This window comes from Ammospiza caudacuta, chromosome 5, assembly GCF_027887145.1.
Source record: "Ammospiza caudacuta isolate bAmmCau1 chromosome 5, bAmmCau1.pri, whole genome shotgun sequence".
In the NCBI taxonomy this organism is placed as follows: Eukaryota; Metazoa; Chordata; class Aves; order Passeriformes; family Passerellidae; genus Ammospiza; species Ammospiza caudacuta.
The window spans coordinates 26,648,026-26,789,445 of NC_080597.1; the positions used below are offsets into that span (position 1 = coordinate 26,648,026).

The 141,420-nt window shown below is 47.1% G+C and overlaps 4 protein-coding genes across 8 annotated transcripts; all 4 read left to right on the plus strand.

Annotated features, from left to right (window-relative positions):
* Positions 1-57,238: 57,238 nt before the first annotated feature.
* On the plus strand, positions 57,239-75,330 carry HMGXB4 (HMG-box containing 4). 3 transcript variants are annotated; one of them, XM_058804503.1, is made up of 11 exons: positions 57,239-57,448; positions 59,508-59,613; positions 60,203-60,318; positions 61,648-61,723; positions 62,651-63,813; positions 64,992-65,073; positions 65,582-65,646; positions 65,945-66,050; positions 66,648-66,817; positions 71,137-71,259; positions 73,034-75,330. In XM_058804503.1, the coding sequence occupies exons 2-11, from the start codon at positions 59,583-59,585 to the stop codon at positions 73,076-73,078; spliced, it is 1,977 nt and encodes a 658-aa protein (XP_058660486.1). In that variant the 5' UTR covers positions 57,239-57,448; positions 59,508-59,582; the 3' UTR covers positions 73,079-75,330. The 3 variants fall into 3 exon arrangements, with proteins under 3 accessions (XP_058660486.1, XP_058660487.1, XP_058660488.1); XM_058804504.1 differs by lacking the exon at positions 57,239-57,448 and adding an exon at positions 57,907-58,015; XM_058804505.1 differs by lacking the exons at positions 57,239-57,448; positions 59,508-59,613 and adding an exon at positions 57,970-58,015.
* Positions 75,331-76,348: 1,018 nt separating this feature from the next.
* On the plus strand, positions 76,349-97,049 carry TOM1 (target of myb1 membrane trafficking protein). 2 transcript variants are annotated; one of them, XM_058804506.1, is made up of 16 exons: positions 76,349-76,450; positions 83,631-83,715; positions 85,455-85,533; positions 85,684-85,833; positions 85,945-86,079; positions 86,328-86,474; positions 87,398-87,514; positions 87,970-88,103; positions 88,741-88,774; positions 89,311-89,419; positions 90,419-90,539; positions 92,882-92,957; positions 93,349-93,411; positions 95,095-95,154; positions 95,495-95,531; positions 95,636-97,049. In XM_058804506.1, the coding sequence occupies exons 1-16, from the start codon at positions 76,399-76,401 to the stop codon at positions 95,782-95,784; spliced, it is 1,548 nt and encodes a 515-aa protein (XP_058660489.1). In that variant the 5' UTR covers positions 76,349-76,398; the 3' UTR covers positions 95,785-97,049. The 2 variants fall into 2 exon arrangements, with proteins under 2 accessions (XP_058660489.1, XP_058660490.1); XM_058804507.1 differs by lacking the exon at positions 93,349-93,411.
* Positions 97,050-106,296: 9,247 nt separating this feature from the next.
* Positions 106,297-112,362, plus strand: HMOX1 (heme oxygenase 1). Its single transcript, XM_058805140.1, has 5 exons — positions 106,297-106,385; positions 106,702-106,822; positions 109,117-109,608; positions 110,210-110,321; positions 111,645-112,362. The coding sequence occupies exons 1-5, from the start codon at positions 106,354-106,356 to the stop codon at positions 111,776-111,778; spliced, it is 891 nt and encodes a 296-aa protein (XP_058661123.1). The 5' UTR covers positions 106,297-106,353; the 3' UTR covers positions 111,779-112,362.
* A 2,610-nt stretch (positions 112,363-114,972) lies between these two features.
* On the plus strand, positions 114,973-124,465 carry MCM5 (minichromosome maintenance complex component 5). 2 transcript variants are annotated; one of them, XM_058805585.1, is made up of 17 exons: positions 114,973-115,050; positions 115,272-115,454; positions 116,309-116,435; positions 116,533-116,661; positions 117,365-117,537; positions 118,768-118,923; positions 119,012-119,178; positions 119,757-119,928; positions 120,030-120,141; positions 120,875-121,018; positions 121,305-121,370; positions 121,940-122,116; positions 122,220-122,332; positions 122,542-122,670; positions 122,881-123,023; positions 123,584-123,711; positions 124,123-124,465. In XM_058805585.1, exons 2-17 carry the CDS (start codon positions 115,288-115,290, stop codon positions 124,222-124,224), a joined length of 2,205 nt encoding a protein of 734 aa, XP_058661568.1. In that variant the 5' UTR covers positions 114,973-115,050; positions 115,272-115,287; the 3' UTR covers positions 124,225-124,465. The 2 variants fall into 2 exon arrangements, with proteins under 2 accessions (XP_058661568.1, XP_058661569.1); XM_058805586.1 differs by having other exon boundaries at positions 114,992-115,038.
* The last annotated feature ends 16,955 nt before the right edge of the window (positions 124,466-141,420 follow it).

Here is a 141,420-nt window from a genome sequence, read left to right on the forward strand (position 1 = left end):
TGTCCTTTCCCAGACCAACAAGGTGGCACTATTACCTCTTGAGGGAATTAGAGAAGTCAACCAGAACAATGACTTTGGAAGGCATCCAGAAGGCCATGGAGGTAAGAGCGCATGTTTTACTGAAATTATAGCATCTATCAGCCTATGTAAAGGGCTTTAAGAAGCAAGAACACCTTCATAGGAAATACAGCATGTGTGCAGTGCAAAGCACATATGAGAAAGTTAGTTCCATACTCTGGAAAAGTATCAGTACTTATTCACTGAACAGGAGGCACAGATGAAGAGAGAAAGAATGAGCATAAAAAAGTCAGACAAGTTTTTTTTGCACATAATATATGTCCAAAATGCTGTGCATCAAAGCACTAGGCAAAGTGTCTCCCATTTGGATATCCAACCAATTCATTCCTCCAGAACATGACACAAAATCCAGAGAACGTACACCTCCGTGAAAGACAAGATCACAACTTCACAAAACCTATAGTTTCCATCCAGCTCAAGCATAGTCCAAAAGTATTAACCAAGCATGTCATTTCACATCACTTTTATGACTGGCAATGGCATAGAAGATATATGGGACAGGTCAAAATCCTTTGAACGCCCTGAGACCAAGTACTCTTGAAATGAGGTATTCTGGGAAATACTTCATTCTGTATCCATGTCATTCCTTGAGAAAATCTGATGTTTGGTCCATCTCTGGACACATTCCCTATCTTAGTGTTGATAACAGCAGGCAAAGTTACAAATTATGCTGAACTTCCTTCTCTTTCTCACACCTGTGAGAGCCCAGCATGAAAGGTCATTCTTGCACCTCCATTTGGAGGGCTGGAGGAGGCAGGCAAAGGCATCTTCTCCTCCCAGGCTGAGCTCCAGCCGGGCCCTCAGCGACGTGGCAGTGAGCATGGCTGGTAGCCTGGCCCTGCTGAGCTCAGCACAAGTAAATCCCTGTGCCAGGAGGGAGTAATGCAGCTGCTCAGAAAAGTCTGCAGACAGCAGGTTTTGCACAGCATGAGGGAAGAAGATTTTGAAATAAGATGGTGATTGCCTGCCTGTGTGCAACAGGCAATCAGTAAGCCTGAGCAGGTCTCTCTTACCCCAGGTACCTCACCTGACTCCCAATCCTAAGCAAAGATGTGCTGTGAAAACCAAGTTCCCTTAGCCCATGTACTTTTCCCTGCTGCCTCAAGTTCCTGTGTGGGCACTGAGGGGGACTGGAGCCAGATGCTGAAATACTGCCATGCTGTGAGTGTCCCTGCCACTGTTTCACCTCATCTCTCCAGGCAGTACCGGTCCAAATGGGCTTGGCATGATAGCACTGTAAAACAGCTCCCTAACCAGGTCAGCTCACAGCAGCCACCAAAACCCACCTTGCATCTACAAACCCAGCCCAAATAACACCCTATGCCCCAGCAAACACTGGTCAAACCATGTCTGCATCTCATTTGGAGCTTAGGAAGAGCACTGCAAGGAGAGGAAGCCCTCAGCCAGTGCCTCCCTGAGCAGTCTGTCTGGAGCACAGAGCAGGGAGAGAGGATGGCCTACACAACACTGTGGGCAGCAGCACCTTCCCTGTTGCCTGACAGGGATCTCACAGTGCCCAAAGCAAAGTCAGCGAGGGGACCCACAGCCCTCCCCCTGCAGTGTCTGCACCAAATTTCCGACCCCCAGGTAGGAGAAAGCTGAGCCGCATCTGAGCCCCAAGGGAACCAACAGGTGAGCAAGCTTTTGGTGAGTTCCCCTTCGTTCTCCAGGCTGGCATCTCCCCAAGGAAAAGCTGAATCACATTGCCAGAAAGCTTGTATTTCCCTTCCTGTACTGCTCCTACTCACTAGAAGCAAAAAATTGGTCAAAACAGGGAAAAAGGGATCCCACAGCACCAACCAGACAGAGGGAAAGCTGTTTCCTAAAGCCAGGCAGAAGCTCAGGAATTTGCTCTTTATTTCTAGCAGAAGAGGAGCATCTGTCTTCCCACCTGTTCCTCTTAAACATAACTCCTGGATTTCAGTTTCTGAAGCTGACAGCTTGCTATTAGTTAAAATGCATTTCCATCACAACTAAACATAATACCCAGCACTTTTAAGTCAGCACTGGTTTAAAGGAGTAATTTTAACCACATTAATTTATACCTGGAAGGAAACCAGTCTGCTTCTAAAACATACATTTCTTTGGAAGAAAGGCTTTGATAATAAGGGAAATTAAACTGAGGCAAACTCCCAGAGATTGCTGCACTGAGGGGTCAGACCAGTTTTCATCACCTGTGATTCTTTTTACATTAATTTTTCATAATTTTTATGTCTCAGTTAATGGTAAAACAGCATCATGTGTTCAAACAAACTCAGGTCTTGCCAGCCTGTCTTTGCATCTTATTAGATCCAGCAGTCATCATGCTAAATTTGTGCCTTCCTGTTTATTTCCACTGCACCAGATTGCAAGGAGCTGTTGACTGTGTGTTCTTATAAATAATGATAGTGCTTTGCATTTATATAACCTTCCATCTGTGGATCAAAGAGCTCCACAAAGCAAGGTTTGATGTTCACATTTTATTATCATCTTCACTTCTTGCACAGGGAAAAGAGGAAGCACAGAGTGAAGAGCTCCCATTCAGAAGCCAGTTTCATTGACTAGGGAACAGCTCCTTTTCAGGCCCAGTTTTATAAGCCCAGGATGGTTTTCAAGACCCTAAGGCCATACCTGAACTTGAGAAGAAAATGTAGGTACCCAAAACCCTCTTGACTCCAAGATTACCAAAAGCCCAACATGTTGATGCCTGTGTGGGTTATTCTACCTGGAGAAGACAAGGGAGAATCTAAATTCCCTATGTGGGCAGATACTGGGTCATCTCCAGCAAAGTGGGAGCAAGACAAATGTGCTAGCCAGGATTCTGGCCATAGTGGACAGGCTGTCTCTCAGAGGGGCTTGGTGAGGTGGATACCTGCTCAGTCCACTCAGGGCATGAACCCTTAGAAAAAAGAGCAAAGCAGCAAGGAAAGAGCCTCATTAAGTGGCTTTACTCCAGGAAGACTTTCAGTCAGAGTAAGCAGTGTAGGAGTCTCTAGCGAATTAGCTGCTAGAAGACAAATACCAAGAACAGAACAGACAGACACAGCAAAACCAATGCTCCTCAAGGCCAGGCCTGGTGTGGCCAGTCAGTCAAGTTCATGTAACGTGTCTGGCTGCCACCTCTGTCCCTGCATGCACAAAATAACTTCTGAGTCAGCAATCACCCCCTATTCCAACAGCGTTTCATCACTGCCTAGTTGTTTCCTCCCTCCAGTACACACAGCTTAAAGTTGCTATGTCAGGATACAGCACCTCAAGTGCCTGGAAGCTGCTCAAGGTGCTATTTTTCTGGTGACAATTTATTTTTACATGTCCTAATGCACAAGGAAGGTCCAGGCTCAGTGAAGGAGAGTGGAGACGTCCTGCAAAATATCAGGAGTGGTTTTTAAGCTTCTGAATGGAATTTCAAGGAGAAAGGAGCAAAGCAGTTGGCAGAGGCACCTGCTTTTAGTCTAAGTACTTGCTTTCATGCTGGTTTCTTTAAGTCCTCTATAAAAAAATCTTGTGATGCTCCCTCTCCTTAAGATATTTAGACATCATTTTTCCCTTTGAAAACCCACTGCACAGTGATTCTGAGCAGCTCTTCCATTATCTACTGGTTGGAGACACATGCCAAGAAAATACTCTGTATCCCCTCATGTATTCTTACCCATCAAAGGCATGGCTTTAGGCAGCATGAAAGTGATTCTGCATTTAGCATTGTGTCCTCCTTCTTGCTTTCTTACCACCTGGACCTACTGAGCAGCCCCCACTCTCATACACACGCACACTGAGGCATAGACTTTGTCTTCATGGCATGGAAGAGAAAGTCAAAAAAGTCAGTTTAAATATGGCTGAGGGAAATGCAGAAATAAGGAGCCTGCAGGCAGCTAATCTGTGCATAGAACCTCCCTGCAATATTCTTCAATAAGAAGAATGGACTTCAGGGCAATGGATGTATTAAGTCAATAATATACTTTTAACTTGTTTTCCCAAAATATGTTAAACCTCCAGATATGTTACATATGTGCCAGCACACTGATCCACATTGACTTCATATGACCCACCATCCTACACTCTGTAGGTGGAATGCCAAATCCCACATGCTTCTAAGCCAGTCAATCCTGGTTTTTAAGGGACATTCCTAGCTATTAATTTTTCAGAAAATTATGGTCCAAAATTTTGAAAGTTTTATGTATTTTCTAAAAATAATTATTCTTGCTGCTCAGTGAAAACCAGTCATTAACCCTCTTTTGCCCAACTAAGCCAAAATACATTTGTGACTGTGTTCTTGTATTCTCCACTTGATAAAAAATAAAAGTCATGGTTTCGTGATTTTTTTTATAAAGGCATTGAAATACTATTCCTCTAAAGCAGAGGAAATGTACTTTCTGTGGCTTATCTGGAAGTTGCTAGGGTGCAGCACTAGACACACATGCAGGGCCCTTCATATGTCTCTGCAGCACTGTATTGCCTTCACTTTTCTGACACCTCTCACACGAGTCATTTCCAAAAGCACACTGAAGTCCAGGAAAGGGCTAAGGACACCATGTAAGCACAGAGCAAGCTTATCCTCTCTCCTTCCCCAAAATGCTTTAATCCCACATGAGAGATGCAAAAGCAACAGTGACAGAGAACACACAGCTAGCTCATGCGTCAAACCTCAGCATTCTCTGGCATCACAAATCCTTCTTATTAACCATTTGTTATTGATTTTGTTTTTATAAATGGAAATCTTGGCTGGAGAAAAGCAGGTCTTAGGTACATAATAAACAAAAAAAACCCAAGAAGAACCCCAAAGGTGGTAGCTACACTGCTCATCCAGAGTGGTCATGGGCCTGGCCAGAAGCCACATATTCAGGGGGGCCTTATAAGTAACAGTACAGGTCTGTGGAGGCTGCCCTTCCTTCCACTTCCATGCACCACCATCAGCCCCCGTTCCTCTTTGCTTGGAAAACCCTCCTGTTCTAACTCAAGGCAGCAACCAAGAAAAGATGCAATGCTGATGGTGATGAAGGCTGGGCACCTCCACACCTCTCTCAGTCAGTAGTGTGAGGTACCAGCACCAGGCATCACACCCCCACCACAGCCCCTGATCAGCTACACCTCAGTGAAGGTGACAAAACCACCATGGAAAACAGCAGAGAAAAGGCACACACAGGGAGAGAGAGGGAGACAGGAGAGCTGGCAGGCAGCTCCCCAAGGACAGTGTGATTCTGTAAGCCTCAACAACACCAATCAAGAACCACAGATTTTAATCTTTGCTGTAATTAACTTTGTCCAAACGAGCAGCGAGCTGACTGGCTTTCTTTGGGAGTCTTCTGGCAATTTAATGTGTCTTTAAAATGACTTGGCACTCCTAGAGGAAGAGGAGAGGGAGCAGAAGATTGATGCAGTGCCAAGCATTTACTCCCACTAATGAAAAGGGATTGCCAAAGCTGTTTGATTATATATTGTACACTATTCACTAGGTGCTGCTCAGATGGGAGCACTGCTGTAACCGCGGTGTTCCTCAAAACCATCAGCAAAATAACCTACTTTGCAACACGTGTGTGGAGTGGAGTGCAAAGCGAATGGCACAGGTATTTCAAATTACATCTGCAGCATGTTAAAAGGTAATGCAGCATGAAATCAGTCTCACTCACTCTAAAGCAATGGAAATGACAGTCCCTGCAGTTCTGGGCAGGTTTTGGCTCTGAGGTTTGCCTGCTGCTCTGACCAGCCGTGCATGTTGGCACAAGGGGCTGGTGCAACAAAGGTCTCTGTTCATTCAGCTCTTTTGCTTGAGATGAGGATGTGACTTGCTGTGACTGCTGTGATGCCTTGGCCATCTCAGAGGTCATCTGAGAGCTTGGGGTGGAGCTGAGAGATCTATGACAGGGTGAGAATTGGTGGCAACACTTGGCCGAAGGCATATGAGTGAAATACTTCTTGGCAGTTGGTACTTCATGTTGACTGGTTTCACACCTTATTTAAGACCCCAAAATAATTTCTTAGAGGTCTTAACCCTTCCCTATGAGTAGCATGGGAAGTTTGATGAAATTTAGACCACCGAAATGTGATAAATTCTCTGAACTTATTTATAAAAACTGCTTTTTTTATGCACTTGTTTCTTTACTGCTCTAGCAGATTTCACGGGAAAAAAGACATGGTGAATACCTGGGGACCAGCATGTTTATTTATGCTAGGCATTATACATAGGACCAACAGGCCAGGATTAGGTTTCTACTTCTTTCAGCTTAATAGCTGCTACTAGCATGTTGTCACGAGGTTTCCCATCTCAAGAGTGACCTGAGTGGAGCTGGACTTTGGGGGGAGCAGGCATGGGGTGGCCAAGAAGAGCTAAGCACCAGTTTATTGGTGTACAATAACATCCTTTCAACACAGTTAAGATTTTTTTAACACTCTTGCAACAGCCTTAGAGCTGAAGGATCCATTTCTGTCCATTACTGTCTGGTGCATTTCTTCCCAAGAGAATTTCCTAACACCTAATCTCAACATTCCCTGGTGCAATTTGAGGCCATTTCCTCTTGTCCTGTCATTTGTCAGCTGGGAGAAAAGACTGACTGGCTACAACGTCCTTTCAGGTAATTGTAGAGAGTTACAAGATTCCCCCTTGAGCCTTTTCTCCAGGCTAAACCAACACAGCTCCCTCAGCTGTTCCTTGTAAATCTTGTGCTCAAGAATCTTCACCAGTTCTGCTGCCCTTCTTTGGTCACACTCCCTAGGCCAAGTCCACGGAGCAGCCTGGGGCTGCCCAATGCTCTGCCCAATGCCCAGAGGAAGGCAGCTGTGTGCAAACTATCACTGGGGAGGAGCCTGTGAAAGATTCAGCTCCCAAACCATGCCCAGAAATCCCATAGGCAAACATGAGCTGGCACAGGCCAGCAGTTTGCCTGAGAAGGCTCCAACAGGACAGCAAATAATAGCCAGCATCCAGGGGTGTTTCTGGGCACTGTTTGGTTCACTATTGTAAGTGTAGCTACTTACTATGTCCCATCCTGCTAAAACCATATTTCATCATAAATATCTTTAATGATTATTCCACCTTCTTCCAAAGGTTTAGCAATAAACAAGCTGATTCACCACCTGCTATGAGGACTGCTAGACCTGCAAGGATTAACATTTAGAAAATGTAGTGGAGTGTGGCTAAGATGAAATACTGCATTGATTAAAGACACAAGAAAACCCAGAAGTGAGGATGAGAGAGAAGCTACAAGGACATTAAACTTGCTGTGTACTGGGCATTACTGGCATCAATCCTGATATAGTTGGGTGTGGGGTTGGGTTCATTCCCATGTTTCAATGCAAATTGCCCAACAGCAGAAGTGACACCAAGCTCCTTCCTTGCAGCTGCGTGTAACAGGACTCTCAACACCTGCACTGGGCTGCTTCAGCTACTTGGAGAGTGTTTCTATAATGTTCAAATTGCATAAACCTGGAACAACTTTTTTGAAGCCAGTGGAATCCTTAGGGCTTCAGGTTAATTAAGGGAGTATTCCTTTGGACAGACCAACACACCACCCACTCTCTCTAAATCCACATTCCTCATTCCCTAATGCAAGTGGCCAAGGGACATGAGTGCTCATCTGCACCGTGAGCTTCATGGTGGGAAGGCAGGCCTCTTTATAGCTCAGTAACATCGTATTGAGCAGCAAGTTCTGCTGAGTTCAGGGGCTTTATCCCAGGGTAAATCCCTAATTAAAACCAACATGAATACAGGGAAAACTGGCCCCATTGCTCCACTCCATCTTACAGTTTATTAACTCAGCTTTGTTTTGTAGTCAAGTCTAAGGATTAACTCTTTTTGTTTGCTGTTGGGTGGTGTTTTATTTTTTGCTTAAAAATAGAACATTTATTGAGAAATCATTGACTGAACATAGCCTTATGTTCCTGTAAGAATCTGATAACAAGATGAATGCCTAGACTACTTTGCAATGGACAGATCAATATTACAATATGAAAGTGAGAAAATGATTTAGGATTAGAGGTGGCATGCTTGGTTCTGATCTCACACAGGATGTAAATCAGGCATTATGCCACTACAGTCAATGCCAGTGCCCTGGGGTAAATCTATTAACACAATCCTGAATCAAACCAAATAATTTTCAGGCCTGTGGAAAGTGAGGAATGATGGTTAAGTGGGACAAAACAGTAAATGGAATAATGTATGGATCAATTACACACTGTTGAAAGAAAAAGTCCAGCTTCTACTTGCTTAAAATGGAGTTGCTCTGGATTTTTGCTGCAAGAGGAGGAGAGGGTGATGAATGGCTTTGTGCATTTATTTCTCAAATGAGCTGAAGTACACCACCACCATAAATGCAAGAAAACCAAGCAAAATTCCATGGGGCAAAAAGTATAAGTTCTGTTTAAGTGGAAATCTTCCAGTGGTAGAAAGAGCAGGTAGCAAAGTCTAGCTAGTGGTGCAACCTCTCCTTGGCCTGAGGAGCTAACCCATATCTGCCAGATTGTCTTGGGCAGCAGCTTCTGTTGTTTCTAAATCTCTCTCTATAGCAGCCTTAATTGTTACTTCCAGAAGGAAAAGGTTAGTGACACCTCGGCATTACCCAAGGCCTGCAAATGTACCATCCATTGTGCCACCCAGTAACACAATCCTGATTTCCAAAGCACTAGGCCAGTCCATTCTGCTTATAGTATGAATCTCTCTGACACCAGATTAAAAATGTGGTAAAATCCAGCATCACTATCCTCCCTTGCTTATTATCTTTTTACCCTCACCATGCAAAACACACACATCAGTGCTGCTGCATCTCAAAGCCTGTCTGTAAAGGCAATCCCCTTCCTTTTGTAGACAACCAAGAGCTGTGCCAGGATTAAACTGTTCATTTAAGAGCAATCAAGTTTACATGTGTTGTGTTTTCTTTTGTTTTACTAAAGGAAACACATGAGTGAGTGATTAAAGCAGACACTTGGGTTGCTGCAATTCATTGAGATTGCTGTTGTTTGCTTTGATGAGATTCCAGTCTGCAGCAAATTTCCTCCCCATGATTAGCTTGGTGTGGAATACACAATGCTTGCTCCACTGGAATAGACCTGGGAAGAGCGAAGGCAGCATGTTTATGCACTGATGTTCTTGATTATTTATCATCTCTGTGGGATAGCACAGGTTAATAGAGCGGCTGCAGCTAATCCATGCAGGAGCTCCTACCTTTCCTTCATTAGGCATTACAGAATGATCCCTAGCAGGGAAACAATGTTGATCTTAGCCAAACTGATCCCTGCTCTGCACCCCACAAACAGCCTGTGGCAACTTTTAATGCTCTTTGATAGCCACAGACTCTCATTGGGGAAAATCTGCAAGAGATTATGTGACTGCCCACTATGCTTCTCTCCCTCAGTCAGTGGTTTTTGTCTGCTGCCACGGTTTCATAATCATGCAGAGTTTTTGCTGCAGAGGGAAGGGGGACCCAGGGAGAAAGCCCACAGCCCAGATGAGAGAGGGGACATAGCCTTCCTCTCTGTGTCCTACAGACTCAGGTGGCACCTCTTTCCCCTGCAATCACTGCTTCCCCATTATCTCAGTGCAACAACTCAAACTCACCTTCTAACAAGAGATTAGTATGAATGGTTGTGCTTGTGCTGCTGCATTAGGGATGGACTCAAATCGTCTTAAATGCTGCAAGCTCATGATTGCATGCTTTCTGCCTGTGCCACAGATTGCTTACACAGCTGGTGCTCCAGCTGTGTCCACACACATCTGGAGGACCACCTCCAGGTCGCTATTGCACGCAGATTCACTGCTCACACACAGCCTGCAAGCACAGCCCAACACACAGCTGGAGGATGCTGGAGCTCAGGCACCCTCCCGGCCATGCTGTGCAGTGGTGTTAGTGGGAAGACACACAAAGACATCAGCAGAGCTCCTGGAGACACATGTGAGGGGCTTACAGGCCATGGAAAAGGTGTTAAAAGTGCCTCTAAGCATGCCCAATGCACCCCTCCTGCAGCAAATGTCCTGCCACGGGTTTGCACTGCACCTGGGCTGTCTACAGGTCTGTGGCAAGCAGGAGCAGATATTAACAGTATTAGCAGATATTAACAGATATAACTAAGATATTTATAGTTTAAAAACAAACAAACAAACAAACCACCAGGGTTATCTGGATAACAAAAGTTTTGCCAACACTAATCCACTGCAGAACAGGCATGCCAAAAATGCCAAGAATTTAATGGACTTTGCTCTCAGATAGAGAGAGAAATCTTGATTCGGTATCTTGGATAGCACTGCAGTCACCTTCACCCCTTTTTACACCTCCTAGGAACATCGCCACTGCACCTTCATCAGCACAGCAGGAGCTCTAACCAAACCTATGGCACATGCGGATACCTGAGCCCTGAATGAGGTTTGGTCTGCTCTTAGCACCAGGGCAGCTGCACTACCGCAGGCTCCTTTTACTCCCACTCTGCTCCTCTGGAGGTTACTGCGATGCATCTGGACCTCTTCTGCTTTTAGAACAGATCCAATGGGCACTGTCTCCAGCTCCTTCACTTACCACAGCTGTCAGCACACCCTGCAGAGGAGGGCTGGGCCCCCACGAATCAGAAAGCCATCCAAAGCTTGTCTGCCTGCTTCCTCTGTTTGCTACTTGTCACCTGTTTCTCAGTGAAATCTTAGACTGGGTTTTGCATGAACAATTTTTTGGGTCATTTCCTCACCACTTTGTTGCTTTTACTCCCATTTGATCACATTCAGCATACTCTTCATCCTCCCTTCTAGAGCTTTTCCTCTTATCAACATTCCTGTCGTAGACTATGTTAGTCCTATTGCCTCCTACAAGCATGTATGTGCGTCCTTATTTCACCTCTGTGGCAAACACCGCCTGCCACATCCCTGATCTGCTGATGTATCTTTTTGCCCATCACAAAACAGCTGCCAGAACAGACTTGTGGGTCTCTAGAAGCTCTGACAGTGGAAGTCACACTGACCCTCAGCATCCCAGAAACCCCTTGCTCTCCTGGGAGCGCTGGATACTTGGAGCATGGCAGAGCAGTTTTCTGGCTATCCAGATGGTTTTATAGAGTCAGATATTCTCTTCCTTGTGTCCTGTGCTGAGCAGAGCCTGCCCCCCTGGCCTTGTGGAGCTGCTTTATTTGCAAGCAGCCCTCAGCTTTGCTGTCCTGGTGAGAAGGGCTTGTAGCCCATCTCTGTATTTCACATGCAGGGCACCTCAGAGCAAATACTCTGCCCTGGCAACAGCAATTTGCCCCGCCTGCTCTGTGCCAACATAGATTGCTTTGTGTCCTGAGGGGAGTTTCAGAAGAGCTTTATTCCTGGCAAACAAGGCAGGACAGATAAGGAAGGAAATTGTTACCTTTGGCAAGCAGTTTCATAACCCCTCATAGTCAACAGTTGTCTTTATGACAGACAGCACATAACATGGAGTAGGCTGTGAGAGGGTGATCCCACGTTACAGCCTGTCCTTCCCTCTGATGCACCATCTTCTCTATCCCTCTGCCTCCTTTCTTCCTAGCCCCAGCCTGGGGAGCAGCATGCAGGAGGGACTCTGCAAACACATGCTGCTTCGGTCACCTCACATGGATGAGCACTGCCACCAGGCCACACAGCAGCACCTCGGAGTCTGAGTGTCCTGATCCACATTTCCTTGCATGGAACCCCTGGCATCCATCCTTCCAGGGCTTCTGTGAGGCCAAGGACTGCAGGGCCAGGAGCTGCAGAGATGTGTAGCAGGTCCTGGAGGGAGGGAGGAAGGTGGGCTGTCTGACACACGGAATGTGAATGGGGAGCCAAGGATGCTGGCATGGATCTGTGCTCTCCTGAGTAAGCAAAGCCTACTCAGGAGTTAGGGTCAGGGGAAGAAGTACCCTTTGCTGTCTGCATTTAATTTTAGCTCCTTCAGAAAGAAAGCCAGGCTAGACTGGGCTCAGACTGGTGTTGATGTCTCAGAAATTTGGTAAAAGATTAGCATTGAAAAGACTTTCAAAAAAAAAAAAAAATTAACCATTACAGGGTTTGGGATCTGCTCATCTTCTGAACTGATTTGCTCACAAGTCCTGGCCTTCAGAAAACTCTGCCAGATTCTCCAATCATATTGGATATAAGGAAGGGGGGGAAAGGAACCATAATACTGTCAATCATTCTCACTCTTAGATCTATTAGGCTTTTTTCCCCCTATCTTTGTAATTACAGTATTGTATAAAGTGTAAGATAACATTCAATCACTGTAAAATAAGATTTAATTATGTCATGATGAGATTCATTAGTTAATATTTGTATAGTGCTCTGAACATAGAAAGTGGTTAGCAAGCACTAAGTATTAATCTTGCTGTTTCAGAAAACAAGGGAATTTGCTTTGAGGGAGCAGGAAAAGCACAATAAACACATGCACTTGGGGTGTATCTTCAGCTGGAATAAATCACTGGCTGGGCCACATGTACCTTTGGCAGGACTCTGCTCTTTGGACAAAGTTTCATCCACTGGGCCCTCGGTGATGAGTCTCTGATGAAGCCACTACAAGAGCACTATGGGTCCCTTTGTTCCTGGACTGTTCCCCACTTACAGCAGGGGCAGCTCTGCTGGTAGCAGCTATCCCTTTTTCAGTGACTACAGCATCATGTAAAATAATAGCAACACTAGGGAAATATTGCAGGCCACCAGCTCTGGTGCACCAGCAACTTAATTTCCTTGGGAACCCTGACACATAGAGGGTAGGAAAAACAAGGGGTACTTTGCTCTACTATTATGAGCCAGATCATGATGGCCCCAGCAGCAGCATCTTTCAACATGGCAAGTGGGAGGTCTGGCACTTCTGCACTTCAACAGATGGTCTATGGAGAAGCACAGAAGATGGTGTGGAAAGACAGGCACTTCTTTTGTGCAGCCTCCAGCACTGGCTTCTCCTCATTCCTAAGAAGGAATTAATCCACTGAAGACCGCACTATGAAAATGCAAAAAGCATGGGGAAAAATAAATTTTTTGAAAGGGGTATATTAGTATGTACTAATGAGTGTTTCCTAACATGTAAACTGAAGGGGCTAACCTAAGGTTTGCTTTGACTTACAGGAGCATGTAGAGAAAAGAAACAAGCAATAATCCAAGATACTATCCAGCAGTGTCACTATTCGATGGCTGGCCATATCCCAACCCATCACTTCTCTGTTGTATGAAATAGCACAGTATATCAGCTCTGAGAAGAAGCTGAAGCTTCCTAAAACTGGCTGCCCTGACCTCCTGGCTTAGCTTCAGCTCCTGGGCCTCTGGGACATTGCAGTGACAAGGCCAGCTCAGTCCCCCAAAAGACTCTCTTGAAAGAGCCACCCAAAAGGCAATAGCCCCATAGGCAGTAAAAGCAATGAGGTTGTCCCAGTATGCCACAGGATAACCCAATAAATTCCTGCTTGCATGAGTGCTAAGATTCATACGATTGAGACTGCATAGTTTGTCCCCTTAACTCACACTTCTTGTAAGACAAGTACTATAAGGGCATTCATTTGTTTTCATCATCCCCATCTTCTCTCAAGCATGCAATTATATGTTCTTGCCAGAAACCCGGTGTTTTGTTTAACTGTCAGCATCCAGCCCTCCACTTTAGTGGGTTGCACGGGAGGGTTTAGGGAGCTGTCACCCTGCAGGATCCATAGCTGTGTCCCCACAGGAATCCCCCCTTTCGAGATTCACTCGGGCCCCCTCAGGCCGCAGCTCGCCATGCTCAGGGCACGGGGCTATGGGGAAGCCGTGCGTGTGCTGAGGGCCGCGCTGGGCACCGAGCAGCCCTGGGAGCCCCTCTGTGCCGGGCAGCTCACAGCACACCGCACACCGGAATGTTCATTGCTGCTGGAGCTCTTCAATCAAGTGGCAACAGTCGGGTGAGTAAACACAGAGGTAAAGCACCAGCCTCCCGTGCAGGAACGCCTCCACCTACAGGTAAATCTGCCTTCTCTGCTGCAGAGAAACTCCCGCTGCCCCCCTGCTACGCACGCTCCGAGAAGCAAGAAGCCTCTATCGTTCTCAGCCATTCCGGAGGAAGAAATCTTCGTGGCACGCAGGTTTGGCAGCACTCAGAGCGTCTAAAAGGGCAGCAGCCAAGCTGCCACCCTGCCTCAAGTCCCTCCTCTGCCAGCGACATGTCACCCAGAGGAGCCGGGCAGGCCGGGCAGGCCACACGCTTAACCTCCCTGAGGAGATCCCTGTGGTGTCCCTTGTGCCACCAAAGGCAGCGCAGGGCACCCCCAGGACACCCCCAGGGCACCCCCTTCATCTCAGGACGGCTGGGGATCAGGGAGGCAGCACATCTCTGCAGCTCTTCCATCCTGTGCCGGCTCTTCTCCAGCCAAACTCCTGCTCATTGGACAAAAGCTCATTTTCCCCACAGTTCTGGACTTGCAGCAAAATAGGGCCTAAGGAGGTACCAGGAGAACATGGCGGGGCAGAAATGACGCAGGTAGTCCCTAAAATTGAGAAGCTAGAGTTGGTTGCTTTTATATTTTTAAGGCAGTTAAAGAAACACTTGTATTTTTCTCAACTACTGAGCTCAGCAGAAACTCTGCAGAACTGGATTCCTTATTACGGGTCTGCTTCAATCTGGTATTTAGCCTCAATTTAAATTGTAATTTCTCCTTTTTTTTTTTAATTCAACAGCAAGTCATAAAACAATGCATCATCAAAATGATGGTGCACCTTCTCCAATGGTTTCTTTCACCAAGTCTGAAGCTGAGCTGCTAGTGCAGGTGTTCCTAAAGAGAAAGCAAACTAGGATGCCCAGGATTTCTCCTCTTTTATTTAGCTTGTCATCTCAGCTTGCTGAGCAAACACTTCCATCTAGTGGCCTGCTGCACACATGCTGGGATGATGGATGTCCTTGGGAGTAACAGGTGATCAGAACTTTCTGTGGAGGAAAAACGACGATCTTACAGAATAATCAGATTATTTCTCACTGGCAGAAAGAGGGGCTGGATTGTGTCGAGCTGCTTAGCTTTCCCCTCTGAAGCCTAGGGCTGATTATCATGTAATGCTGTGCAGCTGCTACGAGTAGCATGCACATTATAGGAGTAATCAGTAGTAAATTACTTCTGAGACAATACTTGGTTGCATGTAAATTATTACTTTGGGTAGTCATTTGGAATAGATTAGTTTTGCAAAGTTTAAACAATCCTGGTGGGGGATTCTGCTATCCTTCTGTCCTGAGGGGACAAACTGCACTGCTGAACAGCCAGCACAGGGGAGTGCATGCACACAGGTTCATCCAAGTGCTGCTCCTGCTCTGCTGCTGGCCCTTATGCTCTCTGGGGTAGATTGTTTAAACTCTTTGCCTACTTTCTCTCCCTGAACCATGCAGACAGTCTGTGAGCTATGTACCATGTTACTGCCTGGTATAAATAATAATGTCAGCACAGAATTCCCTTTAGGATAGCCTTTGTGCTGGCTCTCTGATGCCTCACATGGATCTTGGCATTAAAGGACTAGTAGGGAATATTAAGGGAGAGGGCTGCCATCAGGTATCCTCTATCTCAAAGCATACACGAACAGATCTGAGATCACAGCTGGGAGACATTGATTTTTTTACCTTCAGAGCTTAATTTTATTTTTATGACAGCACTGGAATATTATCTTAGAGACTGATGACAGCCAACATCACCTGAAAAATGTCTAGAAACACCCACCTCCCAAATGTAGTTTCATGTGTTTCCCAGACGTCTCTTAACCCTCACCAATGTTTCTTTACATTACTATATGAATTTCAACAGCAGCTGAATTCCCCATGTGACAGCAATCCCCTGGACCACTGCCTCCTCTGCAGAGCCAAAAGCAAAAAAATGAAAGCCTCAAAAGAAAGGACACGCCAGACAAATTCATCTTGTTCTGCACCACAGGTGTGGAGAGAGGGAACAGAGGTGACAGTGGACACCCACGGCACAGTCAAGGACAGCAGTGAGGCTCCTGAAGTTTCTATCCAATGCCTTATTTGTTAGGTTATTCTTTCTCCTTCAAACATCTCACTGTGGGATAAAACCTTCAGGCAGCTGTAAGAAGAAGTTTTACTATTATTCTTTCTTTCAGGGCAGAACAGCTCTGCTTAATACATTTTTAAAGACTATATTCATCTAGGAAGACTATTAATAATTAAGAAGAAAACAATGGAATTATGGAAATTAAGGCACCTCTGGGTCTGTGAGAATATGGTATTTTCTGATGACTTACTGGCATCCATTCTAGCTCCCAGACAAACAGCATGGAGAGCAGGAAACATTTGTACCCCAGAGGGACCACTCTGCTTAGTCCAGGTCAATGCACAGGGCTGATGTTCTGTAATTAAAGACAAGCTGTCACATGATTTTTCACAATTTTTCAGTCTTTCTTTGCTGCTTGCATTAAGGCAGCAAGAGAACCTTCCTCCCTCCTTGTCCTGTCATTACAGGGTCACTAAAGAGATGCTGGCTGTGATGGACCAGCAGGAATCACAGCTGCTCTCCCATGGGGGGCTGCAGGAAATTCCAGGCCTCTGCAGATTTCATCATGCAGGACTACATTGTCAGACATGGTTGTAGAAGTGAATATCTTGCTGGACATCATGTCTTGAACACACTCTGTAAGTGCTAAATGGCCTGTTCTGGACCTAAGAAATGGAGGACTGGCCCTTGCCTGTGCATTTTACAAGAACCACTGGCACAATTAGGGTTACAGGGTCCTGCAGCCAGATAGTGCAGCATATGTGAATATTCCTCCCAACAGGGGTTCCCTGATGGGCCCTGCCCATCTGGAGATGTCTGTGCTGCAGGGATCACTGCTTGCCACACAGAATTTGGCTGGTTTGGAAACCAGTAGCTGTGTAGGTTTGGCAGCATCCAAGCCTTCCTGGAGAGTACTTTGAGCTGATTGCCCTTTCATTGAGGGCCAAAGTGGTCCCTGGACATGCTGGGAGGCGCTAGTGACAGAAGGAGGTCATTGCTGCTTTGATGCCCATAAGTGGAGGTTAAATATAAGGAATGGAGCAATGTCATAGGAAAAAATGGCTTACTTCTCTGCAATTCTTAAAATCAGATAATCTTCTTTGGACTGCTCCTCTAATCTGAGAAGGAAAAAGCCTGCTCTCTCTCCCAGTGAAGAACCACTAATGAGCCAGTACCCCACTGCCCACAGGGGTTGTGGGTACCAACAAAAACTTCTTCCCCTCTTACTTTCACATGTCCTGATTCCCTCTCCTTTAAAAGGGTGGTGGGATGAGCAGTATATCTGCAGTATGTCTGTGGCAGAGTGGGCACCAGAAATGAAATTACTACTCATCACCTGAGCTGCCATAGCAGATTGGACTCAGGTATTCATTGCTCAGTCCAGAAAGGAAATAAAATTTCTTGTCCCAGGTGACCTCCATAAAGTCACGGAGCTACACAGTGAGGTACAGACTAAGCTACAACTTACCTGCTTATGCACCCAGAGTTTGCATGGATAAACTGTTTCAGCCCTTTCAACCATCTCTGCGCCTACAGAAACTTTTCCTGGAGTCTACTCTACATGGAGAGCTACAAATAAGTTAAATAACTTTTAGATTAAACTTTACAAGTGGTTCCTTTCTAAGCAATGCAAATAAGGACAGGTGCGTCAGGTGTGCCAAGATTTAAGACTTTCCTGCCTTCCAATGTCTTCATTGAATACCGGTGCCCTCAGCTCAGACTGGGAGAAGTTACTAAGTGACCCCAGTTTCAGCTGAGGCTTGTTTTCCTGTGAGCAAGTAAGAGTTAATGCTACAATACCCCCTTCTCTGCGGGGTACTGTGTGCTAGGGGGTGCTTTATGGTCAGTGAGTGGCTTCAGCTCTACTCTCAGTGCTGCTTCATTTATTTACTATCAGAAAGAGAGAAACAAATTGTGTGTCAGTGCCTACCTATTCTTTAGGGTTCATCCTGGAGAGAGAAATCAATGACTCAATCTCTTCTTGAAGCATCTACATTAAAACATTGGGCGTGAAGTCTGACACTCTGTGTGTGTGTGTGTGTGTGTGTGTGTGTGTGTGTCCATGCATGGTTCAGCATTGCCATTCATCTTCACTCTCCAAATCAACAATTATCTGGAGTCCCCCAGGAGGGAAATGCGCTTGCAGTAATGACTAGGAAGCAGTGGTGTGTAACAGGATCCCCAGTGCTAAGCTTTCCCTGATAACCACATACACTAATAAAATAACCCTAAGTTGGTTCCAGTCCTTAATGTTTCCTTATTACTATTCCATGGGGCCTGTGCTGGGAAGAGAAACATCACTTCCCTGCAAACTAATATCCAAATGCAAGTCGTGCTTAGCATCTTACATGGGTCCTCATAAATTTGAGTGGGTTCCCTGTGTCTTCCATCTCTTTAACCTGACAGGATGATCACTCCCTGCTACCTGTGAGGAAATATTCTGCATTTATGTATTTCCTTTCTAATTTTGTGATCTATAACTTTATTTTACCCTTCCTCATTGCCTAACTCTGACCACTTTTGGAAGCAAAGACCGGTAACCCTTGAGATTTTTGCTATGCATGCCAGATCCATTTTTTGTCAGAAGACCAGAAAAAAAGTTGAAGGAGGTTAGCATAAGAAATCCATGAGAACTTTGCAATAAAAATTTCTTTACTTTGGGATGAGATGGTACAGTGCTGCAAACATACCTAAAAAAGAATCAGCTACTAAAATATGGTTTACATCCAGCCCAGCCTGACATGGACAGTCCTTTTCCATATCTCCTTGTTCTGTGTGTGTGTGCTGACTGATCTTTGTGCTCACAAAATTGGGGAGAGCAGGAGCTTGTGTATTTGCTCTATGATATTATTGATTATGAACTCTTCCCTGTACATAAATCTGCTTGCCTCCTTATAGGACTTATAGCTATTCATGCCAGTTTTTAGTTATATATTAAAATATGTCTGTCTCTCACCCAGGGGACCTTGACATTGGTTAAAATTGCAGCCTACACACACGAGAATAGCTCCAGAGCATGAAAGACACAGCACTCATCATGTGTTCCAATAGGCTGTGGATTCTTATGCCTATGTGCACATGCATTTGTTCTAGCCAGACCCTGCCTGATATCACAACAGCAGCAGAAACCCAGACAAAGACAAGGGTTAAGAAGCAGGCAGAAGTGAAGAAGAGACTGTGGTGAAGGCAGGGGTAAAGAAGAGACAGCAAAAAGAAAAAATAATTCACAGGTACACAACATCCAAAGACAAAGAATATATTCATATGTACCTGCTCTCATGTACAGACCACAAAGCTCCCTGCCAAGAAACAATCACCCCCATTTTGCCTGCCAGAAAACTCATCATGCAAGGGGGAATCTCTTGTTCAGGGTTGCTCCCCAGGCAGGAGGCAGAGCTGCCAGACACAATATCACAATATCACCTCCTGTGTCCCAGCAGCCTAGCCACAGCAATGAGGAAATCCTCAGCTTTGCCACCCACAGCTGGGATGCACTTCCCAGGAGCATGGCTCTGCCAGAGACACCAGCTCTGGTCCCAAAAGCCCACACAGAGAAGAACAGGACCATGGTATGGGGCAGAAGAAAGGCATTGTGTAGTGGAGCTGGGAGGAAAGCGGGTCCTGTGCTCAAGGAATCAGGGCAACATTCCTGGCTGTGTGTCATGACACCAGGGAGGCTGGGGGCCTTTTGAGTATGGCAGGTGGCAGGCAGTGAGAGAAGCCAGCCTTGTCCTACCCTGTGCTGCTGTGGCTACAGCTCTCTGTACCACAAAGGGTCATTTTCCATAACTCCTGAAGGCAGCAGGGAGTTTCCACAGGACTGACAGAAATCTTGTGTTGTGCTAATATTTTAAAAGGGTAAAGGAGACGACCCAGGTAATTATAGGCCTGTCAAGCTGACATCGACCCCAGGTAAAATAATGGAGCAGCTAATAGGGGAAATATAATTCATGCCCATCAGCAAGGGCTTATGGAAAACAGACTCTGTCAAATGAACTTACTATCTTTCTTTGTTGTGATTACAAGTTTACTTGATGAAGTCAGTGGTGTTGATGGCAAAAAAAAATTAGGATTTTCCAAAGCGTTCAACTTGGTGCCACACACTAGCTGGATTTAAATCCTAGAACAATACAAAGCCAACAGAATATGTGGTAAATGAATTAAAGTCACTGACTCTGAAAATATGACAGAAACCAGAAAACTGTCATCATGGCTATTGTCTAATGGATTGAGTTCCACAAGGTCAAGTGGGTTGCATGATGGTATTTTATTTTCATACCTGTGGTCTACTGAAATCTGTAACTCAATTCTGTCATACTGAGATTGAAAGACTAAAAAATTGTGAGGAGATGTCACTGATACAAAAAACTTTGTAATTTCTTGGTGATGTTGGAGGAACAAGTTTGGTAGAACTGTATGTATTTCAGTTGAGTCTAACATGAAGTAAGCATATCTAAGAACAGAAAATGTAGGTGATACCTACAGGACAGGGAACAGACAGGAATGCCTTCAAAAATGAGTTGTGAACCCCAATTAGTCATGCATAAACATCCGGTGCAATACTGTCAACAAAAGGTCTGGTAGAGCACCTGATCAGGGTCACCTCTGCAGCCAGTAAGAAGATGATTCACCTTTTATTTGAAACTTGCTACCACACCAGGGACCCAGACTGCTCAGTTCAATAAACAGTTTGATGAAATGGAGATGCTCAGAGAAGATCCAGGACAATATCCCTGGGATTTGCAAACCTGCCTTTCTAGGCATGACTCCAAGAGCCAAACTGCTCAGTTTACCAGGGTGATGGCTGTGGGGGTGATCTGACCATCATCTTTTGGCTTCCAACAGAGAGGAAAGCATCAATAGCAAAAGCACTATTGATTTTGGTGGGGTAGCTACTTGCTGAGTGATATCTGCTCTGGAGCTGGTCCTTGATGAATAACTCTACCCCCAGTATTTATCTCCTGTACCTGTAAGTAAGGACCATTACTTGTCTGCTTGTCAGGACATTGCAACAACAACTGAGATAACAGCTGAAAAGCACTGCCTCAGTGCCAGCTCACCATATAGCTCCATACATTTTATTATTGAGTCTGCTCAGCACTGAGCAGACTGCAAAGTCTCTCTTATGCCCCAAATGGCTTCCTTTGCCTCAGAGGCATCAGGAAAGGCTCAAAATAGCCAGAGAGGCTCTCACAAAACCTTCCAGCTGGGAATACCAATGTGCACCATGCACAGCCTAAGTGCACATCCTGTACTGTGGTTTAAGCCATGATACCAAGTTGAGCTAGTGCAGATGGCTGTGCACTATTAATTGATTGCTAACAGTAATAAATGGCTCCATAGTGTGGACTTGTAGTCTTATAAATAAGGTCCCTGGCATTTGTACTGACAGTAGGCAGCATGTGGAAATGTTCTGGAGAGAGGTGAGCTCCCAGCCCCTGTGGAATGCAAGCTGCCACCCTGCATCTTGGCCAAGCAACTATTTATTTTGTATTTCAATTAGAAAAAAGCTCATCAGATCCTTTGGTGGAAAAAAGGAAATTAAAAATAAGACTGATCTCTAAGCCCACTCTGGGGGCTAAATTTTCTTATTTGATTAACATTTCCCAGGTCCAGAAATAGAAAGGGTGGCTGACTAATAGGCTTAAGATCTCTGAGGTGAAATGATGCTACTGACTGAAGAATATGCATTAGCTGGCATCAGCACAGCCAGAAAAAAAAGGAGAAATCCACTTAGAGCTGCTTCTCCTGTAAGATAAGCCCCAGGTTCACAGAGTGAGATGCCTCCTCCCTGCTGCAGCAGTGAATTAAGTTTGTCATTTGTTATTGTGTCTTTCCAGCACACAAAATAGCAGCCCTGGGCTGTAATCTCCACTCATCTGAGTCTGCACAGTAATTGCTGGCAGCCATGGAAACCAAACTTCCCACAGTCATTTATAAACTTGACCCTCCTTGCTTCCTTATTGCTGCATTCAGCCAAGCCCTTGATGGGGGTAAGTGAAGAGAGAGGAAATCGTAAACTGCAAGAAAATCCAAACGTTTGGCGGCAGAGCACAGAGAGCTGGCCAAGAGCCCATCTGTGAGCGGAGCCTTTCCAATGTCACCGCTGGCTTTGCAGCAGGCTCCTGGAGGAGGAGGTGGAGCAGTGCCATCTGCTGCGATGAGCTCCCGTTAATGACTAACAGGCCTTGATCTGCACCACATGCAATGGGAGGATGTCTCCTTGCTTCCAATCCCACCACCAGCTCCCCAGGGAGCCTTGGCCATGCCACCTGACTTGCTTTCTGCCTGAGACATCCCAGCTGTAAACTGGGGATAGCCTATTTCACAGCATCACAGTGAAGGTGAAATGATGAAGGCCTCTGAGTAGATCAAAGATTGGACCATAGAATGCCAAAGAACTCATGCTTCTATTTTCCTCAAGGGTACAACAAAGATTCTAAAAATGCTTCCAGCCCAGCTGAAGATGGAGAACCTTGCCTAGGTGACATCCTGCCAGAAAACTTGATCAATCACCAAATACTCACTACATGCACAGTCTCTGGATGGCTGAAGCCAGGTGAGACTTCTGGCATCACTGTTAATTACGCAACTTTGTGGCCATCCAGAAACCTGATCATCTTATAATTTCTTTGAAATACCTATAGCAGCAACAAAAACCAAAGCAATCATTCGATAATGGCTAGATTTTATCTAGTTTAATTATTCAAGAATCCTCAGCTGTAACACTTCAGGAACAGCAATGACTGAATACTGACAGGAGTTTCAACACTACTGGAAAACACGGCATTGACCTTTGGGAGCATCAGGTTACACCACCTGACAAATGGCTACATCTCATTCCTACAATCCACTTGTAAGCGTTTCTTTTCTTTCCCCAGTACTTTTGCTATGTCAATATTATTTGATCTAAAGCCCAGTCCAAAGGATGACTTTTTCTTCTTAACATGCCACACCAGGTTATGATATCCTGTCAAACTGTGTTAAGCCAGGCTCAGTTATGTTAAAAAGTGACACATCTATAGCAGCTGCAGCATTCAAAGGTGGTCTTTTCTGGCATGGTGAATTAAGAAGTATACCACCTCATTTAATTTTTTCCTTTGAGAAGAGGGAAACTAATTAATATGCTTTGCATGGTCATCTTTTTTTTTTTTTTTCTAAAACACAGATGTCTGTAACTATTTGGACCTTATTTAGAAGGAAAAGAATATGATTTGGTGTCATTATTTACCTAAGAGCTATGTGCTAGCCATAAAATTTCGCTCTAGAGGTTAAATTATCTTGTGTTCAGATTTGTTTTGAGCCGAGGTTTTCAGATTGAAAGAGTGTTACACCTCTCAGAAGTATTTAGGCTCTTCCTTCCTCTTTAAATACTGTCTGATGCAACATGCTTCTCCTGGTCATAGGAAAGAATAGCAGCTGCATAACACTCCCTTTTCTTTTCCTAAATCCTTGTAGCCATTTCATCTATATCTTCCCACAACATCTGTATTTAAATTTCCCACTTCTCTGCATTATTAAAAAGTCTGCATGGAGCTTGTGAGAGGTTTGCACCTCTGTGCTGTACATCACAGACTAGAAGTGTTGCAGGAGAGGAGTTCAAGCAGCACAATTTGCTGTGCCCAACTGCATCTGCTCAAATTTGGCCTATTAAAACCACCAGAATATCAACTTTTACCTTTAAATCTATGCTTTCCTCTGTACCTTGCTAGCAGCTGGTCACTAAACTTAGTCATGAGAAATGGTGCACAGAGGCATCTGGAAAAAATAGGTGATCATGATAATCAATAAGTGCACCATAGCGGACTGGCATGAAAGGCTGGGCTGAAGCATGGAGAGAAATCTATTTCATGTTTTCAGCATCCACAGTATTTGCCTTAAGATGCTGAGTGTATCTTTGGCATGATTTGTTTTAAAAAGAGACAAAGATCTAATTAGGTAAGTCTGCTACCCCTTAATCTCTGGGTAGAGTCTGCATGTAAGTTCACCTGCTCTAAAGCTGCACACATGCACATCAAACACATGCACCAGAAGTGCTTTCATAGCTAGAAGCCTTTAGGGAGGCTAATGGAACAGCATGTGAGCAAGCTCATCCGGCCAAGAAACATGCTAACAGCACCTTTCTCACAGGTTCCAGACCCACCTAGACCCTCTCTGCCCAGGGTGAGGTCCTGTCTGCCCCTGGAATCAGCTCCACTTCACGTGGTCACCAGCTCCTTATCTGCAGCACTGTCCACAGCCCAGGTAGGGATCGCCACCTGGGACTTTAGGTGCAACATTGAACAAAACAGAGTAAAACTCCAGCTTTCTCAGCACCCACTTAATTCAGCTGCTGTGATTTCTGTGTATTGACTTGACCTAAATTATTTACCAAGTGATGTTTATTAGAACGAGCAGCACATACGCTTGCCCTGTTCTTATTCTTCTCCAGGCATCTGTCTATGGCAGCAGTTTGGCAGGGAAGGGGAGGAAGGAAGGGAAAGAAAGCTACTGATTTTTGTTTGGGGTTGGTTTTTTTCAGGCTGACAAATTCTGTAGTGACTACAAAAGATATTTAATGGGTGAGGTAGAAAAAGGCCCACTGAAATGTCCCATTTGCTGCAGGGTGTGGGATCTAGTCAGACAGGATTGACCCACTCCCCTTCCCAGCTAGGTCCATGAAGGTGCTGTTCTTCAGCTGGCTTTGCCAGTTCACCCCATTGTGGGGAGTTATGGCTGCACTGGTGCTCTGTGGCACAGAGGCTGGATGCAGTGGGAGGGGGATGCTTGGACAGAAAGGCAGCAATATCCTTCTCAGACAAGAGGGGAGGAGCTGGGGGTCAGCACCAGTATCAGAGCATCTCAGGTCTGATGATCTGGAAGAACACTGTCAACCTCACAGTATCAGGCACAGACCCTCACAACCACAGACAGCAAGTAAGAAATATGAAGTCCTGAAATTTGCTCCCAAAACTCTTCTGCTGATACTTCCACACATCCCAAACCACTTATCCCTTTCCCCAGAATCTAGCTATGGCAGGATCCTTGCACTCTGGGCATAGCATAGTGTTTGTTAGCTTTACTCTCCTTGGAGGATTAGATACTTTACTTCCAGTCTTTATGCTGTCAGCTGCTCTACCCAAAAGCAGTGCCTGGGATTTGACTTTTAAAAGCTGTTTCTGGGGGCATACAGCACTCTGGTTGCAATGCCTCCATGAGGTTTTACACGTGTGCTGCTTCTGAAGTCCATCTGTTCTCTTCAGAGAAGCTGGCCTCCACTGCTGTTCACCCCAAAGGATCAAGAGAAATGAAGAAAGATGCAACAACTTGTCTGGACCCATTCTTCAGCAGGAGGTAGGAAAGATGCAAGTGGGAAACTGCTAGTTCTGCTTTCTCCAAAATCTAATATGGCAAATTGGGCAGGCAGAGCATGGATTGTTACATCCTGTAGGACAAACAGGATTAACAGCCCTGGTGCTAGCCAAACATAGAATTATAAAAAACAGGGATGGAAGGGCTCAAACAACATCTTGTCCACCCCAATTCCACAAGGCACCATCTGCTGTTTGCCTAGTCAGCTCTTAAAAGCCTCCCACGATAGAGATGTCACTGCCTTTCCAGGCAACTTTCTCCACTGCTTTTTCTGCCATTGGTGTCAGGAAGCTTTGTTCTCATGCCAAACTTAAGTCTCTTTTTCTGCAATGTATAGCCATTGTTCTCACCCTCACCAAAGCAGTCAGGAAAAAAAAAAGAATTCTGTTTCCTTACTGAGGCTTTTTGTGTTTTTAGAAACCATTGTCAACTCTGTTTTCAGTCATCTCTCAGTTAAGCCTAGTTCTTTCACTCTTTCCCCCCAACATGTTTTCCACCATCTATGCTCTCTATCTGTATGCCACCTCAGAACTCTTGGAGTGTGGTGATAGCACGTCCAAAAGAGGACCCAGCAGTCTTCCAACTGGTGATGTTTGTCCTTGAACCATAAACTATTTTTCAGGGTCACTTTTTCCATTAGGCATTTCAAATCCTGCCTGCCAGACATGCACAGAGCCCTTTCCAGATGTGTGTAGAGCTCACCCTCAGCTGCAGATTTAATAATCCCCTAGCCCATCCACCAAGCTGTTTTAATGAAAGCATGGTATTATAAAGCACCCACTCAATAAATCTTTACGGTCTGACAGCAAATCATTGAAAACTTATCTCTAGATCTGTTTATCCTTTTTCCATTGGACTGTTCTCTAGTTTGTGTAGCTCCATATCTATAGCAGACTGACATCCTTGTTTAGCTCAGTTTGTATAGTGAAAGCACCAGAAGTGTAGCGCCAGCATGAGTTTCCAAGGGAGTCACACTGGGTGCAGCCTCCAAAGAGGTGGATTTTTCCTTTGCAGGAGCTCCCAGCACAGCAACATGACTGTAGACAGTTGAGCTCCACTTCTGGTAGCTGCAGTAAATGAAAGACCAGGCTCCACAGTGTGTTTAGGAAGGGAAAGCTTTCTGGAGCCATTAAGTCACTAACGTCCATGTAGTCAGACCTGAAAGAAAGGTGCTGAATTGATGGATGTACTTGTCATATTTATAGTTTGTAGCAGAGTGATGAATGTGCTTTGTGGTTTATAATGTGATGCTCATTTAACTCTCCTTTTTAAGATCTGGCTGATTTATAGAAGCCAGTGTTACTACTGCGTTTCAGTGGGGTGACAGGGATAATATTAGAGCTCAGAGGTTTGTCAATTAGTCTTGAACGACAAAGCCAGGCTCCAAATGGCTGCCTCTGACTGGGAAGATTTAACGCTGGAGAAAATGGATCCATTTTAAAGACATCTCTGGTGTAGTAGTGACCCACTGATTTATGTCCTTACCCAGCATTTTGTGGAAGTCCTAATTTATGGGGATACAGTTCCAGCTGCCTCAGTGAGTCAGTTCACAGAGGTGTGTTCCAGCACACAGCACATCTCTGGCTGTAGCAGATGTCAGGTACCACTGCCCAGCTGTAACAGAACGCCCCAGAGCCATCCCTTCCCTATTTTTCTCATGATGGCTAATGGTTTAGAGTACATTTGTTTTTATTACCCATGGAGAAGCGCTTGATTTTCGGGAGTCAGGTGTTCAGTATGCACAGAAAGGGTGGGTGCAAGGTCTCTCATCATGTGAGTCAGGGCAGGCACTGCTGAGAGCTTTGATTTATCAGACTTAACACACATCATTGTCCATGTTTTCAGCCTCTGCTCTGCCATAGACTCTCTGCTGACTTTTTTTAGCAGGTCTCTTCCTCCATCAGCGTCATCTTTCCTCCCACTTTAAAGCTAATGGAGGTACTTAGCTCACACATGTAATGAGCACTCGAGCAGCACTCTAAAACCACTAGGTACATGTGTGTAACAAGCTTTTTCAACCCAGGAAGGCAAATGCCTATGTGTAAGACAAAATCACATCATACTATTTCGGGTAGGATCTTCAATGTTCGTTTAGCTCAAAATGCTTTGCCAGGCTACTGGAAATGCTGTTAGTCATCAAGCTAAATATAGCAAAACATCTGAGGTGAAGGCAAGAAATTTAGAAAAGTGAAAATGTGTGCAGATAGAGAAGCCAAGATCACCCATTTAAATCAGTCAGCACACCTAGTTCTTTTTCATTTGCTGTCTTGGTCCCTCTGGATTTTGTTTACTCCTGCAGAATTTTATGACAGCTGCCCCTTGGGAGTGCATTGCACACCGAATTTTGTCCCTGGGACAGGGACATTTTAAGCATCCAGATGATATGAGAAACAAAAACTTGGATGCACAGGTGCCTGGTGCTGCACAGGTGCAGGGAGATCAGGAAGAGGAGTGGGACCCAGCCAGGGAGGGGAGGAGCAGACCCAGCCAGAGATGTGTCAGGGATGGGGTGGAGAGGTGCCTGCTGACAGGTTCCAGAAGCAGCACTGGTACAGGGCTGGTAACATAAAGATGTGGTTGGGTTTGGGGAGGAACCTCATCTGTTGGCTCAAACAAACCAAGCCCTCATGACCTAGGATGCTTTTGAAGGCTGCTGAGAGCACCTCAGCGCCAGCACCTCCTGAGACAGCCCTGGAAAAATGCCTCCTTCTCATGGAAAATGGGCATAGTAAGCCATATGTTAGCAGTGATGTGGCAGTCAGGCTCTGTCACCAGGAAGGCCACAGACAGCCTATAGATTGCTCTGAGGTGGGTCTCCTGCTGGTGAGTTCTTACCGCTATTTTTAGGCTGAGGCACTTTTTGCCTTCAACTTTCCCCCCTTTTTCACCATCAAATGGCCATGAACTCTCTCACAGCTGACAGAAATTTGTATCCTTCAGCAGTAATAGATCCATCATGACTAGGCTGAGGTAACTGAATGCAGAAATGCATATTTGAGATGCTGTTCATTTTAATAAATTACACTGCATGAGTGGAATAGATATTGAATTTAACATATACTGGCATGAAATAATTCTTACTAAGTGGTGTCTGGAGTCAGTTTTCAATCTAATTTCCCTTCTGTAGTTTGGTTTGTTGGTTTTTTTTTTTTGCATAAATAGATTTTATAAAGATCAGCAAATTAAGTTTTGGGCACGTAGCAGGTTTTCCTTATGATGAAGAGGACAAGTATGGTTAAGCATCCACCTGTACGCATAAAGGACTGAGATTGTTTGTTGGCCCTGATACACTGTAACTCATCTGAATTTATCTCATCAGCGAAAAAATTGAATTTTTCAGAGGTCCAGCAAACTTTTGAAAGCTAAGGCTTGTGTCAAGGTTAATTAGGACATAACTTTGGAATGGCACCAAGGTTGCTGGCCCAATATGGAAAACAGAGCCATCAGGCTGGCCCTCACCCAGCCCTGTGAGGCTCTGGGAGTGTGGATGCAGCCATGCAGCCAGAGAGGCTCCTGCCCATGCCCTGGGGTGAGCTGGTGGGAGGGATGGCTTTGCTAAGATGAAAGACAGCTCTCCACAAAGAACCCCTCGCTACACTTCTGCCTTTGTCCCCACTGCATCCTTCAAAATGGGGCTCAGGCTGGAAAGTAAGGGTTCCATACAGACATGGTTTCTTTCTCCAGATATCATCATCATCATCATCATTATTATTGCCATAAATTGTACAGGTACAAAGCCAAGAGGAATTTCATCATTACCCAGCCTGCCTGAGATGGTCAGTGGGAACAGAGGTGGCGTTCCTCCTCATCACCAGCCTTCAGAGAGGAGGCCTGTGCACAGATGGACAGGTTTGGTGGATGTTTCCTGTTAAAACAAACAGGAGGAGGACAATATAATATATCGCAATCATTAAGAAGAGAAAGAGTTGATTTCCCCAAAGACTTTACTACAGGACTTCAGCTCAAAGTAGCTGGCACCTTAGCTGGCACCTTGTGCCACGTGACCATCATCTGTCATCTGTCATTTCACCCCCTCACTGGAGCCAAGCTGTCTGAGCAAACTCATCTTTCTGGCTGCTGCTTTCCTAGTGAAGGCTGAGCCAGCCTTTTGCTCCATGACAACAGGTTGAATCCAGCCCAGCCTCCCAGCAGCCAGAGCTCTCACCATCTGATGGGTGGTTTGTCTCAGCTTGGTTCCATGCTGGGGGAAAACAAGCACATCTCACCACTGGGCTGCCTGGCTTTTGGCAGAGCAGCGCAGAGGGCACAGCATGCGAGCACCCCCCCATCCCCTGCAGATGTTCCTCTAGGTCCAGAGCACTGCAGGGATGCATCTCCCCACTCACCTCCGTGCAGGGGGCCAAGCACTCCAGCAGATACCTCAGACTGACTCTTTCCATGAAGCATATGGACACATTAGGCTTAATCCACTGATCATGGGACTTACAGCGCTCCTAACCTTTCAGTCTGACCTTGATAGGTCAGAGCAGGCTCAAGTGAAAAAGGGCTCTGCACTGCTCCACATTCCTGCAGCTCCAAGCCAATCACACAGCCATGGTGAGCAGCAGAGACCAGGCTGCAGGCATGTTAGCAAATAACTGCTGTACAGACTGTTTATTGTCCACTTGATGCCAGTCCTTGTCAGCATCAATATCCCAATTTCTCTTGCTACAAACAAAGGTTAAGTGAGTCCAATTACTCTAGTAAGGTAATATCAATAATGCTACTAATTACAGCAATCGCCTTATGGATCATTAGTTTATGATTATGACTTGTCAAGTGCTTTGGCAATTTTATGCAAGAATCACTCACAATGTGTCATGAAAAGAAATATCTTCTTGGCATTGCTAGGCTCTTCTCTGTATCAACAATCCTGAAAGTTTGTGTGAAGTCTGCCAGAAGCTTCTTAGGAAAAGAGATGTCCATCTGTAGCATTTGCAGCTCCACAACACACAGTAGGAAGAGGGTAATGGCAAGAGGGGGGTGGAGGGGTCCTACCTTATGCAAATGGAAATTTATTGAGTCTTGAAGAATTCCAGACAACAGGATCCCATGCAAATAAAATGGACCCAGGTTGTGTGAGGTACTGACATGTTTTCCTAATAAGAGGCATTATTGTCCTTACAGCCTCCCTGGAGAATCTTGGCATGTCTTATTTTATTTGAATAAATAATTAATTTAGTTTAATTAAGATCATCCAACAGTCTGGAGATAGGTTTTACTAATTCAAATGCATGGGAATGTCTAAGTATGTAGATGGTATCCACAGAAACTGATTTTTCTCTTTCTGTTGAACTGGAGGTAGAAATTGGAAAGCTCTCTCTGTCTTGTAAATTTTCCTTTGCCCACAGCTCTGCTGTCAGAGCAGTGGTGACCAGAGACAGGGTATTCCAAAGACATGCAGTAGGAACCCTTCTAGGACCCCTTCTTTGGTCACAAACAAGTGAGTTCTTAGTGCCTGCATCACACTGAGGAATTTTTGCTCATTTAACAGCTTTTCCAGGGCTTTTCCCAGGACCCTCTCCACATTACCATATTCCACATGTTAAACCCCTTGCTTAAGTGAGTACTAAAATCATTGAAACACAACTTTAATTAAAAATAAAAGGGAAATTGAATTTAAAGTCAGAGAAGAGATCATTTTAGTCCACTAATCTCACTCATGCACATGACAGATCATAAATTTCACCCTCCACTTCTTGCACCAATATACAGTAGAATTAAAATGCCTGTTCTAGAAAAGGTCCTTGTCTGGAAGATTATAAGATTCCTCGACTCATCAGCCCATTAACAAATTCAAGGACTCTTTTCAAGCATTTTGAAGGATCTTATAAAGGTCTGGAAGCCTTATGAAGCTAAAGCAAACAGCTGGAAGTGAGATTTATTCACAGACAATCCCTGAGTGCTACAATATCCCTGGAACACATAGACATCTTGTCTACACTTGCTCTTCACTGTTGTTTTGGACCTGCTGTAGGAATCAAACTGGCAGAATAATCATGATGGAAGTCCTGCTACTTACTAAATTTTCAGAAATGGAGAAATGTCTTTCTTTACAGTTCCAGCTTCAACAGTGAAACTCATGGCTAAATGTCTGCCAAGTTGCACAGCTGGACAAATGGTTCAAAAATCCAGGGAGCTCAAAGAGCATAAGAAGGTAAATCTCAGATGAACATGACTGTAGAAAAATGGCATCCAAAAAATGCAGCATTCCAGACCAATTTCTGCCACGTTCTGCCAAAACTGATTTGACAGGCACTAGCACTTTTTTGGCCATAAAGATGCAATACAAGCAATCATATATTTGGATGGCTGAGAAGACAAGGACTTGACCTCATTTCTCACTACATACCCTCTTAGACTTAGGAAGATGGCGCAGGCAAGGCTGAAAGTAATATTCAGTTCATAATCATGTGAAATATTTAACAGAGAAAGCAGATGCTTAATAAGATTTTAAATTACTCATTAGAGAAAACCTTAAGCAAGAGACAATATACACAAGCACATTAAACAGGACAGCATCATGGTTTTTTCTATTCCCTTTTAATGTACAAGCAGACAACTGAAGAGAAATAATCCCCTAAACTATTGTAATAAGGCAGCTTCTGTCCACATCATTGGGATACCAGCTGGAAAAAGACAGGTAATTCACCTCCAATTTCATTTGGCAAGATGAGAAGACCAGATAAATTGTGATCATGTGCAGCTTTGGGTCGCAAGAGTAAAAGCTTCACTCTTTGTTCTCCATGGTTGGCATTGATTTACCCTCACTTGAACTGAGAGGTTATTTAAGCAGTAATTTCAGCTTCCTGCAACACTGAAGCAATAAATGGATTCTCATGTGTATTTGACATATTTTTACTAAGCACATTCATGGGGAGACAACTGTTGATTATCCTCCATAGACAACTGAAATAATAATTATGATAACAAAATGTCAGTGGGAAAATATGGCTTCAAGCACACCTGCCATTTGTTTATCCCTGACACGTTCATAAATACCCACTTTTCTCCTCTTTTTTCTTAGGGCTCCAGGAAGAGAGGTGGCAGGGTGGGGAGAAGGGGGTGACATGCAAGCAGCAAGGTTGTTTGTGGAATTCCTGGTGACTGAGGCCCATGCCATTCATTAGTATGTCTTGAGCAGCTTCACAGAAATGGGAAGTGATGTTGTACAAAAGCATTAGGAGTTAATTACTTTTTCCTCATGGGAATATTTGGCCTGTCCTGAAGACCATGCATTGCTTGGCTGTGCTTTAAGCAAACCAAGAAGCCAATCCCAGGCTTGATGTGACTGTTTCCCCCTGCCTACAAGGGCACCAAAAGGACCATAGACTAACTGTGTGTGTCAATGTGCCCAGGTGCATGGCAGGTGGCTGGAGACCACTGTTATCCCACCTTTTGTGTTGTGCTTTGGGCAACCTGATTTTTGCCAGTCCCTTTAGCAGGGGTACAAGAGGGCTCATCCACCTGCTCCATGAGAGTACACCAAGGAGACATCAGCACCAACAGTTTCCATCCAAGCAGTAAGCTCATGGTTTAGTGGCAGGCTTGGTAGTGTTAGGTTAATAGCTGGACTCAATGATCTTAAGGATCCTTTCCAACCTAAATGTGCCCGAGGCACAAGGAGCAGCCCTTATGCGGGCAGGCACAGACCCTTGCTAACTGGGCTGCAGCATTTTCACAACCTTATCCCCATGGAAATGTGCTACATGGATATAGGGAGCTCAACTAAATGCTGTCTCTGACAAAAGAAGACTGACTCTCTTCACTCTGCTGCTCCCTGTATGCACACCTCATTACCCCAGTCAGGCACTAAATAAGTGTCTGAGCGCTGCACAAGTGTAGGATCCCCTTCCACCTACTCCCTCTAGTCCAAAAATGATGCCTTTTCCCAGGAAAGTCAAAATGGGCCTCATGTAGCTGATTTAGGGCTGTGAAAATTCACAAAGCTGCCACTCCATCCCCAGCATTAGGAGTATGCACCACACAGCTAAATGAGGAGGTGCAGCTGACTTGATTCCTGCTTTCTCAGTGCCTCCTTTCCTGAGCAAAGCATCTTTTGCTCATACTGTGCTAGAATTAGTTCCCTGGCTGAATAAAACAGCCTGCAGAGCTGTAATTTTGGCACTGCTCACCAGTACTAAAAACAACTTTGAAAAAGAGAAAACAAAAAGGAATACCATATCTGTCAGTTCTTGGCACTAATCAGTGAAAATGGCTTCACTTCAGTGGCACCAAATGAACATAAAGGTAATTGAAATGGAACGGCCAGCAGGCTGACCACCTTTAACAGTATAGTCTCTGTGCCAATTTAAGAATTATTTGGATTTTTCTCAGGGGGTTTTAATATGTATAATTACATTAACATATAGGACCCCTGTAATATGCCAAGCCAACAGCCCTAAAGATCTCTGCCCTCTATAAACAAAACAGATTCAATCCAGGAAGAGCTGCTGCCCTCTCAGCGAGGCTCATCCTGTCCATCAGAGATGCAGCTACTCTAGATCATTGTATAGATACTGACCAGCACTGTTACAAGCACTAGAGTAACCCAAACAATGACATCTATCCTCATGTCTGTACCTCTGACCTTAAATCAGAAGCCACCAGCCTGTGGTTGTGAGTCGAGACTCAGAAACTGTTCAAGTGCAGCTCAAATGTAGGATCTGTCCCATGACAGAGCCATGTCAGTGCAGGAGCTGGAGGTGATCCAGCTCTCCAGCTGTGATGGGAAATGGATTCAACCTCAAAGTCCCATCCTCATGTCTATGTCAAACCAGTCCCTGTGGCAGAGTAGTGGAGAGAAAGCTGTCAGCTGCATGTGAGAAATAGGACACAGTGATTATATGGAAGATTATGATGAGATTTATTGCTAATACAATATCTAAATATTGCCAATGCAGTATCCAAACAACAGCTTTATCATGTATTACAATGAATTAATTACAGTATTATCAGGTCATGGTCCCTCCTGTTGAGTCATGAGTTTCAGTGAGACCCCCCCTGCTGTCTAAACTTCTCAGAGAAGTCTAGGTGCAGCTAGGCCCACTTAGTGTCCAATTTGGTCAACAGTTTGAAGGGTAATAAGCAGATTTGACTAGAAATGTACATGTTTCCAGTCTTTGGCCCTGCTGAATTCTCAATTACAAAACAACAAAGCACCTATGTAGCTATTTTAGGATTTTATCTCTGTGTTTGACCAGATATTAGTCTTTTTAATCATCTGTCCAAAAGTCAGTGTTCCCTGCCTTTAGATTGGATGTACCCTGCAGGCTGCAAATTTGGGAGGCCAATTTGCCAAGTTGTTCCAGTCTTCTGCAGTATTTTATGCCCTTCTGCAAGCTAGTGTGCACCAAAGTCAGATGAAAACATCTCAACTTCCCCACCACTGGAATACATTAATTATGCAAGCAACCAGAGAGTTCCTCCTGAAATACCCACCTGGTTCTCTTATCTTAGGACACATTGCCATCATAGAAAGGTATGTGGGTATGTGTGAGGGGGAGAACAAATTCAAAGACCAGACTAACTTTTCTTGCAGTCTCAGTCCCTTCTGCCCATGAAGAAACAGGATTTCTGGCCAGGCTTTGTCAATCCCTGCCTGTAAATGTCTCCCAAAAATTCTCCCAGCCTTGGCTTCAGGAAGCACATGATGTCTGCTGACCCTTGGCTGTCAAAAGTTGTTGACATGATTTTGTAGGGTCAGGAAAGTTGTATTAAGTGGTCTGAAGTATTCCTAAAGGCCAAAGTCCCTTGGAGGCAAGGGATTGGGGATTGCCTAGGCAGCAGACCTGCCTAGCTCTTGGCCATGGTGTCCAATTGGAGATGCAAGTATTTCTTCCCACGACTGAGGAGTCAATAAAGCACCACCCCAAACCCAGAGGCTTGTGGATCACAGAGGATTGGCTGTGACTGTGTCCACTCAGCCCAGCCTGGGATGAGGAGCAGTGCCCACCTCACCCAGGTCACTGGTTCCTCTCCTTCACACACCTCTGGATGTGGCCTTTGGGGATGTGAACCAGCACAGCTCACTGGTTCACAGCAAGCCAACCCGGGCCAAGTCATCTCTCCTCAGAACAGAGCTGGGTGGAGCATGAATGCTGTGTGTAAAATGAGGAAACAAGCACCCAAGGGCTGACAGGATTGGCTACCAATGCCAATGGCCTCATTTCATAAAACCTTGGTCACCTCCACTCTCCTCTGAATCCAAGTCAGTTTTGGTTTTCATTCTGAATTCCTCAGACCCAACCTACCTTTCAGTGAGCCTGCTTTTGAGATTCCTTGCTTTGCACACTGGGAAAACTGGCTTGTTAAAACATTTAGATGGGAAGGGCTAAGAGCATCTCCTCTATCTGTAATTCAGGTGCAGAACAGAGGGTGCAACCACAGGGCACATCAGAGCACACTGATTATTCTGTCAGGAGCAACTTAAGATGGCAAATTTTAAGCTCTTATTTCTGGTCATGAAGCTCCTGCAAACACATCAAGACTTTTGCACCTGCACCTCATTATTCAAAATGATTTGATGAGCAGTATGTGCAAACATGTTTAACTGCACACAGATCATTTGATGTGACCTTCACTCAAGAGTTCAACATTCACATACTGCCAAATGTGTCACTGCATTTGACTATGGTACTGTCAACCACACTGTTCTTTTCAGCCTTGATTTCTTAAGGCTGAAAAAGGGGAAACATTCCTGCAAGAAGGATCAGAGAAAAAAAAAAACAGCAGGACATTTTGCTCTTCTGTGAGATAAAATTCAGACAATGAAGGCAGGGTTCAAATTTAGAATTATTTTCAGCCTTTCCTGTCTAAAGAATCAAGAAAAGCATAAGCCTGATCAATGGATTGTTTGGAAAACTTCACATTTTCTCTTCATGGTCTCAAAAAGTAATTGCATTTGCATACATGAGGGCGATTCTCCTTGCAGCGGAATATCTTTCTTACTGATTTCACATCTGATGATTGCTTTAGCATGGGGAGCCTGGATAGATCTATTAAATGGCCTGTAGTATCATTTGGTCCTCTTTGTAGCACAGGTCCCACAGATGCACCAGTTCTCCTACTCTCTATTTGCTTGTTTTAATTTTGCTCTCTTTCTCCTGGAGCCAAAAAGGGAGGAAAGAACCAGTGACAGACACCACTGATATTGCTTGATTAAAGGAACTCATACACCTCAGTGATGGGTGAGAGGAACTTAGGAAAAATCAAATTTGACTGACAGCCTCAGTTCTGGATCTCTTGCCTGAGGTATTGGCATGATAGTGCTAAAGGTCTTCTCTCTAACACAATAATATTTCACATACCTGCCAAGCATGCTGATTTGAATACATTCATCTCCCAGTTTCTGTCACCACCTATCGTGGTTCATCACAATCACTGCTGCATTATTAATAATCCTTCCTCTGTGTATATGAGCATGTTTGTAGCCCAGATGGAAAAGAGCTCCACCTGATCAACAGCAATCTCAGTGGAGGGCACCGTGTGGGGATTTGGAAAAAATTTACAAGAAGTCTGCTCTCCTATGTCAGTTTGAGAGAGAGTCCATCACTGGTTAAAGCATCCTCTCCAGCTGGCCATGCAGGATACAGGTGAAGTGACAGGGAAGAGAACAAGGGTTTACTTATTTTAATGGAACTAATCAGGAAGTTATCCTGATAAGATCACAGTGTGAAGAGTGTGCAGGTGAAGGAGGATTTCACCCCAAAACTCTGCAGGAAACCATGAAGATAACAGCTTTGCCTGGCTAAAGTCCTCACTGGAAGGGCATCATGCAACATTTTAGTGAGCTGACAGCATTGTCAATAGGATGACAATATCCTATTTTAACTGGTGAAGTGGGAAAACTGTGTCTGGTGGCACAGCAGAGAAATAAAGAACCTCATCTATTAGTCATGGCTCCTGTTGTGAAAGAAAAAAACAAAACAATGGCATGAGAAGGGCCAAGGGGCACTGACATGTAATCCTTACTTCAGAAAATTCTGGGAAAGGGCATTAAGAGCCCTGTGTTTCCCTTAACACTAGAATGTCTGATGGCTCTCCAGGACACAGGAATGTAAGCACTGATACTTCCAGAGAAGGATCCACTAATAAATCCTAATCTGTGTTTTGCCAGAGGGCACTTCTTTTTCAAACAAACATGTATGTTCATCACCACCTTCCCTTGAAAACAGAATGGCAAACAAGACTGTATCCCAGCCCCCAAATATAACCCCCAGCTCATTATTTCCTCTGTGTGAGCCATCTATGGCACTTTAGAAGGCTCAAATTTTACCTGTAGGGCCCAGGTGGTGAAATGGAGAGTCCTTCATCCTTGGCAGAATCACCCTGGGACTCATGTCACAGCAGATTTGCAGCTTTATCTGTCCTTTGTTCCTTAGTAGATGGAGTTTCATGGCCAATGAATCTCTTTGAAAGCCATCTCTTTCCGAAGTACTAAACATGGTGGTTGGTATCTTCCTCAAGAAAAGACAAGGCCAAATGAGCTTGAGAGTTGAGTCTGTCCTTCAGCTCTGAACTCAGTTACTCTGGAGAGTACTCAAAAGCCATGCACTAGGCTTGGCATATACTTATTTCTTTGACAGAAGGCTTACCTTGTCAGTCTGACAATAATGTTTGATTCTCACAAGTGCTTCTCAAAGCAGCATGTGCATCATTAACCTCCCTCCCATCCGTGCCTTTGAGTTCTTCCCATCCTACAGTGACTCTTCCTTGGCTGCAGAATTGCTGTCACCCTGCATCTGCAGCCTCCTGTGGTGGAGCTGAGGCATGAGGTGCACTAATTCATGGCTTACAGCAGCTGAGAAGGTGAATCTTTGTTAAGATCCCACCCTGGGAATGAGAGAAGCTGAGACTCATGTTCCCTTCAAGTGCTTCCAGAGGGAGGCAGAAACTCCTCACAAAAGAGTGTGGCACAGGGGTGAGCATGTTTATTTTAGCCCATTTCAACTGCCTGCCATGCTCTGACAAAGAGATGTCCATCTTGCCTCAGGAGCAGGATTTTTCAGGTTTTACCCTAAAGCATGTGACCCAATACCTGCCCTTTTTGCCTTGCCTTAGGTATGTTGTAAAGGGTTGTGAAATTAGTCCAGCCTCTTTAAAATCCAGCCACAGCCTTTGCATCCATGACCTCAGGGAGAGGGGCAATACATTCAATGGATAAACTACATGCAGCATTTAAAAAAAAATCAGCTCTAAAGCTGCTGCCCTTTAATTTCAGTGAATGACCCCTTGTTCCCGTGTTGCAGGACAGAGTTTAAAGAAAAAAAAAAAGGAGAGAAAGGAAGAAGCAATCAATTTCACTTTCCATCTTTAATCATTGTGAATGTCTCAGACAAGGCTCCCTCCAACTAGTCATCATTTCTGGCTAAAGAGTCCCTGTAATCTCTCATCATCTGTAAATTCAATGACACTTGTGTCTTCACTGACCTTCTCTGGACCTTTCAATATCTTCTACATTTTTCTTCACCTGACAAACAATGATTTCTGACCTCTCATCAACTTGATCCTTCCTGTTGTCCTCTGAAAGGAGCCTGTTGCATTATTCAGCCAGTCCCTGACTATTGCTTGCTTTCTGCTTATTTGAAAGCAGGTACTGGAGTCCCTGTTTTCAAAGCAAAGTCCTTCATTTTAGGCAGATTGTCAGTGAAAGAAAAAGTTGATAAAATCTTTACACAAATCTCAGAAGAAAGCTTTCAAAGTGAGTTATCCCCTTATTTCTACTCCTAACATACACTCAGAGCTGGATATTGCTGTTGACAAGCCTGGGGAGAACAACAGAAGCAGTTTTTATTGCTATGGCATCGACTGGCTTTGGAAGTTGCTCATAGTTTAGCTCTTTGGGGCTTTTTTGCCCCTAAAATAAGCTGTAGTTTTGGAGTAGGGCTCAAGATGGGTCTTGGAAAACAGAGTGTCTGCTGCTAGCAGAAATTGTGAGTGCCTTGGTCTGTGTCCTCTCATGTCTCTTTGTCCCTTTCTATGAAACAGTCAGTGATGCTGTGGACCTGCTTTGCAAGAACATTGATAGCTGCTAATGAAGAGCTCTAGAAAGAGCTGGCTGTTATCCTACATCAGCAATTTCCCTTGGTTTTGGACTGGCCTGTACAAAGGGCCCCTCCTCCAAAACATTCCATCTCCCCATCCTCACAGGATATGAAAGCAAGGCCATGTTCTCCCCCAGCCCTACCCACTGCTGTCTTACAGCCCAAAACTTTGCCCAGGCCCCTGGCTTGCCTGAGGAGAGCACATGAACCTCTGTGAGCCCAGCTTTCTCCTTCTTCTCCCCAGGCTTCTTTGGGCAGCAACAAAACATTCCCTGCTGAGGACCCTGCAAGTGTCAGCGACGGCTGTGAGGAAACAAACCAAAACAAACCAGTGCCATTCACACACCACAGCTGCTCCTGCAGCTCTCTGCAAACTCCTTCAGTGCTGCAACACTAGGCCAGCTCTTGCATTCCAAATTTGCTGCAGAGCCCTGGCAGCCAGGTACTTTTTTTTTTCCATGAAACCTAAGATGCTGAAAAGCAGCTAGAGGCTTCTGCCAATCCTTCCCTTTCATCTCCCTGTTAAGGCTTCCTGCTGCTCACAATACTATTGCACTCATGCTCAAACTATCCCAGCTTAACTGGTTTCTGCTGCCAGCTCTCCAGAGGACAGGATAGTGCAGGGATGGGATGAGAAGAAAAAGTTTATTTTTTATGCTGGATTTCTTTCCTATGCTTGGTTTCTTTGCCACTTGGAGAAGTGGCTGAAGTGATGATTATCAGGTGTGTGCTAGCAAAGGCTAGAAATCCTAGAAATCCTGTGCCATATCTTTTTCATGCTGTGAATCACTGACCTTGAGTGGAAAATAATCTGCTACTGAGCCACATTACAATGGAGTACATACAATGTGGGCAGCTCTGCTGATGTTTGTCAGTCTTTGTTTTGCTATTTATATCTGTAATTGTCCTGAAGAGAGAAATTAATTACAGCCCGTCTCCTTATCCAGAGATTTTGTTCATATTACAAACCCCTGAAAGCACAACTCAAGCAGTTTCTGATTACCAGTGAAAGCCTCAGACTGGAATACAAGCTTCTTAATTAATCTCTCCCTCTTTTCCTCTTTCCAAATAATGACTTCATGATGTTTATGGGGGGGAAAAAGGAGAAGAAGGAAGCATGAGTTAGAGATTGAGAGCAGAGAAACCATTTTCTTTCATAGAGAAAATAATTGCAGGGGAGAAACTGGAGGTAGATTCTGGCTGAAGATTTTAGGCATCATATGTGACATTTCTCCTTCTCTAGAAAAGTGATGGAAGTTGGACAATAAAAACTGAGCATCCCATTTGCACAGTCCTTCATGTCCCTAAGGCTCTCATGGTCTTCCACTTGCTGAAAAATCAGATATTTTCTATAGAAATGGGATTCAAACAATTATGCTTTGTGGAGATGAGCTAACGCACATGTGTCTGTCTGTTCAGTTGCCTGCCTTTCTTTTCCTCACTCCCCTGAGCTCACTGGGCAATTTCAGCTGATTTTAACTGGAATAACAGGCATAAATTAAAGGTTTCTTAGAAAAAAAGAGGATGTCTGTGTAGAGGACATAGTCTCCATGTCCTAAATAATGGAAAGTCTGCTGGCTGAACTCACAGCTTGTTAGACTCAGGACAGTCCATATGGATAGGAAACCTTTTAAATGCCCCAACCACAGAAAAAGTTTCAGTTGGAGTGGCTTGACCAAGGTCTCCTTAGTTCCCCACGTCATCAACTATTCACTCCTTTCCTCCTTTCCTCCCCTGCCTCTTACAGGCTCCCTTACAGCAGGTTTTCAGTACCTTTTGGGCCACCAGCAGTCTCCTCCAGGCACTGAATCCACTCCCTCTCGGCATGGGGAAGGACAGAATTTCCACTTGTGCTCCTCCAACATTCATTTGTCCCTCTGGATGCTTAGGCAGAACAGAGGCTCTGTTTTCCCTGTTTCTCTTGCAATGATATAAAAGGAAGAAACTATCTTTTACTCTCACCTTCCTCTAAGCTGCCCTTGAGTGAGAGGATAAGTATTTTGCTTTATGACTGCTACTTCCCAGATGATTTTCCTCTTCCTATGTTACTACTAATCTGCTAATCTACAGCCACTCCCAGGGATGAGACCTTGTCAGGGCTCAAGGAAAACGATGGAGGTCATCAAGGGCCATTTATGGATTGCACAGCCAACAGGGGGGCCCGGGAGCACCACTACCAAAACTCAAGCACATGCAGCTGGGGATGCTGGCAAAGGCAGCACTCCTCCAGCCCCACCTGGCCTTCAAGCCTGTGGGTGTGAAGAAGCACAGCAAAGTCAGGGACTCCCTGTGTCAGAGCAGTGCCAACAGCCTGGGGAGCCTGCTTAAGGCTGCTGGGGCTGCTAAGCAGGGTAGTTTAAGCTGTATCACTGTCTCTTGCTGGGGGGCTCACCATCTGACTGCTTTCTTTGGAAGGGAAGCCTGTGATGGAATGCCTCCTAAGGGGGTCCCGTACAAAGCCCTGCTCAGCTCTCAGATAAGCAGCTTGTATCTGAAGGCAGTGTTTATGTCTGAGTTAATTCCTCTCCCTTAGAGATTATGGAGGGATTTGAGCAGTTTATTCTCAGAAAGAGCAAGGGAGAGTCTCTCCCCATGGTGATTCCTGTGGGAACCCTGAAAGAAGCTGGGTGCTTCCTGTCATGCACCTGTCTGATCTCCAAGTCAGAGAAAGCTGCACAGCTACAGGTAAGGAAAATTCATCCTCTGGTTCTAGAAAGGAAAGTCAAGCTCACTGTTAATTAAAGCAAGAAGTGTAATTGTTTCTGTTAAGATAGTGTAGATAGGACCCCACATGAGATCTTGTCCTTGCTCTAGAGTGGATTAGGAAGAAAACAAACAAGCATGTTGGGAAAAGCCAAGATTGCTCATTATCAGCATTTCCTAGAAGATTGTCAGAGCAGACCATGAGACCCAGAGGCATGTCAGAAGAAACCAGATGCATAAGTATTACAAGTCATCTTCTTAGAGGGTGGGAAACTCACTGGATGTGTACTTGTTACCTTGCTTTCCCACAGAAACAAAGTTAATTAAAAAATATTAAATAAAACTATCAGGTTCCAGTCCTTCTCCCTTCCCATGAGTGGCTTCTGAAGAGGCTGATTGTGAGTCCAGCCAGGTGGACAAAGAGGGCCAGAGACTTTTACGTCCCAATAAGTCAATGGACAAAAGCTGTCTGAGTGGTGAATACTTGAATAGCACAGCTGAAAAACAAATCATTCAAGAGTGAACTCAACATTCACAGGGATTAGAGGATCCATAAGGAAGAGACTCCTGAGTACACCCCAACCAAAAGACCTCAAGGTGGAACTTATCACCCCAAAAAGCACAAAAAGGACACTGTGCTGTGTTGGAGCTCACAGCTCACAGCACCTTTCCTCCTGCCAGGTCCCTTCTGTCCCCTGCCTCCTGGAAAGCCCTCTCTTGACAACAGGGCCAAAGTCTCAGCACGTGTCCATCTGTGCCTGCCTGCTGAAACAAGAGGAAAACCTCCACAAAAGGAGGGGAAAGAAAGGAGGACAGGCAGGAGTCAGGTATCTAGGAGAGCTAAATAAGACCCAGAAGGCCCAGTCAGTAACTACTGAAAAGGAATGAGCATTGCACAGCAGTGAAATTGTGCTCAGCTTTTCTGACAGATGTTTCTGACAGATGCGTTCAATACCCCATGTCTCACTTCATTTGGCTTCCCTCTCATCTGTTAGCCAGGGATGTTGATTCATGCACACACAAGCAGATGTGCACCCTTTGGTGTCTGATGGTGCTTTTTATCCATCCCCAGGAGTCTAAGGCTGGACAGACATTTGAGAACAAACACCAAAAGAAGGAGGCACACCACAGCTGACCTATTATCTGCCTTACCTTGAAATGCAACTCAGCCTAAATGATGCTGGGCAGGGAAGGTAAAGCTGACTTCTGTAAAAAGCAAATACCATGGTGAATGCTCCATCAGCAGTGCTATCAGGTGAGAAAACAAGGGCTGCCCAAACATGGTGGAAAACATGAGATTAATTTTTTGTGTATCAGTTATCCTCTTTGAGTTGACATGGAAGAACAATCTACCTTTCTTCTCTGAACTCATCTTGAGCTGAGAAACAGAAGGAAAAAGACATCTTCCTTGAATAGAAGGAAGCATCCTTCCATTACAATGTGCACTTGCAGGCCAAGAAAGCCAATTTATCTCGGGCCACATCCAGAGCAGTGTGGCAGCAAGGCAAGGGAGGGGATTCTGTCCCTCTGTTCTGCTCTGGACTTCTGTTCCCACCTGGAGTGTTGCATCCAGCTCTGGGGCACCCAATGTGAGAAGGAACATGTACCTGTTGGAGCAAGTCCAGAGAAGGCCAAAGGTGATCAGAGGGATGGAGCACTGCTCCTGTGAAGACAGGCTGAGAGAGATGGGGTTGTTTAACCTGGAGAAGAAAAGGCTCTGGGAAGACTTTATCACACTTGTAAGTACTTAGAGGGTGCTACAAGAGAGCTGAGGAGGGACTTTTTACAGGGTCATGTAGAGGTAGGACAAGGGCTAATGTCTTTAAATTGAAAGGGTACAAAGAGATTAGATACTAGGAATAAATTACTGTGAGGGTGGTGAGGCAGTGGAATAGGCTGTCCAGAGAAACAGTGGATGCTTCATCCCTGGAGGTGCTCAAGGCCAGGTTGGAGAGGGCTTTAAACAACCTGGTCTAGTGGAAGGTGTCCCTGCCCATGGCAGGGAGGTTGGAATGAGATGAACTTTAAGATCCCTTCTAACATAAACCACTATGATTCTATGATCTTCTTTTAACCACTATAATCTGACAAGGATTAGAACAATTGAATAAACACAGAGCCACAAAATTATCTTCTTAGAGCCTGTTTTTCAGAGCAGGATGGCACTTGAAGGCAAACCTCATGGAGTTCTGCAGACCTGAGAGTGCAGCTATTCAAATGCAATGTGTGATGTTTATAATCTGCAGAGTGGCTGAGTAGTGTGGTATGTGTTGCATTTGGATGCTTTACATTGCACTGCTAACTGACTCTTCTTTCTGATGTGTGGTCAGAAAATGATTTGTAAATGTTTACTATCAAAAATGCTGTCATGAGCTATTCTGTATGTTAAGTAAGTTGGGCTGCAGTGAGCACAAATCATCCCTATGATCAAAGCTTTTAAAGTTCAAATCTTTAATTAACTAGGAAGATCTTGCTTTCACATTGATAATAAACTGTTATGCTGAGACCCTCAAGGAGCAGCAATCAGGCTTGAAATCATAGGCAATGTTTCTTTTTGTGTTGGTACATCCTGTACAGTGAGAAGATTTCAACTTGACATGTGTGTGGCTTTGCACTTCAATGCTCACTACTTCAGTGTCACTCCTCACCCTCTGTCTAGTTCCCTGTTCCAACAACCAGCCTGGCATCCTGCTTCATATGGCACCATGTCTTAGACCTGTCACCTTTTTCCACACATTGTGACATTTCCCTTCCTTCTCACAATGCTCTTGCACATGCCAGTGTTGTCTGCTTGACTGTATGAATTTGGAGAGACTGTAACAGGTGCTGACGTACGCCAAACTTCAGAAAATGTGTCTGTGCTCTTTTAACCCCATTAGGAGGTTTTCAATGATGTGCAAGATGGCAGATCCTCAAAGTTATTAATCTTCTGACACCTACTGTGGTATTTAAGCAGCTAAAAACCAATAAGGACCGGAAGCATTATCCTTTTGCACTCTTATAAACCCTTTTGTATGCTTACTCATGATGTGGGCTTCCAGACTGTCCTAGACTCTCACCTTTTATAAATCAATTCCCTGCTGGTTTGCAGAACTAAAGACCTGAGTCAATGAATCAACAGCTTGTTTTTCTTAACCTAAAATTTCAGTTAGAATGAGGAGTCTACACAGACCCCTGCTCGAGTATTTTGTAAAGCTTTGAAGCATTAAATCAAAAACCATTCTAAATTCAGCGCTTCCCTTGGCTCCTCTTTTCCCTTTGAGTGGAGCAGGGACATATAATACAGCATAGTCCTGCAGCAGGAAGAGTTTGTGGCTAGCAGCTGGATAAGCCTCCACTAGCCACAAATGAAGGGGTCCAGGGCCTGAAGCAGAGAGAGCTAGTTTGACTTTTGAACATAGTCCAGTTTTGTTTTGTCAACAACTATTTGTACAAAGCTCACAACTGGAGCAGCACAGGCATCAACCAAGTAGTTCAACCACTGGTTTCATCCTGAGGCGCTGAGACAGAAAAAGCAGGAGGTCCCAGCCTGAGAGCTTGGCCTTTCAGAGGGGGCTCCCCTGGGTGCTCTGTGTATGCCAGATGAGTTGCCATGCTGGAGGGAGTCCATGCAAAGGCTGTTTGTGAGGGGACTCTGCCAGTCCTCTCCCAAGCTGATCCTGCACAGCAGCACAAACCCCAGAAATTTCCACAGCTGTGGGAGGTGAGGATGTGGTCACAACCTGCAGCTGCTCAGAGGAAAGCACACTGGAGGCTTGCAGATTATGGAATACATGGAAATAGCTGGGCTGAGAAACACAGGCTATCATTGGAGTCCTTGCAGTTCTGAGGTGACATCCACATGAGGGCAAACACAACTGTTAATCCTGGAAATGCTGGGGATGCCACTGGGAATGCCACTGAGACAGTGGGATCACTGTGGCGCCAAATGCGACAGGGGCTTTTTTGCTCATGACAATGTCCTGAGATGTGAGGTTCTTCTGGACCAGCACTCTCTGGAGACAGAAAGCTGACACTGTGCAAACTCCTCATGCCTCTCTCCACCAAAGTCCTTATCAGATGTGACAGACCTGGCTGTTTCTGTGTTACGCTTCTCCTTTAGTGGCTTGGTCCATGCAACCCAGTTCTCAGCCACCTCATCCCCTGTTTTAGTCAAACCTGGGTAGTGTCTGCACAGCAGACACTAATTTTGCTCCCATATATTTTAATTCTGAGCACAGATTGCCACAAACTACTGCCAGTCCTATCCTCCCTTTCCTTTTCCCTGCAAAACCAGGCTATGCTGAACAGAAAAGCATTCCACCTCAGTTTGAAGATCAACTTCTTGTCATAAAGGGAGTAACTGTGGTGGCAAGGCAGCTCCCAAGGCCCCAGTTCAGCAGTTTGTCTCTGATCAGCAAAACATTTAAGCACATGTTTACCTGCAGGCTGATGATTATATCCCTTAGACTTGCCAGAGCCATGCTTTTCTGTCTCTGGTTTATGCACCCCTAGAGACTCATGAAGTACTTCTAAGGGGGCCTGAAAGGTACTTAAGAAGAGCAAGCTTCTCACCAAGAGGCTTGTTTGCTACAGAGAAGGCCCAGACTCCTGCTCAGGGAATGAAGAGACCAAGGACCACTGCCTGAGAGCAGGACAGGTCTGACAGGGTCAGGCCACAGGCTTTAACAAAGGGCTGAAATCCCACCACCTCTAGGTATGTCTTCATGGGATCTTGCAAACCAATGTCAGCTTGCTCTGGAGCCAATCTGACAGGAATGCCATCAGCTCCAGACCCAACATGGAGCACTGGTGGTGAGCACAGGGCTGAGTCCAAGCTGAGACACTGAGATGAGGCACAGGCATTAACAAAAGCCTCCAGTCTGGAGCTTGTGTCAGCTTGTCTGGAGGAAAATCAGGTCTGCCTGAAAAATATCTTATAGATACTCCCTTAGATTGAAAGCTGTGGAAAGCTTGGTGTTTCTTATCCTCTCCACCATCTGGACAGAAATTACATGAACTGCCCATTTTTTTCTGGGACAAGGCTGTGTCAGATTCTTTTCTCACAAAACCGATCATGAATAAGCACCTGATTTCAGCCCTGGGGCCACTGTACCCATTCCTGCTCTTGCTTCATCCCCCCATGCAGCCACAGCAAAATAAAGAAGCCTGCAAGTGGTGAATAACCTGGGCCCATCCAATCTTACAAAGTAAATGTCCCATGTCTGCCCTTTATCGATCCATCTGCAAACGTGCATATGAAAGTAGGGAATTCGTGCTGAGATTTACTAAAAATATGTCTAACTCACCTTGTGTTTCAACCAGCCATTCAAATTACTTTCAGAAATCTATTATGTGCATTATCATTTTTATTTTCAGCACAAAGGGGATTTTTTTTTTTCCCAGCCAGTCAAGTTACTGTCTACTTTTATACAATAAATTGCTATAAATTAAGTTAGCAGCAGTATAAACAGAAGTAATAGATCCCTGTCTCTGTAGTGGCAGCTGACAGCATTATGGAAATGTAGAATGTCTATTTCTGAGTTTATTCTAATGCTGATGAGTTCGCACTGATGTTCGTCTCTCTCATTTCTCATTTTATCACCTCTAATGCAGTGATTTCCCCCCTGCAAGCTTCTCTTTCCTGAGGCTTGATTTAGTCAAGTAAATCCTAAAGGATAATTTAAAAATGAGCTGTAGAAAAATGCTTAGAGTTGGCATAGTAGGTACCACTTAGGCTTTTGTTTGAATAACAAAACTTTGCTTCAAAATAATGAAAGTTGCTGCAATTGAATGCGTTCAGTCCAATAAAAATACAATCCATTTTCCCCTTGAAATATGCTCATAATAAAACAGAGCAAGTATTTTTGTTTTAAATCCATTTCAAAATTCCAACCCCTGCTGAAGGACAGCATGGAGCAAGTGAAGTAGGAGGGAGAATGAGAAAGTGAAAAGTTGTAGCCTAAAATGTGTATTTGGGTGTGCAAACACATAAAATTGTCTCCTTTTCTACTTACCTTTCCACAACTCTGGCTGTGTAAAGACAGCCTCAAAAATGCATGGATTAGCACCAGTTTGGAAGATTCTTTCCACCAGCAAATTGTAATAGGAACTTGTGGGAATAACAATTAAGCCCTTAACATTGTGAGAGTTTCCAGATGCTCCAACCCGCAGTATCAATTTAAAAAAATAAATCAGTACTTTCATAAATTACAGAGGAGGTGACCTTGGAAGAATCTCTATCCAGAATTATGTTTGATGACCCTCACTTTTGAAACTCCCATCTGCCTTTTCGCAGAGCACAGCAGCAGTTTTTTATTTTGTGAGAATTTGGTGAAGGTGATCTTAAAATCTGTGACAAGAGCAAAGAGCCATGTCCTCCCCAGTACATTTGCACACAGTTGCCTTGGTCCATTTCCAGACCTAAAACTCCATTGAAAAGAGCTTTTTTTTAATGAGGAATAAAAGTGTGGGCTGGTTTTTGGTTGGGGGAGGGGAGTGGGGGGGAGGATCTGTTTAAAAAAAAGCAAGCCAGAAGAATCACAATAACCTTTCCTTCTTGCCCCTGCCCCAGAGTTCAGCTTGTCATTGAAGCAGACAGGGAAGGAGCTATTGAACCCACAAACACCAGATTGTGACCATCAGAGGAAACTTTCTCCTGGTTTTGACACTGACATCTGAAGGGATCCTGGAGACTGCTTAAATTTGGTGAGATTTATTTGAAAAGCAAGCAAAACAACACTGACACCACCAGCCAGGCTGTGCACCCATTCATCACACTGCTATGGAGCCTCAGGGTCTAATGGCTGTAGCTGGGGAACTGACTGGAATTATCCCTATTCCCAGGAAATTCCTGAATTGGGAAACTTGAGGATTGTTCAGGACCAAAATGATTCTGATTTTAAATTCTCCAGTGTATTTCTCTCCTCTTAACACTTTGCTTTTAGCATTTTGTTGAGGAAAGCCAACTGCAACAGTGCAGCAGCAACAAACAGTGCCATTAACAAATTCCTGTTATCCAGTTTCATACCTGAGCCATGGAGTGAACCTCTGCTGGTTCCACGGATATTCTCTGCTCTCAGCCAAAGCTAAGTTAGTTACCCTGCGCTACCTTGGAAGCATATAACATATCATAACAACACAGCCATTAGCATGGTATATACCAGTGTCTGCAAGCTACAAACTGGGGCCATTTCAGGGAAAAACAAGAAATCTAAAGAAAAAATAGGGAACCACCCATTAAAACCCAGCCTTTGTGAAGGCACCAAATGGAGAACACAAATCTCTTGCTGAGGAAGAGGCAAGTATTTTCTCGGTAGATATGGCTGCCCTTGCATCCCCTGCAAAGCTGGGAACCGGCAGCAAGGAGCACCCCAGAGCACAAGCTGAGACCAGGAGCTCAGGACAACAGCAGCCCAGAAATGGCACTGCTGCCATCTAGTGATTTTTATAACTGTTTGAGCTTAAGGGGAGATGCTGTAAATCTTGGCAGGCAGCACTAGCTTAGCAGTGCAGAATAATACAGACATAAACTGTGGATTTACCTGTGCTAAAGAGAGGAACATGGTGAAAAATACAGTGCTGGATCTCTTCAGCACATAATGAACATAAGCTTGTGTAGATCCACGTTCAGCCAAAAAGATAGTGCTGAGACATGACTGCTAGCAATGACCAGAGCAGGAACATTTAAGAAATGATGCATTTGACATTTATGTGATCATTTGTCTCTCATAAGCATTTCTTGACAGGTTCTCAGAATTCAAATTTGCCTTCTGTTCTGGAATATGGCAGGGGTCTGCTTTCCAGAATGGAAGAGTTTAAATAAAAAGTGTATTTTCAACTACAGTAATTACACTAGAATTAACACAAAAATTTCCAGCCTTATTTAAAATTGGGCTTCTGTACTCCAAGAAACCTGAAAGCAGGGATTTCCACTGCCTCCTTTTGTCCTAGCACAAAGCTTCATTTTACCAGTCTTTTCCCTCTCCACTCAGCTCTCCTTTCTCCTTGTTTCACAAAATATCCTCAGTGATTAGTGGTCACATCTTCTGCACTCTACCTTACATGGTGTACATTTTTCATCCCTTCTCCATCTTTTCACTGATTTTTCAATCTTTGTTTATATGGGAGTTTTTTCATGCATAGTCTCATCCCAGTGGTCTGACTAAAGCACACTCTTCTCCTCCTTTGGAGCAGATCTAAATTGAACTGAAAACTCCTGCTAAAGACATAGCACTAATTTGCATAATAGCACTGCAATATCCCACACACCAGACTTGGTGCATTTTGCTTCTCTTTAGCCACTAATTTTGTCCAAGCACATAACTATTCATTTGTCGAATGTGCTGGAAATATGCAAATGCACTTAATAGAAATGGAAGAATGTCTGTTACTTTTCTCCTTGTTAGATCTTAGACACGGTCCTCATCCTCCCACCTATCAGAGCTTGTAATTTACCAGTGCTGTTTCCAGAACAAATGTGTCTAAAGAGTCCTAAATTTTAGCTCAGTAATAGGATTGCTAAATCCAAATATAGAAGATCCAAATAAATATATAGAGGTTTTGGCCCAGCCTCACTTATTTTACTAGAACACTGCTGTGGGGGTGTTTTGAGCTCTGCTAATTTGCAAATTTCTTGGTAATAATAATCTTTTCTTCAGATTCCTTCAACTGGAAACTAATGCATTTCAAGGAGGAAAATATGAAGAAAACAGCAACAACTGAAATAGACTCAGTGGGGAGGGTTTTCAGATTTGGTTTTTATTTGGTCATTTATTTCTTCAGAAAAAGCAAGCAGCTCAACTAAATAAAAAACTCCTTGCTTATGAAATCTAGCAGACAATAGAATGCTCTCAAGTGATGTGGTAAACGCTTCCATTACCCGAGACATTTAACTGTGAATTGAATCCAGGACTGTCAAACATCCCAATCTTTCTGTGCTCCAAGTGCAGCACCAACACTCAATAGCCTTCCCTGGCTGGTACTGTTAAGAAAAGAAATGAGTTATGGCTGGGGTATAATCTGATATAATCTCTCTATTTCTCTCTATGTAAGTACACTGTTACATCCTGAATAGGAACAAACAGGTTTTGTGTTGTTTGTTTGGTTTTTTTTTTATATTCCCCCATTCTGAAATCATGACTGAAACCCACCAAACTCTTCCCTAGACCTCTCATCAAAATACATGAGGGGCACACAGACCCATGTGCCTTATTTAGGACCAGTACTTCTTGGGAGGACAATTTATCCCCCTTGTGTACAAGTGATCACTACACAGCCCAGGCACATGATAAGGATTTGAGAACCACTGGGAGCCTGGTCTAAACTGCTTCTCAGACTGTCACAGCTTCAGCATCCCCAGACAATATGGAAGATCCTCAACTTCCATCTGGAGAGCAATTGATGAAAGAAAAGAAGAAATTTCAAAATGTTGTTGCATGTTACAGTGAGCAATGAGCTGAAGGAGCTTCCACTCTGATTCATCTTGAAGTACCTTAACTTCTTTTGAAGGTTTCTGATGTGCATTACAAAGAAAATGTTCTCATTTCAAGTTTATCCCACATTTGTACTTACATTTCAGACCATTACTGTCTTCACACAAAAATTTTAAGCTCAGCTTTATGACTCTTCTGTCTGGTTGGTGCAAAATTGGAAGCTAAAATTCATTTTATAGAGGCATTTCATTTCTCCATGTTTCTCAGCATGAGCTCAGCCACAGCCTAGACTGCAGAATTGCCCATCAGATAGCTCTCTTGTACCAGGTTGCCATGCCACAGGTCATTATTTTTAGGTTCTCCTGTAACCCAGAAGAGTGAGCTTGACTTAATTTTATTTCAGATTGTGGCACAGTGAGAGGTGAGACTTCTTTAAGCAAGTTTGCAAACAAACAGTAGTGCAGTCACAAAAAACAGTCACTGTATCTCTGACCAGCTATCTTTAACTCCATACCAAGGGCTAACTGCTTTTATATATTTGGGGAAAGAGGGGTTGATGTTTCCAGACAGTACAGTTTTTCTTTTCTTTGAGTGACATATTCTATTTGTAAAATGAGAATGAGTGCAGGTATGACAACTCTCTATAAATACTTCTGAGCAAAAACAGCAACAAAAGACAATAATTATAATTATAATAATTATATTAGCTAAAATAAGATGTTGGCACAAGAACAAATGAATGCAAACTAACCAGGTATACATTTAAGCTGGTAATTAGGAGATGGTTCCTAACCATCAGACAAAAGAGACTCTGTCTCCCAATGAGCATTGTGGGGGAATGAGACTTGATTACTTTGAGGATAAAGATTGATCAGCTTACAATAAGGGATTGAATGACAGTGGGCCTACAATAGCAGAGAACAGCACTTGATGACCCAGATCATGTTGTCTTATCCAGTGACCCTGAAAGCACTGAAAATTACCTGTTATGTAAAACACATAAATTGTCCTGCAACACCCCCAGCTTCTCCCAACACGTACCACTCTGCAATTCATAACTTTTTGTTATTCCTCAGCTCTCATCACATCAGTACATTCCCTTGCCTTTACTGTGACTCTACCCTTGGTGAGTCTGGAGCCCTTTCCATATGTTGTCTCTTGCCCATATTTTTGCAGCAGCTCCACAGACCATGGCACACTACAGTCACAAGCTTGGCATTACCTCAGCTGGCATCTCAAGAATTTTGCAGGCAACACTGCAAAATTCTTGAGATGCAAAAACTAGTGCCAGCCTCTGCAAACTCCACTGCCACTTTCGAGCTGTTCAGGTAACAGTGAAATCTCCTGCTTTTCCCAAAAGTTCTGATCTCCAGCAATGGCTTCTGTAGCCAGAAGCAGAGGCAATATGCAGGCTTGGTCCACAGAAATAGCCATGAGCCATCTACATTATCTGGAGAGAAATATTAGTAATAACATAATTTCTGCTACCCAGTACAGGACAGATGTCAACGCTCTGGATCTGTCACAAAGAAAGCTGCAGGAATGAAGCACCCCAGAATTACAGGCTTTTTTTCCTAAAGGTGAAGGATCATGCTACAATGTCTCAAAAGAGAAGAGCAGGTCAGTCTGACCTGTACAGAAGATGACTATAATGAATCAAGGTATGAGAGGAGGAATTTAAATACATTAACAGATTCAAGGGAAAAAAAAAAGGCAAACCAAGAATACAGACAGAGCTGAATGCCTGCTGTTTTATGGGACCAGGGCTGTGAGCAGACACCAGCAAGGTGTCTAGGGTACAGGCATGGAGGACAACCAGAGTGCTGAAAGCAATGCAATAGGCCTTGCATGGCTCCACGAAACTCAGATTAAACCAATTCTACCTCCCTGGCAGCTGGTGAGAAGGGAGACAGCAAAGTCAGTGAAAAGAGGCAAATTCAATGCTGACAGATTGCCTGCATTTAGCCTTTCCTTTTTGTGTATCAGCCCATTATAGTCCTTTCCCCTTCGCTCAACCACTTCCAGGAACAGGGTCTTCCTCTCCAGACCCCACAAATCCTACTGTAGTTTACCATTCTATTTCCCTTCCAGATGGACACTGGCCTCCCATCTCACCTTAGCCCTCTCAGCATGAATACAGAGGGTGCAGCACAAGGAGCAGGGGGAGAAGGTGTGTCCACACTGTGACAGAGGTTGTGGCTCCAGGGAACATTCAGGCTGCTGTATTGACATTACAAATGAATGCACACACTTTGTGGTTTCATTAATGACTGTACTGAGAGATGAACAGACATGAAAATGAATGTATCCTGCAAAAAAAGCAAAGACAAATGGGAAGTAATTTAAATAAAGCCCCAACACCTAAACAATGCACATAACAAATCTTCTGAAGTTTTGATTCTCTAAGGAAGCAAGTCCTTGTATCCAAAGAGGAGTCACCAGCATTGCTTATACATAAGACTAAGGAAATTATATGGGTGAGGCAATTGGCAAGCAGGCAAGCAAGATTCATTACGCCAAAAGTCACTGTGACCTCTTGGTCACTTCCTCCACCTTTCCTGTTTAAGGGCAGCTTGGTGGCTGGTAACAGCCACAACACACAAGTGCTGTAATGTGCACAGAGAAGAGCAACACAGCCCCTGCAAAACAAGCAACAGGACTAACGAGGGCTACAAAAGTAGCACTGCCTGTGTGCTGCTTCTCTTCCATAGGTGGAGAGCAGAGGTTTTAAACCAGGTCCTCTTCCAGTTAATGCCAAATCATCTCAGAATCTAGGGAAAGACATGAGAAACTGAAATGAGTGAAGAGAGATTTACAAGTTGCAAAACTATGACAGGTAAAATTGATAATTGTTCACACAGATGAGTGCTGAATTTAATTCAGTACATAACTTGGTTGTAAGCTCGTGCTCATTACTCATTCCTCTTACACTCACTGCACTTGACAAACCACAAAACTAAGTACTAAAACCCAATGAAACAAAAGAGGGCTACTAAATCTAGCAGTTTGGACTGTTATTTATTCAGGAGAAAATAAGCAGACAAGGATGCATGGTGGAAATGAAGAGGGGAAAGCAAGGTCAGATTGGGTGGCTTCATGGGCAGTAAGTCCTTAGCACATAGCTAATCTTGTATTAAGCATAGGGAACTATACACACATCCTAAAATGTTCTGGACTGCCAAGAGCATTTTATACAATAGTTAACTCACAGCCAAGAGGACACCTGAGGGAACATACCATGTACCCTTTTGCTCTTTCTTTCCCAGGGATGTAGGCAAAAGAATGCAAGATGCTCTGAGCAAAAGGAATAAGCAATATTTTCACAACAGTCAGACTTCAGTCTGAGACTGCCTGAAGTTGCACTTCAGGTCTTAAAAGCTATAGGGACTGTTTGATTTTCTGATTCCCTTGCTATGACCTCTTATACTCCAGAGTACAAAGAAACGATCTGTCAAGTGTTAAGAATTTGAAGGGATTGTGACTCTCTTAAATTTGCTATCAGCATTCTGACATTTTCCCCACCTGACCTGTTTAATCTAGGTGTATACTCTAAAGAGATTCCTGGATTTTCTAGAACAGCAAAAGGCTAAGCTGTCTGAAAGCACCCAATAAATGCCAATATTTTGTGCTGGCTGGTTCCCTTTAGGAGCTCTGAAGAATGGGAATGATTGAAATGAATTTTTCTGAGCATTTCTTCGCTGATGAAAAGTGCAGTAGAAGGGACTGTATGTTATTGTTGTTACCATTACAATTCCTATTATTATTACTATTATGTTTGTTCTGTGGGAGGAAAGAAACTTGGATGGATCTCAGCAAGGGAAATCTGAATGATTGGTACTTCAGCAGCTTTATGTGCAAGTATCCTGCTAGATGTTCATTTTTGCAAATTCACCTGCAAATTCATTCTCTCTCATATACACACAGTCCTGACACAATCTAATACGTATGAACCATCCAGCACTAAAAACATTAAACTGCAGGGGAGCTCAAATGCTTTCTCTTTCTAGGGTGCAGAATATTAAGCATACCATCCCCACCCATTTACTAGCTATCATTACCAAATGCTTGCTATCATCAAATACCAGGATAATTTAAGCTCTCAATTTTCAAAGCAATCTGAATCCCTGTTTCTTGGGGCTGCATGTAGCCTCTCCCAACCATGCTCACAGCTTCTTCTGACTTGCTCCCATTCTGCCTCCACCTGACCCATAGGCCAGGAGCTCCCAGGAGTTGACTGATGATTCTGTTATGTCCGTAGATGTTTTTATACAGCCTGTAGCACAAGCAAGAAAGCTGCAGACTATAAAAACATGGGAACTGTGATTTTGTTGTCCTGTGCACTGTCAAATGCGTATGAACCCATTACTGGGACCCCTAGAAACATCACCAATAAGCAAACGTAAAGGAGTAGGTCATGTCAGGTTCAGCTCTGGCAAGATCCTGGTCATAAATGTGCAGAGGCACTTGTCCACCGTGGTGATTCCTTCTTCAGTTATGGTCTGGAGGGCAAGGAGTGATTTTGGTTTTGCCAGTAGCACACGTGTACATGCCTGAGAACATCAGCACAGGCTTTGTGCTCATCCTGGGGGCTGGCCCTGTTGTGTTACAGCTGCTGCACTTGCAGACACTGAGCTGTGTGTGCAGGCTGTACCCCTGACTTTGGATCAAACTACACTTTCACACAGCATAACATGCATAGGCCTCTCTTCTCTTCAAACTCCTCTAGGCCCTACTGGAGTGCAAATAATTACTGTCATCGTTCTGTACTGGTTAGGACACAGAAGCATCAGCAGGAGCAGAAGGCGGGTCTGTGGGGACGGGGAATGGCCTGTGTGCGATGGGTCAGGCCTGACCCAGCAGTGGGAGCAGCGGTCTGCAGACAGACAGACAGCATGTGGCCGTGAGCAGCCTCTGCCAGAGTCACGGGGGGTCAGCCGGCACCTCAATAAAACGGCACCTCTTGCATCAGGGGAGATGATGAGATTTAAGGTGACGGTGAAATGAGGTTTGTTAAACCTCCCATCAGGTCAGAGTGAAGAAGGGCTAACCGAATGGGGAAAAGGATTCTTTCCTGACCTGGCTGTTTCCTGAGCTTCTTTTAACCTCTGTCTTGACGCCTTTGCAATAATGAATGAGCCCTTTAGAAGATGCTGGGGGCAATTTGCCCTTCTCTTGGCTGCCACCTTTGGGCAATGGATAAGAACGGGTGCGAGGGTTGGGCGATGCCTTCGCGGGCAGCAGTCCCGAGTGGGCTGTGCAGTCGCGCTTATCGCTGCCCCAGCTGTGCACTGCATCCACGCAGCTCCTCGGGGAATCAGTCTGAAGGGAGATGTGCCCATTCATGTGTGTGTGTGACTAACCTCACGAAAGTGCAGGCTTTTTAATGTTTAAAAACAGGATTTCACCCTTTCCCACTGAACCACCGCGGCAGCGACACGCGGCCAACAGCCAGCCCGGGCTGCGAGCCCGGCCACCTCAGCCTCCCACGGGCACGGACACGCGAGGGGAAGCTGTGCCGGGACCGCGCGGCGCCCGCACACACCAAGAGGAGGCTGTGCCAAGCTACGGCGAACGTGGGCACCCCTGCACAGGTGGTGGTGGGGTCGGAGCCGGGCACAGATTCCCCCGTGTGTCCCCGTGCGTCGCTCGGCCCCGCGGGGGCGCGCCGCTCATCGATGAGCTCGGCAAGCCGGCGCCCCGCCTCGCGGGTGCCGCGTTGGAGACGCTCGGCGCTCGGCTGGCCGGCGCTGGCGCGGGTCCCTTGTCTCCCTGTCCAAGATGGCGGCCGCGGGCGGCGGCGCGGCGGGAAGCGGCGGGGCCGAGTGAGGCGGCCGCGGTTCGTCCCCACCCTGCGGCCGCGGCTTGGCGCCGGCGGGCGTTGTCGCCGCTGGGCGGCCCCGCAGTCGGGGCACGCCCGGGCCTGCTGCAGGGGCGGAGCCGCGGGCTGGCGTGAGGCTGGAGCCCGCTCGGGTGAGGGGACGCGCGGGCGGGAGCGGCGCGGACGAGCCCGCTTTGAACGGAGGCGGCGGTGGCGGGGCCCGGGCTCCGGGGGGTGTCGGGGCGCATGCGCAGGACGGGCCGGGCGCCGGTCCGTGCCCGCGGAGGGGTCGGTGCCGGGGTTGGCGCCTCGGCTGCGCGCGGAGCTGCCGGCGGTGCCGCCTGCCCTGACGGCCCCGGCCCGGAGCGCCGGTGGCACGGGGGTGAGGGAGCCGCCTCCACAGCCAGCCGGGACCGAGGAGCGGGGCTCCGTGCGGAGCCCCGGGGCTGCCGAAAAGCCTCGCTGGGCCTTGAACCCGCGGGCATGTGCGCTAAGGAGCGGGAGACGTGGAGGGAGAGCTTCCCCGCTGAGCCCGTGCCGTCGGTGCTGAAAGCCGGGAATTTGAAGCAGGGGAACCTAACTGAAGTTTACAAGATGAGAGTGGTTAAGGGTCTGTTTTGTATTTGCCGGATTGGAGGTCTGGGCTGTGAGCACCTTTGGGCAGTATCTACCGAGCTTTGTCCTTGCCAAGCAGATAAGATCTAAAAAGAGACTTAAAGGTATGCATGTAGGCACAAAGAAATCTTAGGCTCTCCATGTCATCCATTCATAAATGAATGTCTTCAGCTTTGTTTTGCCGAGCAGTATCTGTATTAGACTCTTTCTGTCTTGAGTATAATACTCTGGTGTTGTGTGTCCTCTCACTGAAGTTTGTCTGACAAACAAACAGCACAAAATGTTGAAAACGTCTGGTTTAAGATCACTAGCCCTCAAGTGGCAAGATGCTCTTTTTTATTGCTGAGTGCAGTGTTCTCTGCATGTACATAGGCAGTGCTCTTGTTTTTAGGTGGAATCCTTGTGTTTGCTACCAGCAATATATAATGGTCAGAACACTGTCTTGACATTCAGCAGTGGGTGTTTTCCCAAAACCTGAAGAAATAGCATGTATTCCTATGAAATTAAACAGAAACATCTCGTGTGTACCCACAAGCCTGATTTAGTTGAGACTTTGTTGCATCACTTAAGTAACCACTGTAGGATGAATGAGTTGTACATTGTCAGCCTGAGCCAGTTGTTTATAAAATCGAGTTGTGCTGGGGATGTACAATCACCAGTTCCCTGTTCCCAGAGTATTCCCATGTAGCTTCGGTGTGGCGACATGACCATGGCAGCTGGGATGAGCAGGCTGCCTGGTGTTTGTGCCTGGGTGTTTACACATGTGCACGGACACACAAACACACAAAGGCAGCTGGCAGCCATTGGATTAATCCCGCAGGAGCAGAACGTTGATCTTGCTGAGCTGGTCACTGGCTGAGGAACAAAAGCTGTTTGCTCTGAGAGAACCAGAGTGTGGCCATTCCACAGCAGCACTGTCCTGCTGCATGCCCCTAGCTGGCACAGTGGCTCACTTAGAGGAGGCTGAAACCTGAGGGATAGAGGTTGGGTTACTGCAGGCCTTGCTAAAAGGAGTGCTCATCCCCTCATCCCCTCTCCCAGGCTGGCATTCAGAATGGCTGCAGTGGTAGCATTGGGAAGCACATCAGGAGGATACACACCTCTAATACAAAATGTGTGATCCTCTAGTAAAAAAAAACCAAACAAAAAAACCCCCAATAATAATTCTTTTGTAATTTAATTCCTTCTGCCTTGTCCCTTCTTTTCCTTCACTTCATCTGAGACTCAAGGGTTTGAAATCTCTTTAAACATCCCATTCTTTGCTACAGTGGCTCCTGACAAAGAATGGCTTTGACACAGGTTGTAGTTTTGTGTGTCATGAAAATCAAACTCAGTTGTCTTCTCACCGTCTTCCTATTTTTGTAAATAAATTAGTTCAGTGATTCAGATATTTTATAAGAAAGGGTGGCATTTTCTATATTCAGAATAATACAATATCCATTTTGATTAAAACACCCAAATTTATCAAGCCTGAAGAGTGACCACTCATTTCCTTTCCCACAGTCTCCCAAAGAATCCTTATTTGGTTCAGAGAAAGTTTCCCCATTTACATAGCGCTTCTTTGTGGGAGGGTTATTTTCATTCTCTGTTTCTCAGACCTTTTCCTATAGATGGGAACGGGGGAAGGAGCCCAGACGTGGCAGCTCATTCACAGGCTCCTGCAGGACCACCATGGCTTATGATGGCGCCAAGAAGAAAGAAGGTAGGACTGCTTCATAATCTCAGAGGGATTTGCAAAAAGAATCAACAAATAATTTTTTAAAGGGTGCCCTTTACAGCCCTTGCCAGGCCATGCAGAGTGGGAAAGAAGTTAGGGTGCTGTGGAGCCCTTAAATTTAACCTGGCCAGGTTACCGGAGGATCCCAAGCCCTTGACTTTCAGGTAAAGTACTGGTATTAGAACTTGAGAGAAATGTGTGGTATTTCCTACTGCAGACACCCTGATTGGGGAACTCTGCCACTGCAGCCTTTCTTCTCCCTGACAAGTCAATGGGACAGGGGATAATGGTACATTTAGTCATGGCAACATTTCTAGATCCACTTGTCTTTAGGAAGGAACATACAGGCATTAGAGATTGAATCTGGAATGATTGTGTTACATCACCAAGCCCCATCCCTCTGGTCAGACAGTACAGACTGTTTGTTACCTTCCAGGCCTCTGTGCTTGTTGGGTTTTGTGCATCACTCTGTACCAGTATCCTCTGTTAGCTTATTTTATGACTGATCCCCTTGTCTGTCGTTCCTTAATGTGGTATTTAATTTCTTCCTTTTTTCCCATTTCCCATAAATCAGAGTCCCTAGAGAGTCACCGAAGTGCTGACGACGGGCTGGTACCTGGCAGGATACAGCGAGAGAAGAAGCGCTCGTACAAGGATCTTCTGCAAGAGGAGGACGAGACAGCAACTCAGGTAGAAACCCTCAGAGAAAAGGTTCAGGCTGTATGGATATGCATAAAGGTAGTGATGGGATGGGATGGGTTTCTTTTCCTTTTTTTAATTTGTTTTTTATTTAGAAATGCATGTAGAAGACAACAGGAGCAGCTAATCATGTCCTGTATTGTTCAGTAACTTTGCTGGGGAAAAGGAGGGAATCAATCCCCGATTCCAATTTTTTTGGCTTCAGAAAATGAGATAGTAGGAGTGTTGTCCCTGTGTTGATGGGACATACCTTGCAAGTAAGAAAATGCTCTTAATAACTTCTTACACACATTTTTAAATATGTGGTTGTGGGAATAGTCAGCAAAGGATGGACAGAATATTAACTGATGCACTGTTGTCTTCCTGATTCTGCAGAGCCTGAAACGATAGCTCTTGAGAAGAATGAACTTGTCCTATTTACCTCTTTGGGGCCTTAACTCTTGAAATCACATAGTGGCAACTTAAGTTTTTTCAAAAACTTCTTTCCTCTTTGAGCTACAATTTCTGCTGTTAGCTCAGAGGTGGCTATCTAGTGATTTGGGGTTTTTTTCATCTCAAAAGCAAATTTTTGTTTAAAATTAAAATCTTCTACCCTGCAGTTGGAATTCTTTAGAGGAGTTTCAATTTCTATTTCATAAATTGATCAAACCACAGATAATAATTAGGTGATGTGGCATATTAAGGACATATTTTTGTCCCATCATTCTAGTTGTCGCCTCTTTGTACCTCCTGTTACTTCTTTTTCAGCATGGTAAGCATAAACTGCTCTCCTTTGTTTTCAAGGCTTGACAGTCTATGTATCTGAAGTTATTTCTTAGCTTTATTAAAGGGTAGATGTCAGTCTTTTATCAATTTATCAGCTGATCTTCAAGTGATGGCTTGCATTGCCCATATCTCAACACTTTGCAAATGTGCTTTTTCTTTTAAGTTGCTCCTCTCTCTTGGGGGTCTCCCTGCAGAGATCTGTCTTTCAGTTTCATTGGAGCCCTGTTGTGCTGCCATGCCTACAGAAAACTCTGTGTCAATTAGGTGACCATTGTGCTGAAACCAATCCTGACTAATGATATTTTTGTATTCTCCCACCTATCTGTAACATGTGTTTCATCTTACTTTAAACCTACACTGTGTGCTCTGGAGGACAGAGTAGGTTTTCTTTTAGCACCTAGAAAGATGATCCTGGTTCATACCTACAGATCCTTGATGTTGCAGCAGTACAAATAACCCTTGATACTTCCTATAAATTTTTATCTGTTAATAGTCCATGTGACTCTCATATTATTTCCCTCCTTTTTGACAGCAATTTATTTCTTCTTATTTCAGGACAGTGAGTTTTTTCCAGGGACAGAAGCTCACAAAAAGAAGAGAAAGCATTCCTCTGATGAGTTCTGCTACAGAGGTAAGGAAGTAATCAAGCAGGAGAAGGGGCTAATAGATCATGCCTTTAAGGAAAGGAATGTCTTAAACCAGTGTCATCAAGCTTTGTGGTTAGCATTTTAAAGATGGAGAACACATCAACCTGCATTGGAACAGCTAATCAGAAACCTGACACTGATCAGCACCAGACAGCAGAAGATTAGGGAATTATATTTTCAGAGTCTGACTTAACAAGTTGCCATGGTAGGGGGTAGAGATCTTCCATCCCCTTTTCATTGACAAGTTGTAGTTTGCTAACTCATGCCTTCACATTTGACATTTGTTTTTCTTGTTTACTGATTGCATTGAAAACTAATTATACTTATGGGTAATGTAACTTCCTCTGGATTTAAAAAAAAATAGAATGTCTGAGGTTGAAAAAGAAATGCTTCTCGGTTCAGGTACTCTCACAATTAATAAGTTGGCCAGAAAATGACAATTCAGCTCATAGAAGCTTAACACATTTAGGATTTATTATTGGTCCAGTAGAAGGAGAAAGCCAAGCTGAAATTTCATCTTTCATCAAAATTTTCACCAGAATGAAAAAGCTCATATTTTCAACTCATTGGTTTCACCTTGGCTAAAAATGTCACAAAAACCTTGCACTTGAGGTGTAATTTCAGTTAGATGTATTTTCATCAAAATATTTTCTTTCATAAGTCACAAATGTAGTTTCACAAAACTTCAAGAACTTCCCTGCAGTCTCTCCCTTCCTTAAATTATTTGACCAGCTCAGATGTCACAGCCTCTGAATTGTATCAGTAAGGCTGTGCTGAGATGGCTGTGGTTCTTTTTAAGCCAGGATGTAAATCTGTCACCTGTAATTGGAAAGCCCACAGGATTCTCACTTCCCTTCTTTGCCAGCTTTAAGAGAATCATTTCAATGTACATTTCTTTTGATCTTTTTCAGGTGTCTCGCCTTTGGATCTACCATCAAAAAAGAAGAAAAAAGCAGCTTCTAGTCCATCCTCAACTGATACAACCATGGATTTACTTAAGACTATCAACTCACCTTTGGCCACAAGCTCAAAGTCTTCAAAGAGGACCTCTGAAAAATCATCTCATTCTTCCTCTGGCCATTCTGAAAGCAGAAAGGACCATCCCAAGAAGAAGCTGAGTGGGAGCAGTGGGGAGCACTCAGTGGATGACAGCAGCTCCCACAAATCTAAAAAAATGAAACCTCTTTATGTGAACACGGAGACACTTACTCTTCGTGAACCTGACGGCTTGAAGATGAAGCTCATCCTTTCACCAAAAGAAAAAAGTAGTGCAGCAGATGATGATTCTTTATCCTACTCTTCAGCACCAGCAGCTGCAAAGAAATTTTCAAAGAAATCAGCTCGAGATGAGCAAGGCTCATTCCTGCTGGGGCACGATCTGCAGAGCTTCCTGAAGTCATCCCGGAAGAAGCACAAACCACCTCTGGACTCCCATCCACCTTCTGAGAGCTTTGGTGCTGACACCTCCCTTCATTCAGAGGGCCATGGAAGCGAGTACGAGGTTTCAGGCATGGAGGCACCACCAGAATCTGGTTCTTCCTCTGGTGGAGAGTTGGAGGCTGGAGAGCTGGTGATAGATGACTCCTACCGGGAAATCAAGAAGAAGAAGAAGTCCAAAAAAAGTAAGAAAAAAAAGGACAAGGAGAAACACAGAGAGAAGAAGCACTCCAAGTCTAAAAAGAGTTCTGGGCACTCTCCTGTGGCAGTAGCAGAAGTAAGAGTGTCACCCCCACCTGCCAGTACCACCCCCTATGGTGTCCCTCCACCTGCTCCTGCTGTTTTTCACTCAGATGGTCAAGGCGAGAAGAGGAGGAAAAAGGAAGACAGGGAGAAGGACAAGTCTGAGAAATGGGAAAAGGAAAAGGAAAGAGAAAAGGAAAGAGAGAAGGAGAAGGAAAGAGAAAGAGAAAAGGAGAAGGAAAGAGAAAAAGAAAAGGAAAGAGAGAAGGAGAAGGAAAGAGAAAAAGAAAAGGAAAGAGAAAAAGAAAAAGAACGAGAAAAGGAAAAAGAAAGAGAAAGAGAAAGAGAAAAAGAAAAAGAAAAGGAGAGAGAAAAGGAAAGAGAAAGAGACAAAGTAAGGAAAATTTGAATTTCTTTTCAGAAAATAGAAATTGGGTGGTGGGTAATGTTGAATCAGGCACTCCATTACAAAGGCATGTTAAATTGAAACAAAGGATAACTGATACCAATTATCAATGGTTTAACTGAAGCATATTTGGAAAAATGTGTCAGCCACTGTGATTTCTGTTTGTAGCAGAAAGAATATATGTTCTTCTGGCTCTTCTGGCTTTGTGGTACAGACAATCTTTAGCCAGTAGAGGTTCTCTGGGAAAGTTATACTTAATTTTGCTTGGTGTGGGTCATGTACCAAGCACATCTGCATCTTTTTCTAATGTGACTGGCTCTAGCTGTTCCCAGGCACACTTTTGGACTAGTGATCAAAGTTCCTGTAAAAAGGAATCAAGCTGTTACTTGAAAATTGAAGATATTTACCCATTTACTCCTGTATTCAAATGAAATTCTAATTCTAATAGAGTACCATGTTCCCAGTTTTGTCCTGTCCTATGCATTCAGTTTTCGATGGTTATTGCGTAAAGATATGAGTAGCAGAAGTGGTAGCTAGCATGTGAATGAGTTTACAAATGAGATAACTGTAGCTGTGTAAGTAAATGGGGAAAAACAGCTTGTGCATGTTCAGCTAGAGAAATAATGCTTTGTATGAGGAGATGGACAGACAGAGCCCAAATCTCTTCAGCCATTATCCTATTCTGTTTTGGAATTTTTCCCTGATCATAGCTCAGCAATTGCAATATCTTTGCTGTCAATGTACTGCACAGTCTCTTTTCCTGCCAAATGGAAGTACTTTGTAAGGATGCAAGGAATGGAACAAAACATTATCATGAGGACTTAATCCTTTTGACAGATCTATAATAGGTACTATGAATAGAATAACAGATACTGGGTTTTATTATAGGTTTTAAAGGTGAAATACCTTAACAAAGTTGTATGTTGATCCTGAATTTAGAATAGTAGCTTGTTGAGTTTTGCAAGATAAGCTTTGTACTAAGACTGTTTCTGGGTGATTCCTGTGATTCCTAAATTCAGCCAGGAGATGTAAACGCCTGCTTTTTAAGTTTCCTGACCTAAGTACCATATCTTTCTTTAAGTCTTTAATAAATGCCAAATTCTTATTAAATTGGAGAAGGCCTCATCATAATTAAAAATCTTTGTTTCCTTTCTTCTTCTGACTAGCCAAAGAAGAAAAACATGTCTGCTTATCAAGTGTTCTGTAAGGAATATCGTACAAATATTGTGTCTGAGCATCCTGGAATAGGTAAGGGAATAATCCAGCCTTCTCTTCTCTTGATTTTACACCAGTCTGATTAATTAGGAGAACATATTGTCTCTGTTTCAGACCAACTTCTTAATTTTGACATAATGCAAAGAATCTGCCAATGTTTTTTAGAATAGGAGATGGCAAAGGAGCTAGGAGTGGATTTCATGGTTGTATTATAATTTTATTTTAACCAAGTTGTGAATCTAGGTAAAGAACTTGCTAACTTTTGCTTTACTTAAAAAATTACCTTCATTGTTGTCACTTTCCCCTAAATACACTGTGACTTCATCTTCCTGCTATCAGCTTTTTTTTTTTTTATTTATTTTAAAGAGTAACATGAATGCACATTTTCAGGACAGTGTGGAGAGTTGCAGTTGTAGAATGGCTTGCTTCCTAAATGTGTGTGGAGGGGCTGGTAAATTTCCTATGTTCTCTCCACAATTTTATGATCAAATTTGTTTTAAACATTTCTCTCTTTCTCTCTTTCTCTCTTTCTTTCTGCCAGATTTTGGAGAGCTAAGTAAAAAACTGGCAGAAGTGTGGAAGCAGCTACCTGAGAAGGATAAGTTGGTGAGTATTTGTGTGAGATGTTTTTTGTAAAATTATTTCTGTGAACTAGGTGCTTAGATAAAGAATGTGGTGGCAGCATTGCCACAATGCCTTGAAATATGTTACCTATATCCTTAAAGCATGTAAGGGTGGAAAGTATGGAAATCTTGCCCTTGCAAACATAAAAGCATTCATTTTGTTCTCATGGGATTGCTTCACCTCCTAGCTATGTAACATCATTCTGCCTCCAGGTCCTGGCATCAGGTAACAGAATTACCTAATGTTATGAATCTTTCTTTTCTTACCATGGTAACTACAGATCTGGAAACAGAAAGCTCAGTATCTCCAACACAAGCAGAATAAAGCAGAGGCCACCACTGTGAAGAGAAAGGCATCATCTTCAGATGGTGCTCCAAAAATGAAAGGTAATTGTTGCACTTTATTTGTCTCATCTCTTTTCTTGGACGAGACAAATTTTTTAAGACAAATTCTCTACCTTGGGGAAGGTAGTGTTGCCTGTAGAATAAAAAACAAAGGTCCTTACTTGCTTCACCTCCTTACCTGCTTTCTCACATGACATTTAAATCATGTTTAAAGCATGACATTTAAATCACTAGTCAGATCAACTTTTCTGTGAAAGTGAGAGTGATGCCAGCATTTTTCATAAAGATTTCCTTGTCTGATTCATAGAATGGTATTGGTTTTGGCAGTTTAAGGATTGAAATGTAAAAGAAGAAGAGACAGAAATGAGGTTCTAGTGGGATTAGTTTGGTGCTAGATATAAGGTGGGTTGTTCGTGGTTTAGCATCTCTGATACCAAATCTCCCCAGCTGCATTCAGCTAAGGTAGATAGGTTCTGTACATGTAAAAAAAATTTCAAGACTCCAGAGACTATGAGACTGGGGTAACAGAAATATTCAAGCACCTCATGCCTATGAGATTTGAACTTCAGCAACTAAATAGGCTTGTGAGTAAAAGAGTGAAAGCAAGGAATATGGAATTTTAATTAGTATGTTTTGCAGCTTCTCCAACAGGAGTGGTTTCTCCTCACAAAAAATCCCCCACCAGCACCGTGGTGGTGCCTTCCTCACCAGCCAAAGCCCCTGAGACGGATCCCATTGATGTAGCTGCACATTTACAGTTACTGGGTGAATCTCTGAGCCTCATTGGACACAGACTGCAGGAAACAGAGGTGAGCCTGTAACCAGCAATGTCACAGTGATGTCCTGTAATCTACACAATACATTCAAGGGGATGATTGTTTTATTTTCTTAAGAGTTTAACCAGTGGCTTTCTGTTAGGAAGAGAAACTAGAGGTGACATGCCCTGTTTCTTTGATGCATCACTCTTTATTTTCAGGCCTCAGTAAACAGTAGGCATCAATGAAAGACAGGTGCTTTGCAGCTCTAGTCTTTGAAACCAGTTTGTAGTTCAGCAAACTCTTCAGTCTTTTCTTGCTGTATATTCACCCTGGATTTGGTACTTCCTTACTATTTTATTACAGCGACCTGAGTGGGCCGCTGCTGGTGAGAGAGAGAGACGGTGAATCTTGTATCTTGATCAGAAGGCTTGATTTATTAATATATGATATAATACATTATAGTTATACTAAAAAGAATATAGAGAGAGGTTTGCAGAGCAGCTAGATAAGCTAAGAATAGATAGAAAAGAACCCACAACAAAGTTGTGGCCAAGGACTCAGTCCCCTGGCTTGAACTGATGATTGGCCCTTAATTATAAACATAGAAAATGAGCCAATCAAGGTGAATCCTATTGCATTCCACAGCAGCTGATAATAATTGTTTACCTTCTCTTCGGGGGCCCCTGGCCTCCCGAAGATGCAGAAATCCAAAAGGAAGGATTTCTGTGGAGAAATGTCTGCGACATCTCACCTTTCTAAATTGTATAAAAATAAAAGAAAAATGCTGATGTGGAATGAACAGGAAATTCCTTCACCTATAAAATATAAAATACTAATAATTCACTAAAACAATCCTACAGTATAAGAAAATTGCAAGAAACAATGCAAAGAGAATTCAAGTCCATGCAGCTGAGTTTCAGGAACAGTCCATCAGCTGAAGTTGTTTCTTTTGGACATCTGAGAGTCCTTTTTGGTCCTGAATAACACAATTTTAAATAATTTGTACAATTTTGAAATGTCCTTTCTGCTGGCCTTTCAGTGCTTCAGCGCTTCAGAGCTGCTGCCCAGTATTTTCAATCTTTTTTATTTAATTTTAAAATTTTTTTTTTTTTTTTTTTTTTTTTGATCGAAAAGCAAAAGAGCAGCAGCCGAGCAGAGCAATGCCAGATTAGGAAAGGCCCTGGGGGCCCTGGCCCATACTGGACCAGGAACCCCAAAACTGGCTCACACAGGGGGACCCGGACCGGTAGGACAAACCAGAATCCCTAGAAACATCAAGAGGCCTCGCAGCGGGCCCGGCCCAGGAATTTCCTGAGCCCAGCATCCCAGGCCAAACTCATGAGGGAGGCTGTGCTTTCCCGCAGGCCTGAACTTTGCTGCCAGCACAATGGCAGCACGGGCAGTGAGACGCTTCCTTTCCCCTAAACCACTGAGGCATGCCAGCAGCAGGGAAATAGAAGCTGCCCCGAGAATCTTCATCTCGGGTCTGGGAATGTTTGTTTCCCACAGCATCACAGCACCACCCCCACTGGGCTGGGGACCAAAGGCAAAACTTTCAGGAGCCCCCTCCCCCTCGCCACTAGGGAACAAGAGGGGCGGCAGAGATGGCAGCCTCCATGGGACAGCAACCGAAACACCACCCCCCAAACCGCCGAGCTTGAAAGCCGGCAGCCGGACTGCCGCAACAGTGAGCTGACGGGCAGCTCCGGCCCCACTGAAGGAGAGACCCCCCGCCGGAGCGACTGCTGGGACGTCCGGTGGAAGCAGCGGGGACGGAGCCGGAACCGCGGGGGGAACCGCGCTGAGCGTGGGATCAGCCGCGGGCTGCTTCGAAGGTCCCGCGGGCTCAACTCCGTTTTCTGCTGCTGACTCTGGGGTCCGCTGCGGAGGCGGCGGGGACGCGCGGGAACACGCTGGTGCTGCGTCCTTGGGCTCTGAAAACGGCGGCGGGCACGGCACGGGCACCAGCGGAGCTGGGAGGAGCGCCGGAGCGTCGCCGTTGCTTAGCAACAGGTCAATCGGCGGAAGTGCTGTCTCTTCGGCCTTCTCCGACACAGGCTCTTGCGGGGGCAGGGAGGCCGGTGCAACCGCGGGCGGGACCTCCTGGAGAGGCGGAGACGGGATCTCCTGGAGTGACGGCTCTAGCAGGGCCGTGGAGGAAACCTCGGAGACCGGTGCCGCCCCCGTTTCTGAAGGCGGAGTCTGAGAGGCCGGCGCTGGCTTGAGCGGCCGCTCCCATCCCCCCGGAGAGAGAGAAGGGGGGGAAGGAGGAGGCTCCATCTGAGCATGCTCCGGAGAAAGAGTAAAAAAAACTTCTTCGCGCCGCGAAGTTTCGGCCCCCCCCCGCCGTGAAGCAGGGGGGGCTGGGAAGAAAAATGTCCTCCCCCACCGGGTCTTCTGCCAAGGGCGGTGGAAACGGAGCCTGGCCATAACAGTTAGAAATCCATTGAAAACAAGCTGCTCTGCGCTTCAGGACTGGGAAAAGCTTTATAAATGCTGGGTAGATAGAAGGCAACACGCGTCCCTCCAGGTAGACGCACTGGATAATCGAGTCCATGCACTCCCAGACAAAAACATCCAAAGCATACAAAATATCAGCAAAGAACCCAAAAAGCTTTGCCCATCGAAAGAACCCATAGATATCTGTTTTTGACAAAAAGCAACCATCTTCTCTGCACCAATGTTTCCAGAGGGCTATGATTTTTTCCTCTGCAGAGGAAAATTGAATCTCTTCTGGCAAGGCATGGGTCTGCCATACAAACAGCCACAAACTACGAAGGGCTGGTTCATCAGGGATAGAAAAGTGAACAGTACCTTTTGAAAGAGTCCAGCTTGCTCTGGCCAGCTCCACAGGTCTGCTGCTCTTTTCCATCATCTTTCCTGATGATTTTCCAGAAGAAAGATTCTGTTGTGGTCAGCCTTGGCTGTGAACTCTGTCCAAATCAGGATCTTCGGTTCTTCAGCTCCTGGCTTGAATCCACTTTCTGAGGTCACTTCAAAGCAACCCTCAAATGCTACACATACAGGATTTTTACCCAGTGCAGCAATTTTGCTCCTCTGGTCTTATCAGATTAATTTTTGCTCTGACACGAGGGGTCACCAGATATTACAGCGACCTGAGTGGGCCGCTGCTGGTGAGAGAGAGACGGTGAATCTTGTATCTTGATCAGAAGGCTTGATTTATTAATATATGATATAATACATTATAGTTATACTAAAAAGAATATAGAGAGAGGTTTGCAGAGCAGCTAGATAAGCTAAGAATAGATAGAAAAGAACCCACAACAAAGTTGTGGCCAAGGACTCAGTCCCCTGGCTTGAACTGATGATTGGCCCTTAATTATAAACATAGAAAATGAGCCAATCAAGGTGAATCCTATTGCATTCCACAGCAGCTGATAATAATTGTTTACCTTCTCTTCGGGGGCCCCTGGCCTCCCGAAGATGCAGAAATCCAAAAGGAAGGATTTCTGTGGAGAAATGTCTGCGACACTATTTAGTCAGTCTGTGGTCAGATTCTGTTACTGTTCTACTTTTTACAGAACTGTCACCCTTTCCCAAGAAGTTTCTTGCATTATCTCTCGTTTTCTGGCGGTATCCGATTGCCAGTGCTTTGGATAGGGGCTACAATTATTTCAACTTACTTGGTAACATAATGTCACATTTTAATGTTTTCCTGCTGTTAAATAACAGTGACTCTGTGAATGCACATTCACAGAGAACTCAGCCCAGCCTCTAAGGAGAAAATATTTTTGTCTCAAATAATATCACTGAGTTTTATGAGTAGCATGATAATCTCACCCCACTATGCTTGCTTATTTTATCAACGGTGAAATAGATGTTCTTGCATTTTGGTTTTGGTATGACTGATTTGAGATCATGGGAGGAACAACCAGAGCCCAGAAAAGCACACATTGATATACTTTCCTGAAAGTATATCAATGACTAAAGCATTTGTTACAGGCTTAGCATTTCTTTACCTTCAAAAATAAAACAACTACTGTCATTAGGACTCATGTAGTTAACAAAATAGATGGTACAAAATGGCACAGAAGATATATTACAAAAATTTGTGGAATCAGTGTTTTATGCAACTGACCACTTTGTGGTGTTTTCTGTTGATTCCTACCTTTATCTTGCACCAGTTTGTTGCCTACTGAAATCTTAAGTTTTTGAGCCAGCAGTCTCTCTAAAGCACAAGGCACAGTTTTGTTACTGTGTAAATATCGAAAGTGGACTGGAGGAGCTGAAGATGCAATATCTACATGACAGTGGATACAGTTGAGAAAGAAGTGCAATTTCCACTACTCATTCCTATCCAATCCTATCCTATCCTATCCTATTCCAATCTTTTTCTTCCTCATTACCAGGGAATGGTGGCTGTTTCTGGAAGTTTGTCAGTACTCCTAGACTCAATCATCTGTGCTTTGGGCCCGTTGGCATGTCTGACCACACAACTGCCTGAGTTGAATGGCTGCCCAAAACATGTTTTGGTGAGTTTTTTGTGGTTATTTTCTTTCTAGCACTGTTAATTTCAGTAGATTACAAATAGAGCTTTTTTGATTAATCAGTGTAATATAACTATAATTCCAATGCAGTAAGAAAATTTGTCTTGGTCATGAGCTTTTATAGAGGAATATGTATTGAAATTCTTACAGATATTACCGTTGTACAACATTGTGCAACCTTTTTTTCTCCCACTGGCAACTGACCTAATATTTGTAGCATGGATTGCAGTGTGGGTAGGTCCTGTTTTTGTTCATGATGGAGTCAACCAATCTAAAACAAATAAAAGTAAACCAGTATTTTTGAAAGTTCTAATTTTCCATAAAAATAAAATCACCTTCAAGCTGCTCTTTATCACACCAGCTGTTTTTCCTTCAGTAGCATAAAAACCAATTTGTGATCTCAGGATTCCTAATGTGATGGTGTAGGACCTTTTACAAGTGGCTGAAACCTTCTCTGAGAAAGGAAAAATAGTCTCTCTCTTAAGGAGCTGCATAACTACAGTTTCTTTGCTGCTTTAAGCTACTCTTAATATTGAGCTCTGACTTAGCAACAGCTCGTGGCATCTGTGTAGCCTGGTGTGGACATAGATTAAGATGGCAGCAGCCACCAGGACTCATACTTCCTACAGGAGACATGAATAAAGCTGCAAAGGAGAGGAGCAAAAATAAAAAACGACAGTCTGCAAAACTGAAGAGATTAAAAACAAATCTGGCAGAGGGGCTAATGAAAATGGGATATGAATTGACATGTCATAATAGGGCAGCCCAAATGTTTATTCATTACAAGAATGGACTGTCAACAACAGGAACAAAGTTGAAAATTTAGTGTGTGAACACCCACAAACTGGCTCTATGCACAAAAGCTGAGTCAGTGGGGTGTTCCCATCATAAGCCATGGAAAACCTGATGCTTTTTTTCCTTCCTGCTTGCCAAGTTTATTCAGAGCAGTGACGCCACATGAGCAGTGGTGCGTTTATTAGAAACTCGATCAACTTACTGTTACAAGGAGCAATGGAGCTTTAGGTGAATTATGGCAGCTATGCTTCACTTCTGGAAAGCCCAGTTCAGGAGCTGGTAATAAATCTGATTTTCACAGTCAGGTACATAACGACAGTGGTGTTCTGAGACACAGATAAACCCCAGCAGTTGTGTTGCAATTTATATTTGAGACAGTAGATGGCATTGCTAAATTCTAGAATCACAACTGGTGCAGATCCAGCTCCACCATCTCTCAGTTAAAGATGCTGTTTCTAAGGCCTCCTTCAGCTGTCCAGCCACAGGCTTGAGTAACTGAAACACTGCATCTGAAAAACATACAGCTGGGTCTTTTTTTCTGATGGGCATGAGAAGGATTCCTACTCTAAGAATTCTGTTATGGTTTCCAAGAAAAACTGAAGGACACTTCTTTTTGCCATCTGACACCCTGTTAGAGATGATCAATGGGCAGTTCTGGTTGTCTCATCCTATGATAACTTGTACCTCAAGTAATTGTGCTTAGTACCCTCACCTGTGCCATTTTTCAGAGATGTTGAGTTATTACCTGACACTAAAATCACCAAATTTCTTTTCCCAGTCAAACAATTGTGCTTAGTACCCTCACCTGTGCCATTTTTCAGAGATGTTGAGTTATTACCTGACACTAAAATCACCAAATTTCTTTTCCCAGTCAAACAATTGTGCTTAGTACCCTCACCTGTGCCATTTTTCAGAGATGTTGAGTTATTACCTGACACTAAAATCACCAAATTTCTTTTCCCAGTCAAACACACTAGACAACATTGCCTACATCATGCCTGGACTTTGATGGGAAAGGATCCTGGGATGTACTCAGCCTCTGTGTAACTGACTTGTGGATGTGCACTATGCCAACGTTCCTGAGGGGCTCCATGTGGAGGCTTTTAAAGTTTTATATGTGTATAGTATATACATAGGATTGTAACTACTTGACTTCTATTTTATGAAACGTTGTGAACTTAAACTGCAAAAATCCTTTTGTGTTGGTGGGTGAAATGTCCTCCAGTCTGAAAGTATTTTGTATGAAGAATTCAGAAAGCTTTTGACATATTTGCCTTAAATTCAGATTCAGTGGGGGAAGCAAACAGAGATTGAACTTTTCAATATAAACAAGAAAGCTGTCACCGTGAGAGGAGTCTTTGAAACAGGTGGCCTGGAGAGGTTCCTGACTCTCCTTCCTTGGTGATATTCAAAAACTGAATGAGCAGCCTGCTCTAGTTGGACTTGCTTTTTTAAGCAGGGAGATGGACCAGATGATCTCCTGGTCCCTGCCTAAACTAAAGTATTCTGATATTCTGTGGGCAGGTAGAGATGATACATTTTGGACCAGGGAATAGAACTGAATTCTTCACCAGCCCTATTTGTAACTGTTTCTGTTTAAAACACACTTGAGGGAAAAGCTGGATAGCTTTTTGCCTCTTGGTCACTTTCTCCAACCCCCATGCCTCAGTAGTTTCAGTACTAACTGAAACTTGTCAGTGTTGGCTGGCTGGTCTGCTAGCTGGTATTTGAAGTGAAGTAGATGACAACAATTTTTTCCTTGTGGACTCCAATCATTATTAGCACAATGTATCAACCCATTGCATTGGCTTGAGAGAATGAACCTCCTGCTGATTTTTCCACGGCATGGTCACCCTGCTTTGATGGAAAGGAGTAGAGAAGCAGATGGGAAAAACTTGGATTGCTTCTGCCCATCTTGCACCTGTTTGTGAAATGGCTCATCCACCATCTCTCTCACCAGCACTATTGCAGGAGCTGTGGTGCAGCTGCAAGGCAGCGACCAGTGGCCAGTTTGAGGCAGTTATGGCCAAGTAAGGCACATGTGGGTTGATTGGACTGGTTTCCCTTCCTTCCAGCCACATACTTGGAGTTTGGTTTTCTGCTCCTCTGGAAGAGGAGCAGCAGGAGAACACTTGATTCCTGTTTAGGCTTTTGTCTGTGTGTGTATGTGTATGTGGTGTTCATATCACATGTATTTAACTTTTACCAATATCTGTAACAGATTTTAATTTATCCTGTATATTTCTCTGTGTGTGTGTATATATTTATATATATATACATAATTTAAAAGCAAAAATCCCTCCCTCAGCCAACAGTGTGTGAAAAATGTGAATCAAGTTTGTCTCAGCTCACTTCCTGCAGGAGTCAACTCTATGTATAGTAGTAAGCATGGGCATTGTGTAAAGAAACACCAGGAAGATTCTAAGAGTTTGTAGAAACAGGCTATCTTGTGAAGGTGGGCAGAACAACTGAAATATCATTTGACTCAGGCCTTATCAGCTCTCTAACAGGAAAGTTTTAAAATTAGAGACGAGGCATTTTTTACTTCCAAGTAAGTCTAGCTTGTTTTTTAGGACAGTTGAAAGTGAGCTGTCCTTCATTGTGGCTGAGTCCCAAATCAGAAGTAAATGAAATCCTGGGGTGTGGAGGATTTTTCTCCCCATGCGTCTTTGCCACGTATTCCTCAGATGTGCCTGTACAAGGTAGTCTGTCTCTTACAGAACTTTTCTCATTGCAGTCAGGGGTTTTCTCAGCAGAGGAGGCACAGAAGGTTCTCAGTCCACCAGGCCAGAACATATGTTTTAACAGCTTAGGACAAATCCCAGTGAGCCTGGAAATAGGAAGGGCCAGTAGGGAGGCAGTCCAATCCTGCTTCAGATCCTGGCCCATACTAAAGCATCTGCTGTTGTGAGCAGCACAAAATAACTGGTTCTTTCCAGCCCTTCACAGTTGAGAGCAGTGTGGTGAAGGGGTAAGTCTGCTTTTGAAGAAACAGAAGGGGATCAACCTTAGCTTTGTCCTCTGTACAACTGAAAACTCTTGAAGAGTGATAAACACACACCCTGGTGTATTGTATTTTTTATTAAAATTTGTACACTTTGTATAATCTGTATCTTGTGGTATTTGGTACTATAGGGAAACTTTGTCAAGACTTAGCAGTTTTTATATTTTTATTATTTCTTTGCTGTTTGGTCCAGATTACATTACAATTATACACAGACTTTTTTGTACTGTACTTACAATATAATTTTTTTTTTTAAACTTCTGGAGTATTGTCATTTATTTCTGGCATGTGCTGTTTTCTACAGCTGTTGTTACTACTTGTATTTACTGTTTCTCAGCAAAACATATCCAGTCCTAACCCACCTAAACTCACTCACTTGGCAGGCAAGCTGTACTGTTTCCAGCAACACCAGTCACCCAAATTATCACTCAGGTTCCTGACTGCTTGGGGAGGGAAGGGATATGTAGCATGGAGCACTGCAGGTAACACCAGGGCATTTGTCTTCCCTGCTGCCTCAGCTCAGCTTCCTGGCGTTCAGGTGACACGGGACTCAGGTGTGTGATGCGGGAAGTCAGGCGTGGCAGCGTTAGAGCAGGATTTGTGCTGGTTATTAACACGTCCCCATTTTCCACGTATGGGTGTTGGTTGATTGCAGGCTCAGCTTGGGCAGGGCAGTTGCTTAGGCCAGGAGCACATCCCAGAATGTGCCAACCACCTGGGCAGAGTCACAGGATGGTTTGGGTTGGAAGGGACCTTAGATCATTTCCAACACCCCTGCCACAGAGACACCTTCCACAAAACAATTGCTCAAAGCCCCATCCAACCTGGCCTGGAAGACTTACAAGGATGGACATCCACAACTCGGCAACCCGTCCCAGTGCCTCACCGCCCTCACAGTGAAGAATTTCTTCCTAACTCCTACCGGGAGTATCGGAAGTCCTTCCTACTCACACCGGGCTATGGAACACTAAAAGCCCATCGCCACAGGCTCTCCGGGCTTTGGGCATCGCTCAGGCTCGCGGGTGTCCTGCCCGAGCTCGGAGTGCTTGCAGAAAGCGGCGGCGGCTCTCGGCGGGAGCCCCTCGGTTCCTGCGCCCGGGGCTAAGGGCCAGCGGGACCAGGGAGCGGTCGGCTTGCACACGGCTCTACCCCGGCACCGCAGCCGCCCCGCGCCTCCCTCAGCCCGTGGCACGGCGGGGCCGCTCCGGGCGGCGGCCGGTGGCGTCACAGCGGGGCCCGGCGGGGCCCGCCCCGGCCGGCGCGCGGTCACGTGAGCGGCGGCGGCGGCAGCGTCAGCTGATCGCGGCGCGGCAGCGGCGGCGGCGATGGACTTTCTGCTGGGGAACCCCTTCAGCTCCCCCGTGGGGCAGCGCATCGGTGAGAGCCGCATCCGCGCCCCCCGACCCTCCCCGAGCCCCCGCTCGCCCGTCCGGCCCCGCGCCCCCGGGGGCGTCCGCCGGACCCTTCCTCGGGGAAACGCCGGCCCCCGCCTCCGCGGCGGGACCAGCAGCGCGCTGGCCAATCAGAAGAGAGTTATGCTCTGACTGACGGGTGCTGCGGACCAATAGCGAGCGCGCAGCCCGAGGCGGCTCCGCCGGGGGCCCCGCCAGCCAATCCGGGTGCGAGGGGGTCTCGGGGTGGCGAGGTGAAGTTTGCTCACTTAAAGGGGCCGCAGGCCGGTGGTCCGCGCCACGCCCCCCTGCATCGCCGAGCCCCGTGATTGGCTTGGGGCCATTCCCGCCCGCACCTCTTCGGGGGCTTCGGGAAGCTGCTGATTGGCTGGGCTCCAGCCTGGGCAGCCTATCGCGGCCGGGCGCGAAGGGGGCGCGTGAGCCGCGGCGGCACGAGGGGCGGCCGCGAGACCCCGGGGTGTGGGACGGGGTCCGTGAGGGCTGCGGGGACAGCGGGGCTGTGAGACGGGGTCACTGAGGGCTTTGGGGACAGCGGGACTGTGGGACGGGGTCAGTGAGGGCTGCAGGGACAGTGGGGCTGCGGGGACAGTGGGGCTGTGGGACAGGGTCAGTGAGGGCTGCGGGGACAACGGGGCTGTGGGGACAGTGGGGCTGTGGGATGGGGTCAGTGATGGCTGTGGGGACAGCAGGGCTGTGGGATAGGGCCAGCCAGGCCTGCAGGGACAGCAGTGCTGTGGGGAGAGCGGGGCTGTGGGATGGGCATGGCCCATGGGCACATGGTGGGTGTCCTGCAGTCCCTGTGCTCAGGGCAGATGGGGAACATGGGAGAAGGATGTGGCCTGAGAAAGTGGAGCAGAGATGCCACAGTTAGAGAGAAGAAGACCATCAACAGCTGCACTGGTGTCAGAGCAGGGATGCAGTTCTTAAAATGCTTAGGATGAAGACTCTCTGTTCCTGTGTTGTATTGCCTAAGAGCCTTGAAGTTGTGCTTGAAGGCTGATGCCTATTTAAACTCCATTTGTGACTTTATGCACTTGCTCATTCTTGCTGTTCACTGCTTGTCAGACCTTTGCTGTTTGCTGTGAACATCCGGTCCCACATTCATTGGTGTCCTTGCATGGGTGAATAGGAGGCTGTGCCTGGGGTGGGAACAGAGCAAGCAGCTGCTTTAATTAATGCTTTTATTATAATGATTTTAGAGGCTACCCTACAACTGTCCCAAAGTGTGTCCGGGGCATTGTGATGTGCCACTCTGGTGTTGGGACAGATAGGTGAGATCTATTACAGCCAGGTGGTGGAAGGATCATCAGGGAAGACTTTGTGTTATCAAAATCCTCCAGATGATCTTCAACATACCCCCAGAACATCACATGTTTAATCCCATGTTCTAGGAGAAGCCGTCTCCTGCCCTTTCCTGAATGAATGCTCTTTGTTCCCTCAGTGAGTGTATCAGATATGTCCTTGTGTTTGGGTAGAGGCAATCTGAAAGTTGCCTCACAGATCTTCTGGTCGGTCTAGTAACCAGATTGTAAGTGGGTTATACCTCTAGGCTTTGTTTCAATTAAATAAGGGATTCTCAAGCAACAAACCAACAGCAAAGAGGAAAAAAGAAAAGATATTTCAAAAGTGTCTGAGAGGATGTAAGAAGCAGAGGTGTGATTCTAGGGAGTTCTTACTGAGTGGGGGTTTACTGGGGTTATGGAAGTCGAAAGAAGTGGAGGAATTACAGCATATGAGAAAGGAGCTCTCTGGAGGACTTGAAAGGGGTGGTGATTGAAAATATGAATATGAACATTGCCTATCAACATCCTGGGGATGTGGATTAATGCTATCTCCCCTGCTTAATTTGGGACGCAAACATGACTTCCCCAAACTCGTTTGGTAGGTCTGTGTCAGCTGCGTGTCCAGCCCCTGAGCCTGAGCACCAAACCTGCACAGTGCTGCTGCCCTGGGCTGTCTGCAGAAAGATAATGCTGCGTCCTTGCAAATTATTTGGGCAAAGTCACGTACGCTTGATAGAGCTTATAAAGTCTAAAATAGCTTTAGATGAAGGCTAAGGGGAAAAAAAAAGTCCTCTGTGGCCACTGCAGCAATGTTCTCAAATTCCTTCATTAATGTTAATCTAGTAAGACCCATTTATTTTGCTGACTAGGAAAGCAATGCTCAGATAATCTCAGTGATCTGTCACAGAATGAGTCAGTTGCAGAGGAGTAGGTTTTCTAGTTTCTTACTCACAGTTCTGAGATTTAGTCACAAAAGTTGCCTCTCCTGTTTTTGCACTGTGATGTCTCTTCCCAGGAGGAATACAGACTCACTTGTTTGGGGTTTTTTGTATTTGCTTCTGTTGTGTGGTGGGCTTTTTTAAACACCAGTGGGAAAATTTCCAAAGAGTGATAAAGCATCATAGTTCAGATTCCCCTCTGGAAAGGGAAATCCACTATGCCTCCATCTAGGAGCTAAGAGAAGCTTTTTTCCATTTTCAAAATGGAAAAAATCTAATTCCAAGGAAGTGAATTGTCTCTAAGTGAGAGAATGGAGAAGAAACCACCAAGTGAGCTCTCTCCTCACCCTGGAAGTCTAAAATAACTAGTAATTATAGCAATACCAAAAGGGACACAGCCAGGTTATTTCAGTGAGTGAGGGCAGGCAAGGGATAGAAGTAACGGTGTAGCACAGAGATGACACAGATGTTTTTTATGGATGGGGGTTATTTTAAGCATGAGGACCAGGAAAAGTTGAGGCTGTAAAGAGGGAGCAAGTAAGGCTCCTGGGTGAGGAAGAGAGGCAGATGCAAAACAGTGTACCAGAAAAATCACCACAGCCTTTTGGATCCCACCTTGCAGGTGTTGCTGCACCCCTCTGTGGGCTCTGTGGGTCCCTGCAAGGTTGTGCTTCTCAAAAAGGCATTGCCTTGTCTTCTGTGCCTCCTCTGTCTGGAGGAAAAGGGGCAAACACAGCAGTTGAAGAGTCACTTGATCCCTGAGAATTTGAGCTGATTCACAGGACAGGAGCAGGAGTTCAGAGACACACATACCCACAGCACAGTGTCAGCGCAGTCTGTGTCCATCACCATCCTTGAATTAGGTTTGGAGCTGTATCTCTGGTGTCTCTGGAATGCACGCTGTGCTCTCAGGCTTTGGGGGAAGGATACAGCTAAATGGTGAAGTCCTGACAGAGCTGGTGCTGAAGTTCCCTCAAGGGAAGTAAAAGCATGAGGCTTGTACAGGATGCTGATTTGGGCCTGTGAGTTTGTGAACTGAAATGAAGTTGGAAGAAGGAACATCATGCATTGCTTTCTGCTGAGCCTAAGCTGTCTCATGCCATGAACTGCTGGTGTCCTCAAACACCTGTTGAAATGGGTGAGAAGGTGTTTGATGCTTTGCTGAGGAACTTAGAGCCAGCAAGAACACTGCAGGGAGCACTGTTTGAAGGCTTCACTTGGAGGAGGGGCAGAGCATATCACAGGCAAAGGATTTCTGAGCAGCATCTGGCTGGTTATGGGTGCTTCAGGTGTGGGGTGGGGAGCAAAGGGGACAGGAGCCTGCACAATACCTTCTGTCCCTGGCTCCTGTACTTCCCCACACTTCTGCAGTGCCAGTGTGCTGCTGCAGGGACAGCTGAGTAGAATCCCCAGCTGCACAGTGTGCTCTCCCCTGCCACCAGGGCACACACAACAACCTTGAAAAGAAGCAAACTTGTGAAATGTACTCATAGCACAAAGCAGTGTACAGATCCTTTGCGCCAGTTATGCCAAGTGTTTGGAGTTCTTTGTTATCTGCTGGTTCTAAATAACTTTTATCAACTAGCTGCAGTCAGCAGGAGCACATCCAGTGCCATGCAGGAAAAGAGTCCATGCTCTGGTTCAACCCCTACCACAGTCCTGTGCGGTTCTGGGTCCATCTGAGCAATTTGTGAGGCAGCAGACTGGAATCAGACAAACCCCAATGCTGTCACACCCGGGGAGCCGGACTGGCTGCCAGAACAATGTGGCTTTGGAGCAGCCCCATGAAGGGCCTCCTGTACATTCAGCAGCCAATGCTTTGGGGCTTGGAGGGGGAATGGCATTCACAGGCTCACAATAACCTCTGCCAGGGGAATTCTCTGCTGCAGGTCAGGCTCAGCTGGTAACACACACAAGTAGATGCTGCCTGATGACCACCAGGCAGAGTGCTGGGTGTGTGGCAGTGCCCTGCCTCCTGTGCTCGCTCTTTTTAGGGACTTGTTGCTGTCCCCAGCCATCCCAGGTTCAGATTTCGTGCGGAGCAGACAGCTCATGTGCTAATTACAGCTCATGAAATGGGGCCAGCCACCCTGATCCTTCATGTGACTAATTAAACTTTGTTTCCTTCCCTTCTGCAGGCTTTACAGAAGGGCAAAGTTCAGGATTTTGGATATGAACTCCATATCTTACTAGGCTTGGACAGCCCCTTACAGCTTGGAAGAGAGCAAGGAGGATTAGAAGGGCATTAGCTCCAGTTTTCCCAATGCCAGCTAGGCCAGGCCTTAATTTGTACTGGGTAAATTCAAGCCTTTTGTCCTTGGAATTGCCTCAGGGTCACATTCCTGTTTTCCATATGCTCTAATACTGTTCTTCCAGCTTTGCATTTTGTGACCCTGTGTTGTGTTTATGGCAGGTTTCCTGCAACTCTCCCTTGATGAGTGTATGAACCGGGGTGATGGCAGCAGGATGGCCATGATATTGTGGGGTAACAGGGGCAGGGTGTGTCACTTCTGAGGAAGCCCAGTTTTCCCCTAAATGGCCAGGCAGGTGAAGGAACACACATGGTTTATTTACATTCCTTTCTGAAAAGTAAACCTGCTGCTTGACCTTGGCAGGATTGGTGCATTTGGAGGGAAAGGGTGGTGGGGAGCAGGTTACAGTGTGCCACCAAACATTGGGAAGTGAGGAAAGGGAGTTTGCAGATTAAATTCATGTTTGTGTACAATATGAAGGAAGGTTGGGGAGATTTGAACAGCAAGGATTGATGGTTAAATGCAGGTTTTATTTTGTCCTTTGTTTTTTCTGTAGCTCAGAGCTTCCAAGCAGGCTCAGCCCTGTTCCCAAGTTGTGGATTTTTCCTTCCATGTTCAATGAGAAGAGTGGATGTAGACTTCACTTTTGGCAGAGCAACCCCTGTGTAGTGGATTTCTGTGATTCATTGCCAGTGCAGCAAACAGTGCAGGGAAACTTGTGACTTGTTCAAACCATGATGTGTCATGAGCAGGGGATCCTGGAGGAGAGTGCAAGTGAGGGGGGCTTTGTGACCACATGATCCAAACCCATCAGACTGACCTGAGCTAGAACCAGCCTACCAGCACAGCTGCTGTCCCAGGGCAGGAGGAACCCTGGAGCTCTGTACTGTGTCCTGATCCCAAAGGAACACCAGTGGAAAATATTTTCCTTCATGTGTTACCACAGTTTCCCCCATTGGCTGGTACATGCCCTGGTGCACCAGACATGCCTATTGCCCTGGATGTATTCTCCACCAGATCACCCAGTGCAATCCTTCCTCCTGTGCCTCACTGAGGAAGCTTGGATCTGCCAGAGATAAGGATCCCTATGTAAAGTTAATACTCAAAGTGACAAAAGTTTACCTGAGTCAAGGAACCTTAAGTTTATTCCAGTAATAGCCAGACCTTTGGAAAGGTGGAAGAGCATCAAGAACAGTCTGCCACTCTCCTTCCCTGTCTGCCCTCTTCTATCTGGCTGTGGCCACAATGTCATCACCATAATCACTGTGTAATCAATGCATTCTGTAGCAAACAGAAAAGGTGGTGGCTGGATTGTGATAAGATGCAGATAGCTTCACAGTGTGGTGTGCAATCTGTGGGAGGGACACGTGTATAAGAGGCTGCATTGCACAGTGCTGTGAATAGCTCTGTGCCTGACCCTAAACAGGACATGATGGATGTGCTTACCCAGGCAAGAGTTAAAAATTCTTCTTCCTGTGTTAGGGCCTTATCTCATTACTGTGTGAATGGGCATTTAATTTCACTCCTACACAGGGATCATTAGCTGCTGGGTCAAAAGCAGAAAAAGGCAGCTCTGCAGAGGAAGGACCTCTCTAAAGGGGTAGAGGACCCGCAGCAGTGAGGGAGAGCCGCAGATTTTGCAGGGACAGCAGTTTTGAAAATGCAGGCATTTCTGTAAGTACCTCGCTAGGACCGAGCTCTCCTGAAGAGCACCTGGTAAGTGCTGAACAGGTCTGGCCAGTTTTAATTCTCTTGCCCCAGTGCTAAGTCAAGAGTTTTGTAGGATGAGAGAGCTGGAAAGGATGGTTCTTGTCATCTGCTTGCCATTAGCTGTGTCTGTGTTTCCCTGTGGTCTTGGGAGTGCCTGGGTCCTTCTGGCCCCACTGGCCATTCTCTACTGGTGGTGTTCCTGAAGGCATCAGTCAAAGGCATGGCTAGGACTGAGACATGGATGATTACAGGGTGAGGCATTGGTGCTCCCAGTAATAGCTGCTCATTTCCCAAATCTCTGCCTTGAATAAATAACATCAAGGCTGACTGAGGAATTCCTAATTAAAGGGGACACAATCAAAGGTGGAACAATATTACTTTGACTTCAGCCTGCAGTTTGCTTCTGCCCACACTCCCTAGAGGCCAGAAGTTCAGGGGAAAGGTGTAAATATTAAACAAGAGAAACCCTGCTTTGGTTTTCTACGTTTGCTTGTTTGTTTTTATAGAGCTGGTGTACAAAAAAAAGGGGGACTGATTCTTTTGTCTCCTTATGTGTAAACCAAGAATTTGAGCTATTGGCATTAGATCTGTATCAGGGTAAGTGAGCTGAACTCAACAGTTTCTGGCCTTGCAGGAGCAAAGCAAATAAGCCCCCTTTTCCTTAGCTGTGGAGCTGAAGTTATGCTGAGCACTTTCCCTTCATGCACAGGATACCAGAGGTCACACAGAGTCTGTTTGTAGTGTCAGTAGCATTGGTGGGCAAAGCTGGGCACCCACCATCCCAGCAGTGTGCTCTGCCATGGTGACACCTAGTGGGGAGCACTTGGTGACCCACAATTTGCATATGAATTTGCCTCCTTATATTTTGTAGTGGCAGCGAGGGAGAAGCAGGCTGGGGTCTGGGGCCTTGTGAGAGCTTAAGAGTGCCAGGGCTGCTCTTCACCTTCGTTTCTGTTTTCCAGAGAGAGCCACCGATGGGTCCCTGCGGAGTGAGGACTGGGCTCTCAACATGGAGATCTGTGACATCATTAACGAGACTGAAGAAGGGTAAGGGAGCTGGCAAGGGCCCATATGCAGTGGCAAGTCCCTGAATTCCCTGGAACACCACATCCCTAGGCTGCAGTAGTAGCATGCACTGCTGGAGGTAATAAGCTAGGCTTCCCAGCAATCCCTGAGACAGTACTCTGCTAGGAGACCTAGAGACGTAGAAAAGCTGTCAGAGCATTTATTAGATGCTTTTCTATAATCTTGGTGAGTGCTAGGAGCCATTCAAACAGGCCTTCAGGGTTCCCAGACAACCCTCAGTTCAAGCCAGGCTGCCTCCCATCTCCAGAAGGCATATTTGCATTTCTTCCACTTTGATTTATTCCCCCTTCATACCCTTCTCTTTGTCTCCTCTGGGAATGTAAAAATCTAAAGGCTGGTGACTGAGAGAAGAAGGGGAAATCTCAGGCTGCTATTCAGTCCTCTTACTGTGCCAGTCTTTCTTGGGTTTCTTCTCAGGTATTTTCATGTACAGTCACTCAAAACCACACAAAGTGAGTGGGGGAGCTCTTGTCTCCCTCTCCCTACAGGGAGGTGTTCATCAATCTGCCAGACTTGTTAACTCAGGAGCTGGGGATTTGCCACTGAATTCAAGGGAGAGTGCTCCTTCTCACAGTGGAGATGTCAGGAGCAGCATGTAAAAAAGAAGGTGCTACATGGAATAAAACGTGTAGGTTTCACTCCTGCTGTCTTACCCCACAGTGATGTTGACAGAGGATTAGCAAGCCCAGTTTTCAGCTTCACATGTATGGAAACAAAGTCAAACACCTCTACTTACAGATCTGTCACCACTCCTTTTCCACTATCTCCACGGTGCAAATGCATCTGTCTCTGTCCACAGTTCTCAGGCCTGAGCTGTGGCTGCTTTCAGGTCTTTCAGATACACAGCTGGACAGGCTCTCCCATTGTCCTGCTAAGGCCCATCCTCCAACACTAGGCTGCCCCACAGGCCAATACACTTCTGCCTCCTCACTGAGTCAGTGTCTCCACCCCACTTTTCTCCTCCAGCACCGCTGCTCTTCCAACTCAGCTTCTCTTCCTGTGCTCTGAATCTGGTTCATTTGTGCCCTCTTAAGACCACAGTGGACTGAGACCATGGTGTTTCTCCCCTCTGAAAATGGTTAATGAGGCCCTGCTATACTGTTGCTCTCTTACCCACCTGCCCCATACAAGCAAGATTTTGCCAGTGTGTCTCCTGCAGCCTCCTTCTCTCCAGGGAAATGTTAAATAGCTCCTCTTTGAGTAACGCAGGAATTGCTGCAGATTGGTCTCTCCTTCCTGTTTGTAAGCCGTGCCAAGCTTTTCTGTGATCTCCTCCTCTTCAGTCTCTCTGCCATGGGATTTTGCTCTACCCCACAGGAGTGTGTTTCTAGCATTGTTTTTACTCTGTTCTCTCTTGTGTGCTGAACACCTTGCCCTGTTGCAGACATCAGCACAGAGGCCTCTAATTTCAGTAATAGCACTCAGGGACAGGGCTTAATGGTGGATTTTGCAGTGTTAGGTTTATGGTTGGACTTGATGACCCTAAAAGGTCTTTTCCAACCTAAGTGATTCTATGATCAACCAACCTCGCTCCTCTTGCAGAGCCACAAGCAAAAGCTGCTTTACCAATCACTGCTTCAAGCCATGCTGAAAACATGGTGAAGAGGGACACCCACTGAGTATAAGGCATCCAGAACCTATGGCTGTTTTGCTTTGCCTCAACCTTTTGATGATCTTTCTTCATCTCATTTCTCCTTCAGGCCCAAAGATGCATTCCGAGCCATTAAGAAGAGAATTGTAGGGAATAAGAACTTCCATGAAGTTATGCTGGCTTTGACGGTGAGCAGTGCTCTGTGATACCCTGCTGTAAAGCTGAGTGCTGAACACAGGTTTTAGCATACATGCTGAACAGACTCATGTACCTAAAGCCAGTAAGGCAAACACATGAGGACAGAGAAGGCTACAGCTAATGCTTCATTGCCTTTGAAGGTCCTGGAGACCTGCGTCAAGAACTGTGGCCATCGTTTCCATGTCCTTGTGTCCAGCCAAGACTTTGTAGAAGGTGTCCTGGTGAGAACAATCCTGCCAAAGAACAATCCACCTGCTATAGTGCATGACAAGGTGCTGACCCTCATCCAGGTGAGCCAAGAAGTGTGAGCATCTGCACCATGCAGACAGTATGTGTCTTTAGGTGCTTGTACAGAAGGCTGTTGTATGTGCTGATGGGCTGTACTGTCTCTTCTTCCCCAGTCCTGGGCGGACGCCTTCCGCAGCTCTCCAGACTTGACTGGTGTCGTTGCTGTCTATGAAGACCTGAGACGGAAGGGTTTGGAGTTCCCCATGACTGATCTGGACATGCTGTCACCTATCCACACACCACAGAGGGTATGGGAGCATTGCTGAAGAGAAGAATGTCGGGCAGCTGCCATTCTGGAGCGATGAGGGGATTTTAGGAGCTCTGTCTTGAATTTAGAGGGTGTTTGGGTGGTGAGATGTGAGAAGCTCCAGGACAGCCAAGAGCTGTTGGGACCAGTTGGGGAGCTGCCATCAATATTTCTCCTCTAGTTGCACTGTCCTGCCAAGTATGTGTGTCTAACATTTCCTTCTCTCTGTCACTTTCCCCACCTTTGTAGACTGTGTATAGCTCCAACTCTCAATCTGGACAGACCTCACCTGCAGTCAACTCCCCTCAGCAGATGGAGTCCATCCTCCACCCTGTCACCCTGCCCCCCGGGAGAGGCACATCCAGCGACGCGCCCATCACACCCACACCCGAGCAGGTGAGTTGGACACAGGTCCCAGGATGTTGCTGACCCTTCCTGTGTTTGAAGCTATTTCACAGACGCTGCTCTGGGACTGCAGTACTGGTCCTGCCCCAGCCTCTGTCTTCAAGGAGCTGTTCCTCTAAGGCACAGTCCTTTGAGAGCTCCCCAGAGCTCCATTGTGGTCACAGTGATGAACTGGGATACTGCAACCAACATTTGCCTAAGACAGGGCTACTTGCAGGTAGAGGGAAGTGGAGTGCTGAGACATGATGCCTCCTTATCATCTTTGTTTATCTTGCCTCACTGCTTACTTTATATGAATCAACCCTATCTGGCTATGTGGTTTCCAAAGGCTTGGGCTTCCTCACTTGTTTCCCCATCCTCTTTTCTCCTTCCTCACCCTGACTTCATACAACACCATGTTCAGCACCAAACCCCTAGCTGTCAGTACTTTGCATTTCCCTTGCAGAACAGAGGGTAGAAACTGTTCTAAAGAGGCTCATCAGCAGCTTGTAAACCAGAGGACTAAAGCTTCAACTGCACACTTAGCTGAGGCTCTCCTGTTGAATAGGAATTAATTGTTTTCCCCTGTCTTACACCACTTTGGAAGTTAAACCATTTAAATGGCTACCACATGGGAGCTGTTAGCTGAGGAGAGATTTGAATCATACCAGCAGCCTGTGCTGGCTATTAAAAATCAAGGCTAGACTGGTGGCCGAGATCCCAGGTGAGGGCCTGGCATCTGCTACCAGCAAATGAATTTGATGGTAAGTCATGGAGGGGTTTCCTGCTGGGAGCTCCTGAGAGCTAAAATGAGTGGTGACAAATGAACTCCCTGGTGGCTGTGAACAGGCAGTGCCATTCCCTGCCTTCAGGGCTACCTCAGCCATGTCCCCAGCCTCCCCTGGCAGAGCTGTCACTCCACTTTGCCTTTGCAGATCGGGAAGCTGCGCAGTGAGCTGGAAGTGGTGAATGGGAACACAAAGGTGATGTCGGAGATGTTAACAGAGCTGGTGCCATCCCAGGCCGAGCCCTCTGACTTGGAGCTGCTGCAAGTAAGAAACCCTGGGCAGGGTGGAGGGCTGGCACCTGCAGCACAGTTTAGCAGTGACTTGATGGACTGAGGCCCAATGCATGCCAGGTGTGGGGAACAACTGGACAGTTTACTGTGGGGCTTATCAGGAAGTGAAGGGATAAAGAAGACACAAGGACAGTAGAGTTTCAATGGTGGATGAAAATTGCATTGCCAAGGCTGGAATTATTTCACAAGGGAGTTTGTAGTCCCCAAGGGCCTTTCTTTCTGGGTGATGTGTAATACAAAAAGCATACAATTATTCCATGTAAAGCTTAGACTCAATTTACCTCTCACACCAAATATTTGTTGCCCATCAGCAGTTCCTGATAGATCCCAGTAGCCTCTGGAATCTGTGTTCCAGTCAGAATTCCAAATTTGTGAGTGCTTAGCTGTAGCGTGACCTTTGTGGGTGGTGACTTGCCCTGCTTTGAACAGGAGCTGAATCGGACATGCAGAGCCATGCAGCAGCGAGTCCTGGAGCTGATTCCCCGTGTCCTCCATGAGCAACTCACTGAGGAGCTGCTCCTCATCAATGACAACCTCAATAACGTGTTTCTGCGCCATGAAAGGTACCTCTCTCCTCCCCTCTCTTCCCTGCTCTCCCGCAAGACTTTACTGCCCTTGAAGGCTGCCTATCCCACCCTTTTGATCTGCCCAAGAGTGTAGTACTTGAGATGTATCAGTCTGTATCGTCCATCTTTGAGAACAAAGCCAAATGTCCTCAATTTTTGCTGACTGAGTCCTGCCCTTTCAAAGCTGCTGTGTAAGTTCTCGATGGGGTATAAAGATGTCCTTGTGGCATAACCCAAAAGAAGGAAGCAACTGCATGGAAAGAGATGGTTTTCTAGCTCTGAGACAGGTGGAGACAGAAAGAAATTGCCCAGATGGGATCAGCACTGCTTTTTTTTTCTTCCATTTCAACAAACACATCTTTGCTAGTTCATCCCCAGATGAACTGTAAAGGAGAGCTGTTAGTTACAAGTAACTGTGGAAGATCCTAAGAAGCTTTCTCACACCACCTCTCAGGAGACGTCAATTCTATGGGTCTTGCTATGGTATCTTGAGGGGAAATTGGGCACTGAGCCATAGTTCCCCTTTCCTAGTGGGTAGGAAAGGGCAGACTGTGCCAAGTCTTACAAAAAATCTCTTGGGCTGTGGGTGAATGAGCCCACACTACTGAAATGCATGCTGTCACCTTTCCTGCAGGTTCGAGCGACTTCGGACAGGACAGCCTGTTAAGGTAACTCAGAGCAACTGTCCCTCTCTGCAGCTTGGTTTGCATCCTGCAGGTCCAGCAGTGCCCTACTGACTTGCAGGGAGGTTCAGTCTGCCCCATTTAGAAATGGTGGGCTTTGCTTTCCCAGCCAAGCTGCACCAAAGCACCTGGTACATGGGACACTTCATTTCCCACTGCAAACCTCTCCTGCCCTGCCCAAAGAGCAAGAGCGGAGCAGTAGCAGTTATAGTTATTGAATAATGAGATTCCAATTCCCATATGAGCCTACTCTGAGCACTACCCTGTCCTCTGAACCAGCATTCACCCTACTTACTGACATCCAGCAGAGCTGGGAGGCTGGCTACCCAGGCATATGCTGCCCTGGGACATTATTCCTAGCCAGTTGTCTGATCACTGTCCCTCTTCTCCCTCTTCACAGCTGATATGTTTCAATGGGTGCAGAAGGGCTTTCCTCTCCAATATCAATGAGCTAGGATTGTAGAGTCAGGGTATCCAAGCTTCAGAAACTCTCCACCATCTTCTTTTTTCTTCTTCCAAAGGCACCAAATGAGGCAGAGAACAGCTTGATTGACCTGGGACCCAATACTCCTTCAGCACTGAAACAGCCTGAAGTCACCAGCAACCTTTCCTCTCAGCTGGCTGGAATGAGTGTGTTGCTATGCGGTTTTCCCCTCAGTCTTTATCCTGTGCTGCTTTGAAAATCCTTTCCTGCCCTTGAATCATCTCCCAAAATTATTTAGTCAGATTCCTAGTGTAACCTAGAGAAATGCCATGTGTTTTCAACTAACAAACTCATGGAGAAACTTGTATATGCCCCAAGGCGCTCAAGCATTTGTCTTGGCATCCTCACCTCATGTAGTGCAGGAGGTGGCCATGACTTAAGAAGGATGTCACCATTAGTCTGGCTAAGGACCCGGCCTTTGGCAAGACTGGGGATAAAGTTGCTCCTTCTGCAATGCCTGGCAGCGTTGCCTACTTGCCTCTCTTGCTGTGTGGTGTCAGGTTCACCACTGAGGTCTGGGAGAAGCAGAGCAGCTGAAGCTATGCTGCAAAGGCAGCCATGAGCATATTGGGCCCAGGACCCAGGATTTGACAGGTTGTTTACTCAAAAAACCTGAGGGGTCCTGGGGGTTCTTCAAGACCTACCAACAGCCTACATAGCACTGCCTGGATGCAGTTGCAGAAAATTGGCACCAGACTGTTTTTACAGACAAGCCAGCTGAGATATTTTTCAAGTCAAGTGTTTTTCAGATGATGCCTGAGTCATGAAAATCCACTCATCTGTCTCAGAGGTGCTTGCCCAGAAGCACAGGTTATTTTCTTCCAGAGGTTATGGAGCAATTCCCTCCAGAGTTGTCTAAGATAGTCAGGAACATCTAGCCTCCAGCATCGGTAAATTGATGCTGCTGCTTCTGTCTGAAACTGAGCCAAAAATATCTACTGAGTGGGCAAAGAAATAGCTTCTGTTACTTCACCCACGACTGCACACATGCATAGACTGTGCTGCATCTAATAAGCAGGATGGAGGAGTGGGCCTAGAGTAGTTTAGCCCATTCTGATGACAGTTTTCCATCCAACACTCTCCAAGCCCACAGTCCTCCCTATACTGTTCTGCACTGCCTGCTCACCCTGCTCTGTCTCCCACAGACCTGGGCTCAAGCAGTGTGAGTGCAGGGCTGCACTCCCTAGACACTTCTGGCAAGCTGGAGGAAGACTTTGACATGTTTGCCCTGACCCGTGGCAGCTCACTGGCTGAGCAGCGCAAAGGGTGAGTAGGACAGCTTGCTCTGTCCTTTCTGCCTTCTTGCAAAGGACAAGGGCTCAGGGAAAATGGGGCTACACCCTGACCAGCAGCAGTTCCTGGGAGACAGCAGGATGAAACAGAAATGCTCTTCACACACACAGTGTTTGTAGCATGACCTCTGTGCTCCCAGTCCTTTTTCCTGCTTCCATCATCTCCCCTTCATGGCATCCTCTGGGTATGGGGAGAAGGAATTGGTCTCCCATATGTTCTGGGAGATTCAGTGTCTGGGAATGAAGGTGTGAAGTGGGACTGGCTCAGTTTTCTTGTTTGCCTCTGAAGTCATCTGTCCTGACTGGGGTGATGTTGAATTTGGAAATTGCTGAGTACTGATTCAGCCTAACAGAGTATTGTGGTGGAGTGCAGGAAGAGTGCAGTCAGTTGTGGCTTGCAAGAGGGCACTGTTCTGTGCCTCAGCTTCCCTGTTGGCAAGTGGGGACTGATGATTCTTCTTCCATGGTGGATTTGAGAGCTCCTGGTGTAAAGCACTAAGAGCTGGTGCTTTCCTCTCCATAGTGCTGGCTGAACTAAAGAGGCCTTCTCCACTGCAGAGTGGATTCCTGAATCCTTGTTCTGGAGGAGCTGGCAAGAGCTGTGCTGACCAGATCCCCTGGGTTTATAGACTGTGGCTGATCTCACGCTGCTTTGCCTGGCAGAGCCATTCACTGCTCTCCATAGAGTACCAAGCAGCAGAGCCCACAGGCCCATCACTGCCTCCAGCCCTCCAAGGCCTGTGCTCCTGCACTCCTGCAGCCACTGGAGTGCCTTGTTCTACAGCTGGCCAGTAGCAAGTTAAGGTCTCTTACACGTGGCAAGTTAAGGTCTCCTAATGATGTTTGCTTCCATTCCTCTGCCTCAGACTGCTTCTGGTAAATGTGGTGGGGAAACCCATGGCCCACACATGACTTCATGTGTTTTGTCCCTGGGTTTCCCCACCGCTTTTACTGTGGGTTGTGCTGCCTGAGGACAGAGGCAGTCCAGCACAAAAACAACACAGCACCCAGTCTGGGGCTGAAACCAGAGCCACTGGTATGTGCTCAGTGCTGGAGTTCTGGACAGAGGTGGAATTGTATCCTCTCTGCTGTAGCACAGTCCGAGGCTTATGATCTCTGCACCAAGTAACAAGACATCTTCTATTTATTCCTGCCTGCACTTGCCCTCCTGCCAGGTAACCTCTAGTGGCTCTGGCTTCACATTTCACTGAGATCCTCTGCTCTCAGTGTCTCCCTCCACTTGAACAGACCCATTGCTCTACAGCTCCCGAACAGGACGTGCTGGCAGAGCCTCTGGGGTTTGTTCTTGACCCCCCATGCTTCATGTGTGTCTCAGTGAGGGAGTGCTTAAGGCACTTCAAGCCTTTCCTGCCATTCTTCCTCATCAGTGGCATGATAGCAGCGCTGTACTTCATCCTGGATGCCATTGTCCACAGCGGCCCCTTCACCGATGAGCACTTCTTTGAGAAGTTTGAGCGGCGGTGGCCCAAGCCCCTGGCCCCCAACAAAAACAGCTCCACTTGATGGTCTGCTGGATCTGTGGGATGGGGCCTGGGAGCAGCTGGAGGGGAAACTTGTGGAGAGTTTCTGTGAAAGGCTTCATTTTCCTAGCATGGAGAGTTTTCCCCACTCAGCATGGATCAAACGGTGACGTGTGGCATTGTCATGTGCAGTAGCAGCCTAGAGGGGACACAGGATTGGGATGAGGGAAATTATGGGTGAGACACGTCTGTGTGTGGAAAGAGGTTTCTGTAATGGTGCGTTTGGAGACTTGGAAGCAACACTAAGCTCTTCTGATCATCCAGTCTCACTTATGGCCAGAATAGCCAGTGAACCTCTGCCACCACCACTTCTTACATGGTATTAGTTAGAGAGCTGGTTTTGAGCTGTTTGTGTCTGTGAAGATAGGTGAGTATGTAGGTGAGGGCCTGTTGCTCAAATCCTTTCTGAAATATCTGTAATATTCTGTTCAGTCTGTGTTAGTTTTTTCTCTTTATATTCCACCCCAAAGAAGGTGAGTGTTGTGGTTAATGCACCTAGCTCTGTAAGTCTGTGTCTTGATTTTCATACAAGTCCTTGTCATCCTTCTGTCACTGTGCCAGGGCTGTGCTGTTGTATCCCACAATGTTCCAGTGAGTAGATTGGTCTGTTTTGTGGTGGGCTACACCTATAACCAGGGCTCAGGGCTTTGCATACCTTTCTAGAAGCTCTTGGTAGCAGAATGACAAGGCATGAAAAGTTGTGCGGTCATGTAGGAGTTCCTGCTCTTCACTCTCAGGCATCTCATCAGCCTGTTGTCTCCCTCTCTGATTCCAGGGTAAAGTATGAAGACCCCCAAGCCACCAAAGGCCTTGCTGGTGCCCTGGATGCCCGGCAGCAGAACACGGGAGCGGTAAGTGGCCATAGCTTTTACTGCATCACCAGGAATGGGAGTAACCTCCTGGCTCACCAAGGAAGTAAGGGTGCTGTCTGTTGGGAAAAAGTCAAGTGATGATAACTCCCAGTCTCCACCAACCTGCATTTCCTAGCTGGGCTGCATACCTCATTCTTTAAAGCCCTGAGGTGAGGAACTGTGAAAAGTCTGGGGTTGCCTCAGGCAGTTGAAGGATGTCCCTCCCCAGGGAAACTTCCACCTGGAAATGCATATTTTATTCCTCTTCAGTAGATTTCTATGTCCAGTCACCTTCTCTCTGCAACCAGAGAATTAGTAAATTCTTTCCCCCACCTTAACCCCATTGCCTCCCCTCTCCCTCACATTGCAATGCAGACTCTCTGTCATCCAGGGGGAGTCTGGTGCCTCTAGTGATGGAGCCCAGCTGACAAAGTGGATGATGCGTCAAGGAATGGTGAGATCTGAGGTGGTGGAGGGCCAGCAGGGAGGGAGGAGGCTGGGGCTGCTGAAACAGAATCATCACTGGCACAGCACATGAGGATGCACAGCAGACATCAGCAGATACTGCTAACTGAAATGGAGCAACCCTGGGCTGGGCCAGTAGTGGAGACTAGGCTTGGGAAGGAAGCAGGCAGTGTGCCTGTCCTTTCTCAAGTAAACATATGCATAGGAAAAAATGCTAGGAGCTCTGTGGCCAAGAGAGCATGTGCCACTCTGAGCTAGAGGATGGCCTGTTTTGGGGTGGGTGTCTGAGGCAGAGGCAATAGCTGGTGGCATCACGAGGGTGGCTGCTACCATTCATTCTCCTTGCAGCCTCTCCTTAACAGAAGGTGCCTTGTTTGAAGGAAAACACATTCTGACTTTAACCCTGTTGAAGGCCTCCTCCTGTAACTAATGATTGAGCTTTCAGGCATTTGAATTTGGTCTTTTGGCAGCAGGAATTCCTGCAATTACATTCCCTCAGGCACGCAGAGGCTTTGACAGCTCCTGGGTCTGAAGCTTGTTAGCCTGTCTTCCTGTAATGGGCACAGCCCAGGCTGATGTCTGCTCTAGGAAGTTTCCCCACATGCTGTACAGTTGGCTTGAATGCACTTGTACCCCAAAGAGATCCTCTCTGGGCAGGCAAAGCCAGTTTGCTTTGAAACTTCCCTAATCTCACACATCCTTTTCCATTCCCATTCGTCCATCTGGCAGCTGTGATAACTATCTGTGCTTGTTCCCTGGTTTGAGGAAATCTGTCTTTGGTACGAAGGTGTTCTCTTTTTCTTGGTCTTGGTGTTTCCTAAGGGCAAGGGAGCTATATATATTAGAAAACTAATAAATAAGTTCCCACAAATACTCTCTCATTCTTCTGCTTGAGGAGCCTCTAGCAAGGACTGCTTCTTTTTCAGCTTTGTTCAGGACCTCGACTGGAGAAAAGGATCTGGGGTTTTGAATCAGACTTTGTTTCTTTCAAGGTTACCTCTGTCCACTAGGAATATGTCTCTTTGCTGTTTAAATTGACCAGGGCTATGAATTCTTCTGAGCTAGCCTCATCCCTACTGGAAGTAAAATTTAATTGTAGATGACTTCCTCTTTGATGGGTCCTTTTCAGTAGTTTGGTGTGATATCAAATCCTGCTGTGCTCCATGATCACACCAGGGAATCAGTTCTTGGCAGGTGTCTTTCCCCCTTTGTGTGCTGTCAGATCTGGCACCTCCAATATCTTCAGCATTGCAGACTTTGACATCGGACTGTCACTGGTTTGTAGAGGGAGAAGGTGTAGAGGAATGCATGTCTCTTGATCTCTGGCTGCCTACACAAGCAGACAGCTTCCACCTAGTGGGTCCTCACCAAAAAGCAAAGTCTGGTCCAGTCCTAAAATCCCAAAGCCAACCACCAAACCACAGATGCTTTTAATGGCATGTATCCTGGAAACTGCGTGTCTGGGCATGGATGGGACAGAGGAAGCAGGTAAGCAATGGCACTGATAGCTGGCACCAGCTGGATTTGGATGGGCCTGACCTGACTGAACAGTGGAGTGAGAGCCTGAGCTTCTGAGTTGGGCTTTCTTTTTGCATTGCAAATCCATTCCAGTGGATTTACTGGAACATCCTCTATTTTCTTGGCCTCACTGCCCTTTTTCTTTCTGTCCCAGGTACCAGTTCCTCAAGCCAATTTCATGGAAGACATAGAAAAGTGGCTCTCCACTGATGTGGTAAGTAAGGGGCTGCCTTCTTGGAGCCAGCAGTCCTGCTGGAGTTTCCTGTGGGGCTGGACTTCAGGCAGTGTATAACAGCACTGTCATCCCTGAATGTGTGGCACAGACTGCTGGGAGGGACCAGGGAAAGAAAAGCCAGGGACACAGGCTTTGGGATACCACAACAGCATCATCAGCCTTCTGGGAGCCACAGCTAATGAACTGAGGGCCCCTCTAACATGTCTGTACTGTGGAAGTGGGGGAAACACTGTCCTGTCTCTCTGTGAGCAAAGAATCACATCTGTGAAATGCCTTTACCTACCTTCCTTCTAACCGTGCCCTTCTCCTTCTCTGCTAGGGAGAATCAGAGGATCCAAAAGGTGTCACCAGTGAAGGTGAGATATGCCAGCCAGCCCTTGTCTTAATTGTTCCTGGCAGCACATTGGCTTTTCCACAAACCTCCCTCTTTGCTAATGCTCTGCTCTTCTCTTGCCCTCAGAGTTTGACAAATTTCTGGAAGAGCGAGCGAAGGTTGCAGACCGCCTCCCCACTTTGTCCAGCTCCTCAGCAGGGACATCCCTCTCCCCTCCTGCTGCCAGCCATCATCAGAAGCAAGCAAAGGAAGATGATGCTATGTTTGCCTTGTGAATGCTAAGGACTGGTGTGCTGTGGAGCAAGAGGCTGTGTGTGCTGTTTTGCTTGCTTCCAACCAGGGGCCAGCAGAGGAAGGACTCTGTCCCCTTCCTCCATTCTCTTCCTGTTTTACCTTTGAGTTGTTTTTATTTTTAAGCTGCTTTCAGACTTCAGATAATCTTTGTTGTGTTTAGGGATATCATACAGTAGACTTGTAAAGGGGGTTTCAAAGCTGCTAGAGAATGTGGGAGTTCAGTGGGCTTTTCTTTTTATGGTACAGAGTGGGCAAAGCAGAAGAAGCTCCGGAAGAAGCTTCCCCCATCCTACTCTCCAGTGAGGTAGTTAAGAGATCTTGCCCAAGAAACAGGAGAGGCTGCAGTCTGCTGCTGAAATCATTCCTGCCTGCCTCTTTCCTCACCCCTCCCCTAGAATGTATCTCCAGCCCTCTGCCTGCCAGTGTTAGACTGGAAAGCACGGGGATGTGAAGCATTACTGGTGGCCGAGGAGGAACACTAATAATGGTAGAGGGACCCTGTTGCTCTAACCTCTCTTGCACAAGTGCTTGTGGTATGCAACACCTTCCCACTCACAACCCCTTCTCTTCCTCTTCCTCACCTCCCTTTCCCCATCAGTTTATCCAGAATCCTGCCCACAGCCCAGATGTTTCCATTGCACAGCAGCCAGTCGTCCAAGCCCTTGGCAGCACACAGGACTGCATGCGGTACCCCAGGCTGAAGGGGCTCTCTCCCATGGGGCAGGATGTGCCTTCAGCAAACTATTTGCAGTTAATTTAATTCTCCATTATCCTACTTTTATCCCAGTGCGATCCTACCTCCCTCTCTCCCTTTCACTGATGCCTTCCACCACATTGTGCTTTGGTGTAGGGAGTCCCTCTGAGCCAGGCCAATGCTACCAACTCCCTTGGGATGGCTGTGTGTGCCAGGGTCACAGAGCTGCGTCCCCCTAAAGCAGGAGGCCCTTCCATCAGCACTGTTACACCAGTGGGAACGTGCTGTTGCTGCAGAAGCTTGTACAGCTAGTGAGCACAGAGGGGAAGTGAGACATCAGTCATCTCATGTCAGTAAAACAGCCCTGCAGCAGCCAGAAGTTCATCTGCACATGGGGAGAAATACCCTTCAGAGCAAACTGCACATACTGCCCCCTTGTAAATGAAAGGCAGGGAGGAGGGTGCCAAGCTCAGGGCTCCTGCTCATGGGATTTCTTGTTGAGCGTGGGAGAGTTGTCTTTTTTTACTGCACATTAAAGGAGCAAAGACTTGAGCCTCCCTTGAAGGCATGGTGTGTACTGTCAGTGCTGCTGTGGGGAGGGGAGGCTGCTGTGGGGAGAAGAGGGATGAAACCATGCAGCCACATTTGCTTTCCATGAAAAGGCAAGGGCACTGGTGCTGAGAGGAGAACAGCATGGGGGCTGAGAGTGCTCCCTGCTTTTTACTACAGTCTTGTGGAGAGGTGATTACAGGCTGTCTCAAAATAGCAAGAGGGTGAGCTACCTCCTCTCCTTTCCCTCTGTGTCTTGTGACCACATCTGAATACCCACCTTGCAGCCCATAAGTCACTTATAAAGACATGCAAGAAATATATTTGCTACTAAAGGGCCCTCTGGTATCCACAGGACATCCTCAGTTGTCCCTATACCATCTCTCCAGTGTCATCCTCAGATGTTCCTATACCACCTCTCCAGTGTCCAGCTGAGTGGGAGCTGTGGGAGGGATCCTTTAAAGGAAGCTGAGTGGATTTGAAAATGTCATCTGAAAAAAGGCAAAAGGGCTGAGCTTCGCCTGCTGGAGCACGTGCAGGAGAGGAAGCAAGAGCAGGGTCATGATGGAACACAGGCTGGTTCTGTAACTGTGGGGCCAGAAAGGCCTCCAGAAGAAGCAAGGCCCAGCCCTCTGGCCAGTTCCTGGCCTTGGGCTGGCTGCCTCAGCTGGGAAGGAAGGACTCCTGGTGCCCCATCAGCATTTGTGCACCATACCAGCCTGTTCCACTGGTGATGCTTTAACACTGGTTCGTGCCTCTCAGTGCCTCCAGCTCCCTCAGAGCACTCCCTGCAAATTCCCTGAAAGGAGAAACAAAGACATCCTGAGTGAATGAATATCCTGAGTATGGGGAGTCCCAACTCCTCCTTACTGCCTCAGGGAGGCCCTGAGCCCAGGTCAAGACAAAACCCCATCTTCACCCTCACCTTGTTTTTAATTTCCCAAGCAGCCAGCACAGGACCTGGCAAAGGCAAGAGGGAGCTGTCCCCAAGGAAGACTTGAGTGCAGCAGAAAGGGGTTGCTGCTATTTTTGTCAAGGGACAAACAGACGGAAAGCATTTTTGGTGTCTGCCAAGTAAGGTCAGTTAGAATTGATGGCCAACATGTGAAAATTCAGAGTGCTGCTTGTGGCTCCTGGGGTGAGCCTGTCCCCTCTCGACTGCGCAGCCAGCCATGGTCACAGTGCTTTCCACTGAGATTTACCCAACAGTGACAAGGTAGCTCTTTTTCAAGGATGAAGGCATGGAAAGATTCCAAATTAGTACTGTCATACTTGTTATAGATTATACCAGTAATAGCTTGAATAATTTTGCAAGGTTTCTTTTGAGAAGGAACTTGGGGAAAAAACCCAAAAACCTGCTAGTTCTGCAAGGGATCATTTTAATTAGAGGCTGGGCACTTCTCATTGGCAAAAACTGCTTCATGATTGCGAAAAAGAAAAAAAATGACAGCACTCTAAGGAATTCTTTTAAATGCCTTTCCCTTTTTAAGTTTTCTGATGTTGTTTTAGAAAGAACAGCGCTGCTCGCTCTGACCACCAGATGGCTGTGGTCCCTCGCACACCCAGCCCGGGCTTCCCGATTACAGAGAACAGCCCCTCCCTTGGCAGTGACCTGCTTAAGGCTCTGCCACCTCCGGGGACAGAAACAAAACAAAGTTTTTCCGTAGTCTAATATTATGCTGCAGCCATCAGCCCTGTGCGGCCCCGCACAGCGACCACTCCAGAACATGGATTCATCCACACGTTGTGACTGCACGGAGGACGGGAAAGGGTGTTTGTGCTCTGCCTAGGCATCCATTAATAACCACTCTGGGAACAGGATCCTGACCTGGACAGATATTTTGCATGACCCAGAACAGCTGTTGCTATGCCAGAAGAAGAAAGACATAACTTCCTTGTACTGGGTCAGAGTTGCTTGACATCTCTAAAAACTAAATATACACTAAAAGTTAATGAGAATTTCCATGATGTTTGGGTAGCATGATATTGGGCATGCCAGCATCACATTCATACAGGCAAAAAATTACATGTTTCTCTTTTACCCCTCCAATTAGTACATGAATTTTTTTTTTAAAGGGGGATAACAAAAATATGTCCTGATTTCCCACAGCATTGTCTCACAAAGTCAGCATAGAAGTGTCCCAAGCCAGTTTACTGGGAAGGCTGTTCTCCATTTCAAAGGACTTTCATGTTGCTTTGCCGTGTCAAAACTTCCTCAAAGCTTATTCTGAATAACAAAATCTCCCTCCCTTCACAAAATGAGAATAAAGCCACTTCCCCTTTCCTTTAGATTACTGTTGGTGCTGCTAAGGGTGAATGAAGACGATACAAACAAATGAGAGGAAAAGTAGGTGCTGCAGTGCTCAGGAGCAAGGGAAGAGAGATGGCCACTGACAGGATCACTCCCCATGAGTCCAAGCGTGCTGCAGGGCTGTCTCCAGCAGCATTCCTGCAAGGCTGGACATGGCTCTTGCCAGGCAGTCTTGGATGGGGCTGCAGGGGTTGCTACACTGTGCAACAGAGAGGCTGGGGGCTCAGCCCTGCCAGGGAGAGTCCTGGGGGCTCTGCAGCAGGGATTTTCTTGGGGGATCAGGAATTCCCTCGCAGCACAGAAAAGCTGCGTGTGCCTCTATCCAGGCGCTTGTTTTCCTGGCCAATCTCGGCAGAAAAGCGTGGATCACATTTGACAGCAGGGTGAGGCAAGGACACGGCTTTCCTGTGGCTTATGGGGAGTTTCTTTCACCAGCACAGAGTGGTAGGAAAATCTGTGTTTAGAAAAGTTGCTGCGAGGCACTTCACTGGTATTTTTAGCTGCTTGACCATTAAAAAAAAAAAAAAAAAAAAAAAAAAAAAAAAAAAAAAAAAAAGCTTAAATGCCAGATCAGTCTCAGTGAGAAGGAGGTGGCAATTTCTCTCAGCACTTTAGCAGTCGTAGTCCAAATAAGAAGAAAAAAAAAAAAAAAAATTAAAAAAGTCGAGGTGTGGGTGATCTGCCAGCAGTGCCCCGCTGCCCCTGGGCAGGGACACGTTTAGTGCTGGCATGCACACCATGAACAACCAGCTGCAGCCGGGCAATCAGGGGGTGGCTCACCCCACACCAGGCACCTTCAGTCTCACCACTTGCGGAGTACCTTGGTCCCTCTCGGCCTCTGCCAGACCACACCCGGCAATCGAACACTTCAATTCAAATCCCACGTCGCCTTGTTAATGATTATTTAGCTAAAGAGCTGCCGCCACCGCCCCGAGGTTCTGCTGTGCCCAGCACTGCTCAGGGGAAGGGCTGAGCCCAAAGCCCTGATTCCTCGGTGCCTGGGATGCTGGGGAATGCATCCCCCCAAAAGGATGGTTCAGAACCCCCAAAGGGTGTTCTGGCTCTTTTGCTGTACCAGCTGCAGTCTGTAAGCTCCATAGTGCACAGGGCTCTCCAATGCTGAGCCCAGTCTGCCCTAAACTAAGGTCTTTGAAGTAATATCTGCCCTTTCTAACCCTTCTTTGGCATATTTCTCTTCGTCAGCATGTATCTGTCACCCTCCCAAGACAGAGAGCAGCTCGGTGGAGTAAATAAGGTCCTGCCTGCCTGCCCTGGAGCGATATTTGGTAATGAGTGAAGGAGGGAGCACATTCTGTGCCACAGACACTCTGTGTGTGTCTTGAGTCACTTAAATTTGGCACATCCCGAATGCCAGTCTCTAGAATGGATTCATTCCCATACATGGTTCCTGGGTTTGCTGTTTTGCACCAGCACAGGTGAAAGCCGGGTGCCCATGCGGCACCCCGGAGTTCCCATGCCTTGATTCCCCCGTACGGAGCAGAGACTGTCCCGGTCCCACAGCAGACGGACACGGCAATCCCATGCATCCCCAGGTCGGAGAGGGCTGCAGCTTGCCCAGCCTGGAACAGCAGCTTTTCCTGCCCTCCTGCCTCACCCGGGGCGCCTCTGGGAAGGACGGCTGAAAGGGGAACTCTCGGTGGCTGCAAGCGATGCCGCACGTTCCGCCGGGGCATGAGCCCCCAAACCCGGCTCCCGCCGGTGCTGAGTCACCTTTTCCCAGCTGGGCGTGCTGCTGAGTCACGGTCAGGCCGGGCGGGTGCTGAGTCAGCTGAGCGAGGGGCTCTGCTGAGTCACGGAGCGCTGCACTCGGGCTGTTCGTGCCGGGCGGCGCCTCCCTGCGCTGAGATTGCAGCTGCTGCTCCTGGCCCCGCTCCAGCGTCCGGAACGCCGGAGAAATCTCCAGAAACAGCCCCTTCCTGCGGGCCAGCGCTTCCCTGGACCCTGGGCTACGGAACCACGCAGAGGTGTTTTGGAAACCTTGTGGGGAGGGAGGACTTAGGTCTCACTTTCTGTGCGAAACTTGGCTTCCCGTTCCTCCTCCTCCTCCTGAGAAAAGGATGTGAGCAGTGCGGTACAAGGTCCTCTTTGTTGCATATGTGTGATTTTTCAAATCCAAAGTTTCACGGTTTGTTCCGTCTCACAGTCACGGTTGTGGCACTGAAACAAAGGAGGGAGCAGCACCTACCGAAACATTTGCACAAATGGGATTTTTATTTGCAAACTCTGCCCCATTCCCTTCCACACCTCCCTTTGGCTGCCAAAGCAGCTCCTAGCTGGACGCAGGATTGATTCCCATGACCACCAAGACTCTAGGAAGCATGTTGGGCTCTATGCACCCTCTCCCAAAATTTCAGCCCAGTGTACCCATCACCTGCTGTGTGCTTAAGGTCACTGCCTGACTCTGGCCAGGCCCATGCCTTGCAGGGCACTTGCTCTGTTCTCCCTCCTTCTCCCTGCTCTGTTTCCAGACTGCCCAGGCTCTCTCCTTGCTCACAGCTATGTGCTGGAAACACCAGTGTCCTGCAGCACACATATCCCCATATATCTATGAAAATATTTATTGTATTCTGCATGTCCCATTTTTGTCACGCTGGTTCATTAATCCTGGGAAATTTGCCTGTGCCTCCCACCCCACTGTTTTCCAGGGTTCCTGTGTGGGTGGTTGCCTAGCACAGCCATGCCTGTCTATACAACCTCCAAAGGTACCAGCAGTGCCAGCCCCATGGACAGCTGCAGTGCCTGGGCTCTCCATAGGGATTTGCAGTGCACTGGACTCTCGACCTCCTTTTTCTCCACCTGTATCTTTGATCTAGACTGGGATTTTTAGGTGCTGAGAGAGCAGGGAGCACAGTCAGTTCTGCCAAGGTGGGGCTGGGAGAGGTAATCTCCCTTTGATAAACACAAACTAACACACAGGATATCCCTGCACACTCCAGCAGAGACTCCTTTCTCCAGCAAGTCATTTTAAGCAGTTACCGTAACTCCTTTTCCCCCTAGCATTACGCAGCAAATCCTGGTCCGGAGTGCTGATTCAGCTGCCTGGTTTGCACTCAGCATTCCGAGGCAGCTGCGTTTTGCTGTGTCACGGTGTGAGAGAGCCCGTGAGCCCCTCGGAGCTGGCCAGGGCCGGTTTGTCCCCAGGGAAGCCGAGCTGAGCCGCTGGGAGCCGCTGCCAGAGCCCAGCACGGAACAGCGCTGCCCACAAGGGACTCGAGAGCTGACTCGGCATCCCGTGACTGCCTGTGTAACTAGACATCTCTGGCCATAAATCTACTGGCAAAACAGGCTGTTAATGTACAAAGAGGAGAAAATTCCTCACTTCCCTGTTCCGCATGGAAACACTGACCTCTCAATAACTTTCTGTTGTTTTTAACCATTCATCTCCCATTTCGTGACTAAGCATTTTCTCAGGGGCTGGGATGTGCAGACAGGCTTTTAAGCCCAGCAAGATTTTTTACAAACACCTTGCCTGAGGCTGCTTTATTCATCTTTGCTAGAAATCCCCTGGGCAGTTTTGCTGGTGTCCTCACAGTGAGCAGCTCTGGCAGCAGCCAGGCACAGCTCCTGGAAGGGCAGGAGACAGCAGGGCTTCTGGCAGGCACAGCGGAGACCACAGCTCTGAGACTTTAGTGATATCCAAGCTGAATTTCCTAGTGACCTGCATGTGGGCTGGCCTCTGATTTCCCATGGCCCACTGCTCTGGGAGCAGTTTGCTCTTTCCACTAAAAGCACTCCCCTCCCTCCCCGCTCATTGCTCTCTAGTGCCAACTCCCAGAGTTTTCTTGAGGGAGAGATGGTCCCTCACAAATCCCTGCTGGCACATTGGCTCCCTGGGTGGCACTGACCTCCCGCCCATCACAAAGCAGCAGCACAGCAGAAGCAATCCCAGCCCCTGCTGCACAACACTGGGGGGGCAGAAATGCTCCAGGCCAGCAACTGCAAAGATGATGACACCCCACTTTCAGTTCTCCTTCCATCTTGCTGCAGGGCATGTGGGCCTTTCCAGAGAGCCAGGCTGAGTCTCACAACTGCTCCATCCCAAGGAACCCAAATCAGAGAGAAATCAGACAGCAAAAATCACTTATGGGGCATGGCTTGCTTGTCTCACCTTTGCAAATCTCCTGGCAGAGGTGAGCTGCATCTCTTGTGACCTGCCCAGGGGAAGGTAAAGCCCCAAGAGCCAGAGGAGGTACTGCTCCACGTCCTGGGACCGAATGGTTACAAGCCAGAAAATCTCCCTGGAATGGTAGCAACATGACTAGAGACCCTCTCTTTCTTCCCCCAGTCTGACACAGACCTACCACAAAGGGAAAGGACTTTGGGATATATCTGCTACAGGGCCTCCAAGCATGCAGCTTCTGGGGACAAAATCATTGGCTTGAAAGCACCCATAAAGTCCTTGGGAAGATCTGGGTGCATTGCCAGGGGCTGCAGGTGAAAGGAGGGGCAGGGCTTGAGGATTGGATTTTTGTCATAGTATTTCACAAAATGAATAATACACTCTCATTATATAATTCTTATTCTCATGTAATTTCCATATATTCCCTACTTCACTAGAACTAAAGGTTCAATTTGTGCTCCAGCTTCCCCTGTCAGAATAGGACTCACTGAAAATTACAGAAAACAAGAGTTTTAAGGAGTTATGCCCGAGGGAAGCATTCATTTTAGGTCTGTTCCTGTGGTTTCAGTGTTTTCAGGAGGGACTGGCCCTGGGGCTGTCTGCTCTACACATGAACTCTGCACTCTCAGGAGATGATTGGGGCTTTATCACATTTGCTTTGAAGATCCAAGACATCCTGATAAATTTATTTTACCCTCCAGAAAAGCAAGCAAGTTGTCTGCAGTGACATGGGGGTAAAAATGGAACATCAGCTTTTGCCAGCGTGCACTGTTGCTTTAAAAGACAAAAGCAAGACAGGAAAAGTCTGGCTGAGTCAGGATGGAAATGCTGAGTAATCCTTCCTGAGCACTGCACGCCAGATGTCTGCTGGAGTCAGAAAAAGAAGCGTGGAAGGATACTTTTTCTAGAATAGCTTTTCAACCCACAGCCCCCGGCCCTGCTGGGGCTGGTGTGGGTGCAGGGACAGGAAGGCAGGCGAGGTGCTGGCTTGGGTGGCAGCCCCCACAGAGAGGGCGGCTGCACAGGGACAGCAGGTGCCACAGCCCTTCTCCTCCCACCCAGGCTCTGCTCCCCACCAGCCCCTGCACCAGCGTACCAGGGAGGCTCTCACACCCACAGCAGCAGGGGAATGGTGGCTCTGGGTGCCCTGCTCTTCTGGGCTGAGCACAAATGTGTGCTTTTCCAAAGTACAGCCAGCCAGTGCATCACCTGCCCCTGCTAGCCCAGCTTCCAGCATAGCTACAGGTAGAAAAGAAGGGCCCAGCTTCATCTGCTGGCTGCTTCACTGACCACTTTATTAAAAAAAAAAAAAAAAAAAAAAAAGGCCCAGCAGAGCAACAGCTACTGGCAGAAGCAGCATGTCCAACTCTTTTCCCAAATCAGAGGAATTATTTGCCTTTGAAAGTCTCTGCAGATTTCCTCAGTGTCCCTCAAGTGCTGTATGATATCTTTTCAGCTACCCCAGCCTCCTGGGAATATGGGACATGGGTGTGCCATTTTCCTGAATTGCCCTGCACGCTGCTGTGGTGATGACAGGAGCCAGCTGTCAAACAAACCCAATGCCATTGTTTCCATGAGCAGGAGAGCGTGGAAAGGGTTTTGCTGTGCATGGGTGCTGGCACACCTGTGCAAAGTGACAGGGCTCACTGCCCAGGGCAAGGGGGAGCTGCACAAGGGCACGTCTGGCACCTGCAGGCCAGAGCTGGTGGTGCCTGAGCGCAGCCACGGGAGATGGGATGGTCATAGCTGAGCTGTGCCCGAGCAGGGGAGGATCAGGGCTGGGTTAGCTCTCCAGGCAGGGTGCAGGAGGCTGCCCTCTGTGCCCCAGGCATCAGCTCTGTACATCCACCCTCCTTGTCCAACCCACCGTGCCCAGGACAAGGAGCGCCTCTGGCAACACCCAGGCTCTGCCTGCCACGGGCAAGGCACTTGTGAAAAGTGCATGTATTTTATGATTGGCTTCTCGCAAATATTAAAATGAATATTATATGTGTTGTGTTAGAAAGCAATGCTGTATTAATTTTCTGAAGTACTGTGTTAAATATAGTTTTAGGTTATAAAAATTGTTAAAATAGAAACTATGCTATGTAAGATGCTTTGTTTAACAGAAAGGACTTGCAGTGAGATAACAGCCACAGGACACCTAGATCTTTCAGAGAAAGGGAATTTATTGCCTTCTTATTGGAAGAAACAAACTTCTTCCCGCCTCGAAGGCGCTATTAGGATTAGAGGGGAGAAGTTGATGAAGACCGAATCCTGTGTTTGAATGGAATTTATGCATCATGTATGAGATGTATGAATACGCAACCGGCTATTGTTTTTAAGGGTTAATCCTTTGTTAACGGGTGTCCTTTTTCGGGCTTATGCTGCCCAGAAAAGGTACCTGGACATCCTTAACTCTTTGTTTTTATTGTCTCATATTGTCTTAATTCAATTTGTCCAAATGGTTATTACTCTAATTGTGTTACTATTTTTATAACCATTTTATTACTATTAAACTTTTTAAAATTTTAAAAACAAGTGATTGGCGTTTTTCATAGCACTGAAAGGGTTACAGAGCCAGGCACCCTCAAAAGAGAAGTTTCTGGACGTCCTCTTGTTTTTGCTTAGTTATCAGGATGCATCTGGTGACTTCCTCCTGGCTCGGGGGGCTGGGGCCGGCAGGGGTGTCAGCGAGGGAAGCGCTGCTGTGTTGCAAGAGGAGTTTGTGCAGCCTGAGGTCAGCGCTCTGCTCACGTGGCCCGGCACTATAAATCCGGGCCGGGACGGAGCCCAGCTCAGAGCCTCGCTGTCCTGGAGCTGACGGGAAGGAGCAGAGCACCAGCACCAGCAGGGAAGCACAGGAGTGGAGAAACATGGAAACTTCCCAGTCCCACAGCTCCGAGAGGTGAGAGCGGCACGGGAGCGAGAGGGACGTTTTGTCAGAGGAGCGTTGTGCTTCTCGCCTTGCTTTTAGGAATGCTGTTCCTGTTCCTGCTCTGCAGGGAAAGGCACGCTGCTGCCTCCACCTCTGGATGGAGCCTGGCAGCCTTCCTTGCTCGGGACACTGTTTGGAAAGCTGGTGCTCTCTGGGTCCCATCCACACCTCTCGGGAACGCTCTGCTCCTTTCTCTGCCATCCCAGGCTCCCCCTTTTGTCCTAGAGAGCAAAGATCTGTTTTGTCAGAGGAGCCAGCGCTAATATCTTTCACTGTTCTTCCCCAGGATGTCCAGAGACCTGTCAGAGCTGCTGAAGGAAGCCACCAAGGAGGTGCACGAGCAGGCAGAGAACACGCCGTTCATGAGGAACTTCCAGAAGGGACAGGTGTCGCTCCAGGAGTTCAAGGTACTCCAGCAGCATTGCTTGGGGATGGGAACTCCTCACCAGACAGATCAGATGGGGACTAAAGGGGGCAGGATGGGGCCAGTACAGGTGAGGAGTGTGGGGACATGATGTATCAGCATCTCCTATGGCAAACATGGAACTTCTGCACCCTGAGGTGTTACTGGCTCCCCTTGCAGAAGGTGGGGAAGGACTCTGCGATATCACAATGGGCAGCCAAGCTCAAACAGGAGAAAAAGGAAAAAAAGGTTGATGGGACTAATGCTATTGCTTTTCTCTTGCTTCATAAATGCCTGCATGTTATTATTGCCACTCATAGTTAATGGAGATAGAACTATGTTCAGATATTTGAGCAGCTGAAATGCCCAAAAGAGGGAGAATTCTGTATTTACAACACTCCAGGCAGCTGCAGCTAGAAATAATGATGGGATGGTGAGAAAGTGAGGATGTGGGATCATTGCTGGCACTGAACTTTGCATTGTCACTTGAGTTATACCACAGCTGAGATCATGAACAATAACTCAAAACCAGACTGAGTTTGAGCAATCTGTGTCTGCTGCTAACAAGCAGGAGCCTGTTGCTTTTTTCAAGAGAAAAGAGAAACATTTCCACATATTAACCTAACCTGGCTAGATACAATTCCTGGGATCTGAGCCACATAACAAAGAGCAAAACCAAAACAAACACCTGGGCCAGAAATTCCTGAGAGGCCATAGGAAGTGACACATGGACTTGCAAACAACAGCTACCAATTCAACCTGTGGCTTAATTACTTTGTTGTTGGATTGTTCCTTGGCAAATAAATCCACAGAAGTAGGAAAGAGACTGCTTATTTCTGATAGGTGACATTCAGAATACTTAGCCAAGCATAAATTCAATCTCAGGTGCTGACTTCCTGCTGTACGAAATATGGCATTGGTTAGGCAGTGATCTTTGAGACAGGCAAGCTGTAAAAAGACCTTCAGGAATAGAACTTGGTTTCTTAGATGATTTTTACATGCTGTCAGGCAAATGAGATGGGACATGGATTTTAAAAATTAACAAGTGTTTAAAAGCCATGTTTCTCATTAAACCACTACCTGCCTCTGAAAACAATCAGCTGAGCTACATTTTTGCTTAATTTGGAAGGCAGTGTTGCCATGTTTTGTTTCTTTTCCGGTAAGCTGGGTAACAGGTTACTGTTTAAAAAACTTTTTGTTTACTCTTGGCAGACCTATATATCTGGCCTGCTACGTGACCCCCCAGATGGTGGATGTTTGTTTCCACAACCAGTCACTGCCCATGTGCTTATCAAAGTCCTATTTTCTGGCACACTGGGGCAAGGTTGAAACAGGAACTCTCTCATTGCAGAACTGACTGCTTTGTGAGAAAGTAAACAGCTTTCTCTCCCGTGAGCAACATAATCCCCCCTACCCAAACCTGACTCAGCTCTACTGCAACACCTTCAGCTTTCACCATTTGCTGCTCGCAAGGGGTCCCAGGGTAAGGAAGGGGTGGTGAAGGTGTGAGAGCCTATGAAAACAGAATGCCTGGGGAAGGAAAGAACACAGCTATATTGTCTTAGATCACATGGAAAATTTGGCAGATAGAAGAAAGTATCACATAAGCTGGGAAAAACAACAATAACAATGGTTTCAAAATAGAGGGGAGAACACAGTCTCTCAGCACTCCTTCACAAAGGCATCTTTCAGAGGCAGGCTGTGCTTCCAGATCCCTTTTATCTTGTCTCCCTGGGGCAACCGAGGAGGCAACCCCATTGCATGCCTGAGTGAGCAGAGTGGTGGTGCCTCAGTTCCCAGGACGGTGGGATGCTGACGGGATGAATATGTTGAAAAATAACCAGGGTGTGTCATCATCTCACAAGGCCCCACAAAGGAAAGCCACATTTTGGAGCATTCAAATTTGAACAATGTACCAGAAAGGATACCTTTGGGAATACCCTCCTATTGACTGAGGGAACGGGAAGGGACCGGGAATGCTTAAACAGGGCTCCAGTTTACATCACATCAAGCTGCCAGACTTTAACTGGAAGGCAAGGCAGTGACTTCAGAGCAAGTAAGACCAATACCTGCTGGAAAGGGCTCACCTGATTGCTATCTCAAGCAGAAGGGAAGGGATAAACAGTGTCTCCCTGTAGCTTGCACTGTTTTCCAGGTGGGAAATCTGCAACATCACAGATGTTTGTGACTCACAGTGGGTGTGCCCACGAGTACCTTTATTGTTAGTACAGTTTGTCCCACAGACTTGAAAGCAACAAACAGATGCACCTATAGCTCACCCTCTTTCTTCTCTTTCAGCTGGTTACAGCATCCCTGTACTTCATCTACTCTGCTCTGGAGGAAGAGATTGAACGCAACAAGAACAATCCCGTTTATGCCCCGCTGTATTTTCCGGCCGAGCTGCACCGCAAAGCTGCCCTGGAGGAAGACTTGAAGTACTTCTATGGCAGAAACTGGAGGGAAGAGCTCCCCTGTCCTGAGGCTACTCAGGAATACGTCGAGAGGCTCCACTACATAGGCAAGAACGAGCCAGAGCTCCTGGTGGCCCATGCCTACACTCGCTATTTGGGAGACCTGTCTGGGGGGCAGGTGCTGAAGAAAATTGCCCAGAAGGCTCTCCAGCTGCCCAGCACTGGGGAAGGGCTGGCTTTCTTCACCTTTGATGGGGTCTCCAATGCCACCAAGTTCAAGCAGCTCTATCGCTCCCGCATGAACGCTCTCGAGATGGACCTTGCCACTAAGAAAAGAGTCACGGAGGAGGCCAAGAAAGCATTCCTGTTAAATATACGGGTGAGTAAGAACCAGCCAGCCCTGCCAGCCCACATCCTCTCTCAAACAAGAAAATAGCTACAGGGGAAATGCAAGGCCAGTATTTGCACTGGGCAGCTTAGGAGAAGTTGTGGATCAGGGCGAGCTGGTCAGAGTTGGATGGCCATGCTTCTCCAACCTGGCAGCCAAATAAAACAGTGGTCTCTGAAAAGCTCTTCTCCCTCCCTTAGTGCTTGAATTCAGTCATTCCATGTGCCACTATTCAGATATGAATGAGGGTTAATACTACAGAGTATCTGTCCTGCCTCTGTGGTGACTTTACACAGATCCCCTGTGCACTCTGACTAGGTGACAGGCACCTCACTTTCCTTCCCAACAGAAGGTGGGCAACAGGCTTCTCCTTAGCTGAAAGCTTCAGGGAGAACCTGCAAAGAGAACAAGGAGTTTGAAAGACATCCTCTTGAGCTCACAGGCAACTTTTGTTCCATGCAAAATGTGCCAGGAGATTTAGACTGAAGCCTCGTGTCTTCCTCTAGTTCCTAAAATGCCTGGGGAAGGGGCAGGGGGTCCAGGGAAAGAGCAAGAGGAGGCCACACAATGAGACAGGGTTCCTTGTCCCCAGGTGTTCGAGGCACTGCAGGAGCTGGTGTCCAAGGGCCAGGAGAATGGTCACCCTGTGCAGCCACAGGCAGAGCAGCTTCGCACGAGGAGCGTCAACAAATCACACCAGCATGGTAAGGCACTTCCAGGGGCAGGTGCTTCACAGGGCTCCTTCCTCCCCTCCTCTGTCCTTGTTTGTAAAAGCCATTGGGAAACTAGCATGAGGCGCTTGCCCCATCTCCTCTCCAGCCATCAGCAGGCAGTGCAAGGAGAGGCACTGCTGTGTGCAAAACTTCTAGACATGGCAGAGCAAGGATAACACATGTGGGCTCTTCAGAAAGTGTGTCAGGGAGGAAGCTTTACAAAAAGAGACTCCTCTCTCCACCTCTAGGCCTTTAAAAAATGTACGTTCATTCACCACAGAGAAAACTGACCTGGAGTTCACAGAGGCAAAGGCATCAATTTTGGGTGCTGCAGATCAGCCGTGGTGCTGTGATGCTGACAGAAGGTTCTCTGGACCCAGTCCTATCCAGCAGCCTGTCCTTTTGGACTGGATCTCCCTCTGATCATTTTCCTGCCTCCCAGAAGTATTGCTGAAAACACTGCAGAGAGTGTGCTGGGTTCACAGTGAGCACTGCTGTGGATGGTGGAATGTAATCAGGCCTGTGCCTGAGTGAGGAGTGAGCTCAGATGTTTGCAGAGCAGAGTGGTTCCCATGAGGACACGCAATTCAAATAAAAACCCCTCATGGCCTGCCCATTCTGAAGCTAAAATGGAGATTTGTTTTCAGTGCATCCTGGATTGAACCACAGTTTTTTCATGGCAAAGATGAAAAGCAAACCTTGCCTTAAGCATCTCTGGATAGTGAAGCTTAAAGCAGCTTCTGTGGGAAAGGCATTAAAAGTTGTCTGTGAAACGTTGCCATTCCTTTCCCAATACATGCATACGAGTAAGATTTTCAGAAAAATTTGGTGTTGGATGAGGAATCCCATCCTGAAGTTGTACTGCAGAAATTGCTTGGAGTGCTGAAGACTGTTCAAGGTCTTTAGAAGCTTAACTAATTAAATCAGTGAGAAGTAGGACACAAAAAATGCCTTTTAAAATCCTAGCTTCAGTATTTGTCTGTCCTCTGCACGTCTCAGGGGTTCGATGGAGCTGGGCAGGGCACATGTAAGCCCATGAGGAGACAAGGGAAGAGGCTGGTGGTCACCTCCAGGCAGAGGGGCTGTGGCCTTTGTGATTCCCAGGTCAAGTCTGCTGCTTCCCCTCTGTACTGGGAGAGCAGAACCTGCTGCCACTGTTTCTCCCAGCTGCGCTCTGGCCTTTCTCCCTCTTCCCTGGACAAACCCAGCAGGGTGTGCTCTGGCACTGGGGAGAGCACACACTGCTCCTTAGCAGCTCCTTGCCCCAGCCTCTTCTCACTTGTCTTTATTTGGTTTTCTCCCAATCCGGTGCAGGGGCAGCAGCGGGGAAGGAGAGCGAGAGGACACGGCCGAGGAGCAGAGACGCCGGCGCGCCCTCCCTGCTGCGGTGGGTCGTGGCGCTCAGCTGCCTCGCCATGACCGTCGCCGTGGGCTTGTTTGCCATGTGAAAGCAGGACCTTCACCTCTCTTTGTGACTTCCCTCACCCTGAACTAATCCACCCTCCCCAGTCCTCATGAGAGAAATTACCCCTGACTGGGTACTGTGATCTTGGTTCTGCCACTAACACTCGGAGACTTTTCTTCCTGGAAATCAGAGAGTGCTGTAAGGGGGGTCAGGCAAAGTTTCTCCTGTGCTTGGTGTGAGCTCTTCTCGGAGACTAACTTTATCACCAAAAACCAAGGGTGCAAAAGGCTAAAAACAATGGCCAGGAATTGTCATTGCTTTACAGAGTGCCTACAAAAACCCTACAGGATCAGAAACACAGCTTTGGCATCTGTCTTTCCTCAGAAAGATGGAGCTCCTCGGAGCTCTGTTTGCTCAGTTTTTTTATACTGCTAGATAATACTGTGATCACTCTCCCTGTGGAGCCACATGCTCCCATGGGTTCGTTTTACATGACATTACTAGGTCTTTGTTATTTCTTTTTCCCATATTTTTGTCTTTGAAAAACAAAAGACAGTTGTTGGACATACAGTGTCATTCTTGTCTGGTTGTATAATTTATACACGTAATAAAATTCAATGTAAAGTCTTTGAGCCTGGTGTTTGCTATTATTAAAGCCTTACCTGGGGAAAAAGGAGGTGTCTTTCTTCCTCCTGGCTTTATGTCTTTTGGAGCTGCTGCCTGCACAGACACAACAATAGAGAGAAGTGGGATCCAGACTCCGCTCCCACTCAGTGCTAACAATAACCTGTTCTAAGCTGGGGCAGGTTCCTTCAGCTCCTACACACTGCTCTCTCTATTTCTAGAAACAGCACGAAATTCAGTGAGCGTGCAGAGTACTTTTAAGGGGTGGAAGTGGCCCATAAGAGCTGGTTGCTATTCTGTCACAAGCAAAAGGTGATGGACCCTCAGCTGGTTGAAATCAGGAAGCTCTCCCTGAGCTGCCAGCAAAGGGCTGCATTACAGGCTGCCTCTGCAACAGCTTCATGGGGAATCAGAACTGCCAGGCGTGATTTCACCTGCCAGAAGTTAAAGGGACCCCAGGTTTCGGTCAAGGTGGCTGAAAGGGAGGCATCAAGCACACAACCACTGCCCTCACCCTCAGTCCCAGGCCTTGGCACACAGGTGGCCTTGCTAAAGGCACCCCAAACTCACAGCACTGCTGCAGCAGCCCATGCACACAGCTGGCTCTCCTTGCCTTTTGCTGAGGCACCTCTGCAGGGCTGGGTTTGTGCCCAGCCACAGGCCCTGCCTGCTCCAGGAGCCCCCCTGGCACAGGAGAGGCTGCAGGTGGGTATGGCACTGCAGGTACTGACAAAAGTGCCGTGTTATCACCCAGAAAGCCTCTGTGATCAACCTGTCTCCTTGATGTGCCTGTTCTGGCTGTGACCTTAATCCCAAAGAAACGTGTTCCTACTGATCTGTTTTAATGATCAGCACCAAACCTGCTCAAAGAACAAGAATCAGCAGGCAGGTCCTGCTGAGAATGAGCAGTGGGAAAATAGGACTGTTATCATTCTCAGGCTCTTTTCCACTCTGCATCCCTTCCCCAACCCTCTTTAATAGTTCTCCCTTTGGCTCCACCTGCCAGAAAAAATAGTTAATTCACAAAAAAGATAGTCGGGTGTTTGAAGAGCAGGAATATTGCTTGATAGCTATTTAAAGACAAGAACTTGTTTATTCAGATTTGAATTAAGTTCTACTTGTTGAGACACTCTAAACCAGCCAAACTAAACCATTTTGTTCATTCAAACATGATCAGGAAGCTCAGATCCCAAAGAGACCAACAAATGCCCATGAGCTCAGAAACACACTGCACCACACTCAGCCCTCTCCTCTCCTCAGAGAGCCTGACTGCAGCCTCAAAGGTGGGAAATATGGGTTCTGTGAAAAACAACAATCACTTGTTTTTAAAATTTTAAAAAGTTTAATAAAATAAAATGGTTAAAAAATAGTAACACAATTAGAGTAATAACCATTTGGACAAACTGAATTAAGACAATATGAGACAATAAAAACAAAGAGTTACGGACGTCCGGGTACCTTTTTCTGGGCATCACAAGCCCAAAAAAGGACACCCGTTAACAAAGGATTAACCCTTAAAAACAATAGCCGGTTGCGTATTCATACACCTCATACATGATGCATAAATTCCATTCAAACACAGGATTCGGTCTGGTCTTCATCAAATTCTTCCCTCTAATCCTAATAGCGCCCTCGAGGTGGGAAGAAGTTTGTTTCTTCTGATAAGAAGGCAATAAACTCCCTTTCTCTGAAAAATCTAGGTGTCCTGTGGCTGTCATCTCGCTGCAAGCCCTTTCTGTTAAACAAAGCATCTTACATAGCATAGTTTCTATTTTAACAATTTTTATAACCTAAAACTATATTTAACACAGTACTTCAGAAAATTAATACAGCATTGCTTTCTAACACAACACATATAATATTCATTTTAATATTTGCGAGAAGCCAATCATAAAATACATGCACTTTTCACAGGTTCTGACAGGCATCATACCCTCCCTGCTCACGCCAGGAGAGAGATGCTGCTTTGGGTATCTCACAGCCATTGCTGTCACACACGGGAGATTCCAGACTGAGCCTCAAGCCCGCAGAAATGGAGACCAAGGCTTTGTTTGTGCCTGTCTATGATCGGTATGAGTACACCTGCTTTCTGTGCAGCAATGGCCTCTCTTCATTTCCCGCGGGCTGCGGCTGAGCCTCCCCTGCCGTGCACTCCCGCCTCACTCTGCACTAGGGCGCGCTGTACCAGGCTTTGGAGGGGCCGAACTGCGCACCCAGCGACCGTCCGGCCGGCCTTCCCCCAGGTTCACAGACAGCCATGAGGAAGGCGGCCCGGAGGACTCGTGTGCGGCGGCCCTGGAGCCCTGAGGGGCGCCGGCTGTCCCAGGAGCCTGAGCAGTGATTAATGCGATGGTATCGCCCGCTCCCCCTCCGCGCCCCGCCGCAATGGTGCGGCCCGCCCGCCATTTCGCCTCCCCCCGCCCTTCGCTCCCAGATTTCGCGCCACAACGCTGGGGGCGGGCAGGGGGCGGAGCGCTCCGGCCAATCAGCGGCGGCAGCGGCGCCGCGCGCTCCCTCTAGGGGCGGGGCGAGGGGGCGGCTGCAGCCCAATCAGCGGCGGGGCGTGGCGGGCGGGCCAATCGCAGCGCGCGGCGGAGGAGTTAGCGCGCGCTCCCCGCCCCGGTTTGGTTTCCGCCGCGCGTCGCTTTTGCCGCGAAAAAGTTTTGGGAGCGGATTCCGGTAGGGAGCGAGGTACGGGGTGGGATCGGGATCGGGGTGGAGGTCGGGGTGAGATCGGGGTCGGGGTGGGATCAGGGTCGGGGTCGGGTTGTCCCTGGGGTACTGCGGTGAAGGAGCGCGGCCCGTGCGTGGGTTGCGGCGCGGGGCCCTCGGCTGGGGCGATCCCGCGGGGCGTTGGGTGCGGGCCGGGGGAAAGAGGCGGCCGGGGCTGAGGCAGCGCTCCCGCCCCGCAGCGGAGCAGCGATCGCGATGTCCGGCTTCGACGACCCCGGGATTTACTACAGCGACAGTTTCGGGGGAGACGCGTCCGTGGACGAGGGGCAGGTTCGGAAGTCGCAGCTGCAGAAGCGGTTCAAGGAGTTCCTGCGGCAGTACCGGGTGGGCACGGACCGGACGGGCTTCACTTTCAAATACAGGTGCTGCTGTGGCCCCTTTTCTCCTTCTGAGCCTTGCCCATCCCCACCTGCACATCCAGTCCGCTCTTAACCTCCCTCCTGCAGTGCACACCCCACAAACAATAGCTGCTCTGTCTCTTCTCGTAGGCCATAAAAAGCTCAGTATTAAGAGATGCTTGTGTTTAACCTGACAGAAAAGCAGAGGTCTGGTGTTGTCACAAATTTTTATGCAGCCAGCCAGTGGAAAACGTAGCAATAGAGGGATCCACACTGCCAGGCACTGCTCTTAGTTCTGAGATTCTGTGTTTGAAGTTGTAGTGCTCTCTGGTTTGGAGAATTGTCTGTGTCCATTAAATCAGTGCACCACTCTGCACGTATTCCTTTCAACTCTATGAAGTTCCTTTGGCCACCTTTTGCTTATGCAGTTTAGAGACATAGCTCAACACGTTGAGAAAACATGGATATGCATCATAATCAAGGGTTAGAACAGGCTTTCACCTCTGAATTTCATTAATCCTGGCATTTTTAAGGAAAATGTTACCTGTTCTGTTATTACTTCCGTTGCTTTAAACCACATCTTATGTATAGTAATTATTATCCTACGTGCAAGTTTTTTCTCCCTGTTTATCTGGTCATGTAACTCCAGTAAATACTTCACATTGCCACTGTGGCACTGGTGTCCCTGGTCTTGTGTCACCTTTCAAAGTGGGCTTGGGTGAAAGGCTGCCCAGCTTCCCCTGTGCTTCTCCTGGAGCTCACCTGATTTTCCCTGCTTGCTTTCCAAACCAAGGACTCCCTGCAGAGCCTGCCTTTTCTGATCCCTGCTTGACTGCTGCTTTCTGCCCTGCAATGCTTTGCTGTTTCCTGCCTTGCAGGGATGAGCTCAAGCGGCATTACAACCTGGGGCAGTACTGGGTGGAGGTGGAGATGGAAGACTTGGCCAGCTTTGATGAAGATCTCGCAGACTATTTGTACAAGCAGCCAACAGAGCACCTGCAGCTGGTAAGGATGGGGGTTGGCAACCCAGACTATTGTCACGAGAGCAGCTCTGATGTTCTGCTGTAACAGACCCACTGATGGCCCATTGCTCCCTCTCTAGTTGGAAGAAGCAGCAAAAGAAGTTGCAGATGAGGTCACTCGTCCTCGTCCCTCAGGGGAAGAGACTCCCCAGGACATCCAGGTGATGCTGAGGTCGGATGCCAACGCAGCCAACATCCGCAGCCTGAAGGTGAGTGAAGTGAAGCCTGTGGTGTGATTGCAGGGCAGCTTTGGGGATCTGGTCTCATGGCTCAGGACAGGTTGTTGCTGTTCCTTTGAGGGTTCCCAGGGAGTACCTGGGGGCCCCCTAAGCTGTAAGTTCCCTGGTAGCAGCAGGCAGGCAAGGAGACTCCACACAGATTCTGAGGGTGCTCATTAGGTGAGCGTTTATTGGGGGTCCCACCCCCAGGAGCAGCATGGTTTCTGAAGGAGAATGGGGAAAGGGGAAGAGAGGGAGAGCCTAGGGAGAAAAGGGCCAAAAGAGAGCAAAGGGCCAAGAGAGAGCCTCATCTCCCTCGCACAGTTTTACAGGGAGATTCAAAGTGAGCACAGAATAAGCCTTGGGCCAATGGGATTACAGATACTTACATGATACTTCAGGGGAGGATCACAGGCTTGGAATAAACTGTACATTTTCAAGGGGTGAGACTGAGCATACAATTTAAATAAAATGTAACACCACAGCAGGTCACTCACTAATTTACAAGCAGTGTTACTCTGCAGCTCAGATCTGACTGCAGAGGGCTGTTATTGCTGGTTCCTGCTGCAGGGACATTATTGCTGTTGGTGGTGGTCTGCACAGAGTGCTCTGTCCTTTGCTCTCGTACTTTGTAGATTTCTATCCATCTTCCATTGATGGTTTTCTTACCATCCCTTCACCTTTGCCTTTTCAGTCTGACCAGATGTCCCACCTTGTGAAGATCCCTGGGATTGTAATTGCAGCAACCCCCGTGAGAGCCAAGGCCACCAGAATCACCATCCAGTGCCGCAGCTGCCGCAACACCATCAGCAGTATCGCCGTGCGCCCGGGCCTGGAGGGCTACGCCCTGCCCAGGAAGTGCAACACGTAAGCACTGACAGGCTGCAGGGCCAGGAAAGACTGCATTCCCTCCTCCTGCTCCTGCTGCATCCCATGCATTGCAGAATCCCTGCTCCACAAGGCAGCAGCATCTGCGCGGCTCTGCCTCCGCCCTTCGTGCTGCCCCTGAGCCAGTGTGCACTTCTGGCTGGCAGGTTCCAGCTGTCCCTCTGTGGGCGTGCTGGCTGTGACCCTGCAGGGTCAGTGCTGCGTGCAGCGTTGAGTGACCGTGTCCAGGGAGTTCTTCTTACTCATAGGGAGTTTCACCTGTTGTGCCTAAAGGCTCATTCCTGCCTCCAGCTGTCCCATAATGCTGTGTTAGTTGCTCTCCTCTTTTCCGAACAAACTCCTTGCTTCCACATTCCCACTCCTGAGGGGGCTATTTTGTGTTACCTTCCTTAGGGATGCTTTTCTGCTGGCCTTTTTACCCTGCTTTACAGCTCCTGGTGCCTCTGAGAGCTGTGAGCATTAAACTGCCATTGTGCTGCAACTCTCGAGGCAACCAGTCCTGGTGGGTTGTGTCTTTGGGTTCATACCTGCCAGTATTTATTTTCTGCACCTGAACTCTAATGCAGCTTTAGAGGGGTTTGGGCTAGGGATCATTCCCAATGTGTGTGGTCTGTAAAGCACCTTGTTCCCGATCCCTGACTGCATGAGTGCATCTGCTCTCTGGTGTTGCCCTACCTGAAAGCCCTGCATGGAGTCAGGCATCAGTCGTGCCACTCTGAGACAGCAGCAGGATGTGGAGCTGCTCTTTGTCTCAGAGAACTTGTAATCTAGCTAGGCAGATATGGCTGGAGAGACTGGGAGGTGGATGTCAGCCTTGTCACATTGCTAATTGCTTTCTCACCAGAAACCACTTAACATTTGCTTCGTGCATGAGGTTGTAAAGAAAAACGCCCTGCCGTGTCACCGAGTCTGTGCTGCTGCCCTCTGTGTAATTAATGAATTAGATCTAGCAGGGGAGGGGTGGGAGGCAGGGAGAGTGCTCAGACAAGTGTCACCCTGCCTCTGCTTGCTCTCATGTACACATTTGGCACTTGTAGAAGACAGGACAGAGAGCTTGCTGGCCTTTGGTGTGGCCCCATGTGTCTGCCCTTAGCTGCTGATGTGGCACTGCTTGGAGGGGCAGCTGTCCCTTGCTGTCCCCTCCTCAGGTGCGCTCCAAGGGTGGCTCCTCAGTGCTAACAGCCTCCCCTGACTGATCTCTCTGCACAGAGAACAAGCTGGCCGCCCAAGGTGCCCTCTGGACCCTTACTTTATCATGCCAGATAAGTGCAAGTGCGTGGATTTCCAGGTCCTGAAGCTGCAGGAGTCTCCAGACGCCGTGCCGCACGGGGAGATGCCCCGGCACTTGCAGCTCTACTGTGACAGGTACTGGCACAGCCCTGCCACCCTGCCCCTGCTGGCTGGTGCTGCTGCCATCCTTTCCCACCACCATCCTCTGCCTGTCTCCTCTTAGGTACCTGTGTGACAAAGTTGTGCCAGGGAACAGAGTCACTATCATGGGGATCTACTCCATCAAGAAATCTGCACAGAGCAAGAACAAAGGCCATTACAATGTGGGGGTGGGCATCCGGAGCGCTTACATCCGTGTGGTGGGGATCCAGGTGGACACGGAGGGCTCAGGTGAGGGCTGCTTTTGGTGTTCATTTGGTCTGTGTTGGTAGCCTGGTGTTGGGAGACACTTCCCACCCTATTCCTGAACAAGGAAGCGATCCCTCAGCAAGAACTGTTTGAAATCACAGCCTTCATCTATCTCTGCTGTTTATGTAGCAGAAAGTTCAAGCCATTCCAGGCTCTGACTTGTCCTGGGCTTTCTATAGTCATGTCCTGTAAGGCTTTTTCCCAGTCATGTTAAATGAGGTCTCAGCCTGGGTCCTCCAGTGCTAAGCCATCCCTGAGGATCCCAGCTGAAGTCCATGGTTAAGACTGTATTTAAAACGTAGTCCTGACTGTAATTCTCCCTCTGGTTCCTGCAGAGCTGCTTTGCCCAAGATCCTTGCTTTTTCTTACCAGCCTCTAAGGACACAGCCTGCCTTGCTGGGTTAGCAGATGCCTGCCCTCTCCACCCTTCCTACCTGGTGGCACTTGGCATCATTTTCAAGAGGGGATTTTGGTTGCAGTGTGCAATGTGGGGAGTGATACAGTTTCCTCTAAGACCTCTATTTGTTCACTGTTGCATCGTTCCCCTCATCCCTGTACAGGACACAGCTTCAGTGGCTCGGTGACCCCTCAAGAAGAGGAGGAACTTCGTCGCCTTGCTGCCATGCCCAACATCTACGAGACCATTGCCAAGAGCATCGCGCCCTCCATCTACGGCAGCACTGACATCAAGAAGGCCATCGCCTGCCTCTTGTTTGGGGGCTCCCGCAAGAGGTGGGGAAGGGTCAGCCCTGGTTCCCAACTGCACTGTTTTGTTACCAAAATAAATGCTCACCGTCTCTCCTCCCTCTCTCCTCCCAACCCCATCACTCCAGGCTCCCGGATGGCCTGACCCGCAGAGGGGACATCAACTTGCTGATGCTGGGGGACCCTGGCACGGCCAAATCCCAGCTGCTGAAGTTTGTTGAGAAGTGTTCGCCCATTGGGGTATGTGGCTTGAGGTGCCCACGTGTAGTGCACCCCTTTCTCCCTTCTGCTCCGTGTCTAGCCCCAGAGACAGGACCGTGGTCATGGCAGACACCTGCCTGTGCATCCACAGGCAGATGAGCTGCCATTTCCAGTACCAGCCTGGAAGGGATGGGCAGTGAGGGAGGGAAGGTGAAGAAGGTCATGCCTTTTATTATGCTGTGAGCCAGGCTGTTAGCAAATGTCCAAAGACGTGCCTGGTGCTGCTGTTTATTGTTGAGACTTGATCAGCAGAGGGGCTGGCTGGTCAGGACAAATTAAGTTGACTGCATCTCAGGCACGGACCTCCAGCTTGAGCCCAGGCATAGAATTATGTTTTCAGCTGTGTTTTTTTGTAGTCTCTATTAAACTCAGCCTCTGACTGTATTGTTCCCTCCAGGGGCAAACAAAGCTAATGCAGCAGCCCACCAAACAATGAATCACTCCCTCTTCTGTACTTAATATCTGTGTTTGTGTCTGCATGCCCTCCGGTGTGTCACAGCTGCTTAGTCTGAGGCTTGGGATGAGGCAATAGCCCTGCTCTTCACCCAGCACATCTGCTTTTTACATGTGCTGAGGGCTTTTCTTGGAGGTTCTTCTCTCGGGAGCTCTGGATTTTGTGGTGCCAGGGATGTTTTGTCTCTCAGCTGGAGCAGTGGCCTCCTGGGTGCTGCTGCAGCTGATGTCCTGTCCCTTTCCTTGTTCCACATCCTAGGTGTACACCTCAGGAAAAGGCAGCAGCGCTGCTGGCTTGACAGCCTCAGTGATCCGTGACCCTGTCTCCAGGAATTTCTTCATGGAGGGAGGAGCCATGGTGCTGGCAGATGGAGGAGTGGTGTGCATCGATGAGTTTGACAAGGTACCTGTGGGGCTGCCTGTGGGAGTGGGAAGGAGAGCCCTTGGGGTGCCAGCCTGTCCCAGCAGAGCCCAGAGCTGCAGGAGGAAGGGCAGCTCCTCTGAGACTCCCTCACTTCCTTCCAGGGAAGGTCGGGGATGGGGTTGCAAGGAAATTCAGTTACATCCCGCCTGCTTGGGCAGAGGTCCTCACAGACGTTTATGTTGGGGCTCACTTCAGTGAGTGTGTAGCAGAGGTGACTGATGGTGACTTTTTCTCCTTGCCTGGTTTCTCTCACTGGGATGTGAAGATGCGGGAGGATGACCGTGTGGCCATCCATGAGGCGATGGAGCAGCAGACCATCTCCATTGCCAAGGTGAGCTGTGGGTTGAGCATGCTGCCCTGAAGTGGCAATCTGAGAGCCCTGCAACCAGTGGCCACACATCTTTTGCCAGAACTGCCCATTTTAGAGCCCAGGCAGTGGTATTGATGGTTGCTGGTGTCACTGAGAGCAGCCAGCCCTGCCTGGAGGCTTTGGGCAGCCTGAACTTCGTGGCTTCTCCTTGCTGGTGGCTGTCAGGCTGCACCTGCAAACCCTTGCTTTGTGCCAGAGCTGCCCAGGAGGACTCAGCCCTGTCTGCCCAGTGTTTGTCTCAGATCACAAACCTGGGGTGAGGTCTCCTCTGTCTCTGCCTCGACAAAAGGTTTTAAATGAAATTACTCAGTGCTCAAGTCTCAGCTGAAGCCAGTCCCCTTCCAGAAGGACATGTGGGTCCTGTCCCACCATTACAGAGCAACTGGGTGCTACTTTGGGGCTTTATATAAATGAAAGTGATTGACAGTGAGTCCTTGAAGATGGCTTTCAACCTTTCACTGAATAATGACCTGCTGTGACATGGAGGGGGTCTTGACACCATCTTTTTTTTTTTTTGCCTTCACCCACAGGCAGGAATCACAACCACACTCAACTCCCGCTGCTCGGTTCTAGCAGCTGCCAACTCCGTCTTTGGGCGCTGGGATGACACCAAGGGCGAGGAGAACATTGATTTTATGCCCACCATTCTGTCCCGATTTGACATGATCTTCATTGTTAAGGATGAGCACAATGAGGAGCGAGACATGGTGCGTGGAGCCGCGGGTGCACTCTGGACTCAGGGTGCCCCTTTCTTTGGGAGGAGGAGGAGGCAGGGGCCTTCCTGCTCTCTGACTGCCTCTGCTTTCCCAGACGCTGGCCAAGCACGTGATGGCCTTACATGTGAGTGCCTTGACGCAGACCCAGGCCGTGGAGGGCGAGATCGAGCTGAACAAGCTGAAGAAGCTCATCTCCTTCTGTCGGACGTGAGTGTCTGTCGGGCATGCCTTTGGCACCTGGGAGGCAGTGGTGAGAGGCAAAGCACCCGGCACTCTGGGTGCCCTTTCTCTTAACTCCTGCCTTGGGAAAAGGCTGCAGGAGGAGCTTTCTGTGGTGCTGCAACACCCAGGGAAGGGAGGGGTGCCCAGGGTTCCCTCCCCTTGGGCGCTGGCTCCAGCTGGTGTCCTCCTTGCAGGAAGTGTGGCCCTCGGCTGTCGGCAGGGGCGGCGGAGAAGCTGAAGAACCGCTACGTCCTGATGCGCAGCGGCACCCGCCAGCACGAGCAGGAGAGCGACCGCCGCTCCAGCATCCCCATCACTGTCCGGTGGGCAGCACCCCCTCTGGGGCTAGGCCGTGTTACTGGGCTCGCCCAGGAAGGGGCTGGCCTGAGAGGGTGTGGCCCCAAGCCCTGAAAGTGCTGTGGGGGGAGGCAGGAGGTGCATGGAGTAGGGTAGGTGGGGATGGCAGGAGCTGGGGGGAAGAAAACACCCTTGAAGCGGCAGTAGAAAGCAGGGAATGTCTCTGGTGGCTGCAGGCAGCTGGAGGCCATCGTGCGCATTGCCGAGTCCTTGGCGAAGATGAGGCTCCAGCCCTTTGCCACCGAGGCAGACGTGGAGGAGGCCCTGCGGCTCTTCCACGTGTCCACGCTGGATGCAGCCATGTCGGGCAGCCTGTCAGGTGAGGAGGAGATGCTCTGTTGTGGGGGTAGGAGAGACATGCTGGGCCTGGCTGCTCAGGGCAGGGAGAGACGAGCTCCTCCTTCAGGACCTAGCTGTCAGGGGCAGGTGCTGGACCTCCTTCCTGAGCAAAGACAAAGCAATGCTTTGGGCAGCAAGGGGCCAGCATGGCTCTGGGGCTGTGCCTCACACAGAGAGCAAAGGCAGACACTGTGCTGCTCAGGGGAGGGCTGGTTTGGACCCTTGTGGCCCCAAGGGCAGAATCTGGTGCTAGGTGTGGTTTCCCAAACCTATTAATCCTCTAAGATCTTTTTCTATGGGCGTGAAGACAATGTTTCCTTGGGCAGCAGCATGGAACAAAGGGTTTGAAGAAAGCTCCAGCAGCCAGGTCCACATTGAGTTCTGTGGTTGGAGCTCCACAGCCTTTTACAGTGGAGTTGTTCATAGGTTCCCTAAAGTCTGTAAGCTGTGCAGGTGTGGTGGGAGACACAGGAGCTGAGCTCTGTGTCCTGGACAGTGACAGCTGGGCAGCACAAAAGCTCACTCAGTGTCTCCCTGCAGGGGCAGAAGGCTTCACGACACAGGAGGACCAGGAGATGCTGTCCCGCATTGAGAAGCAGCTCAAGCGCCGCTTCGCCATCGGCTCCCAGGTGTCCGAGCACAGCATTGTCCAGGACTTCATGCGCCAGGTGGGTCAGGGACCCAGGGAGGGCTGGGCTGTGAAACCAGGGACCCCAGGCTGCTGCTGGGGGCATGAAACCCCTTCCTCAAGGGCAGACTGGTGAACCTTTTGGTCATGCGTTAGAAGTTGTGTGTAGGGAATGGTGTGCAATGTGATTGCAGAGTTTAAGGAGACTGAGGTAAGTTTCTGCAAAAGCTCTGAGGGCTGGGGTTGTTTGGGGTCCTACCCTTGAAACCAGAACTGTTTGGTTTGTGACACTGGCTGCAGTCAGATCTAAAGTAGGGAAAGGAAGCATCAGTGTCTTGGGCTTGCTCCTTTTAGAGTCCTAGCCAGGCTTTGGCAGAGGTTGCAGGTTCCTGCTGAGCTCCTGTTGGCTATTCCACGCTGGCTCACCTTGCTCTGCTCTCCTCCTTTGCAGAAGTACCCAGAACACGCCATCTACAAGGTGCTGCAGCTGATGATGCGGCGGGGGGAGATCCAGCACCGCATGCAGCGCAAGGTCCTGTACCGCATCAAGTGACCTCCCTGTCCCAGGCTCCAGGAGGAACTGCTGCTGCTGACACTGCCCAGGAGCAGGCAGAGTGCCCCTGGGAGCTGGGGCCTGCTCCTGAAAGAAGCTTTTCCTCGGGGAGCCCAAAAGCCCCAGGCCTCCATCTTGAACGAGGATTTGTGGTGCTTAGGGCATCCCTTTTGTGCTCTGTTGCTGTGTCATGTCTGTGTTTCTTTGAACTTCAAAAGCTTTTAGTTTGTATTAAAATAAAACCTGATATTGGTGGCTTGGGATCTTTGCCCCTGAGGGGCAGAGGGGATGGATCTCCTTCCTCCTTTGAAGGGCGTGCAGGATTTTGGATAGAAGGGTGTCCCTCCTGCCTGCCCTCCCTTAATGCACTTACTCTCACCCAGGCTCCAGCCTCATGGGCAGCACCAGCAGCCCTGAAGGCAGAAACTCAGTTCTCACTCAGGGTTTGTCTATTAAGGCATGAAGCCTGTTGGCACAAGCTGTCCAGTTGGGCTCAGCAGTGCAGGAGGCACTTTGCCACTCCCTGTGTGCAGTCTGCTGCTTCCCTCCCCCTCAGCCAGTGGCAGTGAAGGAAATTATTTGCTGTTTGTTCCCTGCTCTTTGCTAATCCTTCTTTGCTCTCTTCCTGGGCTGCAGCAGGGACACTCTACTCTGCAGTGTTAAAGGGCTGTGTGAAAGTCTTGCTTGAGGCATGGGCAGAGTTCCCTTCATTATCCTTCATCTCCATCCTCACTCCTTGCTCCAGTGAGGATGGAGATGAAGGATAATCCCCATGAGCTGTGTGCTGTCCTCCACGTAGTCCCTGCCACCTCCTCCCTTATGCCAGTGGCCTTGGGGAAGATTGTCCCACACACCAGGAGCCTCTCCTGGACACTGCCCTCTGCAGCTACTCACCCTTGCACTGCATTTGCAGCACAACCTTGCCCTTGAAAACTTGGCAGATTTTTGTTATTTCTAGCAAATCAGTACTGGCTCTCTCAGGTGTTCTCACAAAGATGTATGGTGCTGGTAGGGCCCTGCTCTCAGCAGCCTGTGAGGACAGTGGTGGGGGCCTTGGAAGGCAGTGGTGTTGGGTGAGCAGAGCTGCTGCCCGTGGTGGGCAGGCTGGTGCCTGTGGCTGCTTTCAGGCTGAAAAACCCCAGGAGAGGTTTCAACAGCAACAGAAACCTTCAGGGCCAGCAGAGGGTACCAGAGCCTCGAGGATGCCAGACTGTGGCCCTGCTCGTGGCGCTGCCTCCTTCTCCTGGAGGGAAAACCAAGGGATTCCATTGGGCTGTGCTGTGCACTCAGTCTGGCAGCGCCACACGAGGGCTGGGCCCCACTGCAGCACTTGGGGGTCCAACAACATCCCCCTGCTGCTGGGTTTGAGGCACATGGTGCACTCTGTGTGGTTGTGGAGTTGGAAGTCTGGAGGGGTTGGTGGTGGTGGTGGCATGGGAGAGACTGGCTGCAAATTAGAGGAACAGCCTTCTGCTCTTCATTCTCCCATTTTTTGGTTAGGGACAGCCTTTGTGGAGGGCTAGAAGGAGGAGAAGGCTGACCTAGACTCCCAAAGAATAGGCCAGGATAGGTCTCTCAGGTGATTTTATTGCCCCATGTTTTTGCATGTGCCAAGCACCTTGCAGTGTTTCTTGGATGCTCCAAGCAATGCTGGGGCAAAAGAGGGCCCCTTTGTTTCCCCTCAGGAAAAAAAAAAAAAAGGCATCTTCTGTCCTCACAGTACTCCCTGGATGGAAAAATAAGAGAGGGATGTTGCTGCTCCATGGAGGGGATCATCTCCAGGAATAAGTGTAAGTGGATGTGGGAATAACAGCCACATCCTGCCCTAGAAACAAGTTCTCAAAACTCCTGTGTCTGTGAGAGCATCCTGCCCTCCTCACGAGCTGGCAGCATCAGGAGGGGCTCTCAGGGCAGGGTCAGCACAGGCCTGAGGCAGCAGCCTGGTGTGGTGGCTGTGTTTCTGCCACGGCCCCTGCAGAGCTGCAGTAATGGGTCCTGCAGGTCTCTCAGCCCCTGCCAGTGTCCCACAATTACCCCTGTGCCTGCTCTGAAGGTGCAGGCAGTATCTGTGGTCCTTTCAGAGGTGCACAAGAGCTGAGCAAAGAGGGGATTGTGTGTGGGAGTGCAGGATCAGTACCCACAGCCTGCTGCTAGTGCTGCCTCTGGAGGAGACTGAGCCTCTGCTCCCAGGCTGGAAAAGAACACTCAGCAGTGGGGCTGCGTGGGGAGAGAGATGGGCAGAGGGTAAGGGAACACAGTGCAAAGGGCTCTATTTCCCTCATGTACCTTCCTTCCCCCTTCCCTCCTGGCTTCTTTTCTTCCCTCAGGCACCCCCTCATCATCACAATTATTTTTTTCTGTGCTGGAGCAGAAGGACATTGCTGGATTTTGGCTGCTGCCGGTTGCCAGAGGTGGTCATGTGTCATTCAGAGGTTTTAAATGAGCCATCATCTCCAGGAACATCAAGCTGTGCTGGGCGTTGGCAGGTGTGGAGGTTGGAAATTGTCATTTTTTAATGTTGTGTTCGTGACATGATAAGAGCTGAGGTGGATTTCTGTGCTGGGGATCAGAATGATTGATATCTTTGTGCCAAGAGCTGTGTTGATGATATGGTGTGAGGTTATGTAAGTGTGCATACGACGTGAAACAACATCTTTTAGCAATTAATGCATGCAGTGTTATCCCAAGGAGCGGAGCTGGGATGTGCACAACTGGCATTGTTTGGAACTTGAGCTCACTGCTTGGTGCTGACTTGTGTTGAGCACAGCACTGCAGGTGGAAACTGGGTGAGCAGTTCTCAATTGGATAGGTGCACGGTGATATCTATTTGATAAAGGACCATCATCCTCCTGGTGAAGGCGTGTCAGTCTCACCTGAAGTTCTGGCATGCTGAGATATGGGATAAAGTCCCTGTTCAAGTGTGGTTAGATGACCAAAAATACTAACAGAGAGAGCAAAACCAGTCAGGCTTAGCCAGTTGGATCTGAGCAGCAGAGCATTGCCTTACCTGGCCTGCTGACCTGGCCCTGTCCCTTCCTCCCCTCAGTGCTGCCTCTGGCACAGGAAGCCCCTTCCCTACCCCTGGCTTGGCTCTCTGGGAATCACAGCTGGATGGATGTAATCACCCCAAACCAGGCAGGCACCAACAAGGATCAGGTGCCTTTCATTCAAAGCTTGGGCTGTGGTAGAAGCCCTCTTGCCCCAGTGAATTAGTACCTGAAGAACTGGTAAACTACATCTGATTCTGCATGAGATGGGTTGATCTGTGTGAGTGGATCACTCCAAAGAGAACCAGTCCACTGGGCTCTTGCCAGCATTTTTAGCTGTCCAAGGACATCGCCTTAAGCTGCACCAGGGAAGGTTTAGGTGGGACATTAGGAGGAATTTCTTCACAGAAAAGATGCTTGGAATTGGCTGCCCAGGGAGGTGTGTAAGGAAAGACTGGACGTGGTGCTTAATGCCACGGTCTAGTTGACATGGTGGTATTAGGTCATAGGTCAGACTTGATGATCTCAAAGGTCTTTTCCAATCTAGTGGATTTGTGATTCTGTGAAGCTCATCAGAATATTTCTGTGAAATGTCAGTGGAGCTCCACTACTGTAAAATCCAGCAAAGCTGAGTCATCACATCTGCACCACTCAGATTTCTTCCATCTCTGTGTGGGATAAGAGCTGTTGCAATGCAGCAACATAACCTCTGAGCATGTTGTGAGTGTCACTTCCTCCATAAAATAAAACAGAACCCAACTGCAGAGTCCTGAGGGCTATTGCTCAAGGATGTGAGATAAACACTGGCAGGTGGGATTGGCTGATATGGGCAATGTGAGAAACAATCTCATCTGGTCCAGCAAGCACCAACCTCAGACAAATGAAGCTGGGACTCCTTCCCCCTTTCTGCTGCTGACTTAGTTGAGCAAGTGACTTTATCTCCTTGCCTGTTCTGGATAATGACCTTTTTGGAGCACAGATCACTTCTTACCATGATTTTGTGCAGTGCCTGAGAGAACCAGTAGCCCAATATCAGTGGCAGAGTTTACTTGCTGGCCTAAGTAACACTAATACATTCTAGGCTTCTCCAGCCCTGGTTAGGATGAGAAATTTATCTCCTGCAGGCAAAGAAATTCCTTTGATTTGCTCTGGACAATGCCAGAAAAGATCAAGAAATGGAGGAAGACCGTGGTGCAGCAGTGCTGTGCTGCCATGTGGAGCAGCCCCCGTGGCATGGGCTGGGGTGCCTGTGCAGTGCTCTGCTGGGTGGGGCTCTCGTGCTGAGTCTCAAGTCCTCTAGGTTTGGTTGGCAGCCTGTACCCCCTAATTCTGGGCTAGGTTCCTTCAAAAGCCCAAACCACTCATTCTCCCACAGCAGTGATGTACCAATGTCTGCCACTGCTCTTTGCCATGTTTTGCCATCCTTTTGCAACATCCTGTGCTCTTTCCTGGACACCTCTGCTCCAGGTCTCTCCCAGCAATCCCAGGCAGTCCATTTACTCCTCCTCCCCTCCATTTCATGCCTCATGCCCGCTCTCTCCTCTCATCTGCATGGTCATCCCCTCCTATTTTCCTTCCTGGCCATTGTGGTCCGTCCCATGCCACCCTGTCACCTTACAGAGTGCTCAGCAGAAGCCTCCCTGCTCCACAGGCAGGCGGGACAGCAGGGTATGACCTGCTGGATCAACTCTCAGCACTGCCTGTTAGGAACAGTACACCAAGGGACATTCCTCAGAGAACACTCCCTGGACTGTCTGCTGTGGCCATTCCTCTTCTCCTTGCCCTTCAGCTTTTACCCAGCCAAGGTGCTCCACTTCCTCTCCCCATTATTTATCTTCACCTTATCTTGCCTCCCTTTTCTATTTTTTCATAAAGCTTTTTTTATCTTTTTCTCAGACTAGGGTGTGGGTAATTTGGCCAGAAATGCCCCAGATCTCTGGCCAGGAAAGCCAGGCAGCACTGGTTTATCAGCCTTCTGGGCCCTCAGAACAGCAGCAGGAGCACTGTCCTGGTTGCCTTGGTCCCAGTACCCATGGACTGCTTGCTGAGTGGGAGGCAGCTCTGTCCATAGCTGGCCAGTGCTGTGTGCCCATCAGCACCCAGCACCTCTGCAGTTTAAATAGGCATCTATAAATAGATGCCCAGGCATCCTTCCTTTCTGGAAATCCTTCACTTGATAGAATCTGTCAGGTTTCAAACTGCACCTGGTATTTTTACACTCTGAAAGAAATGATCAAAAAGGTGAACTTCAGTATTTCACTAGGACTGTGGAGCTAAGTGCATAATGTTAAAGATATTTATAAGACTTTTAGAGAAACAGTTGACAGCTCATCTAGCATACAGGTAATATCACTGTCCTAGACCCTTGCACCAGAATAAGGTGCACAGTGTACATTATCAGTTATCTTCCATTTGTGTTTTGTAATGAGGAGGTGTTGGGTGGTCTGCCCAGGAGTGCAGACTGTCACCAGTCTGGGAGGTTTGTCATTCATGTGGGTCAAGCAGGTGAAGGGTGAGGGCATGAGCTGGGCAGAACCAAAGATCCAGAGGAAAACAGCTCTGCCAGCAGCACATGGCTCTAACAAACTGCTCAGTGCCAGAGTCCTGCATACCTGATGCTCAGCCCAGATCTTTTGGCAGCATGGCTGCTGCAGGGGGGGAACTACAATGTCTGATTTACCTGGCTTCTCCTGAGTCAGGCACTTAAAATACCAAGGTTTCCACAGTAATATCACTACTCCCATGCTGCACCAACATGGCTTTACTGTGCCCTACTCAGGGACAAATACAACTTAGAGTAATAGATAAATCCCATGCAAAGAGGATGAAGCTTCTGCTGTTGCATCTCCTGCACTGGAGAAAAGGGTAATGCAAGGTCAGAGGACCAGCTCAGAAGGAGAAGCCCAGCATTTGAGTCCCTTCTTTATGAGAAAAACCAGAAGACCTATTTGTTTGTGGCTCATGCTGCATGCCCCAAATCCAGAGACACAATTTACAGTCGTGACCCCTTCACCTTTCTTGCTCCTCTGAGGATAAAATGGTTTCCTGTTTATTTCAAGGGGCAGCTGTTTTATGCACAGGGGAGAGCAGCACTCATGGTTAATGTGGCTGATGTCCAGACACGTTCTGCAGAAGTTGCTTGTTTGTTTGCTGGGCTGTCCAGCAGCTGCTGAATGTCCATGCTTTGGGAATAGGAGACTCCCAGGCAATTCTCAGATGCTAGAGCATGGGAGAGGACTTGTTCCCCCCACACTGGGATCAGCGGGCAGGGAAGAGGTCCTGAGGTCTTTTTCAACATCTGCCATGTGCTGAAGTATTTTAGGAGCTGTTAGGTCCTCCTTTGACTTCTTCACCTGGCTCATGTGTGGCCCAGAGATGTTCTGTGTCACCCCTGGGAGAGCAGAGGCAATGCTCTTCCCCGGGATCCCATAACCTCAGTAAATGCTGCTACACATGAGCTGTGGTTCATAGCCAAGGCTGTGAGACATCCAGGACCAGTGAGGGAAAATTCCTGCAGTCAGTGCCCAGACAGGCAAGAGAAGTCTTGGGGTGTAGACAATCCTAAAAATACTATCACCATGGGAGTCACTCCTCAGGCTGCTTTTGTGGTCACTTGGACAGAAGAAAATGTCCCAGATGTGGAGGATGCAGCTCCAGGGAGGTTCTCTGCCAGACATGCCATCACCATAGGCCATTTTTGATCTCCTCCATCAGCTTGGAAGAGGCAATTCAAATTGAATACCCATGGGAAGGAAGCATCAAGGACAATTAAATGCAAGAGAAAGACAAAGCTTGATGGCCCCTGTCTCTGTATGTTTCTTTGTTGACATCAAGAGCACTTCTCATGTTTACTTTTCTTCTTGCATCTGCCTGCCAGAGCTGTGTTGGTTGTTTATGTTTTTTAATGCTACATTGACCCAGATTTGGAATAGGCAGGTGGTGATCCAGGCAGTCAGCTATGCTTATGCAGTCAGCTATGAAATGCTGAAATTGAAAGAAATCAAAGCCTAATCTCCAGTGACCCATACACAGGCATCAGAGTCACCATCAGAGTCTGGAACTGGGGCACTGAGATACAGGCTGCAAAGTGGAGACCTGGCAAGAGCCGGCCTAATGAATCAGTTGTGCCCTCTGGTCAAGCCTTTGCTGGTACCAACCCAATATATTTACTCATTGGCTTTGATGTTCAGCAGCACATCCTGTGTGCACCTCCAGGCTGGAAAAAGTGCTGGCTCACAGGCATTGCAATAGCCAAGGGCTTTGGAGAGCTCCTGTTGAAGTGGCAATTTGTTTAAAGCATGTCATCCACCTGCGTATGACACAAAGAGAATGTGAATGGTTCTGTTCTGGGTCACAGCAAGCAGCAAGAGGTAGGTGAAACCTGTACAGTTCAAATGACTGTAACTTCTCTGCTAGTTAATTTCTCAGCTTTCCCTGGTCCCTTTTGTGGCCTCCCTCATGTGAAGGTGGCAGCAGCACAAAAGGAACAGTGAGAGGCTGCCCAGGGCACCACTGGGTGGAGGCAAGGGAAGCACAGGGCCAGTGGGAGCTGCTGGGAGGGGAGGTCGTGTGTAAAGCATGCCAGGGCAATCCCACTTCCCAGTGCTAACCTGCTCCCAAAGTGCTGCACAGGTCTGTTATGCTCATTGGTGTAATCACATTTATTGCAGCAGGGTGTCAGGGAGAGTCCGGATCCTTGCCTCACTATCTGGAAAGAAAGTAATCCCTGCTCAGTGCATTTCAGCCAAATACATTGACAAATAGCAGCGGTGAGCACTGTAATATGTTAGTGAGAGAAAAAGGGATTGCAGCACTTCTCTGCAGAAGGAAAATTGGTTTCTGTTTAAGCATAAGTTAAATATCAGAGAAATGATGATCTTACAAATGAAACATAACACCCCCAGGGGCTTATTCCTGTACCAGCCACTAATTTACTGTATGACCTTCAGTAGTTCATTCATTGCCTCCATCAATTTTTTTGTCAAACAAGCCCAGTGACAAATTCCTTTCTTGCAGAGGTCTTGTGAGGACTATGCATCTCCACCAGATCCTCACGGGATATATCAAAGGCAAAGTGTTTTCTCAACGAGATCTCATTTAATCTCCTCACTGATGTAATGTGGCACATTAGCTCGTTGTGCTAAGCCTGGAGCCTCCCACTCAGAGCCCATCCCACCTGCCTCACATGAAGGTGTGTGTTGCCCTTCTGAGCACACTTCCTTCCTCTCCCCCTGCTTCCCTGGATATCTTTGTAGCCTCCCTAACACCTCCGTCCTTGCCGTAGCACGCCGGTCTCCACAGAAGAGCCCTTGCCTTGGCACAGACAGGCAGAGCCAATCACTCCCCTTTAAAGAGAGGTGTTGCCTCAGCAACCAGAGTTTTGAAGTTGAGCAAAGTTCTGAAGAAAAATCCCAACCAATTGTGATGGGAAATGACACTCAGGAACAAACGTACCATGTTGCCATGGCAGCCTGAATACTTGCACACAACTTGGTGTTTTGAAAATATAAAAAGACTGTGCTTCAAATGAGTCCAACTAACTTAATGCCTTTGTCAGGTAGCTGCACAATGCCAAGGGTCTGGCATTTGTGTTTTATAGCTGGCATGTGAATGACTTCATCATTTCTGAAATGAAAGTAATTTTTGCTCTCAGTCTGATAGACGAGTATTTGAGACCATACGTTCTTCCAGGCTGCCTAGTCTGGTATTGATCTGTTAGCGTTATTTCTGTCATTTGAACTCCATCAGTTCTTGGTTGTCTTGGTTTCCACATCTGTGTTTCATCTGTTATTTCATTTGGTGTACTTCTCTGTCTCAGTGTCTGGGCTAAAAACAGCAGGTGATTTGTTCAGAGGGATGGGTCCTCTTGCTAGAACCACAATCTTTCTTCTGAGCCATGAGGTGCATGAGTGGCTTACAGGGAACACAGACTTTTTCATACAGCTCTGTGAGCTGAACCAAACATGATTTTTCTGCATCAGCTAGATGCCTTCTCCTAATTACAGTGAGGAAGAGGAATAATCAGCCTGAAGGTATTCCTGTGCCTGTTGGACAGACTCACTTTGCAAACCCAAATGTGAACTGAATTCTTCTGAGAGTCTGTAAGACCATCCAGATCTGGAGTTTACCACCATTTGCCCTAGAAGGGCCTGATTCTTGTTTGGCAGCTTCTTGGTAGAGCTTCCTGTGACCTGGGAAGTAAGAGCAGAAGGAGGATGAGAAACTGAATTTTGGTGATCTGCTGCTGTTATTCTTCACTGCCACAGACAGACAGCCCTCTGGTAAAAGCAGTGTGGGTAGGAAAAGGGCTGTGAGATGCAGCAGGGGAACAGGCACTGGTCCAGTGCTGGGAAGACTGAATCCCAGACATTCATAGAAGGAGGCAGATTCTCAGTATTTAGCTGAGAAATAACCTGGGGCTCTGACACCACATTTCATTCCTTGCTGGTGGAAAGCTAAGCATGGGAACAGCTCTCTCAGCTGGCTAGAGCAAATATGACTTTGGCAAAGTCAACTCTCCTCTGCTGGCAGAGGAACAGCTCAGCTGAGGAGCACCACACTCGGGTGCAGCAAGGCCACGGACGGGTGCCCGTGTGCCAGCTTGGGCTGAGCGCATGCACAGAGCACGGTGACACGAGCACTTCCCACCTGGGCTGGGCCACAGCTCAGAGATCACATCCCACCATCATCTGGGACTTTTCTTTGCCCTTTGTCCACTGGAGTGTGGACGCGGCTTCATCATCCTCAGCATCCTCCCCATTGCCCTGGGTGGGCCAGTGCTGGCTGCTCTGCCTTGTAGGCTGTGTAGGAGTGACCTAATTTGGAGAAACTGTGGGAGCAGCATCAGGAAGCCCACAAGGAAGTGGGAATTTCTGAGCTCCTTGGCAGGAGCTCAAGCCATGTATCCATCCCCTGCAGCTCCTGGGCACTCTTCCCTGGGTCATCTGCTCCCCTGGTCCATGTGTGCACCTCACCCCAAATGCTCCTCTCCAAGGGGACAGTTTATCTCTAGTGCTTTGGAGAGAGGAGTCACTGTTCCTAATTACTCAGCAGTACAAAGGTTTCTAGTCTCTCATTTTCCCCTGACAGTTTTATTATGGAAATATTTTTTACTCTGGGCTCTCTCCTTTGTGTTTTTGTGTGGCTTTTACAATAGGAGCTCTTCAGTGCTTGCTCTCAAGCAGCTCCAGTGAGAGACTGGCTTCAGCCAAAACACACAGCTGCCTCTGAGGAGGCAGGCAGAGAAATGCTGGCTGTTCTGTAATGGCACGCTCAGCTCAGTCCCAGCTCCCCAGCCTCCACTCCTACACCTGCCTTTGCTTCTCTTGGCCTCCACAACTGCACCATGCCTGGTGACAGTTTCTCTTTGCAGCTGTGCTCTGCCCATGATGTTTGGGACTGCAGGGCTATGAGCTTCACCCCTCATGGAGCTCCTCTTGCCCCTCCACCTAATTACTCTATCTTATCTGCTGTTTGTACAGAGCCATGCCAACAGATGGAAAGATATGAGGTGTGGGACATACCCAGCAGATGAAGATGGGATCTGGAAAACAAATGGAAAGAATGTGAGGTCACTCTATTCACTTCAAATGGATCCCTTGATCTGAGCCTGTTGAAGTCTGAGGCAGTTTTGCTGGAGATTATTGTCACAATTATTTAATAAAGAAATTGTATAAAATCCATAGTCATTAGTACATTTGAGATTGTTCTAGTTTACTAGACAAGTAAGTGCTCAATCCTACAGCAACCTCATTTAGGAGGTTTATTTTGTGCCATGAGGGCTAAATATATTTCTGAGCCACACACTTTATATACTTAGACAGAAACCTCAGTCTATGTAAGAAAAAGCATAGAGAGGCATCATTAACCAAAATTAAAGTATTGTCCTGCCCTTGATCCTGTCCACCACATTTTGCAATTTTGCACAGAATGGGTCTGTCTCCTCTCAGTGCACAGGCTATAAGGGTATCACAGTCACCATGTGAGAGCAGGGCATTGAAAGTTGATTGTGTGTACCCCAGCCCAAGGCAGTCAGTCTGCCCCAGCAGTGGAGCTTTCAGGGAGTGGGATCTGTGTAGGGTGCTCAGATAAGGAGGGAAGGTCTGTTTCATGTTAGGTTAGTATTTTTTGCTTGTGTTGTAGTTTCTATGAGAAGGGATGAGTAAAGTTGAATTGGTGGGAATGAAGCAGAACTGGTTCTAGAGAAGTCCCAGTGGATCCATGGTGGTTGCTTTGCTAATACTTTATTGCTCAGAGTTGACTCACTCTGTCCAGGGGGGACCTGATCAGCAGCAGCAGAAGCTGCCTCGCAGGACAGAGCGTGGTGATGTGGCTTTTTCCCAGGATGGTGGAGAGGATGTCGTGCCATAACCTCTGACAGTCCTCACAGGGCCTGTCAGGAAGGTTTCTGCAGTGTGGCTCCGTGGCTGCCTGCAGTTTTGGTGCTTGGGCTTTGATATGTGCACATGTTTTTGTGTGTGTGCACTCATCTGTAAGTTGTAAATTGCTGTGCTTCTCAACCAAAAGACACTCTAGCTCCTTCTCAACACCCTTGAGAACTGCTGGCTGGAAACACTACCAGCATAAATAACCAGGGAGACCTGCAATTTCCCACATCCCAAAATAGGAAAATGGCTCCAACTTCTCCCCATTCTTTTTTTTTTTTTTTTTTTTTTTTTTTTTTTTTTTTTTTTTTTTTTAATGGGGGGCTTGTGACTGAATGAATCCCTGCTTTCTGGTCTCAGCAATTGGCAGAAAGCACTGTTTATAGTGTGTGCACAGATGTGCAGAACCAGCCCCAGTGCCAGGGCTGGAACAAGGCCCTGCCACCCCTGGTCTGCTGAACTGTGACTGCAGGAATCTGTTATAAAGTCAGGGCAGGAGGAGAGGGAGGAAGGAACTGAAGGTCACACAGGATTCTGTTACATGTGTGACAGAGCAGAGAGGGCAGCATCACTGACAGCGCCAGAAAGAAGGACAAGGGGCAGATGAGGAGGGAGAGATTAGGTGTTGGTTAGCAGGAGCTTCTCTGGAAATTTGCTCTCCACCTAAAAGCTGTCTGTCCTCAAACAAGGCACGCTATGACACCCCTGAGGCAGTGGGACTGGATCCATCCCAGCTCCTTGCAACCAGGGCAGAGCTGTTCTTGTGCCCTGGGGCTGCACTCTTCCTTCTTGTGAGCACCCCTGGGGCTGCCAGCTTGGCTGTGCACTGCTCTGGGCTTCACCTGCGACCACTTGCTAGCACCCCGTGTGAGATGCAATGGTGAAATGAGTTTTCCAGTAACTTGCCTCAACAGATCTCCCATCTCTCACACCAGGAGGGCCAGCATGTCCTCTCAGGACTGGTTTGCACCCAGGCCCAAGCCTGAAGATGCTGCTGCTTTGAGGAGACAGTGGCAGCATATCTCCCACATCCAGAGGAATGAGCAGAAGACAGCAGAAAGAGATGAAAGCATGATTAACACCAAGGAGCACCTGAAATCAGAAGGGAGGTGAGAAGCATCACCTCTGAGTATTGAGGCCATCAGGCTGGAGCTGGAGCACGCAATGAGAGGCACACAGAAATAAATTACTCACTCAGAAAAAGGTCAGCCACACTTGATTTGCCAGAGCCAATTTGTGGTGAGTGTGCAAGCTGGGACACGCAGCAGTGACCACTTTCAGAAGATTTGTTTTGAGGCCACTGTGAATGTCCCTTCTTGGAAACACTTGCTCTGAGAGCTTTCAGCCAGCAACATCTCACCCTGAGGAGGATTGGAGGGGGGCACAGGCAGGGGTCTTTATTGGCAGACAAGGCTGGTCAACAAATGGAAAATTTTAGTGAAATCAAAAACATTAGGAGTTTTTTTTGCAAAACTTCATGTTAGTATTGTTTGCTTTCCCTAAGAGAAAAGAAAAATGCTAGAATTTCAGAAAAAAACCCCACTTTTTAATTTTCAATAATTCATTTACTACCAAATCCAGGTGTGGAAATTGGTGAAGATGGCTTCATGAAGATGGACTGAATGAAGATTCATCTTGGAAGGAATAAAATAGGTAATTTCTAAACACATTAAGGGACAAGAGAGATGATTTTCCACAAGAGTATTTTGTCATGCTGTGTTCCAGTCTCAGTTTGCACAGAGGGTCATTCCATGAGTACCCACTTAGGACACCCTTTGGTAACAACATCCTCTCAGCAGAATTGTCCTGGGACAGCTCAGATAACAGAACAAAACATTTCTTCTTCTAAAAACAGCTCCCAGGCAGTCTCTGGGCACTCTCAATCTGATTATTTAAGTGGAGTTTGAGTACAAGATGTGATTTGGTCCTTACAAACTCCCACCCTTAAATAAATTTACATTGGTGTTTCACAGGAATGTTTACTCCTGCTTCCCCGAGTTCCAGACATTAAACAAATGGGTTTTGCTTAATTAAAAGCACTCTGCAGGGATGCTCCCTTAGCTGGGAGATGAGAGATGAGGAAAGGAAACAAATGGGGGAAAATGAGACGTATTTCTTCTTCTCTTGAAACTGCAGATTTGTGTCAGGATCTCCCATTCCACAATTTTTTTTTTAATGCATGGGGTTGTTTGGCTTCAGAGTTAAAAATCCATAAAGCAAACCAATTCATTTTAAATTTCCCATATGGATCTCAAAAAGAACAAGATATTCCTTTGCACTGCAGCACAGTTGGGAGTCTTCCGTTTGGTTGGTTTTTCTTTTTTTTTTTCCCTTCCATTTTTTCTTTCCCTGCTCTGGCAGGGTGGGAAGTGTTTCTGAAGGGTGTTATACCTCTCTGTCCCAAGCAGGACTTTGTGTTCCATGGCAGAGAACAAGCCCAGCTGAGAGGGGTCAGGACATGCAGGGACAAGGGTAGTGTGCATGCTGTACTGATGGAGAGGTGCTCTCCATAATCCTGGGTCCTGAAGGCCTGGGAGCCCCCACAACTCCATAATTTCCAAGGCAGGTTCACGTGAGTCATGCCAGGGGAGCTAAGGTGAATGTAAGGTAAAGAAAGACGTGGTGCTACCAGCCTGAGATCCAACTTTCCTTTGCCTCCTCCAGCAGGCAGTTTTGCAGAAGGAAGAGTGCAGCATGCAGGGTAAGTCCTGAGTGGTGTTGCCTCAGAAGAACCCTTCTGAAAATCAGGAGTTACAGGAATTCCTGAGCCAGGAGATGCTTCTGGGTGCTGTGTTTAATAACCACCAAAGAAGCCAGCTACAGCTACCACAACACCTCATCAAGAAATTCCACTGGAGCAATAATGAGCATTTTTTGCCAAGGTCCAGAGAGCTCTTTGTGCTGTCATTTTAACTACATTTTTATACTTGACAGTTTTCAAAACACTATAAAGTTATACAAGAATGAACTGAATGCTGTTCTGCCTATGTTGGATTGTGAGCTGGAGCTGAATTTGGTGTTTCAGCCTAGCCTCTGTATTGCTAGAGAGAGAAATACTCCCAGCACCCTGTTGGTGAGCAAAAAAGACTCCCAATCATAAAGGAAATTGAGAAAACAAATAACTCTCAGTTCTGTTATTATTTATAAAATGAGAATATTTCCTATTCTTATGAAATAATGTGTGAAGATATTTTCATAGAAAACTTTTGCAGAGCATCTCAGTGCTAAATTCTATGACCAAAAAAGGGTTTCTTGGTGTTTCTGAATTGCTTTTTCTAAATCTAGGTGGTATATAGGATTTTTCACTGGTCTTGGACACTTACTTGGCTCCAGAACACATGGCAAGTCACAGTGTTCTGGAGCCAAATGGTGTTCCTAGAGCCTCTCCTGGTACTGAGCAAATATGCAAGCAAAGGTTACTGTGGAGCATTCACCTTATGAAAATGTTCCTAGAGTGATGGAAGAGGAAAAAGTTTAAACAGCTGTTGAGAAAAGAGGGTTTTGCAGGAGTGAAATATTTCACATAATAAGCAAAACTTAAGAAGTAAGCCAAACACCAGGAATAACAAAACAACAGAAAGAAAAGCAGAAATATTTTGAAATACATCAGTGCATCCTCATAGAGATGCCCTTTAATCAACCTAGGGCCATTTGATTTGTTCTCTCCTCACCATTTAAGGAGCTCCTTGCATTTTCTGTGCATCATTGTGACATTGATCCTAGCATGCAATGAGTAATTATGTTTTCTTTTAGTGAAAATTTCCAGCCCCCAGCTTGGTTTCTATAGCCATGTTCTTGCAACCATTCTTGAGAGGGTGCCTGATATTGTTCCACTTATTCATTAATAACATGTGTTGTGGCTTTTTCTGATGTAAACATTAGCCAGTCTTTCATTAGGTTTTTAATAAACTTGTCCACCACCACATACATTAAAATGAAAAATTACCGATGACCCCTTTTGCAAATCATTAATGATGACACGCAATTTGGCTGATGAATCACGGGTTTGCTGTAGATTTAGGCTATGTTTGTGTCCATCTCAGCGGAGTCTGTCCCCTTCTCCATGGTAACTGCTCTGCCTCTGACATCACTAGCCAAAATAGAGCATGGAGGTTATAAAATCCTGAGGGGGTGTGGGGTGGGGAAGAGTAGAGACAGACAGAATGAAAATATAATTCAATAAAGGAAAGTTCCTTAACGCTTCAGTCACTGGACAGTGCCCCATGCAGGCAAAAGATGTCTGAAATCTGAGAAATGGGGATATCGGGATTCCAGAGCTCAAGATTTGTGTGAGGTTATTGGAACAATTTGGAAAGCAAAACAATCTGTGACTTCTTTTTGGACAGAGTCATAAAGCACTTTATCTATATAATTTTCTTTTTTGGCATCAAAAATCCTCTTCATCACAAGGAGGGTAAAGAGCCTGATATTGGGAGTCAAAAAAGCAAAAGCTCTTTGACAGCTAGGGACAGCCACAAGAGCAGGAACTGCAGAATAAGTGTACTAAAACAGATGCCAGGAGCACTCAATCTTTATCACAACCTTTACCTGTGGCCTGGGATGCTGCTTTTCCAAAACCCCAACCCCAGAAGCCATGAACTAGGTGACAAAAATTTTAAAAAAGGGGAAAGGGAAGGGAAGGGAAGGGAAGGGAAGGGAAGGGAAGGGAAGGGAAGGGAAGGGAAGGGAAGGGAAGGGAAGGGAAGGGAAGGGAAGGGAAGGGAAGGGAAGGGAAGGGAAGGGAAGGGAAGGGAAGGGAAGGGAAGGGAAGGGAAGGGAAGGGAAGGGAAGGGAAGGGAAGGGAAGGGAAAAGAGATCTCTTAAAGACTTTTTAGGTTAAAAGAGACAAATATAACAAAAAAGACCAACATGGAAATTCAAAACCAGAAGGGAGAAACAACGAACCCAAGGTTTCTGTAATAACATTTCAGAGTTCAAAGTACAACTGGGAATTTCCTAGGCCCAGTGTAGTGTTCTGGAGCCGCCAGCACTGCAATTCGGGTGCCACTGGAGGACAGAATTGCTTAGAAGGTGTGCTGTGGGTGAGGGGAGGCAGTAGGTGTGGGGAAAGGTCAAGAGAAGGGGAGGAGGGGGAGGCTGATCTTTGTTCATTGGGACAGGGCTGTTGGGCTGGGGAGGGTTAAGTGTTTCCTGGGGAATGGAAACTCAGCTCAGCCTTGTCAGAGCTCTGACGTGACAGCACATATAAAATAAACACCAGTGAGTGTTAAGATAAAGCACACACACCAGGCCTGTACAATGTCGGGACCATTTTAGATCAACTTCACAAAGCTATTATGCCTTTATGACTTGTATTTTTAGCCAGTTTTATATGTCTTGAGGACTGCTTCATTTAGGGGGAAAAAAGCTAATAATGGAGCCATGTATTTTCTTATTGCAGCCCTGTTTTATTTACACTGAAGGTATATGAAACCCTCTTTCTTTGAACAAAACAGGAATGAAACAGCAGGAAACAGTTTCTTTGTTCACAACTCTGAGGCAGCATTTAGTCCCACAACCTTTTTCTCTATGTTCTGTCATTCCTATGTTTTCCCTTTCTCACTGCCAGCATTTTTACCCCCTCATAAACCAGATGTAGCAGAGGTTTTGTTTATTTTTACTGTAATAAAATGTCTTCTAGGAAATTCAGAAAGCAAGTTGTGCAGTGAACAGCAGAAAGAATGTAATGTGAGTTCCTGTAAAATTATACCCACTGTCCCTGTCTCTATATCCACTCAAGAGCCCAAACAACACAGTGATCATGTGTCTGATCTCCATTTGCAGTTTGGCTTGACTGCATACTGGACAGGAAAAATAACTGTTAA

Bases quoted from the DNA above. Each gene is read 5' to 3' on its own strand.
- HMGXB4 (XM_058804503.1), top strand. From the start codon at position 59,583: ATGGCTTATGATGGCGCCAAGAAGAAAGAAG. The intron at 63,814-64,991 runs GTAAGGAAAATT...TCTTCTGACTAG, and splicing joins AGGAAAGAGAAAGAGACAAA to CCAAAGAAGAAAAACATGTC. The intron at 65,074-65,581 runs GTAAGGGAATAA...TCTTTCTGCCAG, and splicing joins GTCTGAGCATCCTGGAATAG to ATTTTGGAGAGCTAAGTAAA.
- TOM1 (XM_058804506.1), top strand. From the start codon at position 76,399: ATGGACTTTCTGCTGGGGAACCCCTTCAGCTCCCCCGTGGGGCAGCGC. The intron at 83,716-85,454 runs GTAAGGGAGCTG...TTTCTCCTTCAG, and splicing joins ATTAACGAGACTGAAGAAGG to GCCCAAAGATGCATTCCGAG. The intron at 86,080-86,327 runs GTATGGGAGCAT...CCACCTTTGTAG, and splicing joins CTATCCACACACCACAGAGG to ACTGTGTATAGCTCCAACTC.
- HMOX1 (XM_058805140.1), top strand. From the start codon at position 106,354: ATGGAAACTTCCCAGTCCCACAGCTCCGAGAG. The intron at 106,386-106,701 runs GTGAGAGCGGCA...GTTCTTCCCCAG, and splicing joins CAGTCCCACAGCTCCGAGAG to GATGTCCAGAGACCTGTCAG. The intron at 110,322-111,644 runs GTAAGGCACTTC...AATCCGGTGCAG, and splicing joins CAACAAATCACACCAGCATG to GGGCAGCAGCGGGGAAGGAG.
- MCM5 (XM_058805585.1), top strand. From the start codon at position 115,288: ATGTCCGGCTTCGACGACCCCGGGATTTACTACAGCGACAGTTTCGGG. The intron at 121,019-121,304 runs GTACCTGTGGGG...TGGGATGTGAAG, and splicing joins GCATCGATGAGTTTGACAAG to ATGCGGGAGGATGACCGTGT. The intron at 123,024-123,583 runs GTGAGGAGGAGA...GTCTCCCTGCAG, and splicing joins CATGTCGGGCAGCCTGTCAG to GGGCAGAAGGCTTCACGACA.